Source organism: Pseudonaja textilis, chromosome 2 (assembly GCF_049901715.1).
Source record: "Pseudonaja textilis isolate UNSWEBS1 chromosome 2, rPseTex1.2, whole genome shotgun sequence".
Lineage (NCBI taxonomy): Eukaryota > Metazoa > Chordata > Lepidosauria > Squamata > Elapidae > Pseudonaja > Pseudonaja textilis.
In genome coordinates this window covers 122,845,053-122,966,948 of record NC_141991.1, presented here as the reverse complement: position 1 = coordinate 122,966,948, position 121,896 = coordinate 122,845,053, and the positions used below count along the sequence as shown (strand labels likewise).

Below are 121,896 nucleotides of genomic sequence, written 5' to 3'. Positions count from 1 at the left end.
TGATTTATCTGCTATCTGCACTACTGTAGTCACTGGCTAGGTTCGCGCATTGAACTGGACCTAAACATGGTTCATGCAGTTGGATTAGAGTGTCAAACAGCTGGATTTATTGAACCAAGCATCATTCGAGTGAACCAGCACAATGTTTGAACCCAGTTATTCTCATGTAATTAGAGTTGACCTGAACCAAGGGGCCACAGCAGTTAGAATCCTACAGCAGTCCAAAAACCCAAGTTGTATTTCATTATTCCTGATAATAAAATGCTAATAAGAGCATACCTTACCAAGGCACAGTGTATTAGGCAAACAAGCAGTTCGTGCACTTTTATTCCCACATTTGCAGAGAGAATAGGATACAGAATCCAACAACCCATTCATCTTTTGCAAAAGCCTGTCCTTTCTCAGCATAATTTGATCTGTCTATTGCCAAAAGGTCATCAAGAGAAAATAAAATTGGCAGCTAAGTGTCTTCTAATGTGACACTGTGATGCCAGGGTTCTATTTGAATGAGCCTGCTGGAGTTTAAAATATTTCCAGAAATGAGTTAGAAAGTACTAAGCCAATGTCTCAAAAAGAGTCTTTTTAATTTTTTGGGTTACTCCCGAATGAAGCCTTGGAAATTGTTGCTCAGAATCATAATAATTATTTGAATTGATTGCTCATCTCTCACTATCACTGATATAACTCTTGATTTATTTTTTCCAGTGAACTTTTGGTCATCCTAATTGCCTGTGCAACAGAAGGATTAACACAAAAGCATAATTAAAGAAAACAAAGCTCCAATGTCTCCAATATCTAATTCTGCTGCCTTTGGGAACCTGCCATATTTATGGAACATTTTTTCTTTAATTAAAAAAAACTTTACAATGTCAGCAGCTCCCTCAAATTGATCTATCTCAGTCCTCAAATAGGCCAACCATCAGAATCTGTTTTGTAGTAATCGTAGTCTTTATTTCAGATATTGACCATCATTGAGTGAAGTTTGCAGCCATCTCATTGTGAAAGTCCAATCTATGTTCTGTGGGATAATTAAAATTTAAGTCCAATTGCACGCATACTTTTTTGCCCAGGAATAAATTCCCTCACTCCAGTGGGATTAATTTAAATTAGCTCCGGCTGCAGTTTAATCCTTTTTAAGCCAATTAGTTTAACCGCTTATAGTTCTGTTCATAGTCAATATATTACAAATCATATAGTTCCAAAATAGGCTAACTTTATTCAGAAATAAGTTTTATTGTGTATAAGCGGGGCTAGCATCTAAGAAAATAACAAAATCCCATTCAAGGGGATATTGTGGCAAAATGGCAGAAAAAGCTTTAAAGTGATTTGCCACATGCCCAATACACCTCCTTTAAGTTTTAATATGCAGCTAAAAAAGAAAAAAACAACAACTAGTTCCTGAAGGATCCTTTTGAGATTGTCCAGCAAATTAGGGAGCAGTCAAATTAAGTGAATAATTTCTCAGAGGAAGAAGATAATCTCCAAGAATTATCCGGGGACAAAACTTTTTTGTTTAGGTAATTCTGCTAATGAAAATCTTCCTCGGGGATTTAACAGAAGTTTCTCAAGGAGGCTGCTGAACCTGAGAGAAAATTAAACAAGGAAAGACAGGACACTACAGCACTACTAAGTTCAATAATATTCCCTGTAACCTTGAGAATTTCTTTGAAGATATTTTCTTTTAAAAGAGTTTCTAAAACACCTTGTTTTTTTACAGAGTTGAATTTATTTGCTCAGCATCCATTCCAAACAAATAATAACTAGTACTGTAGTAGTCCAGCATCCAGTTCTCCATATTCACTGCCATTTTGGTATGCCATACATACTTGGAAATCAGACCAGCAGCTACTACCCCCCAAAAAAAGAGGGAAGCAAGGAAAAGAAAACTGAAAGAGGAATGGAGAATGTTAGAAACCCATTTTAAAAAAGCACACATTATCAGTATATCTGAGAGGCAGTCTGTCTTTATTAAACAAAGAGAAATGCTTGCATCAATTGGTTGTTTGGATCCAGTCATCCGAAGTCATCTAAATCCCTGTTACTGCTGTTTTAGGCATGCAGATAATTCTTAGTGATGTCACAGCAGCACCTATCTTAATCTTGACAATTACATTTATATGCAGTAGCTGCCTATCTCATAAACATGACTCTGAGCAGCATACCATAAATACAAAATCATAAAAGAAGCAAAAATTAAAATTATGCCATAATAAAAAAATATTTAAAAAGACTAGGGGAGAGCATCTTCAATGCTACATTTATTTATTCACCTTTCCAAGCATTTCCAAGCATTTAACAATCCAAATCTGATCTTATCTAACTTGATGAGGTTCTGCCCTCTTTATAATGCTCAGAACTTCCTTCAACTTCAGATGTATTGGACTACAATTCCATGATGCCTGTCATAATGGTCAAACTGGTAGGTCACTTTATTGTTACCGATTAGTCCATAGGCCATATCAAAATATACAATAAATATTCAGAATAAAACATAAAATATGTTTAAAACAGCAGAATCATATATAAGAGAGAAGTACAGGAAACAAATTAGAGAATAAATATGGAAAGCAATATTCCTGACAACTTACTTCTAGAAGACCCATATACAGTATGTAGATCTCAGCTATTTTATTAAGAAAGGGTTGCATGGTATGCAATTTGAAATATGAAATATGTAGTTCTAATATAAGGATTTCAATAGTTTGTCTGATGAGCAATCCAAGATGCCAGTCTCTCTCTTTATTATACATCTGATACTCAAAACAATGTTAGGTCTTCTATTTTTGTTATCAGGAACTTCATTTAATCATTGTACCTAGCTGTTCAAATCTTGTGTGGGTAAATGTCTCCCTAAGATGTTTTGGCATTTCTGTTTTTAGATATTTGGCGCTTTGGAAGGTGTCATTTATAACAGCTCATCCATTTCAGCAAGCCTATCTTGTTGACATTGGCTATGCCTGTTTGTGCAACTGTGCATATTGGTAGGCAGTAATGGGAATGGGGAACCAGCATATCCAGAATATAGGATGGGGAATGAATGCAGTAATAACACTTACAACCTATCGCAACTTTTGTTTTTTACCTGTTATTTTTAAGAACTGGTACACAATTGTGCTGTGTAGTGCTAAGATTTGACATCAACTCAATAACCCAATCAGCCACCTTTAATAGCTACGAACTGTTTTGAGACAGTTAACTATTCAAAGTGGCAATCTTTGCTGTTAGATGTCAACATGGATATTCCAATTAATGTACATAAAAATCTTGAGTATAAGGGTATCTCTTCCAAAGTAGCCCTGCTTTTTCCACAAGTCCTAGTCCAATGTTTCTTAAAATGTGGTCCCATGACCCTTGAGAGTTCCCCAAGATCTTTTCAGGGGTCCTTGAAATCAAAATTATTTGCCAACTTATGTTGAAAAAATAATACAATATTAAAAGCCCATCAACAATCTTGAGGAGCAGTGGCAGCAGCAAACGGATCTATTTTAATATAGTAAATATTGATCGATATAACCCATTTAAACAATATTTTGGGGGGATCCTTCATAACTTTTAGAAGTGGGAAGGGACTCTGGGAGAAGTGTTTAGTGGAAAAAGAAATTCTGATTTGCTTGCAACTTTTCAGATATGCTGCTTTGTCACTTAGGTTAAAAGTTTAAGCTATTTTCTTCCGAAAACCAATAAGCAACCACTGCAAAACATGCTTTAGGACTGCTTTTAATTGAGTAGACTTTATAATGGAACAAAATTAAAAGGCCAGTATAAATTGAGAAGGGTGAGAGGAAGGGGAAAAGAGAAAAAAAATCACAATAACAAAACATCTTTATTTAGCACCGACTTCTCTAAAGGGACGGCGCGCTCTGCATATGCTCGGTGGCACCCAATCTAAGGCAGCGTTCCTGTTTGAAACTCCTGCCCATGAAGCAAATCAAACTCTGCAACCCAAATCAATCAAACATATAAAGCATGTGGCGAATCCAAAGAAGAAGAAATGTTGTCTCCCCGAAGCGATAATACAAAGAACGACCAGCGGCTGTGACCAGAAGAGATCAACCCGTCTTTTTGACAGCCTTTGTGCCGGGACTCCCGTGTGGAGAAACCATTTCGTCTGAAGTGAGCCCAGCTCGGCTTCTAGAAGCAACGAAGACCAGCTTTTTTTAAAAAAAAAATCCATTTGCCCTGCCCGGTGAGGGAAACGCGTCGCTCCCGTTAAGTGCAAGCGTAGCAGTTCCGCCGCTCCCGCTCGCAAGCCGGCGTTGCAGCCCGTCTCCCGCCATTGCATGGATGGGTTAAAAATGGCTGCTTCCCCTCGTCCTGAAATTGTAATCCGCCTCGCTACGCCGACTCCGAGCGGCCGGAGGAAGCCGGAGCCAGGTATCCCCGAGAAATCGCAAGCGGTTTCTGCCTTTTGCATTTTGCACGGTGGGAAATCCGGCGGTGCGAAAGGCGCCCGCGCGGGCTCCTTCACCTCGGAGGATTATTCTGTATCCTCAGGAGAAAGCGAGAAAGGTTCCCGGGATTCGCTTCTGCGCCAATTGAAGGAACCGATGCGCGGCCACGGAGCGGAGTGAATTGAGGATCGCAATGGCGCGGCTTGCCGTTCTTGTTTCTTCTGCTTGGGTGTGCAATAAAATCGCCGCGCTGCTTCGCGGGGGGAAGGCGCCGAGCGCGGCTCCTTTTCGTTTGGGGGTTGCAAAACTAGGGGCGCGGAGGGGGGAGGAAGAAAAACAAAAGTAGAACAACGTCGGCCTGTTTAGATTGGATCTCTCCCACCCCCCACCCGCTGGATCCCGAGCACGAGGCGCGTGGAACCGCGAATCCGGAACCTTCCTTCCACTGGCTGCTTTTCCCTGCTGCTAGCCCGTCAGGCGCGGTGGCCAAGTGGTAAGGCGTCGGTCTCGTAAACCGAAGATCGCGGGTTCGAACCCCGTCCGTGCCTCACGTGGGATGGCGCCGCGTCGCGGCTTGTTACGAAAGGGAATGAAGTGGGATTTCCTTTCTCGGGCCACTTTTTATTCGGCTTCCCTAACTGAGGAAAAATACCAAGCGGAAATGGAAAAGGAAAGACGGCTTTAGCCTGCGAAGGCGTGAATAGAGGGTGGGGGGAATGCTCGGTTGGGTCAACAACAGAAAGCGGGTTCTGTTTGCAGAAACGGATGAACAATCCCGAGAAGAGAAACTGAAACGCGTTCCTATGGGAAACTAGTGCTGTCAGGCCTGAATTGTCCGAGCGACCACCGAGAAAAAGATAACAGAAGCCGTCCCTGCCATCTAGTGGTCTTCCGCATATTTCCAACATAAATCTGCCAAATTTCGAGAAACGGAACTGCCAGCTTGTCAGGACCAATGATGAAACGATTCTCACCGACGATTTTAAATTAGGCAGTTACAAAAAAAAGCGAACCGTAACTTGCTCTGTGTTTCTCTCGTGTGCGGTGTTGCACGGGACGCTTTCAGTTTTCCGTAGTGGCGGGAAGAATTGCAAATGAAAAGCCGTAGCAGCCCACTCTTCTCCTCTTGCATCTGAAAGGAGAACAGCCGGGCAATTGCTCGTTGGGTTGCTTTGCAAACGGGATTAGAATTTCCTTAACGGTGGTGGTGGTGGTGGGCCTGCGGGAACCACAACGTTGCATCTCTCCGGGGTGATTGTGTGTATTGTGGTGGGGGTGGGTGGGGGAAAGACTTGTGCATATTTCCTCCTAAGAGGAGGAAAACCGACTTCTCAGCCCGAAAGAAATTGGGTCGTGGTGGATGCCAGCCTCTCCCTCTCCCCCAGTCTAACAGAGCGCGGAAAACCACGCGCTCCCTCTTGCATTAAGAGATTGGTCTTTCAGGGAAAGGTTCGCTCTCCGAGGGATACAGGGCAGTTCCGCACGCGCTAAGCTGGGGGGCGGTCTCGTGCTCCCGCTTTAGAGACGGCGCCTGTGGGGGCGCTGCGCGCGCGCGCCGCCGAAAGCCATGCCGGTAACGCGCTGAGGAGAAGGAAGAAAAAGGGCTGCCCCCCTCCCCCTCCAACCCACCCCGAAGCTTCCGCGAGGTCGTTAATTCTGTAGGCGGTTTCCATCAACCAACGAACCGCCGTGCCCTTCATTTACCGGATTCGGGGAAAGCCCCTCTGCCCTCGGGTGCCGTTGACTAAAAGAGGAGGGAGGGGGAGGTGCGAATCGGAATTCGGCGCGGGAGCCGTGGAATAAGTGGGCCAATTTGGTCTAGTAGGGAAGGGTGCTGGCTGAAAAACCAGGAGACTTGAGTTCTAGTCCTACCTTAAAGCATGAAAGGGTGACTCACTCACTCTCAGCCCAAACTTTCTCACAGGGTTGTTATGGAGAAAAATGGGAAGGGTATATTCACCACCTTGAGTTACATGTCTATAGAGATTCTCTAGACATCCAGGTCAAGGTTGTCCCAAAGATGCCTTTTCAAGAGGCAATTGGCCTTTATTTTTCTTTGAAGATGTTTTACTTCTGATCCAAGAAGCCTCTTCAGTTCTGGCTGAAGCTTCTTCAGTTCTGACTTCAGTCAGAAGTGAAATGTCTTCAAAGAAAAACAAGAAAATCCAGTTGCCTCTTGAAAAAGTACCTTTGGGCTTCCTTGAAAATGATTCGCTTCTCATCCAGGAGGGTTCTTCTGTTCTGACCAAAGTCATTTGGAATAGGGGGAAATTAGAGAATCCATAACCTGCAAGTTAGCTGGGCAATTCTGTATTCTGGAGATGTCTCTGGGTTTTAAGGGAGGGGTTAATGTGGTAATGGAGGAAGAGATTCACATAGCCAGTCTTAAGAAGTCCCTCAAATGCCCAAAGATTGCCACTGAAAGTCTCTCATTGTGCCACTGAATTGGTGTGATCGCTTATAAGAGGTCACCTAATAGAAAAGAGGGGAGTAGAGGTTAGAGTGATGAAGAGTGATACTCCACCCCAGTAACCTGTTTTTAATCAACTTGGAGACTTGTTTTATTCTGATATAATAAGGGCTGAATAATGGGGGAAAGGCCAAAGAGATAATGGGGTGCCCTGGTCCCTGTGCTCTGCAGTCCAAACTTGTTCAGAGCGGGTGACTTGCCCAGTAGCAACCAAACGGCAGCCTCACACACAAAGCAAAAAGTTAATATAGAGAAAATAAAAAAAGCCCTGTGATTATGATTTAAATTGCTCAAGGGCTTAAAGTGTTGCAGAAACAGAAATTCTCTCTTTTTAAAACAAATATATTACTTTTTTTATTCAGTCTTGAGGAAGCTCAGGCTCTTCCTCCCCACCCCAAAATACTATTTATGTAACCGTTCTGTCAAATTCGATTGAGAAACTGTTGGGATGTTATACAGAAGTGTAGAGTCATGCAAATACATGCTTATGGCTACTTCTTTGTTAAAATATAGATGACTGAGCAGAATCTGTAAGCATGACTTATTCTGTTCAATTAATTTTTTTATACTGAATTCCTATATGAGCAGCACATGGCACCGCAGGAAAAACGTTGAAAGAAAAATGTTTAAATATAATCAACAAAAATATAGCTGTGATCATATTTATGATTTTAGTTATATTTATAAATAAGTAAGCATATACAGTACAGTATGCATCTATCACGGAGGGAGAAAGAAGATTAGCTTTTACTCATGGAAGTCCTGAGTGAAACGATAGGCCTTCAGCGGAGCCCAGAAAAATACCCCCATATATGAGCAAGGGATGCAGAGGGGGCTGGCTGAGACTACTGAAGGCGTTGGGCCTCTACTTTAGTGCTAGTGATGCCATTGCCATGGAGGAGTCTGCTATGGAGAGTGGCCAGTTCCTTGTCTTACCAAGGATTGGGGCTGAGAGGGACAAGGCAGGAATGACTTGGATCTGGGAAGGTCCTAACCTAAACACTGGTGGGATTCAGTTAACAAAAGCAATGAGGACTGTGTGTTTGCCACTAACAAGCAATGCGGTCCTACGTTGCTGCAGTTTACAAACACATCATGTAGCGACAGAAATGTTCGTCATTTGTTAAGACATATCACAAGTGAAATGCTTTATACACTTGTTGTATAGGAACACACTTAAGCAGAAATTCTATTTCCACTTATCCAGAGGACTTTCTTCAAAGTCAATTGCCTTTGAGCTAAGCTCAACTTAGACAGTGGAGGCTGCCAAGCCAGATGGGAACCTGTGACTCTCTTGATGTTGCTGTAGCCCTTTTTCTACTGGCTGGAACTTCTGGGAATTCGAATTAGGAGGGGGGACAAATTCTCTGTGGGGTGTAGTTTGAATAGAAGTTATATGAAGTTGTGTGGCCCAAAGCTTTAGTGGAAAAATAGTCCACAATCAAATGTATTAAGCATTTTCTAGCTGCAATTTCTATATTCTTTGTGCAAATATAAGAAAACATTGGCTTGAGTGAAATAAGAAAGTTAAAGGGATTAAAAAAATAAAGAAATTGATTCCTAGTGATGGTGCCCATATAGGGGCTTGAGACTGTTAAATGTTTTCTTCACAGCCATTACTGAAGTGATCCTTATTGTTTTCTTCCAGGATTTTATAAAAATTTCCAGTCTAGTCAACAGCTTTGGGATTCTCCATCCAAGTATAAACCAGGATTGTCACTATTTCTTTTCCAATATCAGCCACAATTGGCCATATCCTTGGAAGTACATACAGTACAGCTTAAAACAATTTTTTTGAGAAGGATGAAGTTGATAATTCTTCCAAGCCTAGAGAAGCTGTCTAATTTATCACAATTGCTTGGATAAAGGTTTTGGTGGGTTTACAATAGCTTTATTCAATCAACTTTCATAAATAAATATTGGGAGGGACATTATACCCTATTAATCTTCCATATGTATTGTTGTTTGTGAACCTGCCTCCTTGTGGTGAAATCAAGATACAACCCTGCAAAAACTCAAAAGCTTTGCAAACAATCTTGGAAAAATGACCAGGATAGGAGAAATCACTTAAAGGACATTTTTTAATGTTGACCTACGCAGCTCGGAAGCAGGGACTGTCTCCTCCTGCTAGAAGGCTGAAGAAGTCTTTCTTTGTATGCCTGATAGAAACACAAATGGAAGGATAAGAGAAAAGATCTTTTATGGTGACATAGAGAAGGGACATTTTGTATACATTTCTATCACCTAGCAGTGTTAAGTTTACATGGGTAGTGCCAGGAAAAAAATAGCTGACAATCTTCCTTTCAGTTTGAGGTTTATTTAGTAATATTTTATTGAGCGTCTGCATATACTGTATAAAACTGGTACCATTAAAATGGATGGAAGGGAATAAATTAATAATATAGTTAAAGAAACAAAGAAAAAGAAGTGAAGCTTGTCTCCAGCCTTCCATTGTAGGACAAGATTGTTGAAAAGGTGGTCAGACTGCAGTTTCAGAGGGCCTGGAAGAAATGGATTATTTGGATCAATTTCATTTGAGTTTCAGGCCAGGGCATAGTACCAAAAGGGCATTGATTGCGCTTGCGGATAACTTCTGGTGGGGCCAGGATAGGGCTGGTATAACTGTTCTTGTTTTTCTTTATTTCTCAGCGACCTTTGATACTATTGACCATAACCAGCTACAGGGCTTGGGAACGAGAGGCCCAGTGTTGCGGTGGTTCTCTTTTCATTCTGGACGATGCCAGTCCATGTCGACAGTAGAGAGCTGGAGCCTGCGATCCCTAACTTGCAAGGTGCCAAAAGGCTCAACTCTCTTGATTTTCTTTTTGGTAAAATATAATTTTTATTGAAGGTATTTTTTTTACAAAGTTAAAAGTTAAACATGAAATATATAGAAGAAATATAGTGTGTTGAGAAAAAGAGAAAGCAAAGAAGCTACTTCCAATCTTCTCTAGTTATATACCTAGTACTGTGCCCCTCTCAATTCATCCCACACAGAACCCTTTTTAGTTGATACAGATAAATATGGAAATCACTTTTCAAATCAAATCATTTTTACCAATTTTCAGCAAAAAAAGTCCATAGTGCTTTTTTTTTTAAGTTGTTGCTCCCACTCTACTCAAACAAGTCAATTTAGCCATTTCTGCAAATCCGACCATTTTCTCAGTCTATTCTATTGTGGCTATTTTTGTGTTCTTCCATTTTGGTGCCTATAATAATCTCACTGTCATTACCATATATAAAATCAACTGCTCATGAGTCTTTTCTGATTGATTATCCATAAATCCTAGTAAGAAAAACTTTAGATTCAATAATTTTGACTCTCTTGTTTAACACTTACATGAAACCTCTGGGCAAGATCATCCATTGAGGCCAGGTTTGGTCAGTATGATGATGATAACTGTATTTCAACCCTTGGTGTTGCAGTCAAGATATTTTCCAGTGATTGGAAACTGTTAGGTCTGAAGTAGTGGGAGGGGGAGGAACTTGACAAGGCTTTAAATGGAACTCTTTCTGGGAATGAAAGCTGCTCAGTTACTTATGTCATGGTCACCTTGTGCATAGAGTATTGCAATGTGCTGTACACGGATCTGCTCTTGAACACTACTTGGAACCTGTGGTCAGTCCAGAATGCAGTGGGGTGAGCAATTATGAACCCATCACAATGTGCCCTTGTAACGCTTCTGGTATTTGAAGAATTCTGAATGTAGTTCCAGGTGCTGTTTACTACCTATAAAGCCCTTCATAGCACAGATATGTGGATATTTGGCAAGGAAGGTATGTTGCGGATCTTGTCATTCAAAGAATTCTGATTGGTTAGGATCCAAGAATAGAGCCTTCTCTTGCCCCCACTTTGTGGAACATTCATTGCCTGGAGTGAGGGGAGCTCCACTCTTGGCCTTTAGGAAAGGCATTAAAATGTGGCTTCGCCATCTTGCTTGGGGTGCAGAGAGGCATGTGTCTGTGGGTTTGATTAGCGCCTGAAAGTCCTTCTCCCACCTTTAATTAACATTGTTTGCGTCTTTTTAAAATGTATATATAGTTTTTATATTTTTAATATTTTGTTTGTACATCACCCAGAGTCTCTCTGTGAGGAAGATCAGCAATTTTAAAAAGTTGATAAAAAAAAATCTATGGGACCTTTCTCCCATCATTTCTCCTTGTCACATATATTTCAACAGAGCAGGCATGCTTTGTGTTCTGTGCATTAAGTAGTGTTACCTGATGGGACTCAGGAAGGGCACTTTCTCTTGTACTGCCTGCCCTTTAGAAGAACAACTCCCCAGAGATTCAAGCTGTCCTGACTCTGTAACCCTAGAGTGGTGGTGATATCATCACTCATTATCCAGTCGAGTCTGATTCTATGGGCCAGGTCTTTCCACATCTTTTTATCTATGCTCTGGTTGGTAGTATCAGCTTGATGGTATCCAGCCACTAAGTTCTTTAATAGCCTAATTTCTAAGCTTTCTTCAGTGAATTCCCCTCTGACATGGTCAAAGTGAGACACGTTTTTGTAATTTTGCCTTCCTAGTGATATGTCTGCTGTTAGGCATTCCAGTACTTGTTTGTTAGTCACCTTTGTGTCCAAGGAATAGATTCTAGGGTACCACTGCAGATTAAACATTTTAATAAAATTTGCTAGCTACTTTCAATGCTATTTGCAGAAAGGCAGATAAAAATATTTTGAATAATTAAGGAAGTACTGAATACCAAATTGAAGTTGCATTCTTAATTTCTAGACCATTCTATATTACTCTGGGATTAGGAAAAAAAACAAATGCTGTTTATAGTCAAGATGTTATGTTTTTCATGAAACTGGGAATCAGAATGATAGTGGGAAGAATACAAATAGGCTTGTCCTTTTTTTACTTGATGAGGAGCTGGGTCTTGCCACTAGATCAAGAGCCGTGGTGGCACAGTGGTTAGAATGCAGTAATTTGCAAGCTAATTCTGCTAACTACCAGCAGTTCAATCCTGACTGGCTCAAGGTTGACTCAGCCTTCCATCCTTCCTAGGTGGATAAAATGAGGACCCAGATTGTTGGGGGCAATATACTGACTTAAATTGCTTAGAGAGAGCTGTAAAGCACTATGAAGCAATATGTCTTTTTGCTATTCCCATTTAGCTATCTAAAATCTACCAAATTCCTAATCACCAAAGCAAATGCTGGAGAGGGTAAAATAAGCCTTTTACTCTTGCACAAGATTTCTTGGACTTTTGCAAGAACTCCTGGAATTTGACCTCATTGGTTTTGTGCAAGATTGGACAAGAAGCACCTTTTCTTTATGGTAATGCTATATGGTATCGGTTGACTCAAACAAGGCAACAGTTGGAGCTCTACTGGTAATATCAAAACCTGAATTTCAAGGATATCCATTGGGTTTTCTCCTTTGCCTATTACTCTGCTATCTCTCAAAGGAAATCCTATTTCCAGTTCTGCTAATACACATACATCTGCATCTACAAGAAAAGGAAGAGTGGAAAGTCTCTTACAGCTGAGTCCCATAGTGTATATATCAACTGCAGGCTTTCTTATTTGATCTTGTGGTCAAACCTGGAGTGAAATGCAGAACTGAATTTCATTCATTTTATTGTTATCCCACTTTTATTGTTTATAAATAACTCAAAGCTGTGAACATACCTAATATCCTCCTTTCTCTTCCTATTTTCCCTACAACAACCACCCTATGAGGTGGGTTTGGCTGAGAGAGTCACTGGCCCAAAATCTCCCAGCCGGTTTTTCATGCTTAAGGCCAGGACTAGAACTCATGGTCTCCTAGTTAATAGGCTGATGCCTTAACCATTAGACCAGGGCTATCAAACTCTCAGTCCGCAGGCCAAATGCATCACATGCTGCCCATGCCCAGTTTAGCGAAGGGGAAAAGTCACGATTTGTCATGTGACGATGCTGTGACAACACGTGTGTGACACCTCTGCATTAAACCAAACTGTACCATTGTTGAATATGAAGGAAATGAACACGGTTACTTTTAAAAAAATAAAGTTGAATGGGAAGAAATTTAAAGACGCACTAGACGTCTTGGGTGGAATCCAGCCTGCCAAATTTCAGTGAAATTGATACAGGACATTTCCGGTTATTCTTCGTTAAAATCTGGCTTTTTGTGTGTGAGGGTAATGTGCCTATGACTCTGTTTGGGGATATAATTTGTTTTTTAAATGTAGTGAATGTAGTCTTTCCTGTGGGGAACCACTGCCAAATTTCAGACAGATGGATTTTGGTGCAAATGGAAGTGATTATATCAATGTTTATTAATGACTCATCACTTGTGTAATAGAAGGACTTGTACTGAAAGATGTTCTCTTTCATTACATCCTTATCCAGCCCTGCAAGCAACAGATAACCAGTGGGGCTGGACTTTTACTGCCACAGATTTTCAATCTTGCAGCCAGGTTAGAAGTACAAAAAATATTATGCCTAGGGACCATAAAAAATACAGTCTGAATTATTTGAATGTTTATTCCAATCCACATGAAGCTGTAAGGATAAAACTCCTCCTGGGAGATTAAGCACCAACATATAAACATGATGGCGATGGTTTTCACAAAAATATATGACAACACAGAAAAAAAGATTGTATGGATGAAATTATCCATAAATCTAAACAATTTAGTCAAAGGGAGGGATGCCAATAACAACAGTAATAAAAAGAAGTTGGCTAAGGAAGGCCGAAATATTAGTAGGTCTTCCATGAAAAAAGAATCAAATGAATTAGAGGAGATTTTATGGAGGAAGAAGCAGTCAATTCCATAACATTTAAAAAAACCACTGAACTCAGTTAACCAAAACAGGCCATAACCTGAACAATATGCCAAACTGCAGAAGGAAGGAACCACTGCAGAGCATATCAGTGCAAGTTCCCAGTGGCCCTGCAAGGAACACTGAAGTGCTACCAGTCCCTGAAATCTGACCAATTACTCCTGTCTCCTTCAGTACTATCAATTGTTTGAGAAAGCAATCTTAATCCCCCAGTTTACAAAAATGGAAAGGATGAGATTGTCAGCAATGTCCAAATCTGTATTGAAGCTGAATTGATTGGGCCCACTTCCTCCAAAGTTTCCAAAAGATCTTATCAAAGTACCTCGCTCTTCTGAATCCTATGCATAACACTTGAGGGGCTCCAGGCAGATTCTTGAATGTTAAACTTTGATAAAGTTTTATAAACTTTGATAAAGTTTAACAGATCAGATCTGATTACATAAGGAAGGAATAAAATAACAGCCTATCCTCCATGGAGGGCAAGCCAGCAGTTTACAATGTTTTAAAACCTTTTTAATGTCATAAATACATAAAATGCAAAGTTGTAAAATATTGCAGTAATAAATATCGAGGACTCCTAATTCCCAAGTGAAGCCAGTCGCACAAGGGCAAATACTTAACAAAAACTGCTCAAAGTGTTTCTCTGCTACCTTCCTCCAGGAAGCCTTCCACCAGCACCAGAATGGATTGGCAAGGACAGGTGAGGGATCAGAGGGCTCAAATTGCTGTCGCTCTTAGACTGCAAGAGTCAAGTTTGGGTAAAGGCTCTAGATGTGCTTCATAATGAGGCCTGCAAATCTGTAATTGATTTAAGAAGTACAACTATTCATTTAAAACTCTCATTAACAATTAAAAAACTCCAGTTAATCAGTAAGGCTAACAGCAAGCCAAGAATCAGGCAGTTTGGAAAGGTCAGACTTTTTGTTTCAATTTTAATTATTATCTATTACTTTAACATGTTTTCTTGAATATGTTATTAAAAAAAGAAAAAATGGGTCAGACACATTTCTGCAGGGGAAACTGATGGTTTTTGAGATAACTTGGTTCCAAGCTGTGGGACTAGAGCAGAGGGATGCAACCAAAGTTTTGCTGGGTCAAAAACAGCCACTCAGTTGTAACTTTTAATGTGACTGAGAAGGAATTTATGAAATACATGTGGAGTAATTTTTGCCTTCATTTGATTCTATTAAAGCTTGAAGGAAACAAAATTTAGTTTTAAACCTCTTTTTTATTCTAGCTTCACCCACTTACATTCTCTCTCTCTCTCTCTCTCTTTCTCTCTCTCTCTCACACACACACACACACACACACACACACACACACACACACACACACACACACTTCATACACCATGCAGGCTGGCCCTGCAGCTCTATATGATAGGGACCCTGGGGTTTTCCAAATTTCAATTAAGCTTGGAAAGACATGAGGGAAATTGCTTTCCTCAGAGTTCTGCTTCAGCTCAGAAGCTATGGGAGATGAAGTTGTTCATCTCATCCAAGAAGCTCTCTAGCCACCTCAAAAATTAATCCCACTGAAATTAAGGGAGCCATTCCCACAAAGATGTAAGATTTGCAGCCTGAAGATAATATGGATGCAGATAGACTGGCTTGGAATAATTTAAGGGAAATCTGAAATCAAATTCTTTGACTGTGTCCTGTTCCTGTTAGGGTGTTTATTCTGATTTTAACTGTGACCTCTTCAATGTGCATTTCAATTGGAAATTAAAAGATCTGGGTGAAGCTTTTCTGTGCTCACCACCAGTTTACTTGGATAAATCACTAAACATGTTAAATAATCTCCCTCAGAAATTAGACATGAAAGCTTTTACACAGTTGTATAAATACTTAATGCCACTAGTCTTTTGTAGATGTCAACTAAGATGCGTTATGCTGACTTTTGGGGAAATGCATTCCAATTTTCACTACTTTTGTCTCTGAGTACTTAAGAAAAAATGTCATAGAACCAAATCCCCAGTAGAGAAAATCTCAGTGTGAATAACTTCTTGATGTTTTGTTGCTTTCCAGGATGTTGGGATTATTATAGGATAATGGCCTTCCCCAGTAACAGGTGTTCTTGTCTGTGCATATTATTTATATATTCAAGTTGTTAATCCTGTTGTAATATTTCAAAAACCGTCGGTCAGTGTGCCAATTGTAATTATATCTGATGCTACAAGGTGATCCCTACAAGCAATTTGCCATTAATAGCCATAACCTACAATAAATGTTTCACAACAGGGCAACATCATGTGATTGTGCACTTCTGTTGCTCTTTGCTCTCTGGTAGTGTTAAAAACAAGGGGAGGTCAGTGTTAGTCTATTTGGTTAGTTCTCCAACTTTTCTTTTAAGGGGGAAAATTGTTAGGTCCAATTTGGGCCCTTCCTGATCCCTTTGACAACATCACAGGGAACCAAACACCTAGAATGAGGGAGGGGGGAGCTTGCTCTGCCCTGTTTTAGGAAGACAGTGAATCTTTGGACTTCAGTTTATCTATTGGACTTCAGCCCTGGCCCTGCTTACTACAACTCCACACTAGGGACCCCAACAGATATGTCCTAGGGAAACACAACCGTTCATAAAATATTGCCTGCCTATTTTGTATTTTAAATCTTAGAACTGGTTGGCAGGCAAAAAAAACCATTTGGAAAGAAGAAAGGAGGCTGCCTAATTAACCAAATTCTACTTTTCAATTCTGGGCAACCAGCCTTAGCCCCAGCTATCCCACTACCATCCCACTTACCCTCCTTCCAGGGTAATCCCCAGATTCCTGGGGTAGGGCTGCCCAGGGCCATGCATCACTGCCCAGAGTGGGACTCCCCACTACTGGGAAATCAATCATTCCAACCTAGTGAACAGTTTCTTCCCACCCTATTTCCTGCCTGCCACATCTGAAAAGCGGCAGAGGAGGATGGGATTGGGCATATGGCCAAAGTTGAACCCATTGAGACTGAGTTGAACCGATTGAGTATTAGGGCTTTCCAAAAGTTTTTTTGACAAAGTCCCTCATTTTGACAATGGCATTCTTGAGTTAGCTGAGGAATTGTCAATTTCAAAGAAAGGAATTGTCAATTTCTCTTGCTAGCTGAAGGACAACTAGCTGAAAGATAGGAAAGATTATAGGAATTAATGGGCAGTAATCTATTACTCTGAGAAGTAAGAAGACTCTCATGGGTGATTGATTTTTAATCACTCTATTTTCTTTTTGTCACCGAAACAGGCAGTGCCTACTGCAGTTCTATAAAAGCTGCACATTGCAGAAAATAAAAAAACAGCACTTCAAAAGTAACTTTTTCCAATAAAAAAGCATCACTCCTTCTAAAGTATTTGAAAACTCTGAAAAGTAAAAGCATAGTTTAGGTTTTGTATCCAATATGTCAATTCTGAATTAAATCTTTAATTTTTTTAGTTCAGTTTCTGTCAATGTTCCATTTGGAAAACACTGGTTTTACCTCAATTTGCAAGAATCTACCTCTTATGTTTATTTAGAGATGTGTGTATATGGAGGGGTTACCAAACCTAGTGTTGCCTTAGGTCCCTCAATTCCTTAAATATACCTAGTGCTGTAATAATGATCACAAACGGGACTCTGCATACCTCTTATCAATCCAGATACTTCTTCTCACATCATTTGCAGCTTGCCTATTCAGGTACCCATTGGTGATGATGCACTAGACTTTGGGCCTCAAGACTAACTTGGCTAGTCTTGGCTGAAACACTCACACACCGCCCCCCAGATTTATGTAAAATGAATTGAAAATATATCTAATAACAACACAATACAACAACTCTGAAAGGACCAATTGTCTAGTTGCAACAGAACAGAGCACCACAGGTTTGTGCTGCTTGATCATCAAGTTAAAGGTCATCTTTTGCTGTCACTAAAAATAAGCTACAATGAAAGGTTCAGGGGAAGGGGTATTCTCTTGGAAGTAACTTCCATAGGGTGATGTCACAACAAAGCCTATTTGGTTACAAGTATCTTACAATCTTAGCCTCTGTCTTTTTAGATTGGACAAAGAGGGTCAACTTCACTGCAGAGCTTAACCACCACCCTGTTTGTGTGAATTCTGGCTTTCTGAAAGTACCTTGAAGGAGTGAAGCATATTTGCCCTGAAGACGTGGTTCTGTCAGGGGGCCTAGGGAACCCAGAACGGGAGGGAGCCCATTAATTGGTTAGTATGAATGTGTGTTGGTACCAGAGGGGAGGATGGAGGGTTATTATTTTTCTTTTTATTATTATTTTATTTCTTTTATATGGTATTTTTATATCTTTGTAAGCCGCCTTCAGTTGCCATGTGCAAATAGGCAGCAATATAACATTTCTAAATAAATAAATTTGATTAAACAGAATTCATCTGCAGGTATTAGTTTATAGAGACAGGATACAGATGGACATATAGACCTCAAGTCTTTTTTCAGACTCTCAGAAGACATGGCTGTTTTAAAGAGGTGCTGTGCTTGTAAATCCTTACACTTTAAAGTAATTCTTCCCAATCATTTTGAAAATATGCACAGCCCTAAAAGTTATCCCAGAAGTCTCTAAGTGAACAAACATATGTCCTTATCTACTCTTGATTTAATTTGTGAACCCAGAGGCAAGGATAAAGCCTTCAGTGTTACTTTCCTTCACACATACAGATCAAAGGTGGAAATGTAGTGAAGTTGTCACATCATGTCCTGAGATTTAGTTGTATTTCCCTTAAATTGTTATTTTCAGTAGCAGTTTAATGCATTGTTCCAGATCCTTCAGTCTTAAACAAACCATTCTTACGTAGCCTTCTGATTACCAAACTAGTCTGAATAGTATCTATTACATTTTACATTTATTTTTAGAAATGTGACAGTAAGGATGTGCTACAACCTGCTGGGCATGTGATTACATCTGAATTGAATGTTGCAATTAATCCATTCTATCTGTTCTATCACCAACTCCCTCTACACTCTCCTCGTTCTAGCACACATGCACTGACATACAAGCCAAGAAGCCAGAGAGGAATATTCACATAGTCCCAAAGGATTAGCTTCCAGATGCTTGGAGAAGTTCCACATATCTCCATATCCATATACTTAGCTTAATCCTGAGTCTGGGCCACCATCTGGCATTTGGAAATCTCTAGTACAGGTTCTGTGGGTGTGTGTGTGTGAAAGGACAATATGCAACAGAAGGCTCCAGCCAGATAAATGTCCTCTTATCTTTCTATCCATTGTTAATGTTAACATGCATGGCTACTGTTTTTGCCACATTGCTTAATATTAAAATATGCTTAAAGGATCTCAGTCTTTAGGGATTAACTGATGAGTACCTAGTCCTTTGGAGGTTGAAAGCAGTCCTTCAGTTCATTTCATATGCATCAGGTTTCCCAACCTTGACAACTTTAAAATATGTGGACTTCAACTCCCAGAATTCCAAGATGCCACGCTGGCTAGGGAATTCTGGAAATTGAAGTGCATACATCTTAGTTACCAAGGTTGGGAAACCTGATGTACCCTACATTCAAATGTTTATAACTTTGGCTTCCCACCTCGGATCCTGAGCTTGGGACTCTGCTTCTTTTAAGAACTGGATTTGTTTAAACAACAAACATGTGCTAATTGAGCAAGTAACATTTCCTCCCTGTTTTACTTTCTTCAAATGGCTGCTGCTTAAGCTCTGTTCCTGTACCACACCCTGTTTCTAAACAATCTCTCTTATCAGATTCCAAGACCCCAGGCATTTAAATATACATAAAAGAAAGTCTCTCACATAGCTTTGAAATATGTATGAAAAAAACCTCAATAAAACTTTCAATCACTGTCAGCCTCTCCCATATAATAGGCACAATAACAGCAGCTTCAGTGATCATGTATACATGCAAGTTAATGAGATATCACAGATCAAACTCCCACAGTAACTGGCAAGATTCACCTTCATGTAAATGGCATGATTTTCTCCTCATGGTTAAGACTGCCAGGCAGAAAAAAGCATGTATCTGAGCAGTGTTGTTAAGGTCCACACGCTTGTCAGCTTGGACATGTTGTGAAAGAACATGTGTGATCAACACTCAGAGTATCGTTAGGTGGCTGACATCCTATTTTGGATGAAAAGGTGTGGTGATGTTGTACAGAACCCATCTGTTCTAGGATTTGCTTTAACTTAATTTGTCTATTTTTTTAGCTTAGATTGTCTAGGGTGATCAATAAAAACAAGCCAGCTCTCAAGCAGAAAAGTTCCCTGCAGCAATCCAATTTTTCTAGCTGCAGATGCCAGAAACTGAACCCGCCCCTTCCGCCTGGAAAACTTGCTCAGAAGCACCTGTGATTTAATTTGTACATGACATCCCCTTGGAACAAGTGCAGGGGATAAGTTTTCTTGCAAGTTGATTATTCATGTTCAGAATTACAGGCTAATTTCTATTCAGTTGCATTTCATTTTACTCCTGACTTTCCATTTTTTAAAAAATATATATATACAGGGTTGCAACTGGATCTCCAAATATCAGGACTGGGCAAGAACATTGCCAGAAAGAGATTAACTTGTATGACTCACAAACACTATGCAGGTATAACGGGCACAACAGGGTTGGGGGATGTGGGTGTGTAAACGTGTTCCGCCCCAATTTTCCCATGCAGTTTCTTTACTGATCTTTGCACTGATCCTCCTCATTCTGAGTCTGGAAAGCCTGCTTATCTGGTTCTCCAGTCATTAGTCAGGGCTGTAATGCAAGTATGTGTGATCATATCTCTCAAATCTATTAAATACTACATGTTTGCAAGTGGATGCTTTTAGGCACATTTTGATGAAAATTAAAATGAGCTCAAAATGTTTGCATGTTCAGTATTTAAGAAGTTGAGTACTTGAAGGCTGGGGGTCTTCAGTACTAGAGCTGCAAGGAATCGCCTGTGCAAGTTGACCACTAAAGATCAAGCAGCATCACTCAAATGTGATCATATTAAGAGAAGGATCAGTATGGTAAGCTTGGATAGAGAGATCAAGTGAGATACAGTGACATCTTGTTGATACTTGTTGATTTTTGGAGTGCATAGACGGGCTTGCTTCTTCAGATACATTGAGATTGTAGCTCCTTAATTCCCAGTGGACATTCTGGCTGGAAAGTTACAAACAGCTGTTCCAATGCATTTGCAGGATGCCAAGAGGGGGGACGCTAATCTCATCATTCTAAAAGCCATCTGATACCAATAAGTCTTCAGCTTACAGATTCACTTTATGCTGTACATTCAGGATACCTCCATTAGCCATCCTCAGTTAGAATCCACCCTATATTTAAGTGACCTTTATGCACAATAAAAAAGCCAATCTTAACAGGATAATTTCTTGGATCAAAACAGCAAAATAACCAAGACTAACTTAAAGGCAAATGTCTTGTCTGTAGGTTTTCACAGTCTGCTGTCTCAGATGTTTTACCCTCCTTTGCCTAATCATACCTTGGACACAGAGAAACCAATTAGAGACATAAGATCAAATGCCCACAAAAAGCATGAGACATAGTTAATAATATTCAGTGTAAAACTTAATTGAATACAGAGGTAATTATGGCAGTGATGCTGACTGATGTCTATAGCAAGTGGTGGAAAAGCTCAGTAGAGGTTGGATAGTATTTATGAGAGGAAACCACCAGAAATCTCAGGGATTTAGTCTCAACTAAGAAGTAAAAAGATATTCTGGAAAAATGTAATGGCACACCACTTCCATATTGTTACCAAGAAAACTGCATAGATGCAACTCCTTAATCACCAGGACCCAAGGGCAGCTAAACAGATACCTAATCTGCAATTGATGACAAATTACATCTTAGTTATGAAATGTTAATTCTTTTTTTCTACTTCCTAGCATTTTTGCACAGGTTCAAGGTTTCCCCTTCCCCATCAACCTAGTGTTGATCTATCGGTTGTGAAAGACTGACCGGCTTGTCACCAGAGCCTGAGGTCATGGGCTAAGAAAGAGTGACTGGCCTAAAGTCACCCAGCCAGCTTTCATGCCTGAAGTGGAACAGTCTCCTGGTTTCTAGACTACCATCTTAACCACTATACCCCAAAAGCTCTCATTCTATAGTCATTCTTATATGGGACAAGTAGCTATCATCAAAGAATTGAACCAAATTTGATATTGGATTCTTACATAAAAGATTGCTCTTCTGCAAAATCTATTTTGTACAGGTATCTATTTTGCAGCAACCAATTATATGTTTAACCTAGTGGTTTATGTTCTATCTAAGGGTGGTGGTGGAAAAATGTATGACAATGTACAATAAACTCAACACTTAAAATACTCAATTAGCAGCAATGAGAAAAGGCTAACAATATACCTAGCAATAAAATGGTCAAAATGTTATCTGCTAAAAAACAAAGAAAAAAAACAATGCAGCAAAGTAGAAGGAAATCTAGTTGCATAACTAGCAAAGGTTTCTCAAGAAAATGTATAGAAATTTAGATACAGGTAATTTACTTTAGATGTCTTGTGTTGGTTACAATACAGAATTAGTTGAATGTACTATAACCAATAATTCTGGTTACATGAACGTAAAGGACAGACCAAAGGCCTTCACATACAGGTAGTCCTCAACTTACAACCATTTGTTTAGCAATTGTTCCAAGTTACAACAGCACTGAAAAAATTACTAGTTCTTGCAGTTATGACTATTGCATCATCATCAAGGTTACATGATCAAAATTCAGGCACTTGACAACTGACATGTATTTATGATGGTTACAGCATCCTGAAATCATGTGAACAACTTTTGATACCTTTTCGACAAGCAGTCAAGTGGGGAAGCTTAATAGCACTTAGACTTATACAGTGCTTTACAGCCCTCTCTAAGTGGTTACAGAGTCAGCATATGGCCCCCAACAATCTGGCTCCTCGTTTTATCAACCTCGGAAGGATGGAAGGCTGAGTCAACTTTGAGCTGTTCGGAGTGATTCGTTTAACTACTATGATTAAACAAAAAACTTCGTAAAGTCAGGCACAACTCACTTAACAGTTGCCTTATTTAACAACAGAAATTATTGTCACAACTGAGATCATAAGTCAAGGACTACCTGTACCGTGTAGAATTTATCAGCAACCATCCACAGGGCTATTGGGAGTGGGAATTCAGTGACTTCTTTAGAACCACCAATTTTCCAGGTGAAAATCAGCTGCTGGAAACTGCAACACAATTCACTGTTCTTATTACTATTATTGTTATTGCTCTTACGACTCATAATTATAGTCTTCCAGCCCTTTATATCAGTAAAGCACTCTCTTAATTTCATGTTTCCTCACAACCACCCTGTGAGAAAGGACAAAGTGAACTTCCGTAGCTGTGAACCTAATCCTGCCTTTCCCATTTTATTCCAACAGCTGAACCACTATATCATGTCATTGGGTTTTACTGGGGAGTAAACACATTTAACAAATTGGCCTCCTAAACAAAGGAGTAATTTGCCAAACTGGGCTCCATCACTATGTTGTACTACAATTCCCAGCTGACTAGGAGATCTAATCCAAGGCACCCATAAAGTAAAAGCTGTAGAATTGGCCCCAAAGAAGCTGAAGGCCAGAGAGCTGGTGGCATTACTTGCCTGGGCCTCACAGGGTGGAGGATTATGGGAGCTGTTGTCTTAGCTAATTTAGCTGGGGGGGTGGGAGAGAGACATTGCTCATGCCCAGCGTTTTGCGTGTGCTGACAAGGAAACGAGCGCGCGAACTCCTGGGAGCCCGACCGCTGCGTCTTTGGGGTTTGCCTTCTAATCCGAGTCATTCTTGGCTCAGGCCTCTCCTGGAAAAGCTGCGAAGCTGCCGGAAATTCGCTACCTGTCACGGTCCCCGAGTTCGAATCAGCGCGGGCCTGACTCAGCAGAAAGCAACCGCGAGGCTCCCTTGCAAGGCGCGGAAGGAACGACAGGCACCATCGGGGCAATTGCCCCGAGACGATCGCGGCCGGTGGGAGATCCGACGGTAAAGTTGCACGTCGCCGGTCACCACCGCGCTGGTTTCTCTTTACAGCACTGGGCATAAACGGCGCCCGCCGCGTTGCTGGCTTTTGCCGCGGGGAGATGACTGAAGGGGAAAGGGGGGGGAGAGACATTTAATCGTCTGGCTCTTTATGGAGACTGGCTATAACCACTAGGGGGCCGTCTTTCTCCTAGCTTGCGCCCGCAAAGGTTGGAAGAAAGAAAACAGAGCCCTGATCTGAATGCTCAGCTGGTAGCGGAGGGAGAGGGGCGGAATCTGGGCGGCGGGACGCGGGGTGGGGAAGAGACCATCGGGAAACCCAACGGCCGTATCAAGATAGGGCCCGAAATTCCAAAGCGGAGGTTTGCGAAGCGGCCCCAGTCGTTCCTTTCCTAGCTGGGATATGTATATATATATATTATATATTTGGGGAGGGCGGGGGAGGTGGAGACAGAAAGGCGGTCCATTATTTTGGATGGTGGCGCTCAGCCTGTAAATCTGCCAAGCGAAATTGCACCATCAAAGCGGTCTAACTTTAGTGGGTGGGGACGAGGGTGCTTCCTTAAACAGCCCGGAGAAGAGCGGAGAGAACCGGGTTAGGGGCGCGCTGCTTCTTCCTGGGCGGCGGCTGCTGTTGCTGCTGGTGTCGCCGTCGCCGCTACTGTTGCCCAGCCCAGCGCTTCTGGATCTATCGCCTAACACGTGGGGCTCTTTTTTTTTTTTTTGCACGGCGGAAACTTTCGAGGGATACTTGCTGCCAACTTAGACACACGCGCTCGGTGACAGCGGCGTGGGACTCTCGCCGTGGCTTTACGGGTGGTGGAATCGCAGCTCCACACGCGGATCCAGGCGCTCTTTTTCGGCCAGGGGTGTTTTTGTGTGTGTGTGTTTGTGTGTGTTCGTGCCTCTCTTGCCTTCTCCTGCTGTTGGAATTCCGCCCTTCGTTGCTGACTTTCCGGGGCTCCCGCCGGTCACACACACACACCCCCACCGCCGCCGCTCCCTTTTTCCTTAGAGCAGTGGAAAAAAAAATGTGGCCGGCGAGCCTTTTCCACGAAGCCGCTCTAGTTTTCCCGAGGGGCGGGAGCCTGCCCCCTCGCCCCCCCAGTGCCTGCCGTACCTCCTCGTTTTTGTGCCGTCCAGTCTAACTCATGAAGATCTTGGCCAGGACTAGGGAGAACGAGCAAGTTCAATCCACAGAAACGCGCCAGGGTTGCTGTCTGTCGTCCCCCCCCGCCTTGACAGAAGGTAAGCAGGGAGGGGAAAGGACCGACCGGCCGACTACGCACGCGTGTGCTGGGAGCTCCTCTGCCAGGGTTCGGCTCTTGTCAGTTTCATGGTGCTCACGGGCTGGCGTGAATCGGGGACCCTTTAAATCTCCGGGGGGAGTTTTTTTGGGGTGGGGTGGGGTGGGGGAATCAATCTCGAGCGGGTTCGATCGAGCTCTCCACGCGGACATCTTTTCCCGGGGAGACGTTCGATGGTCGTCTGATGGGCAGGGCGGTCTGTTTTGCAAGCGGTCGGGTGGCGTGCGCAGGTTCCCCGGGCAGACTCGAACCTGCTTTTCCACACGTTCCTGCAGATCCACCCTTTCCTTCCCCGTTGGGAGAACTACCCGGGTCAGCATAATTCTTTCCTTTTTGTCTTTCTTTTTCTTTTCCAAGGCGCGTTTCTTAAAGAGCAAGAAGCTAATTGGCAGTTTAAGGTGCACTTGGGCTTTTAAAACCCGCCGGCGAACCCAAAACGGGGCTAAAAAAATGGAATGGCGTTATTAAGGTGCTGCTGAAAAAGATCTGTGGCTCCCCGTTTGTACGGGTGTGTCCCCCCCCCACACACTCTTCCCCTGATCATTGTAAGAAGCAACGGTTTCTTTTCTTCGGACGAGCAGCTGGGAGTTTGGGGCTGGGTCTTTGCGGGCGAGATGAGAAGTTTCTGCCTTCAACTGGCCTACAAAGTCCCAGTTCTCGGCTCTTAACTTTGCAGTACGGCTAGGCGCTACCCTGAGGGGAGAGGACAGACGCGGGCGAGGCAAGCAGCCGAAAAGGAGTTTCTATTGTGAAGGTGCGGGGAAGGGTCACAAGGGTCTGGGGTCGGTGAAATAATTCTTCCCGTGTCGGAATATGCGCTTTAAGGAAAGCTGTTCTCCCTCCACACGTCGCCCTTCCTCACCCGCGACACCCAGCCACTGCGATTCAGATTTTCCCCTATGAAATGAAGCACCAGGCGGTATCGATCCCTCGATCCAGCCCAGATGGAGCCCTGGAAAGTCGCGTCCCTTTTAGAGGAAGCACGTGCTTAACTTTTCCTGGCGAACAGTCCCGGGTTCCTAGCAGAAATTAATTTTTCTCTGGGTTGTTGCATTGTGATAGGCCTTCATACCAATTTCAAACGTACAGAATGTTACAGATATTTTTTTAAAAAAATTAACATGAATAAGTACGGATCCCAATATTGATTTTAAAATTTTAGATCTTTTGGAAATATATCAAATGCAACCAACTGAGTAATATTGGCGAATTACTTATTTAAATGTGCTTGAATTGAAGTTTTCCATCCTTTTCCCATGTTCACATGAAATGTATTTTTATGTCTCCCAAATTTGCAAGTCATTGTAACCATGTCTGGTTTGGGGCCTTAGTTCAAGAGTGCCAATATTTATTTTCCCTTTTTTTTCTTTATGTTCTTTATCTTAGAAAGAAAATGAAGTTTCTTTCTCAGAAAAAAAAAATGATAATCATAACTGGAAATAGTATGAATATTAGTGATTGTCATATTGTTTGTAGGAATGCTTTTTAAAAAGTTATTTATGAGCGATGAGGCAGCTTTTGAAAATATACAGTATTCCTAACAACTGTGATTGTTTGGTTTGACACAGTTCTGGAGAAAAAACATAAATGTATTGTATTCTGAATAATAGAAGCTATTTGATTTTACATATCACACTGTGGAAAGCCTTTAAGTAAAAAAGTTTTATAAGCAGAATTTTGGTGAAGGAAAAATAATGGCTGTATAATTTCAGCATATACATATTCAGTAATAAATCTAGTGACTTTAGTAGAAATTATTTCTAAGTAATTGTGTCTAAGACTCTGACTTTTAAAAGTTGATCCAAATGTTAATACCTGGGGGGGGAACGTTATAAATAAACACATTAATGATTCTTTCCATAAATAATGTGTGCCTTATGGTATAATTGTCCTATATCCCCATAAGACTTAACCACATTATAGTATGTACACCAGTGTATTAATCTTTCTGATTTTAAAACAGTCTGACAGCTTTCTATTTTAAAATTTATTTACAGGGAATGAAAAGCACAGCTTTGTATACTTCGTTCAGACAGCACAATAATCACAATCTATTCCATCTGCAGCCTACACCCCATGTCATTAATAAAATAAACTCTCCATCCACTAAAATATAACCATTTATTTAACCATGATCATACCTATTGGTAAACATTAATTAAAACTATTATTAAAAGAAGGCCTAGTTCAACATAGGTTTAAAGAGGCATTTAGTATTAATTGGAAATACAAATATAAATAAAATATATAATTCTGCACAAAAACTTTGAAAGCCAGCTGGGAGGTAGGGAATATTTTACCTTTTATGGTCCAAAGATGTCAACCGAGATCACATTTAAGACCAAGATGAAGAGGCAACTCTGTTTTCATTATATATGTCTATATCTTCTGAATGAACAAATCATTCACGTAATTCTGAGTGTATGTGTTTGCGGGAAATGTCATTGAACTCTAGGATCATGGTGCTAAATTTTAATCCATACTTTGGAATTTAACATTTCGGTAATAGAAACATCTCAAAGGTGTAAAGGCCAAATAAATATGAACAATTTTAATGCCCTTTGTTATTTTTCAAAAAGCTACAGTTTTGGTATTTTGCATTGCTGCTATATTTTTCAAAATGATTTCTACAAAAAAAACAACTATTGGTATTTCTATTGTAAAAATTTTCATACACAAAAATTCAAATAGATTTTAGGCAGTGTTACTTGAATACCTGCAACTGTGACTGTACATTCCAGAAAACTGAAAATCCAAGTGTATTCTGTGAGACCTGATCCATTTGCTAGCGAATGCATTAAGAATTTCTGGTGTCCATTTGGGCCTTGTTCTATTTTCTTAGGAATACTCTTAATATAACTGTCAGATCAACTTTTTCTGTAAAGAAGTATGCATGGTGCAATCCTATGTCGGTTTATTTGGAAATGAATTCTGCTCTGCAAATTTAAGATCTAATTTAAATTTCACATGCATAGGATCAGATTTCTGTGGTGTAGTTCTGAGAAAGAAACTAATCCCATTCTGTGAGACTTACTGCTAGAATAAGTCTTTAGACTTAAGTCAATGTCACTCTTTTTTAGTAAAAAGAAAATCTTTAGTAGGATTGCATGATAAATGTGATTTTACTTTTAAGGTTACTTTTCTAGCTTTTTTACTGTTCTAAAGGGATGCACTTAATATATTAAAAAACAAATATATATCTATTTTGAGATAGATATATCTTTTTATATCCCATATTAGCTTATTAATTGCTCTGGGTAGCTAATAAACAGTAGCTTATGTTTATTTAAATAATAAAAATCCTACTTTTCCAGATCTAAACCAGATCAGTGCCAGAGCAAGAAATATGCTTTATACTTACGTGTGTTTGTGTATGTATTCATATTCTATATAATCTCCCAAACCTTAATTATTTAATAGACACATTTTCCATGGAGGCAAACATACCTTATTTTCAGACCTAGATATTTTCCATCATACAGTAAATCTGACTACAAGAAAATCTGTTTGCTTTGAGAAACAAACCATTTTTAAAAAAATATGATGTTTTTTATTATAAGGATTCATCTCATCATGTAGGAAATTCAATTTCCATCCCTGTTCTCCAGCCTTTGCATTTTATGCACTCAGTAGGAAAATTACATTTCCCATTACCTTGTTCTGGGTTAGTTTTCTCACTTAACCTTAACATGAAGTAGATGTGTGAGCTCAATGGAGGAAGAGAGGAAATGCCATCCTTTGGGGCTACTTACGTCCAATTATCATTGAATTTTCTACTCTAAATTCTCTTAAGAGCAGCATTTCTTGAGAAAAGGCCCTTAAAAACAGCTATGAAAGGAAGCGGATCTTCTTGAAAGTCCTGCTAGGCCAACGCCTGTCAAAAGTATGATGGCATGATCTAGCACACGGTGACGTGTCCTGAGGTATTTATTAAAAATAAATGTAAATTTGTACTGGATTGGATTCCAAACGTTTTGTAAGGTATTCCCGCATAGGCTGAAAATGGATTTGTTTCCAGACAGTGTGTGTGTGAGAGATCAATCGAAAACAATGTGAATGCAAAGTCCTTGGTTAAGAATGCATTCCTAAAATTTCTACACGTGAGAAGGGTGGAAAGACTTTAGAAGGACTCATAGATAATTCTCTAAGCTTAGGTCCTATGCCTGCAATCCTTTGTGTGCTTCTCTGAAGCCCATAGGCTGCATTTACACGGCAGCATTTCCGTAAGAAACGGTTTGAATAGAGTCGCGCTGTAAATCCCCTGAATATTAATATTTTTCAAATTCTGTTGATAGCCTCAAAGTAGTTTGGGGAAAACCAAAAGGGCAAATGTTTTTCAACAATTGTAGGAGCTCAATTCACATAGTAGCTGGAACTCTGGAAGATTAATAATGATATATAAAATATTTCCTTTGGATGCTTCCGTCTTCAGTTTATAATATTCCCTGATCTTGGACTTTTGGATTCGAATAGGGAAGTTTTAAAGGAAGCATGCTTTCGGTTTTCTTTCAGTAGCCTTTTGTTATATTGCAGTGGCACTTGTATTTTTTTCTTTGAAGAAATTCCAGAGATACTAGTAGTCCACTTTTTCCTCCTTACGCCATGTCACTTCAGCTGTTCTTTAATCTTGTTTTTTGTTTTCTACAATAAATGAAGCTGCTAGTAGCTCTGCAGCAAAAAGGAAGAAAACCTAAAAGGGGTGTGGGTGAAAAGGCACCCAACTCATTTGGAGTGAGAAAATGTTGTGCACGTTCATATGTTTCTCTGGTTAAATCAGGAAATTGCACCCTGTTAAAACCATGGAAATGCTATTTTACAATTAATGGAGTCTCCTAGTGAATTCATTTCATGCATCTGTATATTTTTTTCTCACAAAAAACATGAGCAATTCATAAAATGTCATCCTAGTGTATTCCTTCGGGCATCTGTGTAGTTCTTGTAGCAAGAATACGGAAGGGATTTGCCACCACTTTCTTCTGGGAAGCTTTATGACTTAAGAGTCTGCCCTATAGCCCAGGGATTTCCCTGTGGCCTCCCATCCAAACCCTGTCTTACCTCCAAGCCCAATTCAATAATGGAAAAAATCAACACAAGATCCTCATGTTCTTTAGCTTAATGATTGCCCCTTAGTTGAAACCGTGTTCCTTATTTTAGGAGCTTATCCATCATTTTTTAGCTTCTAGTCAGAACAGTGGGGATACCTATTATTTAACTTCTTTTTTGACCAAAAGGGGAGTTTAGTTGAGGGGACTTCATGAGTTCTATAAGAAAAAGCAGGAACTCCGCCAAGAATCTGGTTTCAGATTCAGCTCTGGCTGTACCTCCTGGAATTCTAGTCTTGCAATTCCCTTTTTTCCTTAGGGCTCTTCCCAGGTTCCGATGGGAGGGGGAGAGAGATTACTGAAAGCAGACAAACCAATAACTTTTTAGGAGAGAAACATAGAGTTCTCTTCGGAAAGAGCAGGCATCTGCCTTTGAGTACAGATTTCATTGCTTGTCTCCTCCATTTTCAATGAATACTTCAGGGTTTTGTTGTCCTTTAAATAGACAAGTCATTCTTTTTGAAGATTCTCCCTTATATTTTGCCTTGTGGAGATTTTCTAGGAATGGCTTAAATATTTGTACTCGATACGTAACGTAATAATCCATCCTTTGGGAAAATTGCCCAGTGGGAGTTCAAGTATTTACACAGTTCTTCTGCAGGCACTTTCAAATTTTGACATGTGCGAGGCTATCTGTTCCTGTTCTACAGAATGTATTCTTACCGGCAGCGTTTGAGTGTGCAACCTTCCTGTAAATGTTTGGGCAAAAACAGAAAGAAATAAAAAAAAGATGGATGTGACTTCTCTTTTTTAGGCTAGCAAGCTGACATAGGGGGAACATGCCAAAGCAAACTTATAAATGTACTCCAGGCCCCGTTCCATGTTTTATCTGACAGCCATGTTTGCTGTGGCTGAACAAGTGTTCAACTGGTGTTTTTCTGCAGGAATCCTATGATGTGTGAATGGGAGAATTGTGCTTCCCATGTGGACGCTGGGGCACACATGTTTGCAAACTGCTTGGGGACGTGTGAAGGATCCTTCCAGGAAGGTATCATGGGTTGCCAGTCGTTTAGCAGGGTCTTCTGGATTCATTCTCTGAAGGCTGAACTCTCCCATTCATTTTTATTAGAAGGCGTCTTGCAGACTGAGGGAGAATGACTGAAGGAGTTTGGACTCTCTGTCCTAATACATTGCCTGGTAATTAAGAGAATGAAATTCTGTCTTGAGTGAGAGGAGTTGGTTCAGTTTGGGAACCTCCAAAGACTGGCCTTTTAGGTATCAGCTAGTGGCTTTTGGCAGTGCTGCGTAGAAGCAGAAGTGAGGGCCAGTTTATAAGGCCATAAAACGACCCATAAAACAATGGCAATGAAGTCATTGCTGCATAGAATCTCTCTGACCTCTGGGTCAGGCTGACTATCCTGGCCTAGCTCAGAAGGAGATTGCCCCAGGGCCTAGCTGCCTTGTTCACAAACATATTGTTGTTGTTCGACTTGATAAACCAATGCTCAAGTTAAGCCCTTGTTTTCTCTATCACAAGTTAAGGATCCTGCCTATCTTGGAACAACAAAGGATTCCTTCTTCGGGGGAGATAAGGCAGTATTGTTGCTCTCCCTCCTCCCTCCCCCCCCCTCCAGTCCTTGGGATGGCATCGGAATGAAAATCTAGATAAATAAATAACCTTGTGATCCTGTTATCTCCCTCAACCACCCCCAGTTTCAAGAGTCTTTCAAGTAACTTGGTTGGAAGGCTTCTGCTTGTCCATCAATTACTAGAGACTGACTAATGGAAGGCATAGGGCTGAGTTTCTCTGCAGAATTGCAAAACTTATTTGCACTCAGAAAAAAGTCCCACATTTTTACTTGGGAGTAATAATACGCAATGGAAGGGGAGGGCGGGGGAGAGATTTTAGCCTTTAGGGTGTGGCTTCTTGCATGCCAGCAGAAGGTACTAATGACTTGGACATTAAAAAGCCATTTTTAAAAAATAGCCTTTTTTGGAAGTATTCATAGATAGAAAGATAGGAAGGCTGTGCAGGGCTTCTCCAATTAATTTCCTTATCTGCCGAGCCATCTTGTGTTCATCTTGGAGAAGGTTTCTCTTAGTCCATCCCTGGTTCTTGAACATTATTTGGGAAATCAAGAGTTAGTCTAGGAAGTAAAAAGGAAAATGTAAAGAAACCATTTTGTTCTTTCTTCTGGTCAGAATGAAATTGTTAAAGGAACCCAGAACATTGCAGGTACAGGTAGTCCTCAAGTTACGACCACAACTGACTCCAGCATTTCTGTTGCTAAGCAAGACAGTTATTAAGTGAGCATTGCCCCATTTTGCCATTTTTTCTTGCCACGGTTGTTAAATGAATGGCTGCGGTTGTTAAGTATAACATGTTTGTTACGTGAATTTGGCTTCCTCATGGACTTTGGTTGTCAGAAGGTCGCAGAAGGGGAGTCACATAACTCCGGGACACTGCAGCTGTCATAAAAACAGGGCAATTGCCAAGCATCCTAATTTTGATTTTGTGACTGTGGAGATGCTGCAAAGATTGTGAGTGTGAAAAATGGTCTTGAAGTCACCTTTTTCAGGGATGTAACTTTGAAGTGTCACTAAATGAATGGTTGTAACTTGAGGACTTCCTATACAAACTATATTTCAATTTGATGCAAGGATGTGTTAGTTCAACAATCAAAGGTTCTTTGGGCTTGATTCCTGATGATTCTTTCAGGAAGGTTGGTTTTTTTTTTTTTTAGTTCAGTTGCTTGCCTTTAACGTTTTTAAGTACCTCTTTGTGCGCGCGCGTGTGCATATAGACATGTTTCGTTTTCACCCAACGGATCAAGATTGTTGTTCTATATTCTAGGAAAGCGTCTCTGTTCCAAATAAGCCCTTGTCCCCCCTTTTAATGTAGTGCTGGTCTTTCCACCATGACATGAATAATGGATGGTATCTGAAGCGGAGCTCTCTGGAAGATTTCGAATCGGGGACAGAGCAAGTAAAATATTTCTGCCTATGGAATTAATTAGAAACTGCCTCCGGCTGCCCCATTCCGTTTGATTTTGAATTCAGAGTTTGCATTGAGTTGAAGCATAGCCTTTTCCCCCCAAAGCTGAATTAGAGCATTTACGGTACTTTAGGGCGGTTGCTAGTGTGGAAAAATAGAAATGAGCCGTATGTGAATCATGCATTTTAGTACATTAGGTGAATTTTTGTATTTATTTATTGGTGTCTTCGAATCCATGCCGAGGCTTGGCAACTGCCTTGACACGTCCTTGCAATTTTTATGGCAAGGTATTTTGGAAGGGGTTTGCCCATGCCTGCTTCCTAGGACTGAGAGAGTGTGTCTGGCCTAGGATCACCCAGCTGGCCTCGTGCCTCAGGCAAGACTAGAACTCACACTCCCCCAGTTTGTAGACAAGTGCCTTAACTGCTATATCAAACTGGTTGTAACTAGGTGTAAAAAGTGGGATTAAAGATCTGGGAAACTTTAAAAATGGTAAGAAAGGTTGCTTGTGAACTGTCTTCCCTATGGTTTTAAGGCGCCTAACCCAGCACCTTCAGTATTAATGATTCATCAGAGCAATTGCTAAGTAAGTCTGTTCTTTCATGTTGATGGAGAACTGGCAAAAAAAAGTTACCTGTATGTATTACATTTTACTTTGTTATGTATTTAAAACATTTATAAAGCTGCCGCTCTTATAACCAAATCTGGGCGGCTCCCAATCAAAAGTTAAAAGAGCATCAAAGCCATATTAAAACTATGAAAACTAAACACATTAAAAAAAAAAACCCTGGCACCTAGTCAAACTTATAATGTGCAATTATCCAATATTATCCCAGCACTTGGGGGAAGTGCCCGATCTTTAAAACTTTTACGGAGGGCTAAAAAGTCTGTCAAACTTTAGGGGGAAGAGATCCCAGGCTACTTCCTAGTTCCCATCATATGGCAATAATTTAGGGGAGAGGTCTAAGAGGATGCCCATCCTATCTCACCAGGTTGGATAGGTAGATGTCCTTAGGGAAAGATGGTCCTGTAGTTAGCCTGGCCCTGTGCCGTATAGTGCTTTAGAGGTGACAACCATCACCTTGTACCTGAAAAGAAACTGGAAGCCAGTGCAGCTCACACAACAGAAGTGCTACATGGGCAGACCTGGGGGCCTCCATTACAGGTTGTGATCAACTTAAAATTATAATCAAGCCTAGAATTGTAAGTCATGCTGCTTGTTAAACAGATCATTAAGTGAATCACCACAGTTGTTAAATGAATTCATTGTCCACCATGGGAAGGGGTTATTTTGCCAAAAACTGGAAATAAACACCAGTTTCCAGCAAAAAACAACAACAACCCGTTAAAATATGATCACATGATTGCAGGACGCTGCACATGGCTGCAAATGTGAGCCGATTGCCGAATTCCCAAATGCAATCACATGACCACAGGAGGGCGCGGCTGACGGAATTTTGATTCTGAGTTGTAAGAAGCCTTGGGGAGGTCCGTTGTAACTTTGAACGGTTGCTAAGCGACCATCATAAATTGAGGACTACCAAATATTGTGTGTGCTGCTGTATTATGGGACAGATTATATCTGTTGAAATTTCTGGGTGGTCGTCAAGGGCAGTCCAAAGCATTTTCTTGCGTTTGTGCCAAAATATAGTATTTTGTTATAGAAATGAGTCTCAAGGGTAGGTTTTTTTTTTCCTGGCAGTTGATGGGATGAAAGATGCCTTTGTCTATAAGAAGGGGGTTCCTTGCTGATGCTCAGGGACTTGGCTTTTCTGCAAGATAGCAGCTCTTTTCTCAACTGCACTCATGGGTTATGGTATGAGTTGCCAGCCCTAATCCAGAACTTCAAGATCAGTGAACAAAGTCTTAAATAAATTAATATTTCTTTTGTATGGTTCAAAATAGGCTTTTCAGCATGACAGGGTGAATCCTGTTTGTTGTCCCAGTGATGGGAATATTCTGCAACGTGGTTACTTGAAATAAAAACTTTCTAAGGATGTCTCCCTGATTGTGGAATTTCCATCCATCATGGTTATATTTTGGGCAACAGCAAATCAGTTGTTTGTATGTCATGTAGCCTTAGAATTATAATCCTCTTTAACTCAATATTTGTAATGTTAGGGCTACCGGTTTATGATGTTTCTGTTTTAGTTTAATTTTTTTCATAGGATTTTAATACTACACAGTATGTGGGGCTATTTCTTTGTTGTGCAATGCTTGCGGCCCCTCAAGAAAGGATGGCAAATAAATAGTAATGATAATAAAAGAAAGCTGGCATTCATTGATGGTTGCTGTAAGTTATACGAATGGTTTCAAAAAGGAGCTAATTATTAATAGCACTTCTCAGCCTGTAGTTTTTCCATCATTTATAGAATATTGGTGATGTGGTATCTCCAGACTCCAGTTTATTTTAGGAAGCTGGTTCCTGGGCAAGGTAATTTATTTGTTTTATTCATGTATTGAATTTATTTACTTCCCATCTGGTAACAAAATGATTCAATCAGGTGATGTCCCAAGGGAGAAATTTATTATGAATTAGTCCAGTTTAAATTCCATTTTCGCTACATTTCTTTGATACAGGTTTTTCTCGAGTTACTATCATTCTTTTAGGGACTGTTCAAATTTACAGCAATAAAAAGTGACTCATGGCCGTTTTTCACACTTATGACCATTGCTTCACCCCCATGGTCACGTGATCAAAATTTGGTTGCTTGGCCACTGGTATGTATTTATGACAGTTACAATGTCCTGGGGTCATGTGATCACTTTCTCTAACTTGTAAAGTCAACAGGAAAGTGAGGTTCATTTAACCATTGGAAGTAAGATCATAACATGAGACAAAAATCACTTAACAAGTGTCTTGCTTAACAACACAAATACTGGGCTCAATTGTGGTCATAACCTGTATTAGATGACACTTGATTGCTGTCCATTGCTGTTGATATAGCATGTAGTTGTGGCTAAGTTTATGTTGGGTTGATGATGCCACCACGCGCTTTTTTGGGGGGTGGGGTCACTTGCTTCCATGAGGATGGGTATTCCGCCCATCTCTCTGGTCACCCACTTAGCCAAGCAGGTATGTCTGCACGTGTTCACCAGGGGGTGTTCCACTGTTCCTTCTCGCCTCTAAGCAAATGTTTCGTATCCAAGTGTGTTTGCTGCCTAAAGATTTGCCTGAGATTTAAATTCACTCCCTTTCTCTGTCCCTTACACACACACATATGTTGATCCCAGGGGGCAAACCACGATATATTAATTAGGCTGCATTTGGCTTGACAATTCACAGCCGGCGCAAGCTTGATTAAATGCTACCTGGCAGGCCCCATCTCCCCTTTCACTGTTACTCCTGGTTTATCTTGAGGTAATAGCATTATACTTGTGCCCAAAGTGACTTGTCACTTCATACGTTTTCATGCCATTCATCAAGAAGGTTTTCTTTTACTTCGTCTTCAACATTTTACCTTATTTTTGTTAGTCTTTATTCCTCCCCGCCCCCCTTCCAATAAAGGGCTGTGGGTGTGAGGGAAGTCAATAGCCAGGAAAGATGACTGATTCCCCTCAAGAATTGGCCTTTTACAGGGTGGACTAATTTGTTCCCTTTTCCCGTCCCACTGCCTCCTGCCAATTAAAGTCTCTGAAATTTCATTGTGCAAGTAAAGGTGACATTTTCAGCATTCTGCAAGAAAGGGTAAATATTTGGACAGCCAACATAGCAGGCAGAATCTTTTTACTTGTGATAAAGCCTAAAACAAGTAAGGCTGCTCGCTTGGTGGGGGAAGAGGGCAAATGAATGACTCTCTCAACTTACCCTGGTTAGATAGGCAAAACTTTACATAAGCAGATATCACCACAAGGGGGCTATTAGAAGGGGGATGGTGGCTTGAACATTCATACAAGATCGTCACAGTCATTTCAAGTAGATCTTGAAAATTATTTCTGTGACCCTTCTTCCTTGGCAAACATAGGTCTATAGTTGTCGTTGCCTTTTTCTGAGATATGGCTTTGATTTCTGCCAGCTGTGGGATATCCTGGTACTGACAAAGTCTCCGAGAAAGTGCCTTTTTTTCAGAAGGACTAGTTAATGAAGTCGTTTCATGCCATCCTGTCTGGGCCTTTCTGGATGTTCCCTATAATCCTGTTTATCAGGGGTCCCCAAACTTGGCAACTTTAAGACTTGTGGACTTCAACTCCCAGAATTCTCCAGCCAGTTCTGGGAGTTGAAATCCACAAGTCTAAAAGTTGGCAAGTTTGGAGATCTTTGCTATTTATCTTGATTAGGTTTGGTTGGGTTTGGATGTTCTGGCCTTGAGATGGGACTTTATTACATTTGCAACTCACTCCTCAATTTTTTGGGAGGCTGTCAGTGCTTGCTGGGGAATGCTGGGATTTGAAATCCACAAGTCTTAAAAACATTGCCAAGCTTGGACACCCCACTGTAGAGTGTTAAAAATGCTGATTGGCACAAGCCTTGGCTTTAGAAATCTTAGATCTCTTCCTTACTTGTGTCTAACCATGGCATGAACACATCCTGACAACCACCTCCTCCTTCCATATTCTTGTGACATTATCCTTTGCCTTTTCTCTAGTCTGACAAAGGCAGCTTCAAATGTTCCAGGTTCAAAGTAGTATTTTCCCCATTTTCCCAGCCCAATTTTCCCTGTGGTTACACTCTGGTCTGCTTGTGGGTGATAACTCTTCTTGCTGTGTTAGAAGGCTCCGAAGCAATTTGATACCTTTAATGCAAAGTTTTGGCATTTTGAAATCTGGCTGAAGCCTACCGAAACTGAGTGGCAAAAAAAAAGCCCAAGGAAGGAAGGAAGAAATCAAAGATTAAATTTGGTGGTCGATTGCAGGGCCCTCGTGACCATTTTAATCTTGCATGGAATCATATCCTCCCCTCTCGCCATTCCCCACTGTTTCAGGGTGAAATTCAACCACCTCAGCTCACCTCAGGAGAGCTGGTAGGGACGATTTGAATCAGTAAAAAAAATTGCCCCAGTCGCTCCTGGTTGCTATTACTATTGTACCAAGCCACGCCCACAGCCACGCCCACAAAGCCAGTAGGGAAAAATTTTGAATTTCACCCCTGCACTGTTCTCTGAGGGCTTGGGCTTCACATCATCGCTGGGCGAGGCCAAACACGAGTTTGGCCCACTTTTAAGAAAGAGCACTCGATCTGGGTTTAAACCCCCAGACTCCTGCTCTTGGGAAAGACAGGGAGATTGTTATGCAAACCTTGAAAGAATACCCATTTAAACTGGGGAAGAGACCTGCTTCCAGGATGCATGTTGCTAATTCTGTCACTCCACAGAATAGTTCCTGGTCTTTGCCGCTTCAGCTGGCAAGGGATGGGGAAGGGAGGAATGGCATGTGCTTATAGGTAGCCGTCGACTTACAACAGTTCATCTAATGACCATTTAATGACCGTTCGAAGTTACGACAGTATTGAAAAAAGTGACTTGTGACCATTTTTCACACTTAACAACCGTTGTAGCATCCCCGTGGTTACGTGATTTTACATTTGGATGCTTGGCAGCTGAGCTGACTCAGATTTATGACGGTTGCAGTGTCCTGGGAATCATGGGATTCCCCTTTTGCGACCTTCTGACGAGCAAAGTCATTGGGGAAGCCAGATTCACTTTAACAACCGTATTTACTAATTTTAACAACTGCAGTGATTCGCTAAACAAATATGGCCAGAAAAAAGTCGTAAAGTGGGGCAAAAAGTCACTTAACAAATTTCTCACTGAACAATATAAATTTTGGGCTCAATTGTGGTTATAACTTGAGAACTACCTGTCCCAATTATTTTCGTTAAGTTTTTTTGGACTTGAGGGCTAACAACTATTGTACTGATCAGGGAGCAGCATAAGTGCAGCCGCAGTTTTAATGGTGGTTTATACAGTGCTCTGGAATTTATTATTTTCCCTTTGGCTAGGGAGAATTGGGATTCCTCTTCATTTTGGCTTTGGCTGCACTAAATGCCGTGGGGATGGCTGTTACTGGATGTGGGTTAGTCACGATTGCATCCATCATCCCATTCGTTCTAATCTGTCTGTTTTCCAGGTTCAGTACTTATAGTGCCTACCTGACCCAAGGTCAGATTTAAGCTCCTTGACCATTGGCTGCCAGCATGACATTTCTGTTGATTGGGGAGGTAAAGGCTTTTTCCCTATCCACCAAGTTGTTTCCAATGTAAGTTTAGTACTTATTGAAAAGAGTGCTTGACCCACACACTCGGACACAAAAGAGATGCAGAGCATAGTTACACTGGGCAGAAGCAATGAGGCAACTCACTCTGTACCCTTCCTTATCACCTTTCGCGTTTTAGGTAGTTGGCTAGACCTGCAAATTTTAAAAGACTGCTTAAACCCACCCCAGCCCATATAAGTAGTCCTTGACTTACAGCTGTAATGGAACTTGCCATTATGGTGTTAAGTCATGACGGTCATAAAGCAGGACGCAATGTAACCCAACTGGTTTTGGCAACCTTTTTTTGTGGCAGTTGTTAAGTGAATGCTACAGTAATGAAGCAAACCCATTGTTCGCTATGGGCTGATTTTGCTTATAACTGAAAGTAAAATGTCGGTTTTCAGCAAAAATAATGTGAAACACAGTCACACGATCTCAGGACGCTGCAAACAGCCACAAATACAGGTTGGCTGCAGAGAGACCAACGTGTAGGCACATGACCATTTTGGAGGGGAAGAGCAGCCATTAGAAGTTTGGTTCCACGTCATAAATCTTATTTTTTTGAGGGGGGGGGTGTCTGTCATAACTTGTGACTGGTCGTAACTTGAGGCCTACCTGTATAAAGGAGAATGTTTTTCTACCCATAGGTATGGGTAGAAGACGAAGTTACCATAGGTAACCAACTAAGGAGAATCCACCAGACCTTTTCTTAGCTTCACCCTGGCCCCAACGACAGCACCGATCACCAGCATCTTTAATATGGCAGAATAAGGATTGGGAGTAGGGGCACCCAATTTTAAGAAGGCCTATTCCCCCCTCTCCCCACTAAGTCTGAATGGCAGGACTTTAACTTAAAAGTGAGGAAGAGAAGACCGCTAGACAAGCGACCCCTTTTGGAGATGCCCTCTGTCTTATACTTGCTTAGGTGTAATGCTTTTGTTAGGTCAGAAAGTCCAAGTCTCCAGTCACGATTTTAAACATAATAATTCAAACGGTCCAAAGGAATCACTGAAACTCTAGGTCATCATCCTCTCCGGGTGCGCTTGGATCATCCTAGAAGAACGTTGGCTTTTGCGGATTTGCGGCCACCTTCCTTTGTTTTTTAAGTGCGTCCAGAGATGATTCCAGTCTTGCCAATTTTCTCCTAATGTCTGGAGGCTTACGGGAAATCTTGGAGGCAATGAAAAATCTATTGCTATGACTAAATGCTTCCAGAGCCAGATGATAAGATGCAGCCCTTGCATTCATCCTTGCACAGTTTATATTCTTCTGAAAACAAGCAGCGCCAAGGTCAGTTTAAGCCGCTGCAGTGCCTGTTGTCTTAATTAGGAGAGTATGAGACTAGAAGCGGGTAGATTGGAAGGATCGTATCTGCTTCTGAAATCCAATTCTCTACTATTTTTGGTTTCTTATTGCTCTCTCTAGATTGCTAGGTCACAGTGCTCCAGTGGCCGTAAAAGCCACTATTGCTACAATTATGTGGAATTGTTATGAACACAGCCACGCTATATTTACCAAGCTTTGGCCTCCTGGTCTACATTTCCAAACTCTTTGAACTTTTCTTCTTTATCTGATTCATTCTCTGCTCATTGGGTCATTCTTTCCTTCATTTTCCTCCTCTCTTCTGCGCTTTAATCTCAAACTCTCTTTCTTTTCATTTATTTTTCTTGGATAGGGAAATCCGATTTGGTTGCAACCATTCAAAATCTGTACAGCCCATGAGAGGGCAGCACTGAGCCTTTTGTATCTCTTTGTACCTCTTGTACCTCTTTGCTGTCCTCTAGTGGCTGTGCAGATTTCGGCGGCCCATATTGTGACACTATTCTTTCCATCTGTCTTTGGACCTAGCCCACCCTGTTACCCCATTACATTAATGTGTTATCTGCCAATAGAAAAGTAGGCTGACATCACCTTTGCTCCCCAATCACCAATTATTCTGCCATATTAATGGTGCCAGCAACTAGTGCTACGATTTTATTAAGAATAAATTAAGGACTCCCCAGCTTGGCTTCCGCTCTTACTAGCAATCACACTCTTCAAGATGGCATGAGGTTGGTGCTTGGAATAATGTTTAGTTGCCCAACTAGAGGTTGCAGGCATGGAAGTGCCACACCTGTGATGTGCCATTCACAGTATTTCTGATGACTCAGATGTCTAGTGGTCTTGTGTATTAATCCATGCCCCAAAGTAGTCTAACAGATGGATTACCGGTGTGTGTGTGGGGGGGGGGGGTATGTGGAGATGGAGGAAGGAAGGAAGCAAGCAAATGATAATTGGCAAACTCTATGCTTAGCATAACTGGCTGAGGAATTCTGGGAGTTGAAGTCCACATGTCTGAAAAGGTGCCAAGTTTGGGGACTCCTGATGTAAGGGAATAGATCTGTTAGTAGCAAAACCAAGTCTGACCTCCTGGAATCATAGACCACCTGTTAGGAGCCCATGAATGGCCAAGGAGCTGTAATGGAGCAAGCCAAATATAGCGGGTACCCTCAATGTAATCAAATATACATTGAAGAGGGGAAATCCCTTGCTAACTGAAGCAGCTGAAAACCCAAAATAACAGAATTTTCACAGTTTAAAAACTAGTTCCAGTTCCTAGCTCAAATTGGCTTTCTGTGTCGCAAAGGATTGTCTTTCTCTCAGGATCCATGTTCTGGAGAAGCCAACCCCATGTTTAAAAAGCAGACCGAGCATTGTTGCAAAAGAGCATTTCACTCTCAATAAGGCTCCACAGGGGTCCAGAAATCCCTAGGCAGGCATTATGGGTGGCTGTCTCCTTCCGCCCGCCCCTCCCTCAGGCAAAATAGCCACAGAAGGCATTTCCCGGTAATGAGAAAGTCAGGCCTGTGTCCGCAGCAGCCTGTAGTGGCCAACAGCTGGACAGACCCTGTTCCTGACCACATCAGCAGCCGCATCATCAATGAAGCATGCTATAAATTGCACCCACAGCCAAAATTGTGTTATAGGAGAAAAGGTGGCGGGGGGGGGGGAGAAATACTACTTTGGAAACGGAACAGCTTAAGACAGCCTTAAATTGCCTTGCTGGAGGCGGGGGTGAGAGGAGAGCAACGTGGAGAGGACGTGATATGAAAAGAAATAGTTATCAGGGCATGTTCGTTCTGCGGTTAGAGGCAGGCAAGGAAGGGCCCTGTTCTCAGCTCGTTCTCTATCAGCTCTTCCTCCTCTTGGCTCTCGACTCCTTTCCCTACGGCTTTGAAGCAATCCTCAGCCCTCTACCCATCAGATTGCACCATTCCCAAGCCTCATGTGAGGTTTTCATCTCCGCTAAACGAGCAACCTTCCTACCCTCCCAGAAACTCCCTCCCGCTTTCTGCAACATTACCGAGGCAGCTTTGGCGGCATATGATTGGGAACTCGGCCCTCCAAGCCTCGTGCAAAGCTCCTGCCTTCCTCTGCCCCTTTCTCCCTACAGCCCCAAAGTGAATTCTGGAATTTTTTGCAGAGGTTGATCGGGCCGGGAAAGTGAATCACCCCCCCCTCCCATTCCCCCCCCTCTCCACTTTCCCCTTCCTCAAGTCATGTTCTTCTCATAATCATCTGGGCTCCGAAAGGAGGGTGGAATCGGATGGCAGATGAGCCGTTTTGGGAAGGGAATGCCATTTGCAAGGGGAGATCCACAAGCCCTGAAGGAAAGGAAAGTTTCTGTTTCCCGTAATGTGACTTGTTCACCCACTTTGCCCTCTTGTGGGAAGGGACAGCGAGAACTGTCAGAATGCACAAAGGGGGAAAAAACTTTCTTTAGATTCGGGTTTATTAAATTTGCATGTGCCTATTCATATAGAGTCAAAAAGTTGGGGGAGGAGGATTGCAGTATTTTGGAACTTTTAAAATCTTGAGAATAACGCTCCCTCCCTCCTTTCCTCCTTTTGCATTTACTTCTCTTTCCTTCTCTCCCCCTCCTCTTTTTCTTCCATTTTTTTTTTTTTTAAAAAAAGCCTTTGGGCTACCCTTGAGTATTCCTGTGCAAAGTTCAGATTTTTAGAAAAATGAAAACAGTGCAGTTATTTGAAGAAGAAAAAAAAGTCACAAGGCTCGAAATGGCTCCCTCGAGAGGGAGGGGAGTTAGGCCTCCCTTGGAATTTTGACAATACGCTGAGATCTTAGACAAGTCACAGCTCCTGGCTCCAGAACTGCAGTAAAAATGGCTTTTGCATGGAAAGAGCTTCGAAAATTATTATTATCTCGTTGGCTTTTACAATAGCTAGATTTGGCAGGCATTTTAAAGAGAACGTCTTTATTCCAGGACTTCAGATCTCTGTTGGACTTAGGATAAAATATGTTTCTTATTTCAGTGGAACCCAGTTCCATTGTGTCCGTTACTTTATGAAACTTTGATTTGGCAACCTTAATGGTATAATTAATTCTGTAACGGACTGGCTGCAAAATACATGCTTCTATTTTATTGGAGAAAAATTAGGGCAAGGGAAGAATTGGCTTAGCTCATGAGAAGGCTAACATTTACCTGTTTTTAAAAACAGACCTTTATATTGTAGCCATGTGCTTGAATCGCTAAGTTACATTGATTGGTTAACGAACAAGGAGAAGCATACATTGGATTTTAAAATATAGATTAGGGAGTATGTCCCAGCTAAAGCTGATGCAGTGAAAATAATTATAGGCTAAGTTGTGTGTATTTTAGGCTCTTTCAACACTCTTCCTCCTCCCCCTCCTCCCCTTTCATTAGATTTATAATAGCCCACCCGGTTATTAGGAAAGTTTATTTACTTGTCAAATTTATAAGGCATATAAACTCTGGGCCGCTTACAATCTTAAAACAATATGAAGCAATGTATAACGAGAAAGGGAGAGAGAGAGAGGGAGAGGGAAGGAAGAGAAGAAAAGATCAGTGACTATCTTGAATAGATAAACTTTCAGATTAACATGTAAAATCGTGAAAGAGACTTGTCACCTACCCAAGCTCAAGGATTGGGGGAAAACTTGATTTATAAAGAGCTTTGAAACATTGTACGGTTATGCTATATTACATCTTATATATAATTTATCCTATATTGGATCATATGGATCTCTAGGTGGATGCTTTTCCAGAAATTCTCTTTTTAAGTTCCAAAGAATTCTAGGGAATTTACTCTTAGTGAGCTACATATCTTTCCTATTGAAGCCAGTAATACGTACAAAAAATTAGGTTGAATGATGTGTCCATGAGTTCAGTTTTTCTAACAGTTCGTTTCTTCCTCTTCCTTTCTGTCTCTGCTCTTCATTTGAGCATTACAAATCTGTGAAGAGAGAAACTTGCAAATAAAATTGAGGATAACTTGTCATTTTTAGGACAGAACAGATGACTAGGAATATTTTTCCCAAATGGCAGCCTAGGCTGAATTTTAAACATGGGAGTTATTTTTCAAAACACCTCATATATTTTCAGTTGACAGAACGCAAGCTAAGTTGCTACAAAATGTGTTTTTCTGAATATCTGAAGACTTTGGGATCTCCATCCTGGTTCCTTTGCTCCCTGTAGGCCCTTGTATTCCCTTATCCTCTCTGTCTCTCTCAAATAGTATAGGGAATCCTCGATTTACAACAGTTTGCTTAGTGTCTCTTTGAAGTTACAACTGAAAGAATGTGACTTATGGCTGTTTTTCACACTTGCAATGTTGCAGGATTCCCATGGACCTGTGATCAGACACTTGGTAACTAGCATGCATTTATGTATGTAGTTGTTAGGGTTGCAGTATCCCAGGGTCATGTGATTCCCTTTTGCGACGTTCTGACAAGCGAAATCAATGGGGAAGCTGGATTTACTTAACAACTGTGTTACTAAATTAACAAGTAAGGATAACAGATAATCAGAGTTGGAAGGGACCTTGTAGGTCATCTAGTCCAACCCCCCCTGCCCAAGTGGGAGACCCTACACCAGTAGTTCCCAAAGTGGGCAGTACCGCCCCTGGGGAGCGGTGGGATGCCTTAGGGGGTTGCTAAGAGGCAAGGGCGCTGCAGGGTCACCCATTGCAGGTCACCCAAGAGCGCTGGCCCTGCAGGGTCACCCATTGACTTGCACCGCTCCGGAGCTGGCGCCTCAAGCGCGGCAGCTCTGATGCACTGTTCCGGTGCAACAGTCAATGGCATCCGTGGATCACCTAGGGGGAGGCAGAGGAAGGGGGGCTTTGACCACATGCCCAATATCCAGGATCCCGCTCAGCCAAGCCTGCCCCTCTTTGTAGTTGCCCTGCTTGACAGCAAGTTCACAGGCTGCCCCTCCCACCAGGGATCAGCCTCCCAAGCTGCCCCCTCGGGGCACTCACATCGTAGAGGGTGGTGCTGTTCCCTCCTTCCTGGAGCAGGGCAGGGTTGAGGAAGCCCACGGCAGGCAGCTTTGCTCTACTTTCGCAATGTGCCACCGCTTTGTTCAACGCACCGGCTCTGCAGACTCACCCCGTTGAGCCCCTTGCATCACTCCAGTGCAACGGTCAGTAAGGTGAGCCTGCGGTGCCAGCTCCTTGAACGCCCCCCTGCCGCCTCTTAGCACCCCCAAGGGGGCCGGCAGAGGGGCGCTAAAAGGCGGCAGGGGGGTGTTCGAGGCACTGGCACTGCAGGCTCTTGACTGTTGCACTGCTCCGGAGCCAGTGCCTCCCTCGATTGCGGTGGCAGAGGGTTTGCTTTACTTTCCCAGAGTGCCGCCGCTGTCGCGTTCTGTCTGTCCGTCTGTCTGTCTGTCTATCATCTATCTATCCATCCATCCAAAAGGTCTGTCTGTCTTTCTACCTATCTACCAATATTCATCCATCCAAAAGGTCTGTATGTCTGTCTGCCTTCCTTCCTGCCTACCTACCTGTCTAGCTGTCTACCTACCTACCTACTACCAATATAAATGTATCTGCCTACCTACCAATATAGATCTACCTACCTATTTACCTACCTACCTATTTACCAATATAGATCTATCTATCTACTTACCTACCTACTTATGCACCTATCAATCTACCTATCTACCAATATAGATCTACCTACTTATCTACCTATCCACCAATATAGATCTATCTACCTACCTACTTATTTACCTACCTACCTTTTTACCAATATAGATCTATTTATCTTCCTACCAACCTACTTATCTACCTATCAATCTACCTACCTACCAATGTAGATCTATCTACCTATCTACATACCTACCTACCTGTCTACCAATGTAGATCTGTGTACCTATTTATCAATCTACTTATCTACTTGCCTACCAGTATAGATCTACCTACCTACCTATCTACCAGTATAGATCTATCTATCTCTACCTATCTACCTACTTATCTACCTATCTACCTACCTACCAATATAGATGTATCCATCTATCTACCTATCCACTTACCTATCAATCTACCAATATAGATCTATCTACCAATTTAGATCTACCTACCTACCTACTTACCTACTTACTTATCTACCTACCTACCTGTCTCTGTCTCTCTCCATCCATCCATCCATCCTTGTTCGAAGCGCCGGCCCCGCAGGCACATCGGGAAAGTAGAGCAAAGCCAGTCTGGGAGAGAGGAAGAGAGAGAGAGACCTGGTGCATCAGATTGAAATGAGGCCTAGGTCCTTTTCCACATTGAAACCTCTTTGGCTTCTATTAAAGGTTTTGTGGACAAATCATGGTCAAGACTATGAAGAAGCTCTCACATTTTGTTGAGGCTTTAAACAGGATCCATTGGACCAGATCTCCACCCTAAAAAAATACTTTTCCCCAATGTATTAAAGTGCCAATTCTGAAGAAGGCAAAACCAAAATGTACTGGTAAATTACAAGAAGAACACACACACACACACACACACACACACACACACACACACTCCCTTCTAACCCTGCTGGAGCAGGTGATTGGACTAGAATAGATATCTCATTATCTTTCCCCTCCCTCCCTTCTCCTTTATTTCTTTTTCTTTCTGTCCCTTCCTTCCATCACCCCTTCTTTCTTTGTCGTCCCTTTTTCTTCCTCTTTCTCTCTCTCTCTTTCTTTCTCTCTCTTTCCCTCTCTCAGGCTCACCCCATTGACTTGGTGCATTGCTCCGCTCGGACTTGCTTGGGCAGGTCCCTCCGTTGCAGCAGACTCAATGGGATGGACCTGTGGGTCCGTCACCTAAAACGGGGCAGTGGCAGCACATTTGAAAAGCTGAGCAAAGCCAGAGGCCGGTGATTCTTGCTGCAAAGAATCACAAAAGCTTCTGCGTTGTGCACAAGGAGGGACACACATGCCAATGCAATTCAGCAACATAAAGAAACAAAACAACAAGAATTGGCAAAGCATCTTACATTTTATTCACTACTAGAATCGGCAAGGGAGCCGATTCTAGTAGTGTGTGTATGTGTGTGCATGGCTGTCAAAACTCCCAAAACAGGTCAAGTAGCTCTGGGGAGGCCAGTCATGAACACTTGCTAAACAACCGGCCATTAAGTGAGGACCACTTGTATTTGGTTTGTCAGTCACCTGGCCATGCCTACCCAGTCACATGACCACCAAACCACACCTATCCGGTCATGTGACCAGCAAGCCACACCAGCCAGTCACATGACCAGCAAGCCATGCCCACCCAGTCACATGACCAGCAAGCCACGCCCTCAAATTAGGCCACTCCCCCTGGGTGGGGGGGCACCGAGGATGAGTTTGTAGTACCAAGGGGGCGGTGGACTGAAAAAGTTTGGGAACTACTGCCCCATACCATTTCTGTCAGATGACAGTCCAATCTCTTCTTGAAAGTCTCAAGTGCGGTGATTCGCTTAACAACTGTGGCAAGAAAGGTCGTAAAATGGAGCAAAGGTCACTTAACAAATATCTCACTTAGCAATTGAAATTTTGGGCTCAGTTGTGGTCGTAAATAGAGGACTACCTTTAATCTAAAAAAAAAAAAAAAAGTCCTTGGAACTGCAGCCCTTTACCCAAGTGCTTGTTTTAGATAAGATTCTCCCTTGAAAGCTGCACTTTGAAATGAGAGGTTGAAAGTCAGTCTTTCAGCCAGCCTTTGGAATCACTAGAGCAGCGTTTCTCAACTTTAGCTACTTTAAGAGGTCTGGACTTCAACACCCAGAATTCCCCAGCCAGCTCTAGAGTTCAACTCTAGGAGATGGAATATTAGAACACAATTTGTGAATGAACTTTGTCCCGTCTTGCAGATGCAATGGGATTTCGCCTGGCCATATTAGCTAAGAGGAGCTGAAAAGGCATGAAATTGATCAAAGCCACCAACAGCCACAAATTTTAGCAATAAGTTTCATTCTCTTTATATACCCATTGTAACAAACACTATTTAAATCCAGTGTGCAAACAAAAGTTGTCTTCATTAAATTTGCAGTTAACTATAGGGTTAAGTTCAAGTATGCAAGCCCAGTAATGAAAGGAACGAATTCCAGAAGCTCCTAAGGCTGTGGCATTGTTGCAGAACTGTGATGGGGTTTGCCTTGTGCTAGGACATCTGGAATCATACTGAATTTCTACTAGAAGGAATTTTCTTCCCCCCAAAAATGACGATGGGCTAAGGGATAAGGCTTTGATGTTATTCTCCATTTAATCTAAATACTTCGATTTAATCAGATTAAAGATGTGTATGTGTAGACACATATATCCACCCATATTCTGGAAAAACAACTATGGAGACTTTATGACCTGAGAACTTCAACTCCCAGAATTCCTGAGCCAGTCGTTGATCATAAAGTTGCCATAGTTGCCCACCTCTGTTCTGGGCCATCCACTCTGCATCAGTTTCAGTTTAGTGTATTTTAAGTCATCCTTTTGTATTAGCAAGCATGAAATTGAAGTCGTACGTAAAGAATGGCTTTTCCCCTCTTTGACTTTTCAGTGGGCAAGTGTGGTTTTCTTTGTGACCATGTGTGTTGTGCAAAGTATGATCAATCCAGATGACGGAGAGTAGAAGCATGGTGTGGCGTCAGATGGCGTAGTGGTCCATGGTGTGATGACAAAACCCAAAACGTTACTAAAAGTCCTTTAATGCCTTCAACTTGGCTTCACTGTTTAATTGTTCACAGTGGAGGAGTAAACGGTTTTCAAAATAAACATTTCAGAGGAAAGAAACACAGTTCAAATTCAAAGAGCCGATAACGAAGCAAAAACAAAAAACAAACCGCACTGAATAAAGTTCCACGACAGACCAGGATAGATAATTGCCAACTTCAGGAAGATAACCAGGTATGTTGGAAGAACGCCAACCAAGATAAACCTTCTTTAGGAATAAAACACTAAATTGTCTCCAGCGTCTGTTAGCACACAGGTCCAAACTCTTATGCAAATCTCACACCTGCAACCCATGAAGAGGATCATGGCCTCTCCTCCCAAGTAGACCACGTTTTACCCTGATCCTCTCCTCCCTGCGTGCCCTAGGATGGATGGGGGTGGGCCTGGGTTCTCCTCTGACTGCTCAGCCGGCCTCTGCCCTTCCCTAGCCTCCTCCACCACCTCTGGAGCCACACGTTCACTCCCTGTTGGCTGTTCCTCCCCTTCCTCAGAGTCAGTCTCCACCAGGGGCATGATATATGGTTTGCATATAGAAGATTTGACTGTCAGTCTGCGCCATCTCTTAAATTGGGCTGGAAAATCTGCCAAAGAACAATATGGACGTGATCAGACTTTATACGCTGTAACTCACATCTGAATATACAGATACAGATGTATATCTAGAAATGTAGTGGATAATTTCTTTATTACAGCCAAAGGCCAGCTACTTTTAAGTAGTCAAAAACACACAAAAAAAGCAATGGGAAATAAAATCCAACAGTTGCAGAGATTCATGGATTGCCAATACTGCCAGCAATTGCCTGTTACCACATTTGAAATGCCATTGTGCAAGATTTGCTTCCTTACAAGCAGCCTTATCCAAGTAAAAGGGTCCACAGGACTTCATCTGGGTGCAGTAGTGGGATTCAAAAAAATTTACTACCGGTTTTGTGGATGAGCATGGTGTGTTGAGCGTGGCGTGGCTTGGTGGGCATGGCTTGGCGGGCATGGCAGGGGAAGGTTATTGCAAAATCCCCATTCCTCTAACCTGCTTTCCAGCTCCATTCTCCCGTGCAGGGTAACCAAAGAAGACCCAGCCAATCAGCTGGGACTCGGGAAGCAGAGAATAAATGGGGACGGGGCCAGTCAGAGGTGATATTTGCCGGTTCTCCGAACTACTCAAAATTTCTGCTACCGGTTCTCCAGAACTGGTCAGAACCTGCTGAATACCACCTCTGTCTGGATGATACGGAAAGTGTGCATTCTCTCTGCGTTGGTAAGAGAGCAAAAAGAGAGTGAGTCTGATAGTGTTTTTATTAAAGTAAGATTTGGGACATATTATGTGGCCTGATCCTCCACATAACAAGATAACATTGCAACCTGAAAATGTTTGGGTATATCATTTGCTACCAGTATATGCTGCTTGAGAAAGATTACAATTCCCACTTGTCAATATGAAAGTGAAATGAATTTATGTACAGAAGCTCTAGAAATTGATTCTGAAGCTAATCCCAGAGTGTGTTCCTGTAGGTCATCCAGGAGGCAGAAAGCGCTGTGATTCCCTATAATATCTGGGAAACGGGATTATTTGGTTCCAGAACCTCCAGTGATGTCTTAAAAACCCAGCTGAATGCTAAATGGAGGGGATTCCCAAGGATATCTACCATAAGGGAAATGTCCCCATTACTTTTGCAGGAGAGAAGAGACACAAAATTGCACAGAGCTTGGTGGGTATATCGGAGTCTTTGCTGCATTCGGTTCAGAGCATTTGGCATTGACTCCCAAGGATGAATGAACCTGATGTGCATCTACATTTGACCATTGGCTACTTCATCCATTATAATAGACCAGAAAAAGAAACTGTACTCTTTATAATCCATAAAGCTGAAACTTTCCTTAGCATCTAATTTCAGTATAAAAGCAGTTTCCGGATGTCTCTTTAATTTTTACAGCAGCTCTACTGCGCTTTCTGCCCCAACACATCCAGAGAGTTAGTAATGTGGTCTCTAAGAAAATGGAAGGGCACTAGAGAGACCCAGTTTCTGGTCCATCCACAGTCTAGAAGCTCACTGGGGGATTTGGGGCCACTTGCTGTCTCCCAGACCAACCAAATTCATAGGGTTGTTCTTCTGTACATTTACTTCTGCATATGAATGAAAGGCAGGCTATAAATAAACAATCAAACAAACAATTGGGAGATCTTAGACTCAACCCAAGACTTCTAAGAGCTGCAGTGGCGCAGTGGTTAGAATGCAGTACTACAGGCTACTTCTGCTGACTGCCGGCTGACTGCAATTTGACAGTTTGAATCTCACCAAGGCTCCGCCCTTCCAAGGTCGGTAAAATGAGGACACAGATTGTTGGGGGTAATGTGCTGATTCTAAACTGCTTAGAAAGAGCTGTAAAGCACTGTGAAGAGGTATATAAGTTTAAGTGCTATTGCCATTCTTTTTGGAGCCAGGCAACAGCAATGCTAGAGGAAATTTGTTGTCTTGCCTTGAATCCATTAGTAGGGCTAGTGTAGTTTGGTTACAGTTGATGCAACCAGCAGCCATATCCCATTTGGCATGTGCGTAGTTCTACTCAGGAGTCTTTGATAACTGGCAGAATAACAACTTTAATAAATAAATTATATACTCACAATGCATAGTTAATGTCTTAAAAAGCCTAGCCTAGCCTCTAATATAATTTTGGACACAAGACTTCTGATCATTGGGTTGTAAGAGAAATTGTTATATGCGTGCACATAGTTCTTCACTTATAAACAGTCATTGTTTTAACAACTGTTCAAAGTTACAATGGCCTTGGAAAGGGTGCTTAATAGCAGAGGTGGTATTCAGCAGATACTGAGCAGTTCTGGAGAACCAGTAGCAGAAATTCTGAGTAGTTTGGAGAACCATCAAATACCACCTTCGACTGACCCCACCCCCATCTATTCTCTGCCTCCCAAATCCCAGCTGATCAGCTGGGTCTTCTTTTGTTGTCCTGCACAGGAGAACGGAACTGGGAAGCAGGTTAGTGGGGGTGGGGAGGGAAGGGAAGGGTTTTTTTGCAATAACCTTCCCCCAGGAGTGGGGAAGAAATGGGGATTTTGCAGTATCACTCCCCTGGCATGCCGACCAAGCCAGGCCCACAGTAAAAAATTTTTGAATCCCACCACTGCTTAATAGCCTGTAAAGCACTTCTAAATGTCCTAAAATGTTGGACTGCCTGCCTGCAGACACATTTCAGAGGCCTGGCAACCAGCTTGCATTTACGATCAGCTGTCAAGCATTCTGTGACCATATGATTGCTATTTGTAATCTTCTCTTCCAGCTTTCCCAGAAAGTCAGTGGAGAAGATGGCAGGGAAGGTTGCAAGCAGGAGACTGAAATCCTTCAGCTGGCTGCAAGAATGGAGCTAAAATATTCACGATTTCAGCTCTGTTCCTGCAGCCTCCAAAGGATTTCTTCTCTGTGCATGTGCACTCCGTGAATAATCCTTCAGCATGCTGTCGAGATGTTTCAGAGCAAAAAGGGCTGCCTGCCAGGAAGATTTCAGCTTTACATTCCCAAGGACCTGCCATCTTCCACCTTCAGACAGTGCTCTTTTTCTGTTGATAGGCCCTCTGGCCTGCCTCAGGCTATACTATGGGTCGCAGGAGGCTTCGTTCATGAATTAGTTTGGGAAAATGCTCTTCTGTGGCCTCTGTAGCCTCTGAAAATTGCTGAGAAGCACGTCCTATTCTTACAAAATTTTCAGAGGTTCTTGAGGCCACATTGGAAGCACAGCCCTCTTCAGGGGTGGGATCCAACCGGTGTAACTACCGACCGGTTCAGTGATTTGCTATGCACGCCTGCAAATCATCGTCAGCTTGCTGCCTGGACAGCTGAGCAGCACTGTGCATGGGTGCGCAGCAGTTGAAAAAGCACTTTTTCCTGCTTTTTCAACCGCAGTGTGCCGCGCAAAGCAGCTGAGGTTGAAAAAGCAGGAAATAAAGGTCAGGTAAGAGCCTGGGCAGGCGGGTGGGCCAAAACAGCAGCAGACCCAGAACCAGTTCTATGCAGCTGTTCAGAGCTACCGGTTCTACAGAGCCAGACAGAACCGGTAGAATCCCACCCCTGGCCCTCTTGCACAACTTCCGAAGGCTGCACAAGAGACACCCCATTCTTGCATGGCTTCAGCAGCCTCCAAAAATTGTGTAAGCATGGGGCATGCTTTTCAAGGATAATTGTTGGCATGACACTTTGACCCACATGTCATAGGTTCACTATCACTGGTTTAGGACAATGAAATAATATTCAAAAGTGTCTCAGGCAGATGCCTCCCTAATTCACTGAACTATAATTAGAAGGATACAGGATACAGCATAATCAGACTTGCAAGATTTATGTTGTTACAGCTAATCTCAGTAACAGTAGTTTTAGCCTTCCTTTGGAGTAGATTTCTATCTAGTCTGGCATCTGGTCTACCTAGTGAGCTGAAAGGTACTTAGCATGGTAAATATTTCTGGAACTGGATAGAAATTAAAGTATTGAAATGCTATAAAGAAAGGATGCCAAGACAGTGAGCTTGGGAGCGTGGGAGTTGAGTAGAATCTGAAAGAGACAAGCTATATCCAGTGTCTTCATCTGGTATCTTGCAGTTGCTGATTAACAGTGCCTGGACCAAATCAGATCTATCCTGAATGCTCAGCTTTTACTCAGTTATGTGATGTTTGCCATTGTAACCTTGTTGCCAGAGCAAATAACCACACTCTAGTAAGGCATTGTTGTATAGCAAAAAGGAGCTGCTGAACTGGTGACATACGGTGTGTCTGTGTCTGTGTGCGTGCGTACCAGGAGCACAGAGTGAGAAGGAGCTTTGCTAAGAGAGTTTCTAATCTGGAACCTGTCCTAGCCTTGCTTGATCTCAGAGGTTAGGATGAAAGAGGCCTGTTCTCACGGCATTGTACAAACACAAGTGGACAAGATTAGGGAAAGGAGTGCCGTCTAACAAGAAGATAAAGCCATGTGTGATGAATTGAAAGCTAAATGAGGTATATTGCAAACCATCCCAATTGTTCATGCCTTTGTTGCACTCACGTTCAATTGAGGCACTTTGGAAGGGGAGCTGAAAGAGCTTTAGCCTTTACTTATTTTAATTAAACCTTTAATCAGTTTTATCAAGCTCAAAACAAATTCCAAAGTGGGGATTTCACACACACACACACACACACACAGAAGCATACTTGCATTGTTATATCTATCTGTGTGATAATTCTGAAGGGGGAATTACGCTCTGTAGTAAACAAAATGCCACACAATGAGATAGTAGCCTCTAGCAGGAGATGTTTCAGAACAAGTGGGATGACAAGAAGGTGTTGGGAAAATAGATCTGTGGGCAACTCATCCTGAACCTCTTGAGGTTGTCCTCACCAGGGTTGGGATAAGATTTTGGGGCAGGATGAAAGAGTTTTGCAGCAATGGTCACGATCCCAGAAGCTACAGTGTAGATTAGTAGCATCCTCCTTAACTTTTCTGGTGCAGAGCTCCTAAGGAAACATTTTATTTTCATATGATCCTCCTGAACTTCTCTGGATTTGTCTGGAGGCATGGATGTTGTCCATTAACTGCGTTAGCAATCCAAACAATAGGTCTCTCTATCACACTCTTAGCAAACCAAATGGTAAGGCTGGCAACAGATTCATCCTAGCTTGTGCTTAAAATATTCCGTGCTGGTTGCTTGTTTTAAAACTACCGAATTGTCTTGTTTCCTACTGTGCCAGCAGCGTACCCATTCAGAAGGTCTGGGGGAAGCTGTGACACGCCAAATAGAGATCACAGATGTTGTACCGTTTCCACTGTACTGTATATAAAACCAAAGCAAAAAGTTTGCAAGAAAACAAAGATGCCCGAAGAAGCCTGTTTGGCACTACTCGTGAATGGGCCTTGCAGAGTGATTTACTTTGGTATGTTCTTGTTGACCACAGAGGGGGCCTGAGTGCCACGCAGATTCATTTCCTATTAATTGGTGAAATGAATATTTACAGCACGTATGTACTGTTCTTTGTAAGAAAGACATCTATTTTTTACTAAAAGAAGAGAGAAACACGAGAGAAGGAGAGAGACTAAAATCCTATCTTCTAAAAGAGGAGGGTCTATTTTATCAATGGTTGAACAGTAGAAGTAGAAATTTGAAAAAAATTAAATTTGTTTTATGTTTAATATACTTATATATTATGTACTACGAGGTAAGGAAATGAACCTAGACAATACGTTGTTCATAAAGCACTTATGTAAAGGAAAATATATAAATAAACTGTTAAAAAGAGGAGGGTCTGAGTGTTGCTAGCTTAGGTCTGTTCACATATTTGCCTTAAAATATGCACTTTACCCTTCCTCCCCCCCCCCCGCCCCTTTGAGAATTTTTACAAGGACAGATCAGGCAGCAAACAAAGTCAGATTAAAACATGTCAGAGAGGAAATTTCAAGCCAAACAACCTAACTTGAATATAGCACTCCCGACACCCCCCACCCCGTTTCATTTTTAAAAAATAGCCCCAGTCAAATGTTCTAACTGAGGCAGGGAGATGAGGAAAAGGAAACCTGGGAAGGAGCAAATTGGCAAACTGCTGTATAAATTGTTGATCTAAATTGGTCTTTGCTCTGGATAGCCATGCCATCCAAATGAACAGGAAGATAAAGTGGTAAAGTGAAAGTAATCCAAATGCCTTCCCTTGTCTTGTAATTAGCTATTAATGTTGAATTTTAACTCCCCTTGCGTTTTTTAAGAACTTTTTAATTTAATACTCATTTTCGATGTTTTAACATTTTATTTGTACATTGCCCAGAGTATCTCTGTGATGAAAGTGGGCAGTTTCTAAATGTGAGATAGGTAGGTAGGTATGTAGGTAGGGAAAGAAAGGAAAGAAAAGAAAGTAAAGGAAAGAAAGAAAGAAAGAAAGAAAGAAAGAAAGAAAGAAAGAAAGAAAGAAAGAAAGAAAGAAAGAAAAAAAGAAAGACAGTTAATCTTAAGTGGATGAAAGGGGGCCTAACTTTTTCAAAGGGAGTCTTCAAAGTCAAATTGCAAGGGTGAAACCCCAAATGCTGAACTTTAGAACTATCCAACTAAATAAAACAATTTGCCTTCTATTCATTTAAACCTTGCAGGGTCTACTGAAAATTTGACAATTGCTTTATTTGAATGTCTGAGTAGGCAGTTATTTTAAATGCTGGGAATACTTTGAAGACCAAACCATAAACTAGAGCCGTGGTGGCGCAATGGTTAGAATGCAGTACTGCAGGGCTAAGTCACTGCTCACTCCAGAAGTTTGAACAGCTCAAGGTTGACTCAGCCTTCCATTCTTCCGAGGTCAGTAAAATGAGGACCCAGATTGTTGGGGGCAATAGGCTGACTTTGTAAACCACATAGGGCTGTAATGCAATGTGAAGTGGTACATAAGTCTAAGTGCTATTCCTGTTAGAGACCAGAACTCATTTTATTTGACATATGTGATGTGATATCTCACACATTGAATATGTTGGAACGGATAGTTATGTTTCGTCTCATCTGGAACAACTCTAAAGAAAATATTATGCTACAACTGTGAAAGGATGAATCATCCTTTGTGGAATTCGAATAGAATCTTCAAAAATAGGAAAGTAATTAAATTCATTAAAATCTTTTTGCAAGGCCAGCTTTTAGCCAGGAATTCCTCCTGGATTATGCTAGATTAAGGGGTGGGGGCGATACTGCATTGCTGGATGTGCCAAACATTTCCTTCAAATGGAAAAACAGTGTGCAATCCTATATAGTATATAATGCAGTATAAATAACACAGTATAGGAAAAATTGTGTTCTGTGGTTCTACTGAATGTATAGGTGGGCCTTGCTTGGAAGAGAAGGTAAATTTGCCAAATTTCATCCCCCCCCAAAAAAAATTTTTTTAGAGAAGTTCCTGGTTGGTTACACATATGCCTCATGATTTGTGCTGTCAGTCTTGTGAGTAAAGGAGCAGCATACTATTTCCTATCATTGTTTTGTTTCCTTGGGAATGTCATGTCCCCCCTTCAGGCATCCTTATGCCAAAATGAGGAGCTAAAATGTCCTACTGCCAGGGTCTCATTATGCATTCTGGCTGGTTGCACATGCTGATGGAGACTTATGAAGATGCCCTTGGATTCGAGTTTAGCACAGGGGTGGGGAACTATGGCCCCTTTATGATTTGTGGACTTCAGTTCCCAGAATTCCTGGTTGGCTCAGGAATTCTGGGAGATGAAGTCCACAAGTCATGAAAGGACCGTAGTCCCCCACCCCTGGATTAAGGCCTGGTGTCCACAGGAATCCAGTAATAGCAAGATCCTGTAGGGGGTTTTGGAATAGCAGGAAATAATGGGATATTTTCCTAGAAAGAAAACAATGCAAACAATATATGAACGCTAACGATTAGGAGAAAAGTCCTTCGTGACCCAAGTTAATATAATCCACTTATTATTTTGAATAAGCAGGTGAGACTGTAAATAAACCTCACTGAAATTTTTACTGCAACCAAGCCTGGGTTTGGTACGCTTACTTGATTCACTAATTTTCATATATCAGCATTCACAAGAATATAGTTTGTTATATTAAAATATATAAAAAGTCTGAGTTTATTATCTAGACATCATGGCAACTGACAGTTTCCTGGCAGTTTCTGCTAGGAAACTCACAAGCAAGGAGTAAACTTAACGCAGAGAGACAGACAGTCACCTACTTATTGACATTCCATCAAGTTGGTAGGAATATCTAGAAGACTAGAAACTTAAACATTTTGGGTAAATGATAGTGTTCATTGTTTCCATCCTGTAAAACTGAAGTGCCCTGCCTCAAATATTTGGGAAAGAGGGTTGCAGGGAAAAGAATTCGGGGGAGCCCTGCTTCAAAGCAAGGGGACAACCGCATTTAGTAAGGAAAAAGAGGGGCTGAGGCGCTGCCACAGATTGTCCTGCTTTATGAAAAACTTTATTGAATCAGTTGTGAAGACATGAGGAACAAAAATATCAGGCTGCAGTATAATTCCCCCTTTTTTCTCTGCCTTTTCCCTCCCTGCATGACTAAAATGTGCCCTTTCATAGATTTCTTGAAAATAAAACATGTGATCGAAGAGGAAAGCGTATGTTTCAATACCAACCACAATTTAATTTTAAAAAAAAAATCTTTCAGAAGAGGCATTCTGGTTTTCTCAACCTTCACCCACATGACTCTATTGTCAAATGCTTATGATTGGGTTGGTCTTTATGTTCTATTCAGGGGCGGGCTTCAAAAATTTCAGCAACGGGTTCTGTGCCAGGTTGCTGGGTGGGCGTGGCCTAGTCAGCCTCCTGCACCACAGCGGGAGTGGTGCTGGTGGTGTTCGCCTTCCCCAGGCTCCGGAGCAGAGGTGGTGTTAAGCAGGTTCTCACCAGTTCTGCAGAACCGGTAGCAGAAAATTTGAGTAATTCGGAGAACCGGTCGTAACCTTCCCCCTGGAGTGGGGTGGGCAATGGAAATTTTACAGTATCCTTTTCCTGCCATGCTCACCAAGCCATGCCACGCCCACCAAGCCACACCCACAGAACCGGGAGTAAAAAGTTTTGAATCCCACTACTGCTCCAGAAGCTTTCCTTGAGGCTCTGGGAGGGCAAAAACTGCCTTCCCCAGGCACCAGAGGCTGGAAACGGGCCTGTTTTCAGACTTCCGGACCTTCCAGGAGGCCTTTTTTTTCCCCTTTCTGATCCTCCCTGTGGGCCCTGCACTTACCTCACATCCAAAACGGGCCGTTGTGGAGACTCCTGGGAGGGTCAGAGTGGGGTGGGTGGGGCCAGCCAGGGCTAGGATTTGGTGGTTCACCGAACCAGCCATAACGTTACCACTCGAAGCCAGGCAAACACATAGCAGCCCTCCCTTGGTTCTATCTTCCCATCTCATCCTTTCCAGAGTTGCGCATTGAAAATGGAGTTTGATCCAGAGTAATTGAGATCTTACGGCATGGTGGGTTTGCAAGTTTTTTTCCTCTTACAATTCTTGATTCAGCAAGCCACAACTTAGGTGTCATGTAGATTTCTTGCACGGAAAGGTTCATTGTTTATTGACCATCTATTATTGGGGCTAAAGAAAGTTTTTGGAGATAATTTACGGACTGCAGCATATTGTTAAAATCTTGTATCTGCACAGCTGTGAAAAACTATGGAACGTGCTTTCAGCTGATTTGCCCATAACTAATGTCAGGAGACAAGAAAAAAAAAATCAACTTGTGCTCTATTTTTGTTATTTATACAATTAGTTGCCTTTGATCCACAACTGATCTCCAGGGTCTCTGAATATCCTGGTTTTCTACTTAAAAAAACCTTCCATTCTACAAATAGGAATTACAGGTGTTCGCTTTTGGATTGTTGGCTTGCTGTAATCACAGGAGGCATATGTTGGCTAACCCAAGTTGTCAAAATATATGTTAGAAAAATGTGTGGTTTTTTTTTGTTTTGAGTGTCCATAGGCTTTCTCCTTGCCTTCATTCATTCACTCAGGGTAAGAAAATCATTCATTGCTGAGAAGGTAGAAAGTGACAAAGCCCATCCATAAATTTTAGAAGTTGAAATGTAACATGACACTAATAAGGACAACTGACCCATAATCTATTTATTACACTCTGTCACATGGTGGACTCCCTCTTCTAATAAGGCTTGGATTCTTTTTTCTTCCACCTTTTCATAGATGCAAGATAACATACCTTTCCATATGATTTTTCCTTCCTTTCCTCTGAATTGAAGATTATGTGCCTCAACTTTTAGACAAGGCACTTTAAAAATAAATAAGGGATCCTTGGTGCTGTCTGAGTTTGGTTATTTTCTTGCAGTTGTTTCTTATCCAGTCCAGGGAACATTATCAGTGCTCTGATCAGCACATCAGTCCTGATGGTGTTATCCAGTTGGGTATTGAAATGTCTGAAGAAAACAAAAGCACCAAGCACCTCTCATTTCAACCCTGAACTATAAATATTCTTCTCTAAAGATAAGTAAAATGATACACTGAAGCAAAAAGAAAGAGAGGCGGCTTAACTTATTTTCAAAAGTATATATTTGCATGTTCTCAAATTCCAATGTCTTACAATAAAAAGGATTAATAGCTTTTTTCTGGGATATGAATACTTGCATCCATATATGTCTTTTCCTTACCTTAAATCTTTACAGTGGAGTAAACCTGCCTCCATTTCACCCCTCCCCTTTCAATACACTCCAAACTTTCGCAAGAATGCAGCCAGAACTTTCTCCAACATATTTAATTACAATAGAGATCTTAGCTGCAGTTTTCCCCCCAGTTTTGGTTTAATGGCGTCATATATCTATTAATTGCAAGGTTATTTTTGGCAAGCTTTAATAATGCAGCGTCTCCTTGTTCATCAACCAATGTGATTTGTTCGTCAGGGCAAACAAATGTTTGATAATGCCTGTGCAGTGATGCTCCTCACACTTAATGATATTACATCGACTTCCATTAGATGGTTCTGGGGGAAAAAATACGTTCTATTTATTTATTCCACTTATGACCCAGACAGTCCTCTTGCTAAATTTAAATGAACTGTCTAGACTTTCAGGGAATTAATCAAGTAATAAAATAATGTGCCCTGCATGTATAGTCAGCCAGCCTAAAATTACAGAACGTCAGGATTTTGCAAATGCAAACTAGGAAGGCTATTTAATCCTTGTAAATTTGGAGATAAATCACAGCCACACTTTTAGCACAGTATGGGATGGGATCTTGCTTTGTTTCTCTAGTGGTGTTTCTCAACCTTAAGAACTTTAAGGCATGTGGACTTCAACTCCCAGAATTACTCAGCCAGCATGGCTGGCTAGGGAATTCTGGGAGTTGAAGTCCACATGCCTTAAAGTTCCCATGGCTGGCTGAGGAATTCTGGGAGTTGAAGTCCGTATGCCTTAAAGTTCCCAAGGTTGAAAAACACTGTTTTAAAAGGTAGTCAGAAGGGGAAAAGGAAATTACAGTAGTTTGTTCTCAAACTTTAAGCAGAAGCCAAGGCTGGAATTCCGACAGAGGTGAGAGGTGGCACTTTTTTCATGTTCCCTGGTTGCAATTGCAGTTGCTCACGTTCCCTGGTTACACAAGCATGAATCTAGCACCCTCCACTCCGTTGATGGCAAGAACCCAAACCACATGCTCCTGCAGCCATGCTGAATCTTGGAAATGTGGGAGAAATAAAAGTCTGGGAAAGGTCATTTGTTCTGTGCTACCCCGAGCCCCTGAAAAAGCTCCAGTGGCTGTGGTTTCAGTTTCCTTTTTGAAAAAAGAAGAAAATAACACACACACATGCAGGCATATCTTTATCCAGCATCACTTTGGGATTGATCACAGCTTTGCACCTCGTAGATGCAGTTGGACAAATAGACCCAAATAAATAAATAAGAAACCCTGGTTTCCTGCCCACAAATCCTTGCTCCCAAAGGACAAGTGAGAGCAGGTTTTCTTGACTTTCTAACAACGCTTATTTTAGATATTAACCCTTTGCTGGGTCCAGTCCTGCTGGAGAAGGAGATTCCTTTGCTTTTCCTTTTTCGTGCCTACCTCTCCTGACTCTCCTGCAGCCTCATGTTCCTCTCTGGCCTCACAGGAGGTGCAGCAGCCCAAATCTCCCTCTTGCATACTCGTGTTTCCCCATCCAGCCTCAGTCCTGGATGTTGAAATCCAGTCTAGATTATCCTCTACTTCCAACAGTTCATTTAGTAACCAAAGCTACAACAACACTGAAAAAAGTGAATTATGACCAGGGGTGGGCTTCAAAAATTTTAGCAAGGGGTTCTCTGCCCGGTTGCTGGGTGGGTGTGGCCATGGTGGCCGTGGCCTAGTTGGCCTCCTGCACCATGGTGGTGGTGGGGGGCATTTTTGCCCTTCCCAGGCTCCGGAGGCTTTCCTTGAGCCTCTGGGAAAGCAAAAACAGTCTCCCTGGGCTCCGGAGGCTCTCTTGAGGCGGGAAACAGACCCATTTCCGGCCTTCCTGAACTACCAGGAGGCCTGTTTTTTTTGCCCTCCCCAAGCCTCCGTGCGCGCCCTGCACTTATGCACATCAAAACAGGCCTCATGGAGACTCCTAGGACGGGGTGGGGTGGGCGGGGCCAGCCAGGAATGGGATTTGGGGGTTCTCCGAACTGCACAGAATCTTAGCTAGGGGCTCTCCTGAACCCCCAGCAGCCCATCCCTGCTTATGACCTTTTTTCAGAGTTACGACTTTTGTAGCATCCCCCACGATCACATGATAAAAATTCAGAGGCTTGTAACTGCTTCATGTTTTATGACAGCTGTAGCGTTCCACGGTCATATTGATCCCTTTTTGCAACCTTCAGTGGGGCAGTCAGCGGGGCAGCCAGATTCATTTAACAACTTGGCAAGAAAGGGCGTGAAATGAGGCAAAACTCACTTAACAACAGAAATGTTGGGCTCAATTGTCAAGGTCTACCTGTCCTTAGGAAATATGGAAAATTGGTTCAGGCTGGATTCATCTCAAGGAAGCTCGGGTTAGGGAAAGTTTGAAGGGAAATAGTGGCCAGAGAAGATTTAAGGAGCCCATCCTACACTTCATGAGTGACTAAAAAATCTCTAAGCCAAAATGAAAGGCTCATGGAGTTGGATGCCAGAGACACACAGATGTCAGCATGGCGATGTCAGAGCAGTGCTATTTCAGCTCATTTCCACACTCCTGGGGGAGTCGTAAACTCTTGAGAGAATCCTAGGTGGCTGCAGAGGCTTGAATGCCCCAACCACATGGTTCGAATCAATCAGGAGGATCTTTCCCATAGGATCAGTCATCTTTTGAGAAGGATTCTGATGTAATTGGATGACCTTACCTCCGCCTTCCTCATCCTAGTGCCCTGTAAATGTGTGAGAACTCCCAGTGACCAAGCTAGATTACATTTCTGGAGTTGGGAGGTACCAGCTGAAGGAAAGTGGAACAGCCTTCTTCCTTTCTCATACAAGCAGCTGGCACTCGGAAACAGAGAAGAGGCTGCTCTGTCATTTGCTAGGGCCTGCAGACCAAGTTGTTAGCAATTAAAAACATGACATAGGACAGTGATGGCTAACCTTTTCAGCACCAAGTGCCCAAAGCGCGCGCACACACACGCACACGCATCCCCATAATGCAATGTACGTGCACACTCTGCACATGCGCCCTGCTCCCTGTATCTCTGCGCATGTGCATGCAAACCCCTGCCTCCGCCCCATGCATGCACGCACAACTATCACGTCTGTGCCTCCCCATGCATGTGCACACAACCACAATGCGCAATCCACCCCTGCGCATGACCCAAAGATCAGCTGGCCAGCAGGAGGCACGTATGCACAGCAGAGCTGAGCTGGGGCGATGGCTCGTGTGCCCAGAGAGGGCTCTGCATGCCACCTCTGGCACGTGTGCCATAGGTTCGCCGTCACAGGCATAGGCCAATGAAAACGTTGGTCTGTCTTCTACATGAACAGGGCACCTGGCATCTCTTGGGCCAGAGACATGAGAGTGATGGTAGGGCATTTCCTCTAAAGCAGAGTGGATTTATGGACTTCAATTCTCAGGAATTCTGGGAACTGAAGTCCACAAGTCAGAAAGGGGCCATCATTTGCCATCCCTACTCTAAAGGGCACAGTTTTTTGGAGACTTTGCTGTTCTGATCACCTCAGACCTACCTGTTGCTGCCCTCAGTGCAGTGTTGAGTCTGTTCTAGTCTCTCGGGACTTCACTTGCTACGACTGCGTGATGGCAAACTGGCGTTGGTTTTTAAAGGATCCCGTTCCACTGCTTTTTTTAGCGTTCTTTTTCTTACTCCCTTATTTTGTTGTTCTGTGCTTATATTGATTTGTCTGGTGTTCAAAAATGTGAACAAGTGATTTAGGTTATAATCTCAGACACATTTACCTAAGCGTAAATCTCCATTATACTCAGCGGCAGTTCTTTTTCAATAAGTATATTATTGCTTTATATTTAGGGCAGCATAGTCAAGGACATTCTAATCATCGGTTGGGATTCAGATTAGCCTTCTGCACAGATTTTCATTGTTTAAACTGATGCACTTTCCCCCTAAAAATATCTTTCCAATCAGTCAGACTAATTGCATATGAATCAGAGCAAAAAAAAAGTCATCGTCCACATTTATATGTGTATGTGTAAACATAAAGTAATCCCCGACTTACAACCACGATGGAGTCCAACATTTCCACTGCTAAGCAAGATAGTTGTTAAGTGAGTTTTGTCCCATTTGCACCTTAGTTGTCTCAGTAGTTAAGTGAATCACTGCAGTTGATAAATCAGTAACATAGTTGTTAAGTGAATTGGGCTTCCCTGTTGACTTTGCGTGTCAGAAGGTTGCAAAAATTAGTCATATGACCTCAGGATACCGCAACCATCACAAATATGAGCCATTTGCCTAGTGCTTGAATTTTGATCATGTGACGATATGGATGCTGCATTGTTCAGAAGTGAAAACAGTCATAAGTCACTTTTTTCCCGTGCCTTTGTAACATTGAACCATCACTAAAGAAATGGTTGTAAGTAGAGGATTACCTGTAGATACATTTCAGCTAAATCGAAATCTGGAAGTGAAGAAATTTTCCATTTCTGACAAATAATTAACTCTTTAAGAGCCTCTCTTCATGGGTCTTGTCGTGGTTCAACTATTGGTTAGAAAAGGATCATAAAAAGAAAGAATGAGAAAGTCTATATATCGGGTATCCTCATATGGGCAAGAATTGTTCACCCCTCTCAACTAGGGTCCTTCAGATGTTGTAGGACTGCAATTCATCCTAACTACTGCAAAGAAAGTTCTTGTGTTGCTCCAGAGCCTACCAGATGAAAAAACAATATAGCCGTTGTTTATATATGGTATAAAAGGGTAATGTAGTCATTGGCAATGGGATGATATGTCTCGTAGGCAGGTTTGTCTATCGTAAGATATGAGAAGAATAAGGAAATTGTAAGCTAAGACAAGTCTCAAAAGGCAGCTGGACTTTCTGGAGTCAAGCTGTTCCATTGGTTAATTATCCTCACTATTAGGAAGTTTCTCCTTAATTCTAGGTTGCGTCTCTCCTTGGTTAGTTTCCATCCATTGTTTCTTGTCCTGCCCTTCGGTGCTTTGGAGAAATATTTGACTCCTTCTTTGTGGCAGCCCCTCAAATACTGGAATACTGCTATAATGTCACCCCTAATTCTTCTTTTCTTTAGACTAGCTAACCCAAAACCTGCAGCCATTCTTCATATGGTTTAGCGGCCACTCAGATCTCACTGAGATCTTAAGATAGCGACTTGTTTTTTTTCTCTTGAAAACGTTTCGCTTCTCATCCAAGAAGCTTCTCAAGAAACTTCTTGGATGAGAAGCAAAACATTTTCAAGAAAAAAAAAACCCGTGAAAGTCCAGGTTGCCTTTTGAGAAAGCACTTTTGGGACAATCATCATCTGGTTAATTGAGAATCTCTAAGACTAGTTATTGTACCTGCTTGGTGAATTTGGCTACTTGCATTTGAAATTTCTAATGTTTTCTTCTAGCATGGCTAGGGCTTCTACAGAGAACTGAATGTCTGGGTGTCAAAATGACAAATGGGGCGGGGGGGGAATAAGTGGCAAAATGCCAAATTGAGTTGAAAGTCAACAAGTGCAAAGAGATGCCCATTAGCCTTTCCAGCATTCAGATTAATGGAATCTGAGCTGGTACTGAGCAATCAGGAGAGCGATCTTGACGTCATGGCGGACAGCTCAATGAAAATGTCAAACACAGGGTGCAATTGCAATCAGTAAGACAAATCCCATGCTTGGCATCTTAGGATAGGATGAAAATAGAACAGCCAATAGAGTAATGCCTTTTATATACATCTGTGGTGAGACTGCACTTGGAGTCTGGGTACGATTTAGTCACCACATCTGAAAAGGGATACTGCACAGCTGGAAAAGCTGTACGAAGGGACGGCTTAAGCAAGAAGAGAAGCTTTCCCTACAAGGGAAGACTATGGGTCAGAGGAGATAATAATCCTTGAGATCATTCATAACATGCAACCTGTGGACGAAGAAAAGGTTTTTCTCACTGTCTCAGGAAGCTAAGCCTTGGACTTGTATTGGAGACAAATTCCTTGTGTGTTGGATCACACTTGGCCTATTATTCTATGCTATGCCATGCTATGTTATGCTATGTGATGCTATCCTACTCTACCCTACCCTACTCTACCCTATTCTACCCACTAGATCCAGGAAAATGTAGGATCAGCAGAACAATATGTTTCTTTAAAAGCACAAAGCTGACCTGGAATTTTATCCCATGGGGCCACTAAGGAGGAGGTTGGATAAATTCCTGGAGGATCAGGCAATCAATAGCTATTAGTTGGTTGGCTCTTTACTCCTTCCAGCATTACAGACAACATACATTAAGTCTCAGCTGTCAGGGAGCCAAAGCGGAAGAATGTTCTTGTCTTGATATTTCTGAGCTTCCTGGATGTATCTGATTGGCCACTCAGTTGGACTGGGCAGGCTATTGGCCTGTTCCACCAGGCTTTTCTCTTGTTCATTGTTGCCAACTTACTGGGTGGTTCAGGGACAATATGTACTTGTGATTTTGCTTCCAAGTAACTGTCTTACTTAGAGATGGATCACACTAAGGTTGGAGGAAGACAACAAAACCTCCATTAGCTTCATTAGTTGTGATTGCTAATAAGTGAGCTTGGTGAGATTGCACCAGAGCAGAAGGATTATTCTTAGGTAAATAGGACTAGCTGTACTATTTGGAGTATATTAACAAAGTAGTAGATTATAAAAGCCTTGTCTATAATTCAGCCAAACTAGATGTGTTTAAATCCACAATGAATTTAAGAAGGATTGCCTGAGTTGTTTCTGTCAGTATCTGCTGTCAACAAAAAAGAGTTTAGGTGGTAGTTAAAAGGCTCTTTGACCCAAAGATGGGATCAAAAAGACAGAGAGGTGTGGGAAAGAAGAGAAACGGCCTATTCCAAATTGCCTCGGGTCTTCTTCATTTCCATCTAAGGGGGGCGGGGGTGTCATTCCCTCACAATGATTAAACTGCTGGTCCCAGCTGGTTGCTACAAGAAAACTAAAGCCTTTCATCTGAATTTGCTTTTTCCCTCTCTGTGTTTTTGCCTTGGATTGGTCCTAATTTGGACAATCAGGTGGAGGGGAGTGCATATTAGTTTTGCGGGTGACACAACTACGTGCACAAGAATAGAAAGGGGCATACATGGGTTGGTAATCATACTCGATCTGGCAATCAAAGAGCATCACAAGCTGAGTCTGCATCAACATGGCTGTCAGAAACGCAGATGTGATTTTAGGCTGCAACTGTTATAAGGAAGATGTGATTTAACAATGGGCAACGAATATTATAGCAATATCACTTAGATTTATATACCGTTTCACAGTGCTTTTAAAGCCCTCTCTAAGCGGTTTCCAGAGTCAGCATATTGCCCACAACAATCTGGGTCCTCATTTTACCAATCTTGGAAAGATGGAAGGCTGAGTCAACCTTGAGCCTGGTGAGATTTGAACTGCCAAATTGCAGGCAGGCAGCAGAAGTAGCCTGCAGTACTGCACTCTAACCACTGCACCACCGTGGCTCATGGGATTGGCAGCTAAATCCCATGAGGAGAGAATGAGGGAACTGGGCAAATTTAGCCTTGGCAAGAAAAGACTATGATGGCAGTCTTCAAGAACCTCAAAGGGGCTGTAGAAAAAAACACAAAAGGCATTTTTCTCTTATCATCTCAAAAGTGCTGGGTGTGAAATAATGATCTTAGGTCACAGCAAGGCAGTTCTCTGGGGGAATGGTACCAAAGCTTCTTCATGAAACTTTGACCATAGAGCTAATCTTCTAGAGAGAAAGGTTTCCCTTCTCTGGAGTTGATCATACAGAGGCTACAAAGACATTGGTTGGGGATGTATTAAGAGGTTGGATCAAGCGGGGGGGTGTTGTTAAGCTTTTGAAACTGTTTCAGAAAAATGACTTGCATATTTGTTTTTAATAATTTTTAAACAAGAATAGTCCTTTAACAAGTTCTATATTTTAATACTTATTCATAGAAACCCTTGAGTGATGATGCTGTTTCAATTTCTAATTCCTTTCGGAATTGCTTGATCCTGTAATCAAATGTATTAGGGCTCTTTTCTCTCTCATACTAAAATATTTTAGAGCTCAAGTCCCAAAGCTACCAAATAAAGTTTTTCCAGACAGTTTTCCCTAAGACTCTCCTGTTTAGTGCCCTGTAGTCCCTCCCTGAATGCGTTTGGACAGTACTATTTTTAAACATTGAGATTACCCTCATCCTTAAGCACTTTGGATTTTGGACAGTTTATTGGTAGCTTGATTCTTGGGAAGAATTGCAGTTCCAAAATGACTTTCAGAAAAAAAGAAGTGTTTGTTTGGTATAGTCTGAATCATGCAGGTAAATCGGACTCTTCTTGGTCTCTGAATTACCCTGGACATAAATAACAGTGAGATGATCACAGCAAGGCTGAACAAATTAGACAAGTTGCTATTTGAATGCTTGGCTCCTGCATTGTTTTTTCAGCTACATGGAAAATCTGTCTAATGTACGAGGCAGAGGAGACCCTAAAAATAAGTTGATTTTTCCTTAAAAAAAAACGCAGTTAAAAAAACAAAAACAAAATGTAACTTGGACTTTCTAGCTTTTATCACATTTGGGAAGTAGTGCCATCAAACTATGAAAATGTAAATTTTGAAATTGTTTCAGAGGAATAAGATACATGTTTGTTTTAAACAAAAATATCCTTTGTCTTTAACCAGTCTTCCATTTTAGTACGTATTATATATGGTTCTTGACCTATAATCACAATTGAGACCCAAACTGCTATTGCTAGGCAAAGTCATTGCTAAGTGAGCTGTGTCCCATTTTACAATTATTATTTTTTTGCCCCGCTTGTTAAGCAAATCGCTGCACTTGTTAAATAAATCATGCAATAAAAAAAATAATAAAGTAAATTGGGAACAGCGTGTGATTGTTACTGTCTCAGAAAGTCTTGGTCAGAACAAGGTTGTTAAGTGAATCTGGCTACCTGCATTGATTTTGCTTGTCAGAAAACGGCTGGGAAGGTCGCAAAAGGTTGATCACATGACCCGGGGACACTGCAACTGTCATAAATAGGTGCCAGCAGTGACCAAGCGCCGGAGTTTTGACCCACATGATCATGGATATGCTGCAGCACTTGTTAAGTGTGAAAAATGGCCATAAGCAGTGGTGGGATTCAATTTCTTTTACTACCGGTCCTGTGGGTGTGACTTGGTGGGCGTGGCAGGAGAAGGATATTGTAAAATCTCCACTCAGAGGTGGTATTTGCTGGTTCTCCGAACTACTCAAAATATCGGCTACTGGTTTTCCAGAACTGGTCAGAACCTGCTGAATACCACCTCTGGCCATAAGTCACTTTTTCCAGTGCTGTTGTAACTTCAAATGGTCACTAGAATTATTTAAAATAAATTGAGTGACTGTAGTAGAAATTCATAGATGACAATACTCTTTTAATTTCTAAAATCACCTATTGGTTTTGGTTGGCCCTTTATTCAGATGTATCGATATTTTTCCCCTCCTCTTAAAATATTTTAGAGCTAGTCCCAAAGACTTTTTATTATAGTCAAGGACCAGCACACATCAAATAAAAATTTTAGGCAACTTTCACTAAGAATATAAATACACACACACACACACACACACACTCATATTTCATGATGGAAAATGTTCAACAACACCTGTAACATTAATAACTTGGTGTTTCACCAAGAACACCTGTTATAAAATAGCAGATCACCTATAAACCTCAATCAATTTCCCTTTCTCTTCTATTATCATATTCCTGTTTTCTATATTAGAAGTTTCTCTCTGTACCAAGAAGATCCAAAAAATACTTTTTGAGCCATGGAAACCCCCACCCCCACCCCCACCAATCTAGATCATATTTTTTTAAACAATTGGATAAGTGGACAGTGATTATTAACACACTTCACTGATTTTAATAGGTCATCTCCAAGCGTGACTTAAGTTTGGATCCAGCAAAGCCACTCAGTGTTTCATTTATGGAGAAAGACAAAAACAAACAAATATAAAAATATGTGAGGGAATGTAAAAAGTATTGGCCAATTTGTGAGGAGTCTTCTCGAGTCATGAGAATTTCACTCTTGCCTTCCACTACTAGATTTGCTGTGGCAGCCTTTGTAACGCTGGCACCGTCCCGCAATCACATCATGTTCTTTCAGACATGAATCCTCATTGATCCAATCTTAGGCCCCATAATTTCTGTTATTTCTATATTAATCACTGTGATTTATAGAAATTCTACAATGTATGGCACAGTTATGTAGGAAAATATATTAGAATGAAATCAGTTGATATACTTTTGTGGTTTACAGCACGGAAGCTACCATTTTGGAATGAATGTCCCATGAAGCAGGACACTGCAAGAATGAGAGAAAATGAGATATTACATTGGGGAATTTGTATATTTAGCAATATTTATTAATGTTTAGCTTCGTGCTAGTGTGTGGGAAGATGGTGTTACAGAAGAAGGCCATGCCTGTATTGTGAAGTCTCCTATGCGCGTAGCATGTGGTATCTTGTATAGGTAGTCCTCAGCTTGAAACCATTCACTTAGTGATTATTCAAAGTTTAAAATGGCACTGAAAAAAAAAGTGATTTATGACCATTTTTCACACATCCTCAAGGTCCTGTGAACAAAATTCAGGTGCTTGGCAACTGGCATGTACTTAAGACGGTTGCAGTCTCCCTGGGTCACATGCGATTTTCTGACAAGCAAAGTCAATGAGGAAGCCGGAGTCAGTTAACAACCAACAACTTTAGTAATTCATGTAACTGTGGCAGAAAGGTTTTAAACTGAGGCAGAATTCACTTAACCCAGTGGTGGGCTGCCGCCGGTTCAGACTAGCTCGCCCGCACTAGTTGTTCTGACCACCAGCTGGGCCCGTCTACCCGCCCCAGTGCTATCCCATCCTACATATCTGGCTCACTCGCCCCGTTCATGCAGCCCAGCTGATTTTCGCACCTCGCTCACTCTACTCACCGCGGCTGCCGTGCGCAGAAAATCCTGTGTTTTTGCAGCCAAGTGCAAGGGCAGAGGGTGCGTGTGCATGAAGCATACGTGCACACGCGCGCGCTCACATTTTTGGTTCTGCACTAGGCAAACCAGTTGTTACAGTATGTGAGGCCACTTAACCACTGTCTTGTTGGCAATGGAAATTTGCACCTCAATTGTGGTTGTAAGCCTTGGACTGCCTGTACTGGTTGGCAACCTAGATGTGGACCATGTTGGGAGAGAAAATGAATCAATCATTTTACTTTAAAATTCTAATATCCGAACGAAACCAAACATCTGGTCTGCTGCTAAGCCAACTGGCAACTCATTACTCCGTTGCTTAATATGAAATAAAATTTCCATTTCTATTTGTACAAGTGCCACAGCCACCCTCCTCTGCTCCCTTCCCCCTGCCGCCAAATATATTTCAGCCGAAGAATTGGTCCCTTCGCCTTTCATAGTGCATCGGATGCAGCTCTCCCGGTGTCTCCATTGACGTGATGAATGCAGGCTAGAGATCAGCCATGAAGTTTATGCTCTTCCTGGAAGGAATGCTGACTTGAAAGTTTCTTTTGAGATACTTTTGAAGAGAATTATCAGCTTGGTTGTGTTTTTTTTTTAAGTGTAAACATGACACAAGGCTCTCTTCATAAAAGGCCATTTGTGCTTCCTCAAGAGAACTCGCATAGCTAACGGATAGTCTGCCTCTCCAGGACCCTTCAGAAGCTGTCTAAGATGTCTCAGCAGGAGGAATGTCTTCCTTGCCTATATACAATACATGCGTGTTTATGTGCACAGATTTTTCTCCGCTCTTCATACATCTGCTTTATAATTGGATCAGTCTATTGCTGAGTGTAAATTGTTGGTCTACGCTCATGGATGCTAATTTTCTATGGTAATTTGGAGATGCTCCAATGTAATACTAGGGAAAGAGGGTGTTTTTCCCCAGATACAAGTTCAAGGATGGCCTAAGATATTTTTTGCCTGAGGTGAAGAACAATAAGGTGGAAATGCAGTTGCATTTTCTTTTCACTGTTGGTGACGAAATACTGTTTTCTGCGGCATCAGATTAGCTTAGGCGTCACATAGCAACACAGCACTCTGTCTGCCAAGGAATAGAAAGCTACCACTACTCTTGATGGTACCTGCTTTCTAAAGTAATTGCTAGGTAAAGATTAGGCTGGGCCTTCCTGCATGTGATTCCAAAATGCTGATAGTTATCTGTGACTAAGTACAATGTCAGTTAAGAAGCAGATCCTGGTCATGGAACTATTCTGAAACTAATTTTACAAGGTATAATGTTCTGCTTTAAGATGAGGCAGATAATGAATCGGGCATAGATTTGAATAGCCTGAGCACTGAGTGGCTATGAAGAAGTTTTATTTTAGTTGATTATCGAGAAGCCATCTATTTAAGAGGGTTGTTTGAAAGGTAACTGCCCCAGAATAATGTTGTGTTTGCTCAGTTTCTGTTACACAGGACATATGCACTCCCTTGATATATTCAGATAAATCCCGGTATTTATATAAAATCAAGTGCATGTTGATCAAGTTCATGATTCTAAAGACTGGTTTGATATAGAATACTGAAAGAAATCAAGGGGTATTGGAGGTGTTTTTACATGATCACTTGATGTGGTGTTATTCAGAATTATAGCATTGGTCCAGCTATTCTTGTTTTCTTGGGCTATGGGTCTTCAAGAAAGCAGAATGTCCAAATTCCTTGCATCAGAGATAGGGAATACATGACTCTTCAGACGTTGCTCAAGAACCATCCCCAGCATCATTCACATGATTGAGCCTGCTCTGAATGTATCCGTTAGCAGCACCTGGGGAGCCATTTGTTTCTCCGTCTTATATTAAATGGAGGTGTGGGAAATTGACTCAGAGTCCTTCTATTATCTCTCCAAATGTAGCATCCTACAGATGTGTTGAACTTTCAAAATTTCTGTCTAATAAAACAAAGAGGCTACCAACGGGAGAGCACATAATTCTACATAAGAAGCATCCATTTTGTTATGGAGATTCTTTGTTTTTCTCCCCCAGCAGTGTAATTCATGTAAGGGTCAAATCTGGAGACAACTATCATCCCTTCTGATTCTCACTGAAACTGCAAACTGAATTACAGGTAGTCCTCGACTTACAACCACAATTGAGCCCAACGTTTCCATTGCTAAGAAAGGCAGTTCTTAAGTGATTTTGCTCCATTTTACGACCTTTCTTGCCACAATTGTTAAACGACTCACTGCAGTTGATAAATCAGTAACACTGTTCTTAAGTGAATCTGGCTTTCCCATTGACTTTGCTTGTTAGAAGGTTGCAAAAGTGATCACATGAACCCAGGACGCCACAACCTCATAAATACAGTTTTGATCATGTGACCATGGGGATGCTGCAATGGTCATAAGTATGACAAACAATCCTAAGTCTCTTTTTTTCAGTGCTGTTGTAACTTCGAACAATCACTAAACAAATGGATGTAAGTCAAGGACTACCTGTATATTAGCATGTGCACTTACACACATAATCCCAACCTCATCCATATGCTGTCTTGTTGTGACTCAAAAGATGATCAACAAAAACCACTCTGGGCTAATCTTCCCAAATTATCTTGTCAATATGCCATCTAAGCACACAACAAAAGTTCATCCTTTTCTCCTGAATCTTGTTTACGATTAGTATTCCATGTTTTTCTGCACATTCAGGTTTGGAAGTTTCTTGAGTGATTATGGCTTCACTTTTCCATGATTATAATGTTTCTCGGTGGGTGTAGTTTTAAAATCTGGTCGCATACCGAAGATTGGGACAGAGCCTACCAGCTATAGGGGAATATACACTGTTGGCGGAGCCAACAAACAGTTAATCTTTAAAAGAAGAACTGGCACTTTGCTCCAAATTCTTAAAAGAAGAACTGGCACTTTGCTTTAAATTCTCCTGGGAGGAAGGAATTTTCAGGCAGGAAATTTATTTTTATTTTATTTTTTAAATTCTAATCACATCAAGACGTTTGGGTGATTTTCCAAAAAGAAGGAAAAGAGTTTGAGAAAGTTTAAAGGAAAAAAAAGATATATACAACATTTTATACGATGTACTAAACTTGATTTATGGCTTACTGTGAATGTTCATGATGTTGCCAGCTGCCTCCTTTCTGGTTGATTCAGCTGGAAAACCACCACTGCTGGATTGCACAATACTTGTAATCATCTGTCCAAGACTTTCACCTGTCTTAAGAGAATCAAACTTAAGCATTCAGTTAGCAAAGATGGAAACTGGAGACTAATTTCACTCTTAAGTCCTGATCAAACCATTGGTAGATCCACCAGTGTGGATCAGGAAGATACCGGTTCTCTGACCACTTGCTGGGTGGGTGTGGCCATGGTGGGCGTGGCCTACCAGAACTTCCGGAAGGATGTTTTTCGCCTTCCCCAGAGTTTGAAGACTTCCCTCGAGCCTCTGGGAAGGCGAAAACAGTCTCCCCAGTGCTCTGGAGGCCGTCTGGAAGCAGGAAACAGGCCCGTTTCCAGACTTCCAGAATTTTCGGGAGGACTGCTTTTCGCCCTCCTAGAGCCCCCGCGCAAACCCTGCACTGCATCCAAAACAGGCTACGTGGAAACTCAGGGGAGGGGTGGATGGGACCAGCCAATTGGTTCAACTTTCGGTTTGGCGAACCAGATGTAAATTTAACATCCGGTTTGCCCAAACCGGTCTGAACTGGCTGAATCCTACCCCTGACCTTATGACCTTATTCCCCACCCTCCCTTTAATCAGTTCCTCAATTTCCTTAATATGTTAGCTGTCCTGAACACAATCATTATCAGGGTACATACTGGATGTACTCTTTTGTATTTAAAAAGTACAATCAAAAGACGAAATAGAGGTAGATATAAGCATTTCACATTGACTCATCAGTACCTACATTACAATAACACGGTTAAAATCAGCCTCTGATATAAGATATATCAAAAGCATTAATTAATTAAGCCTAAAACATATGCAAGAAAGCAACCAATAGCTAGCCTTACTCCCACAGGAGGCGTAGATTGACATAAAGCCAAGCACTCACAAGTGGAAGGGGGGCTTCAAACGATTAATGGCAACCACCTCAGCAAACCGGATGAAACAAGACTTCTGGTGGCATAGTAGAACTATGTAGATAGTTCTACATAGTAGATCCACTAGGTGACCTGTAGATAGTAAGTGTCTCGCAATGGCCGAAGAATGCATTTTATGGCCATGATTTGCTGCTGCTATTGGATTACTCAAGGCTGGAACCATTTTGGAAGATGCTCCTTTATTCTGAAAGCCAAACATCTATCAGTTCTGCAGATGTAATTGTCTCCGCAATTACAAACAAATTGGTAAACACAATGGCGCTGATAGATTGTGCTTCCTTAATTAGGAGCAGTGGTAGCCTCTTGTATTTACTTATTATCGGTACAGTGGAGCCTCAGGTCACAAGTGTAATCCGTTCCCAGACTCCAGTCGTGATCCAATTTGGTTGTGTCCGGAAGCACGACCGACTGTACATGCGTGCAGTAAAGAAAAATGGCGCCGAAGGGGAAATTTCGTTCGCCACCCGATTTTTGAATTGTGACCTGGTTCAAAAATGGGGTGGATTTTTTGTTTACCACCCGATTTGGTTGCAAACAGGAGCGTTCATGACCCGAGGTTCCACTACAGTCCTCAACTTACAACCATGTTCTGACCATCTGAAATTACAACAGTTCTGAAAAAAAGTGACTTATGAGGATTTTTTGCATTTACCCATGGTCACATAATCAAGATGTGGGTGCATGTATTTATGACAATTGTAACGTCCCAAGGTTCTCTGATTGCTATTTGTGGCTTTCCCAGATGGCTCCTGACAAGCAAAGTTAATGGAAGAAGTCAGATTCACTTAATAACCCTCTGATTCACTTAACGATTGCAGTGATTTGCTTAACAACCGTGGCAAAAACATTTGTAAAACAGGGTGCAATTTATTTAATAACCACACTTGCTTAGCAATGGAAATTAAACTCTGGTCATAAGTTAGGACTACTATAAGTCAGTATTTGACTTATACTCGGCCTTTCTTCACTGGTAAATAAATGCTCGTGATATTTACATAGCTAAACGTAGGAGACATGTAGGAGAAAGACCCCCAACGATTACTCGCCAGTCCAACTTAATTAGATTTTCCAGTCTGGTGGAATTCTCACATTATCTCTTGGCAGAAGAAAAACAACATTGGGAATTTATATTCATAAAAAAAATGTGTGCAGGGAAACTTGGAATCGCTTGCTGTAACGTAAAATTATTTCAAGAGGCCTGTGAAGCGGTATATAAGGTTATTGCTATTTCATCAAAGTGTAGGAGCTGCCCTCAGGTGAGTAAAACTCATCGATTCTCTTTCTTCTTCCAATAATAAAAATGGAGCAGCTTCAAGTCCTTTTTGATCCCCCCCCTCTTACTCTGAAGCCAAATCTAAAGGGATCAAAGGGCCTAACCTCCAAACAATTCTCCTCCCCCTCCCCCCCCCACGAAATCATTCTGTTCCAGAAAGTTGCTTATTTTTCTTTTCTTTTTTTTTTAAAAAAAGATACATCCTTCTTTCATCTGTGACAGCTATAACAAAAGGAGGGGGGAAAAGACAGTGCCATCCAACTTAACACTAAAACATGAACACCATAGAAGCAATGTAATCAAAATTGAGGAGTGTGAATATCCACTTCACATTCATTACATCGAGATGGATTCCTCCTCTTTTTTTTTTAATGAATGAAACAGCTGTTGGGTCTAACCGTAGTTGACATCTCTTGTAGCTTTGTCTTGAACGTTGTGTTTCAATGGGGAGGCCAGAACAGTAGCTTTTAAAAGAATCAGCCTCCCAGAGATACCTCAGGCAATTTTTTTTCTCTCCCTCTTGAGAAAAGCATGTCTTCCCCGCCTTTTTTAAAAAAAATAAGTGTGGCTCAGCTGTTTGCCTTGCTATGAATTTATGGATGTTTTTTAACATACCTTTTTTTTTTTTTTTTTTGCAACTGCTCCTTGACAGTCATGAATCATATTATTGTTCTATTTGTACCCTGATTTTTTTTTCCACTTCCGAGTAATTCAGAGCCATTTGCAGATGGCTTCCTGGCAGCTTCCCATTAAGGAAACTTTGGACAGGTGTCCCATTTAGTTTGTGAACCATCCATTAAGGAATGATAGTCATCAGGGAAAGATGGTTGGGTGGGAGGAGCAAAGTTGTGGACAAGAAAGAATTCATCTATTGAAATACTTAGATTTATTAAAATTAGGGCCGCAGCCCAGGTCAAGGCTTTGAATGGATTGATGCCCATAGGTTTTAGGTTGCAATTCTAATCTCTGTGGTTGTGTCTTAGGTCTAAAGAGTGGGTCCTTTTGATCAGAGATCAAGCAGTAAGGCTTACTCTCCAAAGAGGTTGATACATTATGAGGAGTTTCTCCAAGAGGATGACGCAAATCTCCATACCTCCATTTTCAACGTTCTTTGACAGCTACAGAGCTCAACTACAGTTCTTCTCACTCCAGGCAGTAGAGACGACCACAAAGATTTTGGAATTTGTAATTCAAGAGGTATTAGAATTAATGGGAAGAGAAGTCATGAGGAAACCAACGAGGGAATGAGAAGGTTAAATAAATCTCAAGCCTTCCTCTGGTTTATCTGCCCTAGTCCTTCCTCCAGGAAGTGAATGTCTCTGCTCTTTGATGGAGTATGAGTCTTACAGTATTTGCAAAGAGGTAAAAACCTGCATTTGTGAGCCAGTAAAGGTAATTCTTGCCATTTAAAATAAAACACTTTAGTAGACACACACACGCCTAATGTGAAAGAGAAGAGGGAATAACTTCTAAGATGGCAAAAACCATTTGGAATTCTTTATAAATATTTGTGTAAAAACGTTTAATACGGTGTCTAATGAACAGCAGACTTTGTTGTCTTAAATCATTTTTAATATGCACTCCAGAAGTTGAGACGCTTATAGAACAGTTCCCCTTCAATCTATCAGTGGCCATTTTAGCAAGCGGAATACATGGCAAGTCCTTCTTAATTATCCCCCCCTCCCTTCTTGTTGGCCCTGCTGAAAATCTGTGGTTTCGGTGGTACCCTTGGGGAAGTCAGAGGATCACAAGTTGTCTATCAGCTGAGAATTGTCCTGCTCCGGCCTTGTCATTCCTAGTCTCTTTCTTAGTTTCTTTCTTCTTCTAATAGATGATTAGCAAAGTATCTCTGCTTTTGTTGAGCAGTGGTCATAGAGTTTCTGGGGATGCTGACGTCAGCCTGGTGTCTCTAATGGAAAGCAGGGAGCAACCCATATGCTAGCCCTGAACCAAATATATATATATAGTCCTTGACTTACAATCACAATTTCTGCTGCTGAATGAGACCTTGGTTAAGTGAATTTTGTTCTATTTTACGACCTGTCTTGTCACGTTTGTTAAGTGAATCACTGCAGTTGTCGAGTTAGTGACATGGTTGTAAAGTGAATCTGGCTTCCCCATTGTCTTTGCTTGTTGGAAAAGGTGATTGTGTGACGTGGGACACTGCAACCGTCAATAAATATGAACCATTTGCCAAATGACTGAATTTTGATCACATGACCATAGGGATGCCACAGCGGTCATAAGTGTGAAAAATAGTCACAAGTCCCTTTTTTCAGAGCTGTTGTAACTTTGAACAATCACTAAGTGAACTGTTGTAAGTCAAGGACTACCTGTATGCAGCCCGCCCCACTCCCTTGGCTATGAAAGATAATTTAAAGGAATGGAGAGCTTAGGGTCTGAAATATTTAGAAAGATAAGGCACTTTTTAATTCCTTCCTTCTCTTCTTCCTTATACTCTTCTTTTGACAGGAGTAGGAGGAACCAGACCATGTTCCCTTTCACAAGTGACCTTGCCATGAAGCTAGCAACCATTTCTCTCATGGCTGGACACAATTTGAATAGGTCTTCTACTTACCACTGAACTTACTTCCACTTTTTAGAAGGGGATTGAGGTCGAGTCATTGTTACCCATGACTGGACCTTCCTTCCATAATTATCTGAAGCATTATAGTCCCCATGTTTTTCAGTTGTGCCCTGACTTGGGGGTGGGCGTAGAATGTCCTCCTGAAATAAAGTGAGCAGATCAACCCCGCCAAGTTGGTAGTACTTGCAGGTTTCTTTCTCTGTCGTGGCATTTAAAAATATAGAAACAGTTTGGTGCAGTAGTTGAGAAACCAGGGAGTTCTAGTTCTGTGTTAGGCATGAAAGCCAGCTGGGTGACTTTGGGCAAGTCACTCTCTCTCTGCCCAAGTCACCTCACGGGGTTGTTATTGTGGGGAAAATAGAAGTAATATTACCTATGTTTGCCACCTTGAGTTATTTATAAAAATAGTAAAGCCAGGAGAGGATGCCTGGACTGGACTGGACTGGAATAGAGATGGATAGGATAGGATAGGATAGGATAGGATAGGATAGGATAGGATAGGATAGGATAGGATAGGATGAGAGAGAGATGGAGGGAGGGAGAGAGCTACCACTAGTGGCAAAGGAAAATCACATGGATAAATGCTACTATACTGTATGTCAGAGGTCCCCAACCCCCAGGCCATGGCAATCCATGGCTTGTTAGGAACTGGTCCACAAAACTACAGATGAGTGGTGGGCAAGTGAGCAAAAACAGAACCTTCCCCTCCCCTCCCCTTCCGGGTCCATGGAAAAATTGTCTTCCATGAAACCAGGCCCTAATGCCAAAAAGGTTGGGTTGACACCGCTGTATATCATATAGTGAAATGGAAGTATTGGATATAAAGAATTCTTATTTTGAAGCAAGGTTTGACCACTCAACATGTCTTCCTCAATCAAGCCAAATTCATGTCCTTTCTGGCCAGTGTGGCCCATAATTGAAGGACACCGGGTTTTAGAAAGCTGGTTTAGCGGCACTAGTCTGAGCTTGAAAGATGTTAAATTGGCTTCAATTGTTCAAGAGCAATTGACAATCCATCTCCCAAGTGCTTCTATATGCTGCAGAACGTAACAGTCTTTGATATTATCTGTGGTTGTTTGCTCACTTGGAAGAACAAAAATGACACATGTGGATTTCTTTCGGTGGGATCTGAAAGGGCAAATAAAAACATCTCTACACTTGCCTGCTTTCACCATATTGCAGCTGATTGTTCAAAATGATAGAAGGGTGGTTAAAAAAAAAAGAGAAAGAGGTCTCTGTTGATTTTTGTCAAGTATGCTGATCTGTACAAAATGGAGTTCACCACTCTTGTTTCCGGGGACCCCAAAGGAAGACGGTGTGAGACAGCAAGAAAAATGAGGGACTTTCAGGGGCAGCTGTGTTTTACTAACCCAGTCATAATGCCCCTAAAAATCCTTATTGTTCCTTGCAATGTTCAACTATGCTCTGCAGTCAAGAAAGATTTTCAAAGGTGAGTTTCCATGGGGCAACAGTTCGGTTTCCATCCGACGGTGTAAAGATCTTCCATTGCGGTCAAAGAAGAGTTGCAAACTCTTCCAATCTTGAGCAGCATTGAACAGAGGTTGACTTACTTGTGCTTTTTTGTGGTGTTGTTCATGACAGGCCCTTCCTCCCCGCAACACACTTCTGTTGAACAGAGAGATACAATATTTATTAAAGAGTGTCGCAAGTTTTCCCCTGCACTGAATGTAAATATGCACGCATACAGATCATGCTGTTCCCGTTTGTAGTAAGTGGCGCTAGGCAAAGTGCAGAAAAGAAGTAAGGCACAGTAAGCACAAGAAGTGAAGAACCATGCGATAAGGAAAAAGAAGAAGAAAGACATATTGCAACATCAAGTATTATACCAACATTATGGGTATATTGTAGATACAGAGCAGGCCAGATCTCTTAGGTAACTACCATATTGGGCTTGCTCAAACTTTGGCAGCCTTCTTAAGAGTACATTGTGGAGCTCTGAAATTTTTATACCATAGACCCAGAAGTTTGCCAAGTGCCCTGCTGAACAAATGTCTTTTCCTTGCACATGGGGTTTTGAGGCACATATGGTGTTCCCCAGAAGAGGTTAGCCAGTGTCAGAGACAGCCCCACGGAGTTCTTTGACCTGATTCCATCAAGTCCAACATACACACCAGAAGGCCTTTTCTGCCTGAGAGCTACTGTACAACAGTTTATATCTCAGCTGGTTTCATTTTTATGAGCTTGGAGCTGAGGTATGTTTCCCTGAACAAGGTTGTGCAAATATTCTCTGCCAAGACTATTAAGATCGTGCCAAGAAAAGCTGCATTTTTCTCTCTCTCCCTCCCACCCTCCCTCTCTCTCTCGCTTAGGAAAAGACTGAAAAATTTTGCATATGCACTTCTGATTTAAAAGAAAAACAATTATTTTTGCTTGCTAGTCTTAAGGCAGGACAACATGAAGTAGTCAAGTCTTTCCCCTAACCGCTAAGAATCACACCCAGCTTCCTCTCGCATCACTGTCTGCATATTTCCAAACAGCCTTGCTGCAGAAAGTGCTTAAAACCTGATTGCTAAAATTTCAAATACTGTATCCTTTCTTGCATTTTTCTGATGGGCTGCTGCAACTCAGAAGATACTTCTTATGAAGTATTGGGAACATCCTAGATCTATTTCTAAATTCCTTTAGTCTGCAAAGGGATGGTAACATTTGTGTTTGAAGAGGTGAATTTTCCTATCCTAGATTTCTTCTGGCAACTAATCTATTTTATCCTTTTCTTTTTTGCTTTTTTGGTCTGTAGGGCTCTGCTTCCAAGAAGCATTTCTTGAGTGACAACTATACAGAACATTGCAACTTGTGTCCCTGCTGCAAAGTTTCAATTGTGCAATTTTATACTAAATTTCTCAACTGCTTTCAACACTTGGTGCTATTCCCAATCTGGTACAAAGAATGGGGAATTTCTCAGGTAGATTTTTTTCACATTTTTTTCCACTGGTTAAAAAAAAAAGGTTGTAAAGTGGGCACAATTCACTTAACAACCACCTTGCTTATCGATGGAAATTCTCTTCCCATAAGGCAGGGACTAGCTGTATTAGGTGGATGAGGTTGGAAGATTTGACACCTTTCGATTAGCTGGAAATGATCTTCTTTAACCTTGAAGCCTCCTAGATGACATCAACTATAGTCTACCTCATCTCTGACTCGCAATTGGGAATGGTGAGACTTGTAGTCCATTTGGAAGGCACCAACTGGGACAAGGTTGCCTAGACAGATGAATTCACCCTGAAGAGCTTTACAGAAGCTGGTCTCTAACCCAGTATGAATGGGGGTACCTTCAATAACTATCTCCATCTTCATCAACACCTTAAAACAGGTAAGCAGAAAAGCAGCTGTTCAACTGTTGACTAAAGGAAAAGATGCCCCCAAAAGACCATTTGGCCTCCTTATGCCCACCTAGCCAATTGGTTAGGCTATTCCTGTGAAGTTCCAGACCCTGGATCAATTGCCTATTTTAAGGAAGGACATATTGGTACAACTAATTTTTTATTTTATTTTACACGAGGAGCGCAATGGCTCAGGGGTTAAGACGCTGGACTTGCTGGCTGTAAAGTCAGCAGCCCAGGTTTGAGACCCGAGCGCCACACGGAGGAGTGAGCTTCTGTTACTTGCCCCTGCCCTCCTAGCATTTTGAAAGCATACACATGCCAGTAAATAGGTACCACTTCGGTGGGAAGGTAACAGTATTTCGTGAGCCTTGGCATATAGCCATGGTGGTCATGTGACCATTGTCTTTGGACAATGTTGGCTCCCTCTGCTAAGAAATGGAGATGAGCACCCCTCCTTAGAGTTGGACATGACTGGTCCGGCAAAGCCTTTACCTTTCTTGAAGGGTATATGCTTTTCCAAATTATATCAAAGTAATTGCTGCTGGCTATTCTAATGTTCAAAATGCCGTATTGTATACCAAATGCTTTGAAAATAAACGGAACTTACAATAAATGCTTGGGATTCCTAAGTTCACTGTGTTTGCCCTCTATTACTGTTCTCCAGGAAGCTCACTGAAGCCAGTAAGAAATCATTTCATTTTGCCCCTATAAAGCATGCTAATTTCTGAGCAGTGAGAATCAAAGCTAAACCAAGATTTGGATCCAAGCTTCCAGGTGAAATCTAGCAACATATGAGGAATAAAAAGGGGTGGGTGGGTATTTCAGTGTTTCTTCTTTCTTTCTGACTAGATGTGCTGTAAAGGGCGGAATAGAGAAAGGAAAAGATATTTGGATATTAATGACAGTTGCTTATTCTCTGGACAGTATCCAGTCCTCTGAAAAGATTTGGTGAAGATTAAGTAAAATAAAATTGGTTGTTTCCAAGTTGTTCAGTCTTGGATGTTATTTACTAATTGCTTTCTTCTTGGATACATACGAAATATTACGTGTCATGACAAGGAGAGTAATCACACCTAGCCCCAATGATGTCTTCAGGTAATCAATATTTTGGTAAGCCAAGATAAAGGCATTGGTGGGGTTTTGTGTTTCTTTTGAGGGAGAAGTTTTGTGTGTGTGTTGCAATTTTGGTGGGGATCCACTGAGCCGAGTATGACTACAAGGTTTCTAAAAAATGGATGGAAGGGAAGCTGTAACCCTGCTATATTCAGACATACCCCAAGAGATGGAATTGTAATAAATTCATAGTAGAAAGTAACTGATGCAACGTATAATTAAGTTTATATTTTTCAGTAAAAAGGCTTCTTGTACCAATATGTATATAAAGTTTTAGACAGCTGTTTCAATAGAGAATGACAATGTTTCATTGTAATCTGTTTATAATCTAGAACTGTAACCAATGTATTCCTCATTAATAGCATCAGGTTTTCAAGATTCCATATATCTTGTGGAAGGCTGGTTTAGAGGTTTTAAAGAGTGGAGGTACAAATGAGGATAAGATCCTGGTCAATACTTGTAAAGAAAGAAAAGTCTTTCAAGTTAACTTCATTTCCTGATAATGTTCACCCTTGGCGACATAGTTTGCTAGTGGTGCCTTTCGGGACTTATTTAATTTTTAAAAAAAAATTCCAGTCATGTCAGTAACCTTAAATGTCCTGCTTGGTCTCTCATCCTATGACTAACAGGTTAGCTTTTCAAGATCTGCCCTGGCTGGTTGGATCTCAAATTTATAAACAATCTAATTTTAAGTATGACTGACTCTCAATAAGTGTGTGGGCCTCTGATTGATTGAACAATTCCCCCCCCCCCCCAAAAAAAGAAAACCACCTCTGGTTAAACAGATATCTGGTTGAGAACTTCCCGCAGATATTTAGTAGAACCAGACATTTGGAAGCAAGTTGTTGGATCTTACGGGCTTTCCAAATGAGCTCTGTCCCAAGAAAATTACAATCTGAATTTTGACAAGGAAGGAATGAGCAGTGAATTAAAGCAAAATGGAAGCATAAGCAGGGTGGAGGAAAACACCTCAAAAATGTCTATTTGTACCTTTAGTTATTTTTGTCCACCAGAAAATCTCTGGAGTTTCATAGCTGTTAGCCCATGCAGACTCGTATAAGTTTGCGATCCTCAACAGTTGCGAATGCTTCTAGAGCAGAGTCTTCAAGGCAATGTTTCCTTTATTCTCAGCAGCTAAGGGGCCATGTCAAGTTGCAGTCACTCAGTCGTTCTGGAGTGACAGCTAAGCCTAGACAAATAAAATCTGCATCTTCAAATTTGGGGGTGCCCCTCCCAACCGAGCCACGTCATCATCTCTTTAACACGTTGCCTCTTTAAGCAAATGTTCCCACTAGAGTTTTTTTTTCCCCCCACCTATGGTCTGGAAAATGTGTCCTATTGGTACAGAGGTGAGAAGGAAGGGTCAGTCTGTTTTTGTTGGCACAGCCTGTGGATGTGATTAGCTTTATCTGTGTTTAAGTTGTGTTGAACACAGCAGAGGGAGGATTAGCTCACTGTGCATCAGGCTGCAGACCAGAAAGCCATTACTCTCACGTATTTTTAGCATTCCAAACAGGAAAAGGCCTGCCGTGACTATGGATGTTTGGGGATGCTTTCCTTTCTGCCCTTTGCTTTCTCTTTGTCGTATCATATTTATCCTCTCGTTGCAAGGCACCGTAAAGCCAGTGATGACCCTTTGTCTGGAAAAGGAAATGATCGCTTGTTGTTCCTTATGTGGGAATAATTTTCTTCAGCTTCCTTTGGATCATAAATCATGGGTGGCTGTTAAGACGAGGAGGAATGCCAACGGCCTCCCCTCCACAGCTAGACAGCACAGTTCCTCTTGGAAAGCAGCATAATCTCTGGTGTCAATTGCAAGGGGGGGGGATATCTTATTTTTCCCCACACCTGGATGTTTTAAGTGCTTTGGGAGGGGGCGATTGTATTTTGCTGTACCGATTTTTCTCCCAGTGCATTAAATGAGTTCTCTACTGTGTTTTTCTTTACCTGGCCCACTTAATTTAATTGCTTAGTTGAGAGGTCAGAGTTTTCTGACTTTTTTGGGGGGGTGGGGCTGATGGACCCACCTGGAATATTAAGAGTGCATTTTGGACTGTCCCTCAAAATGGCCCTTGTGGAGGGACTGGCCAGGCACCAAACATCTATTCTATTACAAAACATTTTATTGTACATCGCCCAGAGTTCCTCTGGAAGGAGGATGGGAGATTCAAAAATGTGATAGATAATAGATAGATGATAGGAGATAGACAGACAGGAGAGAGAGAGAGAGAGAGAGATGGATGGGTGGTGGAAGGACGGACGGATAGGATAGATTGATTGATCGATAGATGGTTGATAGATGGTTGATAGATAGACAGACAGACAGACAGACAAATGATAGATGCTAGACAAATGATAGGTGACAGACAGACAGACAGTCTATTTACCAGATAGCAAAGTGAGAAAAGCTTTTCCTTCACCACCTCTAGACCAGGGGTCTTCAAACTTGACAGCTTTAAGATTTGTGGACTTCAACTCCCAGAATTCCTCCTCCAGTCATGTTAGCTCAGGAATTCTGGGAGTTGAGATCCACAAATCTTAAACTTGCCAAGTTTGAAAATCCTCGCCCTTAGACTCCTGAGAGGCTCTTTACCATGTTAATGAACCATGGTTTAAATCGGGGTCTCCAAACTTGGCAACTTTAAGATTTGTGGATTTCAACCCTCAGAATTCCCTAGCCACCATGGCTGGCTGAGGAATTCTAGGAGTTGAAGTCTACAAGTCTTAAAGTTGACAAGATTGGTCACCCCTGGTTTAGAGTTTCTAGACAGGTGGGCACATTCTCTAAGCTGTCTCTAGACTGCAGTAGTTTTATAGCATGTAGCACCCCCTTTTTTATCACTCCAACTGTTCAATAGGAGCGAGCACCTGCTGGGTATCAAGACAAGAGTTGATAGGCCTCTGGTATCCACCATCTTACCCTGAGAACATTTTCCTTCAGACTTTTGTGTATCTGCCAGCCTTCTTCTCCAAGATTGAAGGTTATTCTGGATCAGTATCAAGCAAAGGTCTGGAGGCAGATTCTTTACACAAGTAGACACTTCATACTGAATACGAGTTGCCAGTCCTCAACAATACAACCAAGTCTGATCAGAGGCTGGGTTGAGCTACATATTACTGCAGGCCTGAAAGAACCTTATTCACAGGTTAGTCGTTTCAGGTAAGTATTTTTCCTTGCAGTGATTTCACTGGTAGTAGAACAGGAAGTGGCAAAAATGTTGCACGTTCCATACATTTCCAATGCAATGCTTGTGTAAAGCTACCAACTGATTAGAGAGCATTCAGCAGATTAATCATCAACTTGTTGACCGATTGATCAATTAATTCATTGGTTGGGTGTTAATCTGTTATAGCAGAACATCAATAAATTTGCCATTCAGAAACAATCAAGGAGATCTAGGATAGAATTCAATTGAGAGAAATCCATTTCCTGTTAGGTGTTTTCTCTCATTTTCTTTTGCTTTCCTCTTTAAATTTAATAAATATTAATTAAATATTTTATATCCTCTTTGCTATACTGCAAGGAAACTGAACTGAAGCAGCCATTCCCCAAGCAACTTCTGTAATTTTCACATCTGCTGAAAGTTTAAATTAAATGTTAATTGATTTATTAAAGTAAAGCTTTAATTTACTAATTGATGCTTAACTTTTTTTAAAAAAAATGGATTTATTGCTTCATTATTCATTAAAATATTCTTATGATTTTTTTTTTTAACTGGAGGCAGCCATCCTAACTCACGTTCTCAGGGAGTTGCTATAAGGAAAAGTTGGAGGCTCCTGTCCTGTCAATATGTTTCCTCCTATTAATGTAAAAAGCAGCCGCTGCTGTTAATTTGACAATTTATTCACAAGAAATCACTAGACCAGAGCAGAACATTGCCTTTTGGGTGGTAATTTATGTATTTATTAAAAGAGTTTAGATTGTCACCCATCTACCAGAAGGAACTTGGGAAGAGGGGAATAACATAAAATCACAATACAATGCAGCAACCATTTAAAGAAATAAACAATGTTGAGGTCCCCACCAATCACCCCATATCAGCTATATCAACATGCTGACCTCGGTACTGGGGGTGTTGCGGGGGGGGATCCAGGTCTTTATTGCTTTAACAGATGGACAAATGACTAGAATATGTCCAAGGTTTAATATTTCTACTATAATTCATCCCTCTATTAACTAGTGGGATGAATTATAGTAGAAATATTAAACCTTGGATATAACCACACCTCTGAAGTATGTATGTTTAGGATTGGTATGAACGATAGCAAATGGTGGATGTGTGCATGCTTGTGCTTTTGAAATCCCTGTCTTGTGTAGAACTAGTTGAAACCTATCCCCTTGGCGATAAGAAAGTTGCAGCCTGTAATAAATCATAATTTGCAACAGGCGGCTTTTAATATTAAGCAGCACATTGTATAAGCTTGTCTATAAATTGCACACAGCTTTTGCTCATCGTTGTTGATTTAATAGTGCGGGGTGTGTGTCGTAAATGTTTAGAGCATCATGTGAAATGAGGGAGTGTATGAATCTGTGGGCAGATATTTCTAAAGCTGAGTACTGATTTAATCATTTCTGATTTTTTTCTCTTTCTGTTCATGGTGAAAAATAAAAGCAAGCGATCTGAGTGCTGAAATACTTGCATTAGACTCATCCATCACCTGCTCCCAATCTGAAAACCTCCACCCTCACATATTGAGACTATAATTTCCTTAATTTAATTTAACAATTCCTGGACATTCAAGTTCTAAAACCTCTGGAGGGCATCAAGCTACGAGAAATTGGTTTAAGGCAGGGGTCGTAACCCCCAAGCTGCAGGCAGATATTGGTTTGTGGCCTGTTAGGAACCAGACCACACCAAACAGCAGGCGAGCAAGCAAAGCTTCATCTGCGCATGCCGCTTGTGCTCGCGCATGAAGCTCCCCTCACATGAGTGGCAGCTGCTTGCCCTCATGCACACTCGCCTGACACTCACAGGGAACTATATTCCCTCTCCCACCGCCCCCGCTGGGCCATCTAGCCAGAAAGGGTGAGGACCGCTGTCCTAGAGCCTAACTTCACAAACAGGGACTCATATTCAATTTTGCGTGGAACAATGACACTGAAACCCACAAAAGATCTCCATACACTCTCCACCATTGTGCTGTGTTCAATCCAAGTGAACGTATTTCCAAGAGAGAAACCTCTTTCAAAGTGCCCATCCAGATCTTGATAATGCATGTCAAGTCAGCCCCCACATCCATGAAAACTTGGATGAAATAATGTGATGGAATATCCACCAGATCTGAGGAACATGAAAGAGGAAGCAAGGTATTATGGGAGGAAACTGAATTGTCACAGAAAAAATATCCTTATTTTAGAAGATTTGTGAGAAAGAGACATAGAGTAACTCTAAATTATGCTAGATATAGGTTGATCTGGAAAATAGCTTTAACAGGCTTTCAAGATTCTGTTACCATAAATGGTTTTTCTCCACCAAAAAAATTGAATTGTTCACATTCCTGAGTTTTCTAGTCTTATTGCAGGCTTACCTGACATTGAACAGCAACAACTGAATACAAGATCTCTGAGAATTTGAGGATCAGACATTGGAGTTGAGCCCAGAAGGCATAATCTATACTAGATTCCAAATACAGGTAGTTGATTTATCACCATAATAGAGCCCCAAATTTCCATTGCTAAGCAAGACAGTCATTAAGTGAGTTTTCCCCCATTTATGACCTTGTTGCCACAGTTGTCAAGTAGATCACTGCAGTTGTTAAGTTAATAACACAGTTGTGGAAGTGAATGTCACTTCCTCTGATTTTGCTTGTCAGATGGTCATAGAAGGTGATCACATGACCCTAGGACACTGCAACTGTCATAAATATGAGAGTTGCTAAGCGTTTGAATTCTGATTACATGAATGCTGCAACAGTTATGTGAAAAATGGTCATAAGTCACCTTTCCAGTGCCATTGTAACTTCAAACACTCACTAAATGAACTGCTGTAAGTCGAGAACTACCAGTATACTTTCCCCGAGATCAGCCTTCTCCCGCTATCCCTTCATCCTTTCTTCTGCTCTTCACCCCAGAGATGTCACACTGCCCTTTCCTGGAACTGAACCCACCCTGCTATTTATGCCGCTAGCTCCAACATCCAGGTATCCCCAACTACTTCCAGACTAGATGACTTGTCAGAACCTTAAGTCTCCTTCTGTTGTGTCTGTTTGTGTACATAGAAGACTTCAGGCCTAAACAAGCCAGCTGTCCCCACCACTAGACACCCTTCATACCCAGACTGCTACGTCCAATCCTGTGACTGCTTTCAACATGACTAATCAGGGCATGAAAACAACCCAGTCTAACCCAATTACAGCCTGGTGTTATCTGAGAAGGTAAGAAGGATATGTTGGCCTTCAGTCTCACACCCAGAGGGAAAATAAACAAATTTCTGATCAGTTGTCCCCAGTCCAAGACAGCCATCCATTACAACCTTTCAAAACTGGAAAACAGATCTCAGGCCTAACTGTCACACGTTTGGCCGACACTCAAACACTCATTGCGAAGGCACAAAGAGCAGTGGGAGCAGACAGCTTTCTTGTGATCCCAGTGGCACAACCCAGTCACTACAGCACAGCAGCACACCAAAACCTTGCATACTCAGGAACCCATAACTAATACCACTGAATTGACCAGAGAAGCAACTGCGGCTGTTCACAAAGAGACGCTCACCAACACTGCTGCCACTCTACAATCTTAATGTCAAGTAGGTGATTGGTGGCACATTTGAATAAACATATTAGCCTCCGGAAGCACCAGTCATTATGATCTAAACAAAATTTTCAAATCCAACAATCCCCAAAGCATTAGAAGATCTTCAGCCCCATTCACAGCTGTTCCTTCTGTCTACCAACTCTAGAACTCCTAACAGGCCTACTTGTTTTTTTCACATACGTCTAAAATGTATCACCGGAAACACTGGAAGTTCTAAGAACTTTCCACTGACCATCAACCTTCCATTATTTTATTTAAAGAAAAGGAGGTAATGGAGAGGGAGGGAGAACGCAGCGAACTATTCATCCATTATATCAAGAAAGGAAAGCATTTATTTGTTTGTTTATTTATTTAATCAGTCGATGGATCAATCAATCTCAGATCCCATTGGTGCTTTTTTCCAGAGGCAACTGGACTTTCTGGTTTTTCTTTGAAGACATTTCACTTCTCATCCACAAAGCTTCTTGGATGAGAAGAAAAATGTCTTCAAAGAAAAACCAGAAAGTCCAGTTGCCTCTGAAAAAAAGTACCATTGGGACTACCATGACCCAGAGAACTGACAGTCTCCATAGGAATCACCCCATCTCCAAGGGGATTCATGGCCTGAAGGGCTTAACAACAGTACAATGTTGATTTGAACTGCCCTTCCCTGCTGTGTATACAAAGGCCAATGACTTCTTCAGGCGCTTGATCCTCAACGGACGGACGCAGTGAAAATATTATTTACCCAGGAGTGGAAAATGTTCCCCATGATACATGATGTTTAATTAATCCAATGACTTGACAGGAAATATTAAAATTTCACAGAAATAGCTACTTTTTCAATGAGGCTTTTTATGAAAAAGCAGGCAATCCCATAAGAGAAAGTTATGAGCAGTTTTAACGCTTAATCTCCTTGTGGGAAAAGGATGAAATCCCAGCTGCTTGATGGTGTTATTGAAACTTGCCCTTCCCTTTTTCAAATCAAAATGGAGCCCTGACTGACCCAGAAAGCAAATTGGCTAAACTTGAGTTTACTGTCTGAAAAGATTGAAGTGGCGGTTTTGAGGAGTGGGTGAAGGCGGTGAAAAAACAGGAATACTTGAGACTATTTGTTTAGTGACCATTCGAAGATACAACAGCACTGAAAAAAGTGATCTCTGATCAATCCCCATGCTTATGTCCACTGCAGTATCCCCACAGTCACATGATCAAAATTTGGGTTCTTGACTCAGCATGTATTTACAACAGATGCAGAATCCTGGGGAGGAAGCCAACCTTCCCACTTGGCTTCTAACAAAGCAAGTCCATGGTTAAAGTTGAATTCACTTAACAACTGTATGATTTGCTTAACAATTGCAGTGATTCACTTAACAACTAGGGCAAAAGAGGTCATAAAATCAGGCATGGCTCATTTAAGCATTGGTTAGCAACAGAAATTCCAGTACCAATTCCGTTGATTGTAATCTGAGGTCTACTTGTATATCCACAGGCATCCACCAAGTTGTAGTGTCAGAAGAGTCCAGGGCCATATGACTGAAGATCTGTCCCCTTTGATAATGTAATATACATAAAAAACAGACAGAACTTCTACTATACAGTTGAAACCACCATCTTGATTTTTTTTACCCTATCAATGATAGCAGGGTTCCAAGATCTCAGGGGTTGCCTCAAAGAAGAGGGAGTTAACCTATTCTCCAAAGCACCTGAGGGCAGGACAAGAAGCAATGGATGGAAACTGGATCAAGGAGAGAAGCAACCTAGAACTAAGGAGGAATTTTCTGACAGCTAGAACAATTATTCAGTGAAAAACTTGCCTCCAGACGTTGTAAATGCTCCAACACTGGAAGTTTTTAAGAAGAGATTGGATAACCGTTTGTCTGAAATGGTGTAGGGTTTCCTGCCTAAGCAGCGGGTTGGACTAGAAGACCTCCAAGGTCACTTCAGCTCTGTTACTCTGTTAATCCCTTTAAATTGTCTAGGAAGAAAGTTTTTTAAAAAATAATTGGCTAATCAACTAATACTTCTCCTCCAGTTGCTATGATGTTTTAACAATGCCTAGAAATGAAACATGGGCAGCTGAAGGTTTTCTTCTTGTCACTTGTGAACATTATGGATGACAATTTGTCTTATCGTTACTTAACTGTAATTTGGCTTCCATTTGTAAAGAACATTTCACCCATTTAGTATTAAGATGTGCTTGTAAGGTTAGAGTGTGGGCATGGAGATGGGATGAAGAACCAAGGATTAAGTTCGGCGGGATTGGAAACTTCTTTTCAAAAAGCAACCCACCATATTCAAATTCTGTCATATGAGAGGCACACTTTTAAAGCACTTTTACGGAAGGAGCCTGTGTAGAAATGCAAATAACGAGAGAAGGGTTGCTGTGAGAGCAGAGAGATCTCAAGCTCTAAATTATGGTGATTCCCTGGACTGTCTCCAGCCATGCCTTTGCCTTCCCAGATCTGTTATACTTTAGGAATGTGTGACACGCAGTTACAATGGGAGGATATTGTTTCCTGCTTGCTAACAATCCCTAAATATATACGGAGGTGCTGACAATCAATCTCCATGATATATGCTCATTTGTCACTGAACTAAAGTCCTTGTCTTACAAATATGACATTCTGAAGGCCACCAAGGATGCCTGGTTACTGAAAACAGACCCTAATGTTTGAGTGTGAACTCATGCCCAAAAAGGCCTGCCTTTTTTCCTATAGCCCTCACTCTGAGAATCTCTTGCGATGCCCCCAAAGTGGCATTTCGCACCAGCTCAGTTTGCCTTCTTTTCCATGGGCGATTGCCAGTGGGTGGCTGTACACTTTAAAATGTATTCGGTTAAACAGCGCTAGAAATATGAAAGTGAGGCAGCTCATCTGCAGCAAGCAAGAAGCAAAGGGTGGGTAGGAATTTGAGAATTACAAAGATAAGCCTCTCCCAAAATGGCTGCCCAGAGAGGAAGCCACTAGGCACAAAATGGTTGCTATATTGGATCAAGCTCCTCGAAAACGAAAAGAATAACAGAACCAAATAACAGAATTGGAAGGGAGCTTGAAGGTCTTCTAGTCCAACCCACTGCTCAGGCAGGAAACCCTATACCATTCCAGACAAATCATTGTTCAATCTCTTCTTAACAACTCTTCTTAAAAACTTTTTTTAAAAAGAAATGGATCAAAAGGCAAACGGTTGTGGGTTTTTTCCATTCCTATTCCCACCCCATTCCAAGGGGTTCATCCCAAATTGTCTATAGAATAACAGAGTTGGAAGGGACCTTGGAGGTCTTCTAGTCCAACCCCCTGCTCTGCACCATTTCAGTCCAATCTCTTCTTAAAAATATCCAGTGTTGGAGCATTTACAACCTCTGGAGGCAAATTGTTCTACTGATTAATTATTCTATCTGTCAGGAAATTTCTCCTTAGTTCTAAGTTGCTTCTCTCCTTGATTAGTTTCTACCATTGCTTCTTGTCCTACCCTCAGGTGCTTTGGAGAATAGCTTGACTCCTTCTTCTTTGTGGAAACCCCTGAGTTATTGGCACACTGCTATCATGTCTCCCTTAGTCCTTCTTTTCATCAGACTAGACATATCCAGTTCCTGCAACCATTCTTTATATGTTTTAGTCTCCAGTGCCCTAATCATCTTTGTTGCTCTTCTTTCTTTGCACTCTTTCTCTAGGTTCTTCCTAGTATTCCTCTGTTGATCCCTACCTTTTTCTAAGCAGGTAAGCATCCCAAACCAAGCAAAACGAACCCCTTTAACCTATCCTTTTCATTTTTCTAAGAACGCCTTTGGAGCCCAATGCATTCTGGTTAATAAAAATGATTTCATAGGGGTGGGTTTTGCTTTGTAGCATTTTAACTTGCCAATGAATATTGTTTTAATCAAAAGCACTTTAAAACATGAAATGAAGTGGGACAGAGGATGATGAGAAGAACTTGCAAACACATGTTTGCTTACAGGCACCCTGTGGCCTATTTATTGTCTTTTTTTAATACAAAAGCGTGGTATTATTTATTTGAAATTTAATAGGCTGCACCCTATGAATTTTTTTTACAAAACCATCCCATTCTGCAGAAATAGACATACAGTCAGTATTTATTGATTGCAACCTGGGGTGAAGGTTACCTAAGCTTTTAGAAAAACAAGGGAAAGTGTGGCATTAATCCTGTAGAAGCCCTCAGACTGAGCTGACATCCTATTCAAGCCAGCAAAGTATGTTCTGGATTGTAGAGAAGCCACAGAAACTCCTGTTCAGGGTACATCTCAACTAGGACTGTCATAGCCATCCAGTCTTTGTGAGTTTTCCTATATTAACATTCATCTGTTCTTCTTACGTTCCTGTGTTGACCAAAGATTCGTTATCCATCAAATTTCACTTTCCCCTAAAAATTGTGATGCAATTCTTGGCAACTGAAAGACATCAACATGCTCTACACAGTCCAAATATATATTGGAAGGGATTTTTTTTTTACAAAAATAAATAACAGAGAAACAGAGTTGGAAGGGAACCTGGAGGTCTTCTAGCCCAACCCCTTGTTCTGGCAGGAAACCCTATACCATTTAAGGCAAATGGTTGTCCAATCTCTTCTTAAAAGCTTCCAGTGTTGGAACACTCCCAAGTTCTGGAAGCAAGTTTTTCCACTGATTAATTGTTCTGTCTGGAAATTTCTCCTTAGTTCTAAGTTGCTTCTCTCCTTGATTAGATTCCATCCATTGCTTCTTGTCCTGCCCTCAGGTGCTTTGGAGAATAGGTTGACAACCCCTCACCCTCGTCATCAGGGATATTTTGGGGAGAATTTTTAAAAGTCTCATAAGACAGTCAGGAGTAGGAACCTCTGAAGGACATATAGTTCTCAAATGAACAGATTTATTCATTCCTAAGGTGAATTTCCTCATGAGTTTGCCACGTCTCTGATTCTTTGTGGAGAATTTCCCTCTATCTTTTCTCAGGGCTTTCAAGTAAAACAAAAGCATTTTGATAACAAGCACTGAGGCATCTCTGACTTGAATTTTGACATTTGGGAAAGCTCAGCTATCTCGCACAATAATGTACTCAGCCAGGCGATAACATTTCAGTCTGAAGGAAATTGCCAATGCTGGGACCGGCCCACTTGTGTGCTGTGGTATTTCTTTCAGATGTATCATTTTTTTTAATCTGCGGAGGGAGAAAAGGAATGTGAAAAAGAAAAAAAATGTGACTTTTATAAAGAAAAGCAAACACAATCTTGTAGTAGATCAATCTGGCAAGGAAAGGCTAGTAAAAAAGGATGACGGTCATAATGACGATGATATCATAAAAGTGGAGAGAGAAACCACCCACCCACCCAAAAAAACCCAGCTTATCCGACTTCAGTGAAACACTGTGACTCGAAGCATTTTTTTCCTTCACCATCCAATAACATCTCAAAGGCCCTTTTCTCTACAGCATTTAGCTGCTGCATATGTCCAAAAACTAATTTTTCTATTGTTTTTCTTTTTTAATGGGCTAGTAATGTAGCTACAGCAAATGGAAATGCCAGTAGCATCACTTGCCATCTTAGCCAGCTCCTGAGATGCACCACGCTGTATTAAAGTTTTCTTTGAGACGAAGGACCACATAAGTATCACCACCTCTGATTTCAGCAAAGTAACAGGGAGGGTGTGAGAATTATTCATAGGGACCCAAGAGGGTTGTTATAGTTAGATATTTATAGCAAAGGTAGCAACCTGATCAAGCCGATGCAGCACCTTCTAGCTACAGGTAGTCCAAAATCAGGGATACAACTTGGAAGTTGGGAGTTTCCGATTCTGGACATGGTGTAAGAGTACAGGTTGACCCCATAGACCTGACGGTGGGATAGAGCACACTTTTTAAATCGAGTTTTAGGACACAGAGTATACATAGACTTGGCAGGAACCCAGTGTTACCTACTGATGGAGAAGAGGGGGCTCAAATTTCTAGCCTTTTTAAGCGCAGTTGACTGAAATTGCTATCTTAGAAGGTAAAGGGTGAACTGTCCCTAGCAGAGGACACTGCCTCAAAAATTGTCAAGCAAGTCAAGGTTAGGTGGGTCTTGACTAACAACCACAACTGAACCCAACATTTCCATTGCTAAGCCAGACAGTTGTTATGTGAGTTTTGCCTCATTTTATGCCCTTTCTTGCCACTGTTGTTAAGTGAATCACTGTGGTTGTTAAGTTAGTAACATGGTTGTTAACTGAATCTGGCTTCTTCCCCATTGACTTTGCATGTCGGAAGGATGCAAAAGTTGATCACATGACCCCAGGACACTGCAGCCATCATAAGTACATGCCAGTTGCCAAGCCTCCGAATTTTGATCACATGACCATGGGGATGCTGCAATGGTGGTGTGAAAAATGGTCATAAGTCAGTTCCATTGTAATTTCAAACCGTCACTAAACAAATGGCTGTTAGTCGAGAACTACCTGCATCCCTGCTCTCATCCCTGTCTGGGGCCTTCCCAAATAGGTCCTTGCAGATATGTTGGATCACAGCACCCATCATTCAGCATGCACTGAATGCCAAAGGAATAAACCTGGAGTCCAGATGCATAGGATCAGTCTGGAAATGTATTGAAGATCTGATTTAACAGCATTCATCACAGAGCTAGTGTTGTTAACGACAAGAGCCATTGAAAAATAATGCTGCATCCAGCTCTGAATTCAAGAATATCCAGGTTTCTTCATATATTGTAACCAGATCAATTGATAGAATTCCTTTCTTCATTAGTGAATTAATTAGCACTGCATGAATATTTTTGACACATTGTTAGTAGTTAAGCAATGTTGAATATTTACAATTCATTATTTTTTTGGTATTGCCTAATGCTATGTGTTCTGAAATATTTATGTCCTGCTCTGTTTTGTCTTGGCTGACTTGACTTTAATAAATCTACTGAAAGTTCTTCATTGCTTAATTCATCATGAGTTGAACTCAGAGATGTATGAATCAGTATTCCAGAACTGAAGTAAACTTTAAAACAAAAAATAAACTGGTGTATTTAATTACACTTAGTTGTACTTTATCCTGTTTAAGTTGCGATTTTACAGGCTGAGGCTGTGGGTATATTGGTTGATCAATACATTTGATCTGCTGTTTTGTTTTTTATTTTATTTATACAGGGCTACAAGTGCTTGTGGGGCATGGCATGATAAAATATATTAAATAAACAAATGATTTTTTTTTAAGTTGAACTTGCTGAAACTGCACATTTTTCTCTTCCTCAAAAAACAGGCCCTGGAATTCTATCAATTTTTTTTAAAGTCCTTGGGAAATGGAAGCATTGCAAAGATCAACTTTATCTCTGAAACTGGGCAGACAAGCCAATATTTCTAGTCAGCGTGCTGAGCCAGGACCCCTCCTTGTGTATATTTTGGCTATCCAGCCAAGGCCCCATGGCTTTATTAAGTCCAGTGGGAATCCATCTCTTACACACATGTACTGGCCATCTGAGAAGCTGGATCGTGCCCATTCTACTTCATTCCCAAAGCCATTTGAAATTTCCTGAGGAAATAAGAACACAGTTGTCAAATTTGTGGTGTCACAAGGAGGGAATTAGCAGTATTGGAGGACAGACTCTCTCTCTCTCTCTCTCTCTTTATATATATATAAAGATATATATGCATATGCCTTGGCATGGGAAATATTATTCACTCCATCGAACGGTGTCAGATTTGGGCAGCTTTTCCTCTTACCGACTAGGAAGAAGGGGGAGGAGAAGAGGGAAGAGAAAGTCCATTCTGAATCAAAGTAAATGTGTGTGTGAGAGAGAGGGGGGAGGGGGGAGAGAGAGAGATGCATTTTTGCTCACTTTCAGGAAGGCAAATGGGCCAACACTTCAGCTTCTATAACTTTGGCCAATCCTTGAGAGTTGTAACTTTTCTCCAAGTGAGAAATGGTGGTGTAAATGGCCATCTCCACTACTGTTGGAAGCACAAAGCAGCTCTGTGTTGCTTTTAGGACTGAGTGTCGACTTCAAAATTTTGGTCTTATCCTTGGCTTTTGAAACAAGGCACCAAACCAACGACATGCAAGCTGTTCCTCAGCTCACAGGCCTCTGCCAGTCTGGCTGAGTTCAGAGTCCCAATTTATTGGTCTGTCTTAAGAAAAATGAGCCGGATGTGGCCACCTTGAAGCTGCCAACTCCACCTTATTCATCCAATCAGGCAACGATGAAGCTTTCCCTCAAAAGGTGACTCAGGTTGGTGCACATTTAAAACCACAAAATGAGAAACAGCAACCCTAAAATACAATACTATATCTCCAATCATCCCAAACCAATGACCACCTACTTGATGCTGATGGGGTGGACTCTAACAAGCCCACCCCTGTTATAGAGTTTGGTCCCTGTGGTTGTAAACTACTGTAGGTCCAGATGTTCTTCTCCGTGTTATAATCCACTCAGCACTTGTATGATAAAGAAGGATCCGGAGCATTGCTTCCACTGCCTCTATTTATTTTCATTTATTTATTAAATATGTGCATTGCCTACCTCATTCAGAGGCAACTATTGGTAGTTTACAAACATTAAAAATGGGCAAACATTAAAACAATAAATAACAGTAACGATTTACCATTAAAAATGGATTGGAGCATAAAATACAGAAATTTCCTTAATCCAACATGATGCACTCTCACTGAGGTCCCAGGCCAACTGGCTGAGTCAGATCTTCAGGCCCTACCGAAAGCCAGGAGTGAGGATCTCACCTTGAGGGAATGCAATCTTCCAAAGGGGAGGAGCCACAGCAGAAAAGGGCTCTTCTAGACATTTACACAAGACCCCTGTGTGCTCAGGGACTATTTCTCCTCCCAATGCAAAATAAGCCACCACAGAAACATTATTTGGAGGCAATGTTGTCCTAAATATGTGATGAGGGCCAGCAAAACCTCAGACTGATATAGAGCTGACGTTACGCAGTTGTGATTTACATTGGGCTCCTTTGGACACCTGTACTTTCTCATTTAGCTCCCCAGGAAGCACAGTGGAGGGATGGGGGCGGGGGAGGAGAGATCGCTACAAAAGCTAGTTTGACAAGTTTTAGAGCTGTAATTAAGCTGAGGCTCATGACATCCCAGCTAATAAGTAGTCGCTAGTACTAACTAAATTCAGAGCGAGGCACCTTGAATGCTGCAGCCCTCTGGCCTTTGGTCCTGTGTTCCAGTTGTCGAAGAGCAGAGTGTTGACCTTGAAAAGGAAGACACATACTGTATAAGAGAAAAATTTGTGTGCTTTGGGGTTTTCATTCAAACCAGGAAAATCATGGTAATTTTAGGGTGTGCTGGCAGGGAGTGATGGAAGTCTAGAGAGCATCTTGCAGATGATTTAAGGCAGGAGTCTCCAGACTTGGGCAACTTTAAGACTTGTGGACCAACTCCCAGAATTGCCCAGCCAACATGACTAGCTGAGGAATTCTGGGAGTTGAAATCTTAAAGTTGCCAAATTTGGAGACCCCTGGTTTAATTCATTACTAGTGACAGGGCAATGTGGATGTTTAACTGTGGGGCTGTTGGAAAGAGACTGTCCCAGTCGGGAGGAGGGGTCAGATGGGGAATTAGTCTGGAATCATTACATAGACATAAGAGGGCGAGGTCTGAACCCCCTTGAAAGCTGTTGAACCTTATCGAGTTTTTCCTACGGGCAAACTGCCAGTCTGGGAAGATTCCCAGATAGTTTAAACTCTTCACGTGTATGTCTGCTTGTTCACACCTGACAAGGGCCAAGTCATTACACAGTTCTCTCCCCTTTTCTCCTAGGATTACACTGCTTAAGGATTGCATATCAATATGAACCCTGTTCTGGACTAACTGGAGTAAAAAGGGATGGTCCCTTAGTAATAGATGGTCCATTTGGAGCCATTGGCAAGTAGCCCAAAGGGTTTGATTTTTTTTTAATGCATTGCCAAATCTAAACCCTGTTACAATATTTCTGATATTTTTCCTCCACAAAACTCCCTGTTGCTCCAGGATGTTACTCATGGCAGCATCTCTGTTGCTAGAGAGTGCAAGCAACCTTTTGCCAGATTGTCCCAAAATCAAGCAATGCACCACTGAGATGTAGTCATAATCCTGCTTTTAATTTACACCCCCAAAGGCAATGGAGTCATGCTAATGATAATCTAATCATCTAATGAAGAGCAGTCTATTACTTGCCTAAAGTAGACAATTCTCATTTCAAGTTTCTGTCAGCGTCTTAATCACACTTATCCTCCCCCTCACCATTATCAAACTGAAAGAAATAGGCACATTTCAACTGCTTTTCATTTTACTGGACAATTCTTTCTGTGTGTGCGGTGGAGAGAGCGCTAAGCTCTGGAGTGGCTGTGATTATATGATGACTGTGCCTCAACAGGAGAAAACCACAGAGAATCAAGAGAAATCAGATATTGAGCACCTCCAAGCATAGTATGCGTGCATTTCCAGAATCAAAACTGCATCGTTTCTAGTAGTTCAGCCTCAGTGTGTAAGAGGCATTGCAACTCTGGAACTAGTGGTGAGTAAGTTGTTCTCCTCTGGTGACTGCTGGATGAACCCCTATAGATTTTGTTTTTTGTTTTTCTTAAGATTTCAGAAGTGGCTTGCCATTGTCCTCCTAGGGCTGGCACAGAATGGCTGGCCCTAGCTAGCTTTGTACCTAAGGTAGGATTAGAACTCCTGGCTTTTATCCTGATGCCTTAACCCCTACACCAAAATGGCTCACTATTTTAACACACTCCTCTTTCCCCCCCTCACCTTCAACCAAATTCCCAGCTCCTTAAAACAAACAGGATGCATAATGCTCTTCAGCTTTCTCTCATTAAAACCATTGGGATTTTTATCTCTCTGGAAAGCCAGAATGCAACACAAAGTCCCAACCTCAATATGGCATACAAAGTGTTTTATTTAATTCTGTTTTACATGGAATGGGAACAAGATGTTCGTTGTTGTGTCAGGACGTGGACTAAAATAGGAAAAACCTGATGTGCAGGAAGAAGGTAAGTAGCAGTACTACTTTTCTGAAGAATCTGGGTGTCTTAGGTGATTTATGCATGAGGCAACTGAGTGCTTTAGCTGCCAAAAGAATCAGAATCATCCTTGTTGAGGCAATGTTAGGTTGCGGCAACAGTGTTACTCAGTAGAGGAAAGTAATGTCCTACACTTAGGCAAGAAAAACCAAAAGTATACGTATAGACTGGGTGAAACCAGGCTCAATAGCAGTAACTGTGAGAGGGATCTTGGAGTCTTAGTGGACAACCAGCTAAATATGAGCCAGCAGTGTGCAGCAGCAGCAGCCAAAAAAGCTAATGCAATCCTAAGTTGTATTAACAGAGGGATACAATCAAGATCATGGGAGGTACTAATACCACTCTATAAAGCCTTAGTAAGAGCACACCTGGAGTACTGCATCCAGTTTTGTTCAATACATTACAAAAAAGATGTTGAGACTCTAGAAAAAGTACAGAGAAGAGCAACTATGATGATTAAGGGACTGGAGACTAAAACATATGAAGAACAGTTACGGGAACTGGGCATGGTTCGTCTAGTGAAGAGAAGGACCAGGGGAGACATGATAGCGGTCTTCCAATATTTGAGGGCTGCCACAGAGAGGAAGGGGTCAATCTATTTTCTAAAGTGCCTGTAGGCCAGACAAGGAATAATGAATGAAAACTGAACAAGGAGAGATTTAACCTGGAAATAAGGAGAAACTTTCTGACAGTGAGAACAATCAACCAATGGAACAGCTTGCCCTCAGAAGTTGTTGGAGCTCCATCACTTGAGACTTTCAAGAAGAGATTGGACTGCCATCTGTCAGAAATGGTGTAGGGTCTCCCACTTGGGCGGGGGGTTGGACTAGATGACCTACAAGGTCCCTTCCAACTCTGATTATCTATTATCTGTTATCTGATACAATGTTGAGATCACAAGAAATTGATCATTCCCTTTCACTGAGTTGGTCAGACTGCATCTGGAATTCTATGTCCAGGTCGCCACAGAATCACTTGACAGTGAGATAGAGGACATATAAATGTAATAAATAAACACATACATGCATGCATACATACCTGCAAGAAGGTTTCTGAGAAATTGGAAAGAGTGCAGAAAAGAATAACCAAGATGACGGGAGTCTGGGAAGCTAAATAGCAATAGACAGGCTTATATACCACTTTACAGTGCTTTACAGCCCACTCTAAGCAGTTTACAAGAGTCAGCCTGTTGCCCCCAACAATTTGGGTCCTCATTTTACCCACCTCGGAAAGACGGAAGGCTGAGTCAACCCTGAAGAGATTTGAACTGCCAAATTCAAGCCAGCAGTCAGCAGAAGTAGCCTACAGTACTGCACTCTAACCACTGCGCCACCGTAGCTCATATGAAGAACTGTGAAAAGAACTGCATATGTTTAACTTTAAAAAGCGAAAGCTAAGGGGAAGCATGATAGCAGCTTTCCAATACTTGAACAGCTGTCCCAGGGAAAAGGGCATGAATAGTCCCTGGGCTTAGGACAAAACCAATGGGTAGAAGCTTTATAGAGAAAGACCCAAACTTGAAATAAAGAGTAATTTCTTGACCTTGACAGCTGTTAAAACAGCAGAAAAGCCTACCTCCTGGAGTCATGGATGCCCTATTTTTGGAGGTTATCAAACCGAAGATTGGACAGCTATTTGTCTGGGATGGTTTTAGAATTCCTCCAAGACCTTCAAGTCCCATCCAACTCTATGATTCTAAGATTCAACCAGTGGGCAGCTCAAGACTGGCCCCGCTGTGTTGCTTCTTGTTCTTGTAGTGTCTGAAGAGGCTTCAGTGAAATCAACGGCACGTTACCTTCATGCTGCTTTTAAGCAGTGAGAATGTGTGAGTGCCCCTTGTCTACTTTCATTTCGAGTTGTGTTTTCTCACTGCCTTTCCTCTCCTCTTTTTCCAAGTATGGAGATTGCCCTGGAAGAAGGAGGAAGATATAATTGCACCGTGACTTTTGACTGGTAACACAAAGAATCCTCTGTCCGGATGCCCCATTGGATTCTTGCTAATGCTAACCAGTCACACCCTCTGAATGCAAATGCTCTTATAGCTCTCTATCCTGGCATTCTCCAGATGCTGGCTGGGAATTCTAGAAGCTGACATTGTAATGTAGGGCGAGGGTGCCAGATTCAGGAAGGCTGTTGGCTATTTGCCTGATCCTGATTTTCAGCATGAGGAAAAACCCACAAAATCTCTTAGACTGAACAATGAAGGAGGAGGAATCCCATAGCAACAAGTAAAAGTGAAGTGGGATTGTTAACTACCTCCTTCATCTCCCTTTCTCTAACTCATTACAGGATGAGGATCTGTACGTTAATGATGTCCTTTAAGCCACATTCTAAAAACCAATTAGTAATGAAAGCTTCCAGATGCCTGAGAGGCAATTTGTTAGTGATGAGCTTCGTTAACGTGCACCATATAAATATGCTTTCACAGCTATTGATGCATGCAAAGAAACATTGATGGTATTACATGGGCTCTTTCCTGCAAATTTAATATCGTATTTACCACTTAAAGAAGTATTTCCCAGTGGTACCTAGCCTGATCTCTATGCCCTTTGCACAAATGAATCCAATCTTGAACAAGTGTTTAGCTGGAAAAAGTATAGCAACCTCCCTCAGTATATTTCAGGTGGCTAGCTTAAAGTTTAGATTTAAAGTTTAGACTGCAACCACATACAGGCTGATTCTGACTCAGCCTAAGGTTGAATAGGCACACAAAAGATTTTTTTCTGGTTTAAAATTGGAGGACCACAGGGCTCCTAATGCTCCTACGACTTATTTTTAGCAAACAAAGAACAAGACTTACTCACATCCTCAGAGGAGACCACCTGCCTGTATTTCGGCATGAGTCACCACTCTTAGTATGGTTCCTGATCAGAAGGAAGCCAAAATTGACTTATACGGGAATGCCATTGGCAGCCTCGTCCAAGGGTGGGTAATCCTTCTGTGCTTCTTGAGTTGGGAGAAATGGGATGACCTCATCAAACTTTGAGCAGAGGTGCAAAGCAAATACTTCTTACTCAGCAGAGCCTGAAACTAGAGCCTTGCTTCATATAGCAAAGCAGCTGGCACTTTCCTCCAGATGGACGTCTCCTTTGGGTTCAAAGTAGTCTTTGGCCAATGCGTTTGTATATTGCAGCCACCATCATGCCTCACTGTGAGAGGGTGCCAACTCACAGACATCTAAATTACATCACTCAGCTGTGGTGGTCCATCCAGCCCTCAGCAATAGATGACCTTCAAGTCTGAACCCACCCACCTGTTGACCATGTTGATCCAAGAGAATAAGTCTACCAAAGACAGGTAAACTGATACTTTGCAATGGCTTAACTCCTGGAAATTCTTGGAAACTGATGCTAAACACATTTCCTCAACACAGCACTGGTGAAAATAAGCCACCATTCCTAATCAAAGAGTTCTCTGCATTACATATATACATATACATATACATACACACACGCACACACGCACACACACATATATAATTGTTTACAAATATAAATATCAAACACACAGTGCATGCCACTGTGCACACCATTCTGGCATTACTCTGCCATGCATACCAGGATATTACTAAATTCATATTATTGGTACAATATTAATTTTGTTACAGTTGTTTTGTCCATCCTACTTGATTAAATCCTCTATCTCTGCATTACAATTGTCCCTCAAGCTCCACAGCAATACACTGTATGGCAGGAGCCAAGCAATCTTGATGACTTGAGCTTTTTTGGAAGAGAGGAAATTCAGCTGTTAAGAGCTTTAAAGGAGGGAAGTAACAAAACATGTTATGCAAATGCGAGGAAGAGAACAATGCCCGTCCCTTTTATTGGGGAGATGTGGGGGCCAAGCCAATCCCAACGAATTGTTTGCAAAGATTCTCCTTTTTTTCTGCCCGTATCGGGGTGCAAGGAATATCTCAGCGGTTATTTTAGCAATAAAAGAAGAAGAAAAAGGGCGGTGTTTCTCTCCCAAGAGATTTCCCCATGCTTTCCCATTTAGAACAAAAACCAAGCAAAGCAGAAACGCTCTGAACATCCAGGAAAAAAATGAAGCCTGAATAGCAATTAAACAACTTTCCAAGCAAGGAAATAATAATAATAATAAAAATAAAATCCATCAGTGAAATGTACTGAGCTAAAAGTTCTTTCAAAGGAACGTTTGGCTTCCAAAGGGCAGATGGGTGGGGCAAGGGGAAAAAGGAAGAAAAGAAATATGAAGGACCACGTTTTACAGCCCCCTTTTCCTTAGCAATTGTTTATTTGTTGTGCCTCTTCCAAGGTAGAGTATACACACACACACTCTCTCTCTCTTTTTAAAATTGTTTCTGGCACTGCCAAGGGCAAAACTGTGAAATCTTTTGATAGCCCTTCCAAGAAATACCTCCATGTGCTGAAAGTATTATGACTGGATTACGCTCCAACCCAACCCTTTAAAAGAGCTGCTGTTTTTAACCAACTTCATGCAATCATTAAATAGAGATCGCTGCTGTTTTCATTTCAGAGTGGGGAAGAAGCTGTTGAGTGGAGCGGAACCTAGCATAATAAATGAGACTTTTACTATATGTACATTTGTTATGCATATAACTAGGCATGCCAAAAATTGGTTTCATTTTAAAAATAAAGCAGAATCCAGGGATGAAATGGCTAAAGGACAATGAACCAAGTAATGTGGAGGTAGACCTTGTGTCAACCCTGAAGCTGGCTTGACCGAAGCCATTTTGACTGATTCAGTGTTTCCACCCTGGAGTTGAGGGATTGTGAAGAGGAGGGTTGTGAGATAGAGGGGATTTTGTAGCCAAAACAAAATACTTTCTCTTGGGAACCAAGAACATTGTGATGACTTGATGCGTTGCGGGTCCCAGTGCCAGGATGAATCAGCTGACGACCTGCACCCAGGCAGACTGTCTGGGTGGGCTCCTCTTGATGGCAAAGATGACAGCGACACAAAGGTTTCTTTTGGTGAGAGGAAGCACAGATAGTACTACGCACCTCTCTTTTATTGTGCAGCAAGCAGGGGGGGGGTTGGTTACACATGAGGTTAGACAGGAACAGGAAACACTGCCATATATGGCTAATCCTTATGCTATAGCTGACTCAGGTTTTACACAGGAACAGGAAACACTGCCATATATGGCTAATCCTTATGCTATAGCTGACTCAGGTTTTACACAGGAACAGGAAACACTGCCATATATGGCTAATCCTTGTGCTATAGCTGACTCAGGTTTTACACATTGCTGTTCCTATAGTGTCGCCCTATATGTGTATTGTATGTGTAGTGGGTTGTCTGTGTACGTGACTTCCTACTGATGTGTCATGATATTGCAACAATGACTCGGGGCATGGCACAAAGGCAACACAGTCAAATAAGCAATAAGGGTCCCTTTATTATCTCCAACTTTGTCCCCAATGCCCAGGTTACCTTCAGCTGGAGAAAAACTCTCCCAGGGACAGCCTTTGACTGTAGAAAATTCAATCCAAAACAAGGTACATACAAACTGTAACTAAAAATCCAAACAAACCAAGCTGAAGTAATTAGTTTGACAGGGCAGGAGAAGGAATTTCAGACTTGAAAGCATGACAAAACTCACACAGTTGGGAAGATGCCAGGAACACAGATAAGCCACGACGATACAAGCTAAATTCACATTTGCTCCCAACAGCTTGCCGCATGCAGCTTCCCTTTTTAAACACTGTGTTCCCAGCTGCAGGTAACGAAGGGAATCAGGGCCCTTTCCTGCCCCGTAAGCCACGCAACTCACATTGCTCCCTTCCCTGTTCCTCCCTGCGTGCCCTAGGATGAAGAGGGGGTGAGCCTGGGTCTTCCTCCAAATTCCCTCTACCTTCTTCTACCTCTCTCCTGCTCTGCCCAGCCAGACTTTGCCCTTCCCCAGTTTCTTCCACAGCCAACGGAGCCACACTCCCACTCCCTATCAGCTGTTCGGCTTCCCCCTCCGAGTCAGATTCCAACAGGGGCATGACAGACATTCTCACACCTAGTCGGAGAAAGCAGAGTGATGCTACCTGGTTGTTAGACTGCATAGTGATTGGACCATGTGACTGATTGTTTTGAGAAAGTAGAAAATGTTTTAATTTTAATTAGGTGAAAACCACAGGAGTTTTCAGAGTCGGTTTTCACCAGATATGTGCCAATGTGATAATTCCAATGGAAACATTCTTTGAGGAATTCAATTGCCTCAGAGTCTTGCTTACCATAAATTTATTACTTGGAACCCTGACACCTCATGCATTTAGCTACAGTTCAAAGCTACAGCAGCACTGAAGAAGTTTACTTACAACCAGTACTTGTATTTACAATACCTGCAGCCTTCCAGGATCAAAATTTTGGTGCTTGGCAACCAGCGTGCATTTTTGCTGGTTGCATTGCAGTATCCTGGGGCCATGTGATTGCCATTTTCAACCTTCCCAGCTGGCCTCTAATAAGCAAAGTCTTTGGGGAAGCTGGATTCACTTAACAACCACGTGATTCACTTAGCAACTGCAGTGATACACTTAACAGCGGTGGGGAAAAGGGTAGAAAATCAAGCCACCGCTCACTTAACCACTGCCTTGCTTAGCAGTGGAAATTCTGCTCCCAATTGTAGTTGTAAATCAAGGACTACCTGTATCTCACTTTGGTGGCATTACTTGCAAGAAAAGGGGGAAATGGCCTGAACTCGTACTCCTCTCCCCATGACTGCATTCCTATAATCTTTGTTTTCTTCAGATGTCACTTTGGACTATGGCCCTGTAATTCCCACGTAGTCCTCCAATCCTCCGTAGCGCTTGAGAATCAGCCATATAGCCAGCTTTAAACCAGATAGCCAACATGGTGTAACATTTAAGGTGTCGAACTAAGGACTTGGGAGATTCCCCCGAGTGGTGGAAACCATTATCATTATTGATCAGTCACTCTTTCCCTCTCAGCTCAAGCTACCTCCTAAACTTGTTTGTTGGAGGATTAAGACTGGAGGACAGAATCCTCTGCAGGGGAGGTGTAAATGCAATAAAGAAGCAAGGTGCAAGGAATATTATCCTGCTAATTTTTAGCTCAAGCACAATAGCTTCCTCATCCCAATCAAACACAAGAGAAATGAAGCAGGTGTGGTAATGAAAAGAATCCAGACATCTCCTGTTTGGGCAAATATCTGTCTTCCTGAACCATCCGTCTTGGCGATCATTCCTGTCTTTCTCAAGGATTCTTCCTGCTCCTACTTGCAGCCTGTGCCCTGGGGTTGCTACTGTGGCACCCCTGTGGAATGGGGGGAGGGGACAGAGACCTAAACTCAACAGAGACTGGCTGGAATTATTTGGCAGTCCCAGAAATGTTAAAAGATCTTCTCCTGAGGAGCATCATCAGAGATGAAAAGTATATCTTGGATCAAAATGGCAGATTTCCACATGCTTTAGACCACACTTCCTGGGAGTGGAATTTCTTTCACACAGCTACTTACACAAGTAATGTCCTCTTCTTCCATTTTACTCATACTGACGATATACAAAAGGAGTAAGAATGGCGGCCAGTAGTATTGTGGGCGATGACTGCCATATAATATCTAGTTCTCCATCTGAAATCTTTCTGTTCTCCATAATTAGGCACTGAAAGAAGAAAGCCAAGAGGGAAAGTGGAATGAGAAGAACTCCTAGAGCCTTTTATAATCTGGAGTTTTCACAGAGTTGATGAAATTACGGTTCTAAAATTCCTAACCAGCGTAGCCTAAGAATTTTCAGAATTGCAGGCCAATTGATCAAGACAGAATCCAGATAGAGAAGGCTGGCATGCAACTTTTTCTTTGTCACTTAAGATCTCAGCTAGGGGGAAGGTCCACGTTCCATCCACTAAAAACATGGATGCACACGTGACCACGAACATATCCTACAAAATATTACAGAGGGTATGTTTTAAGCTTTTTCAAGCCTGATTGTTTAGCTTGGCTCTGCAGACCAAACTGTTATTGCTGTGAGAGGAAAAAAAATAAAAATAGAGGAAATCAAGTAAGCACTTTAGAACTGCAAGGATTGTTGGTGTTTGGGGATAAACCCCTGAGCTGAGTGCACAGCAGCAGTCAAGCCAGGCAGCCAAATGAGAGAGAGGCTGGGCCCATGAGTATACACACACTTGAGACAAATACACTGTTTGTGGTTTTAAATAGGTATTTAATTCATACAGAGATTAAGAATAGTCATTCAGTCCATATGTCAGTATCCAGTTTATCAATTCAGTTATCAAGTCCATTAAACAGTAAATACAATGTCTTTATCTGCTTGTAATCTTCTCCATATGATACCTTTCTCTCAAGTACTAACGCTGAATCCACAGCTCACCAGTAAACAGTCCTTGTGTTCAGGTGAAATGGTATCTGGCACAGTAGCTTCCAAAGTAAGCAGATAGACGTTCCAGCACACAGTAGACCAGGAACAGTAACCAGGTGCATCCAGAAGCCGGACTCAGACAGTTGCATCCAGAAGCCGGACTCAGACAGTTGCATCCAGAAGCCGGGGCTATTACGTTTCCCCTCCTACCTATATGGCTGCCTGCAACCGCACCCACAATGACATTGCAGTTTCTTGTGCTTAAAGCTACATAGCACTTAATCCTAGGTTTACATATTTATTCAACCCAAACCAGTTGGAGTATTCATATACCCAACATTCTCCCCTTTTGGGTGATATAAATATGTAATGCCTTTACATTCTAAACCCATATTTTTCACAACTCTCTAGATGCTTAATAGCACCTTGGGCTTTAGTAAAATGATCAGCTACATTGTCCTCCGACATGCAGTACTCCAGCTGTATCAATTTACTCTGTACAGATTCTCTTACATTAAGATACCTCAAATCTGTATGTTTACTTCTCGTTTTAACTGCAATATTAGTGGCCATTTGAATTGCTGCCTGATTATCTTCATGTACAACTATAGGGTAATTTACAGTTATACCCATATCATTCAACATTTGTTTGTACATAATCAATTCAGTACATAATAGTGATAAACAGGAGAATTCTGCCTCCATAGTAGACAAACTTATATGCTGTTGCCTTATAGACTTCCAGCCTATTAATGTCTTACCCAGCATTATGGCTGTTCCTGAAGTCGACTTTCTTGTGTCTCTTTCTGATGCAAAACTAGCATCTGCATAAGCACTCAATATGAGATCACCTTCTGGTTCTAAATACAGTGCATGGTGTAATGTTCCTTTAAGATATCTTAGGATTCTTTTCAATGCTATCCAGTGACATTGAAGCGGGTCATTATTGTGTCGAGCCAGCTGATTAATACTAAAAGCAATATCTGGCCTTGACCAATTGCTAATATATGATAAGCTACCAATCAAAGATTGATACAGTTCCTTATCACATTTGGGACTTTGTGTATCCATTTTGCAAATATCCTGACTCATTGGAGTCTTTGCAGGCTTACAAAGTTCCATTTTATAATCCATTAGCAATTTAGATATCTTATCTTCTTGAGATATCTTAAAACCTTTCTGTGTTTTCATTATATTCAAACCTAGATATCTCTTTATCTCCCCTAATTGCTTGATTTTTACTTTCTTGGCTAATGATGATATTATTTCTTTTGCTTCATCATTAGTTTTAGTTATCAGAGCAATATCATCAGTAAACAACAATAATAATGATATCTTCCCATTCTTTTCTCTCTTAAATAGACATGGGTCAGCTAAACCAGCTTTAAATCCTATATTGGTCAGTTCCTTCACAATATACTGGTTCCATTCATAGCCCGATTGTTTAAGACCATAAAGGCTCTTCTTTAATAACCAACAATCATTATCATTATTATTGTCTCCTTTAAATCCATTAGGCCTTTTCATATACACAGTATGTCTTAGTGGAGCATGCAAGTAAGCAGTTTCCACATCTAAATGGTTAACTATATATTGCTTGCTTGCTGCCCACACTAATGCTGCCCTTAACGTTGCTGCTTTAAGACTAGGTGCAAATACTTCATCATAGTCTTTTGCACTTTGTCTAAAGCCTTGGGCTACTAGTCTTGCCTTATGGATTGTGTTTCCATCCTTGTCTGTTTTTATTTTAAAAATCCATTTGCAGCCAATGGGCTTTATACCAACAGGTAATCTCACATTTTCATAAACTTTCATATCCTTCAAGGATTTCAATTCCTTATTCATTGCTGCATACCATTTTTCTTTTTCTTTAGAAGGATATCTTTTAATCTCATCCACAGTAGATGGAACTCTATTTACCTGGCACACTGTATTAGCCTGGTATCTATCAGGCGATCTAGAAATACGTGTAGTCCTTCTGGGTATTACTGGGCTTGGTTGAGTTACAACCTGTTCCTTATCCTCAGCTATTTCTTCCTTTTCTTCTTCTATGGGCACTATCTCTTCCTGTACTTCTTCCTTTACAGCTTTCTTAAAGTTACAGGGATACTTAATGGGATTTCTGTAGGATTCAATAACCACCTCTTTATTGCTATCCTGCTCTAACTTATCCCATCCTACGTGCTCTAGAAATTGGGCATTAGCACTACATAACACTCTAGATGTGCCTTTCTTCCAAAATCTATATGCCCTATGGTTAGCTTGGTAACCAACAAAGAAAAATTGTTTAGCTCTGTGTTGCCCTTTACGCCTGAGTTGTGTAGGGATATGTACCCATGCTGGTGCACCAAATGTGTGCAGGTAACTCAGATCAGGCTTCCTGCCATGCCACATGGTGAATGGTATTTCACCAGTGGTTGAGTTAACCACATTATTTAATAAATTATTAGCACACATTGTTGCCTCCCCCCACAAAGAATCAGGTAATCCAGAATCAGTTAACATTAGTACGGGTCATCGCCTGCAATGTTTGGCCTCGCCTTTCAATATATGCATTGTGCTGTGGTCTGTATGGTGCAGATGTCTTATGAGCTATGCCAGCTGCCTTTAATCTACTCTGGAATTTGCTATTGACAAACTCCGTGCCATTATCTGTCACCAAGGTTATCAGTTGCCGTTTGGTTTTTCTTTCAGCAAACTTTAACCAGTTGAAGAAATGTTGATATGTTTCAGTTTTGCTTTTCATTAAGTAGCAAAACCCATATCTAGAGTAATGATCCATAATGCTCAGTATATATCGAGCACCCCCCATACTGGGTTTCTTTGGACCTATAATGTCTGCAAATACTACCTCTAAAGGTTCTTTAGTTTTAAAACCATTTAGCCTATTTGCAGGCATTATTTTACTCTTATCTTCACAACAGACATTACAACGCAAATACTTATCACAGGGTTTTAACCTTATTCCTTCAGATAACTCTTCTGTACGTTTTAGCATTTTAAAATTTACATGCCCCAAACTTCTATGCAATAAATGGATACATTCATCATGAGGCTTGGTATTGTTAAATACAGCCTGTGCCTCCCCTTTCTTACTATCATGTAAGACATACAATGCTCCATTTAAAGCTTCAGTTACCTTTTTGTTATCCCTTTCCAGTGTGCACTTATTATTCTTAATATCACAATTGCTAAACATGGCCAGTTCAAAGGATTTCTTTGGCTTCTTTAAATTCTGGCTTTTTCCTTTTCTGCAGAATCTTGCCAAATGTCCTCTGCCTCCACAATTAAAACACTTTTTAATTGTGTATGCCGTTGAAGATAACTTCTCTTCTTCCGGGTGCTTTCCTTTACACAGCTGGTTTCTCTCAGGCCTTGAAGATAATTTCTCTTCCTTAGACTTATCTTCCCTCAGCTGTTCACGTTCACTCCTTCTCCTGGCTTCCTCTAATAGCCTGCCGGTTATCTCAGTTACTGATAAACTGTCTTTTGGCAATACTTCCAATGCAGTCACAAAATCATCATAGCTTCGATCCAGAGAAGACAATATGATGTATACTTGTTGCAACTCATTAAATATAAGCTCTTTTTCTTGCAGTTGTTGAAAAATGCTTTTCATACAGTTTAAATGAGTCAACATGTCTCCATTTATCTCAAGATGTGTTCTAAACAGCTTCCGTGTAAGATTGATATGAGCTCCTACACTGTCTCGAACATAAATCCTTCTAAGATTATCCCAGCAGTCTGCAGCATTTTCCACTCCACGGATATGAATGAGTTGCTGGTCAGACAGGGTGAGACCTATGATGCACAAAGCCTGTTCATTCTTTCTTTCATAGTCCTGTATCAGTTTATAATCCTCTTCATCATTAGGATTTAAGTTTGATACATCTGGTGGGTTTGTAATTATGTCCCACAAACCTTCTCTTCGTAGCAGTAAACTACACTTCATTGACCATGAAACATAGTTTGTTCCATCTAGTCTGGATATCATGGACAGACTTGGCAAATTTACTTGTGCCATTGCTCTGCAGAAAAATAACTATTTAACAAACAGTTTGTCTTTACAGTAATGTGTAACTCTTGACCAAAACTCTCTGGTATATCCTGGTTAGCTAGACTGTGCACACTGCTGGGCCCATAACCAATGTTAGTGTTTGGGGATAAACCCCTGAGCTGAGTGCACAGCAGCAGTCAAGCCAGGCAGCCAAATGAGAGAGAGGCTGGGCCCATGAGTATACACACACTTGAGACAAATACACTGTTTGTGGTTTTAAATAGGTATTTAATTCATACAGAGATTAAGAATAGTCATTCAGTCCATATGTCAGTATCCAGTTTATCAATTCAGTTATCAAGTCCATTAAACAGTAAATACAATGTCTTTATCTGCTTGTAATCTTCTCCATATGATACCTTTCTCTCAAGTACTAACGCTGAATCCACAGCTCACCAGTAAACAGTCCTTGTGTTCAGGTGAAATGGTATCTGGCACAGTAGCTTCCAAAGTAAGCAGATAGATGTTCCAGCACACAGTAGACCAGGAACAGTAACCAGGTGCATCCAGAAGCCAGACTCAGACAGTTGCATCCAGAAGCCGGACTCAGACAGTTGCATCCAGAAGCCGGGGCTATTACGTTTCCCCTCCTACCTATATGGCTGCCTGCAACCGCACCCACAATGACATTGCAGTTTCTTGTGCTTAAAGCTACATAGCACTTAATCCTAGGTTTACATATTTATTCAACCCAAACCAGTTGGAGTATTCATATACCCAACAAGGATGACAGCCCAGTTCTACTCCCAGCTCCCTTTGAAAACACAGCTAAACGCTGGAGTAGACAGACTGTCCCTCCATCAAGATTTAGCTCCTAACCCAAACTGGAATGCTACTGTCTCAGCCTATTGCAAGAACTGCACAGGTGCACCTGCATAACTTCTCTTTCAAGATTAAACATTTTCAATTTTTTAGGGAAATCATTGCTCTTTTCTAGTGCCAGAAGTGCCCATTTGAAAAGTACAGTATTTTATGTTCAAAGAAATTTCTGTAAAAGGAAGAATTCAAAGGCCTGAACAGCAGAGCAAGGAAGCACTCAATCCCCTTGTCTTATCTTGCAGTTTTGTCAGCTTTGTGTGGCTCCACATCCTCTTTTGTCCCTTTTTTGATGATATGGTGATCCTCCTTACCAAATAAGAGCCGTGGTGGCGCAGTGGTTAGAATGCAGTATTGCAAGCTAATTCTTGCTAACAGCCGATTCTCAGCAGTTCGATCTTGACAGCTGAAGTTTGACTCAGCCTTCCATCCTTCCGAGGTTGGTAAAATGAGGACCCAGATTGTTGGGGGGCCGTATGTTGATTCTGAAAACTGCTTAGAGAGGGCTGTAAAGCACTGTGAAGAGGTATGCAAGCCTAGGTGCTATTGCTATCTTCAGCAGACAAAGCCAATTTATTTTTGATTTATACAGGGAGTCCTCATTTACAATAATTCCTTTAATGACAATTCAGAGTTACAATGACACTGAAAAAAGGACTTACAACCATCACAGAGTCCCTGTGGTCATTTGATCACCCTGTGCATGAATTTACAACTGTTGCAGTGTCCTTGGAGTCATATGATAGCCATTTGCCACCTTCCCCGTGGGTTTCCAACAAGCAAAGCCAATGGAGGAAGCCAGATTCTCTCAACAACTGTGTGATTCACTTAGCAGCTACAGCAAATAGGTCATAAACTCAGATGTGACTCACTTAATGACTGCATCACTTAGTGACAGAAGTTCTGTTTCAAACTATGGTCATAAGCTGACGATTACCTGTATAGCTCTTTTTACCTTTTGAATGAATGAATCTGCTCACTTTGGATTTTCCCCCCTCTCCAGTGTTTCTACTTTTAAATGTGGTTTCATCCCACGCACTTGAGATGCTTTCATGAAAATGTACAGTAAAAGATGTCAGTATTTCTGTGCGTCTTGCTCTAAGCATCCATATTCTGATTTGCAGTTTTATTTAATGCACCTAGTTTTTGCAAATGCAATGGATTTTTGCAGATATTTCTCATAAATATGTGGGGGCAGCCTTTCTTTATACGGATGTTTTCTTGTTGGCAAAGTGCTTGCACAATTTGGAAAAAAAGTGGTTGTCTTGACTTTCAAGTGGGAATTAGAATCTTCTTCCCATTCCATCCCTAATATTATTCCTCTGTGAAACTACTTTCCAGTCTTTCTAGTCATGCATACAAAGAATGGTTGCTGGAACTGGATATGTCTAGTTTAATGAAAAGAAGGACTAGGGGTGACATGAGAGCAGTCTTCCACTATCTCGGGGGCTGCCACAAAGAAGAGGGAGTCAAGCTATTATCCAAATCACCTGAAGGCAGGACAAGAAGCAATGGGTGGAAAGTAATCAAGGACAGAAGCAACCTAGAACTGAGGAGAAATTTTCTGACAGTTAAAACAATTAATCAGTGGAACAACTTGCTTCCAGAAGTTGTGAATGTTTTTATGAAGAGACTGCACAGCCATTTATCCGGAGTGGTATAGGGCCTTCTGCTTGAGCAGGGGGTTGGACTAGAAGACCTCCAAGGTCCCATCCAACTCTGTTATTCTGTTAAACTTTTATCTGCATTTCCAAGGGGAGCATTGTCGTATAGCAGAGGCTCTCAAATTTTCTGGCACAGTGACTCTTAGAAAGATGAATGATTTTGTGTGACTTCTCAATAATAAAACAAACGTGTGTTTGCGATTTGGGTTGGGCAATGTAAGTTTTTTCCCCCCAATTTTAATATTTAAATTTTAATCTACAGGTTATATCACAGACAGTGGTAGGATTCAATTTTTTTTTACTACCGGTTCTGTGGGCGTGGCTTGGTGGGCGTGGCAGGAGAAGGATACTATAAAATCTTCAGTCAGAGGTGGGATTTGCCAGTTCTCTGAACCACTCAAAATTTCTGCTACTGGTTCTCCAGAACTGGTCAGAACCCGCTGAATACCATCTCTGATCATAGATCTCAAACTCTGGATTGTCACAACTGCCCTCTGGAGCCTATTTTAACCATGTTCCTCTGGGCTAATGAAAGTGGAATCAGGTTGAAAGAGAAATCAGGTCACTGCCTCCCAAGATGCTAGTAGCCCCCTGGAAGATCCTGAACCTGAAGTTTGAGAATTCCTATCCAAGAGCACATTTACCCTGCAGAGGAAAACGTATTGATGACTCCGCAGTGCTTCTTTGTCAGAATGGAGGAATTTCGTTCGTGGCTTTTTCAAAGAGAGTCCATGAGTACAAACTGGCTGGAGATATGACTCCAGCTGGTTGGTGTTTCCCAGAATATACGTACCAATTTCCCCTTCTGCAATTATGTTCTCTGCATGCTTTCCTCTGTGGAGAAGGAAACAACAACAACATTCCAACAAACTGACCTAAATCAATTAACAATCTGGCTTCATATGTTTAGTTACTGCATGCTGATATGTCATTTTAGGAAATGAGGCAAATAGGGTTTGTCAACAAAAGATGATGTTAAAAAAAAAACCTCAGCTTGTGCCTTTTTAAACTCCTTTCTCAATCTCTTTCTCTCTTTCTCTTTCTCTCTCTCCCTCCCTCCTTCAACACAAAATCAGAGTTGTTGGCAGACCACACACAGAGGTGCATATTTATGAATTCATGACCTCCAATAAACACAGCTATTGTTTACCATCCTGCGAGAGAGCCAGAAAAAAAAAGTTATAATGAGATAATAATAGTGAAAGGCTCCTAACACATTTATTTCTGATGTGTCAGCAAAAAAATTTTTTTTTTAAAAAAAATCACGGGCTCTCCAGCTGGCACCGGCAGCACACAAGCAGCTGCAAAGGAAAGTTACAGGCACAGAAGCATCAGCTCTAGGGCAGAGAAAAAAAGGGGGGAGCTTGAGAAGGTGGGGAAACAGGCGAGTAGAGGCAGAAGAAGCAGATGCCTGCATAGAACATAGCTCGGAAGGAGAGGACAACCAGCAGCAAAGATGAATCGATTCAGTTATAGCGGCGATGGGCTGCACCGTTGGAAGACCTGAAAGATCAGCTCAGGGACAGATTGCCTTGGAGAAGATTTATATATGGAATCTTTTAAGAGTTGACAATGACTTGATGGCACATGATCAATCAATCACGTAATCCAGAAGCTCTACGTGTTAATTGAATAATGTGTAAGATACACACATGAAGACACACAGAGATAAATCTTCCCCAGTTCGCGGTGTGCTTTCGAAAGACCTCTGGCATTGCTAAATGTTGAAAATGCTACCAGACTTAAAATGTCCCCTTTGCACATTTTGACATGCAAACGTGGAAACCAACTCAAAGGGCGATCAAGAAAGAAATGAGAAAGAAACCAGGACTGTTTAACCCATCCTTCTCCTCACATCTTAAAAAAAGAACAGCTCAAAAAATCTGGAGGAAAGAACTAAAGACAACCCTACAGAATGGGCTGGAATCTTGCTACTCTTTCCCAGCGACTATACTTTCCGGTAGCTGAATTTCATTAAAGAGAGGGAACTGGGAATATGTTGATGTGCCTGCTGTGTAAAGCCTACTTTAGCTCTAAAACAAGGAGGAAATCCATCCAAGCTGAAGTATTCTGAAGCCGATACAGCAACTATCCAAAAAACACATATTGGCTGCTGGGTTTGCATAATATACAAGGTTAAAGTGAAGTTAGCAAGTTAGGGACTTCATGAGTGGGGTGGACCCAGATGACTGGATGAAATGAGTAAACCATCAGTGTGTTTGCATGAATAACAAAACTACGAGAGGAAGCTAATCTGAATAGCAATAGAAGAGCAATAGCAGCAATAGCACTTAAACTTATATACCACTTTGCAGTGTTTTACAGCTCTCGCTAAGAAGTTTACAGTCAGCATGTTGCTCTCAACAATCTGGGTATTCGTTTTACCCATCCCAGAAGGATGGAAGGCTGAGTCAGCCTTGAGCTGGGGAGAACTGAACTGCCAAACTGCAGCCAGTAGTCAGCAGAAGTAGGTTGCACTACTGCATTCTAACCACTGCGCCACCACGAACAGGACAATGTTACAAGGAGACCTTTTGCTTATGCACATAGCCTTGAATAAATCCTGTTTAGTTAAGAGAAGAACTGGATACTTTAAGACATCCCAGTAACTGATAAGGCTTTTAGTATCAGAGCCCCCTAAACATCAGTTAAACTGACCCCAAGCCAACAGGTTCAAATAAATGAGAGTCTGCTTTGGCTTTTCCCCAGATCCTAATAAAAGAGGCTTCTGCGATGCAATCCCATTTATATCACCCCATTTCACAACACATGTTTAGAATTTCTCCAAGTGGGAAGGTGAGATTTAGGTGTTAGCTAAGTTCAGAATATCAGAGCATTTGGCTAAGTGAGTCAAAACAATAGTCAGTTCCTGACTTCCCCTTGTCCTCTGCATTCTTGAGAATGGTACTAGAAGAAAAAGAGGAAGAAAGGAGAATGGAGGACTGCCTAACAATATCCATAAAGGAGGCCAAGATATTCTCTCTTCAACCATCATCTCTGGAATGAACCCTGGGCATGTTGAAACCTAAAGTACAGAGACAGAGATAATAAATAACTAGTTTAACCATGCTGACTATTGGTTTTACTTTGAATTCTTTGGTGTTTTTAAAAATGTATTATTACATTTATTTGCCGCCCATCTTGCCATGAGGCAAATCTTGTGATTGTTGTTTCCTTTACTTTCTGGTATTCCCAATAAATGTCTTTATAGATCTCAGATGAGACGGTGTTAAGGAAGTTGGAGCAGAATTGAGGAGGCCAAAATTCAAACCTATCTTGAAGTAAGCTTTGGGCCAGTCATCCTCGCTCAATTCAATTTATCTCACAAGGCTTTGGTGGGGATAAATTGGAGAGGGCCTACCTGCTTCTGAAAACAAAATATACAACTATTAACTATTCTACGTTTTGATGGATTTATATAGAGAAAGGTGTGTTTAATCCTCTAGGTGTGTTTAATCCTTTCTCATTTAAACCTTTCCCACAAGCAAGACTGAATGGTTGCACTGCTACTTCTTGTGTTTCAGATTTCATACACAATTTTGTCTGATCTGTATTTTTGGGCTCCGGATAGGAGAATCCAAAGCTCCTTTCCGTTTTCCCTCAGCTGAACTGAAAGGAGATGTTGTAGGTAGAATAGCTGTGAATTCCCAAACTGGATAGCCTGACTAACAACAGATTATGAAATTTTCAAGGGAAAAGTCTTGAGGGAAGGAGGTTTCCAGGGAAATTTTATTCCATTTTGTAATCATGAGCCACTAGCAAATCCAATGAGAAGAACTGAGTGTAGAATGTGACAACTTTAAGATGTGTGGACTTCAACTCCCAGAATTCCCTAGCCAGAGAATTCTGGGAATTGAAGTCCCCCAGTCTTAAAGGTGCCAAGGTTGGACACCCCTGGTATATAGTATTGATGAAACTGACATGAACTTCATTGTTGTTTTGTTCTACCTCTCCACTCACCTTTGAGGCCAGTACGTACTGTGTTCTTATTCCTTGTGTTCATGTTGCAACAAAGAAATGCTTAGAAACCTCAGTTCTGGAAAATTGGTATAAACAGCTGAAAAAACCCAAGCACTGAAAAAAAAAGTTGTCAACAAAATGCCAAATGGATGAGATAATTTTGGGCCTGGAAACTTTCCCTGCATGCACTTAATGCTGGTACAAACATGCCATGGCAGACTCTTTCCTGTGTGATGCCCTCACAACATCTCATTCGGCTGAGTGGAACGACCATCTTAAATTGTCTTCATTCTCCAAATGCAGAATGCCAAACTAGGATTCACACAGATCAAACACCAGTCAGCCTCTTCACTGAATCCCAAATCAATGTGCCTGTCATTTCTTAGACATGTAGAGAACACCCAGGATGCACATCACTGTAAACCATGGTTTGATGAACATATCATGATTAGCCAAAACAAACCAAATTATCAGGGCAGAAGCAGGCAACTTTTCACTGGCCAAGGCTGCCCTTAAAATTTGGAAGGGTGGTTTGAGGGTTGCCAAATGTGTGAAGTCATACAAGTAGTCCTTGACTTACGACTATTTGTTTAATGAATGTTCAAAGGTACAACGGCATTGAAAAAAGTGACATGGTCTTTTTTCACAGTTTAACAATTGTTGCAGCATCCCCATGGTCACATGATCAAAATTCGGATGCTTGGCAACTGTATTTATGATGGTTGCTGTGTCCTGGGGTCATGTGATCAGCTTTTCTGACCTTCTGACAAGCAAAGTCAATGGAGAAGCCCGGTTCATTTAACAGCCATGTTACTAACTTAACAACTGCAGTGATTCACTTGAGAACTGTGGCAAGAAAGGTTGTAAAACGGGACAGAACTCACTTAACAAATGTTTCACTTAGCAATAGAAACTTTGGGCTCAGTTGTGGTTGTAAGCTGAGGACCACCTGTGCTTTGGGGTGAATTTTCAAGTCTGATTTCCTTCTGAAATCAACAGGATCCAGTAATGAAATCTGTAAATTCACTTACATCGCTTATTATGTCATGTCATCCTCAATTACAAGGTGCCAGGAAACAATTCCAAAATCATGTTGCTCTTTTCCATCTAGTTTTTCTGCCTAATTTTCCTTATACCACCTTTACTATTTTTATAAATAACTCAAGGCAGTGAACATATGTAATTTTAGGGGGATCCTTGGTGCTCTCTGAGCTCAGTTGTTTTCTTGCACTACCCAAACTAGATAACATCATCAGTGCTAGTCAGGACTGGCATTGATGATGTTACCTAATTTGGGTAATGAAACGTCTGTGAGAAAACAACCGAGCTCAGAGAGTAACAAGGACCCCCTCATTTCAACCCTGAACTACAAATAGTCTCCTTTATTGGTATCTAATTTTTATTTTATTTTATTACTTATATCCTGCTTTATTCTTACGAATAACCCAAGGCAGTGAGCATATGTAATATTCCTCCTATTTTTCCCACAAACACAACCCTGTGAGGTGAGTTGGGCTGAGGAAGAGTGACTGGCCTAAAGTCACTCAGCTGACTTTCATGCCTTTGAACTCACAGTCTCCTGGTTTCTAGCCAAGTCCTTTTACCCCAACCTAATTCCTACCAGCCTCCTTCTTTCTCATGTAAGAAACCTCCTTTCCCGCTGCGTCTGGATGTTCAACTTGGGAGAAGAATGCACTCACTCGGGTTCTATCAGGCCACTTTCTGAAGCCAAGCGACTGAGAAAATGTATTAAAATGTATTAAAAGGAGCAAAGTGCTGAAG

The 121,896-nt window shown here is 41.6% G+C and overlaps 3 long non-coding RNA genes and 1 other non-coding gene across 8 annotated transcripts; 3 read left to right on the top strand and 1 right to left on the bottom strand.

The window, feature by feature from the left end:
• Positions 1-4,867: 4,867 nt before the first annotated feature.
• On the top strand, positions 4,868-4,939 carry TRNAT-CGU (transfer RNA threonine (anticodon CGU)). The gene has a single exon. It is a non-coding gene; the product is annotated as a tRNA-Thr (tRNA).
• A 2,843-nt stretch (positions 4,940-7,782) lies between these two features.
• LOC148127054 (uncharacterized) lies at positions 7,783-24,824 on the bottom strand. Its single transcript, XR_015741888.1, has 3 exons — positions 24,697-24,824; positions 17,237-23,681; positions 7,783-14,437 (listed from the first exon to the last, which is right to left on the bottom strand). It is a non-coding gene; the product is annotated as an uncharacterized LOC148127054 (long non-coding RNA).
• LOC113443084 (uncharacterized) lies at positions 23,513-83,076 on the top strand. Of its 5 annotated transcripts, XR_015741885.1 has the most exons (3): positions 25,001-25,195; positions 28,682-28,806; positions 81,878-83,076. It is a non-coding gene; the product is annotated as an uncharacterized LOC113443084 (long non-coding RNA). The 5 variants fall into 5 exon arrangements; XR_015741887.1 differs by lacking the exons at positions 25,001-25,195; positions 28,682-28,806 and adding an exon at positions 23,513-23,579; XR_015741886.1 differs by lacking the exons at positions 25,001-25,195; positions 28,682-28,806 and adding an exon at positions 23,744-23,938.
• A 5,348-nt stretch (positions 83,077-88,424) lies between these two features.
• On the top strand, positions 88,425-97,317 carry LOC148127053 (uncharacterized). The gene is made up of 2 exons (XR_015741889.1): positions 88,425-89,951; positions 96,777-97,317. It is a non-coding gene; the product is annotated as an uncharacterized LOC148127053 (long non-coding RNA).
• The last annotated feature ends 24,579 nt before the right edge of the window (positions 97,318-121,896 follow it).